Raw genomic sequence first — 144,179 nt, forward strand, 5'->3', positions numbered from 1 at the left:
TTGCAAGGACTCTAGAAGCGATTCAGAGGAGACAGGATGAGCAAAGTTCACTCAATGAGAAGTATGATGCTTTCATTGAGAGGCAAGAAGAACACAACAATGATGTCAAACAGATGCTGGCCAAGATCTTGTCAAGACTAGGGCCATCTTAGATTGAGTCTATGTTGTTTCTTTCTTTTCTTTGCATCTGTTTTGTTTCTGTGCATCTGATTTTTTCATCTTGTACTTCTGTACCCATTGGTTGAACCTTAATGAAATCATTTTCTTCCTCCATGTGTTCTGTTTTTTTTTTCATCTGAATCTTTTCTATTTTTTTTTTTTGATGATATGACAAAAAAGGGGGAGAAATACTGTGATAAATGATTTGATTAAATCTATCAGTTGCTGGGTAAAGGCTCCCACACATTCACTAACAAGAACTGCAAGTTCTATATGGTTTAAGTGTTTTGCAGGTACAAAGAAGTGAAGTGAATTTTCAAAGCAAACACTAGAAGCAAAGCCATTGAAACTGAAGCAAGCTGAGTGCTGTCAAGCTTCAGAGATCAGAAGCAAGAAAGAAGAATGAATCAGAAGCACTGATAATAGAATTTGAATATCATTGTCTATCCTGTTCTGACAAAATTCTATTTGCCCTGATACACATAATGTTATGGCTCTGATACATTATTTGCTCTGATACATGTTTTTAGCCTAAAATGCTCTGATACATTTGGCTCTGATACATATCATGTATTTGAATATACATTTTATGTTCTAACTCGTTCATGCTGACGTTTGTCGTTTAGTTTTTGTTCTGTAACATTTCAGGATGTAGAGATGCTCAAATGATGCTCTGGTACATTCAACAATGTTCTGATACAAATCTAGCATGAAGTGATGTTAGTAGACATTCAAAGTTCTGAAGCTATCCGAGGGAAGCAGAAATCAGAAGATGTGAATGTTCTAAAAGATCCAGAAATTCAAGTTCTGAAGCTGTCCTGAATGGAAGCAGAAGTCAGAAGCTGTGAATGTTCTGAAGATCAAAGAAATTCAAGTTCTGAAGCTGTCCTGAATGGAAGCAGAAGTCAGAAGCTGTGAATGTTCTGAAGATCAAAGAAATTCAAGTTCTGAAGCTGTCCAATGGAAGCAGAAGTCAGAAGCTATGGATTCTCTGAAGACAGAAGCTCATATGATCGTCTCTACCGAAATAATCAGGGAAGTCTTTTATTAAAGTTCTTCGAGTATTTATTTCAGGGGGAGATTATTTATCTCAGGGGGAGATTGTTAATCTCAGGGGGAGACATATTCATATGCTTATGCTATAGCTGTGTAATTTGTCTTTTGCCGTCTACTCTTTCTGATCGCAAATTCATATCATTTATATATGTTTTTGTCATCATCAAAAAGGGGGAGATTGTTAGAACAAGATTTGTTCTTATCAATTATCTTAGTTTTGATGATAACAATAATATGAATTTTGCTTAAGATAATATGGTACTCTAATCCAATGCAATTTCCCTTTCAGGAAATATATATAAAGAGTACGCATAATTCAGCGCTCAGAAGATGTGTCTCAAATGGTTCAGCATGCAACATCAGAACATGGTCTGGCAAGACATCAGAAGATGGTCGAAGCAGAATCAGAACATGGGTCTATGGAAGCATCAGAAGAACATGAGATCAGAAGCACTGAAGATCAGAAGATGGTATCACGCTCAGAAGCACTTCAAGGTCAGAAGATCAGAAGATGCTGTGCACCAAGCTGTTTGACTCTGATGATATTCAAACGTCGTATTCACAAACATCAGATCAGAAGGAAGTACACGTGGCAGACTACGCTGACTGACAAAAGGAACGTTAAAGCTACTAAAGGCTACGTCAGTAGACACAGCGTGAACAAGGCTCGAGGTAGTTGACAAAAGCGTATAACATTAAATGCAAAGCTGTACGGAACACGCAAAGCATTAAATGCATTCAACGGTCATCTTCTCAACGCCTATAAATATGAAGTTCTGATAAGAAGCAAGGTTAACGATTCTGCACCAAAACAACTCATATCAAACTTGCTGAAACGCTGTTCAAATCTAAACTCAGAATCTTCATCTTCATCAAAGCTCACTACATTGCTGTTGTAATATCTTAGTGAGATTAAGCTTAAATTGTAAGAGAAATATCACAGTTGTGATTATCGCTTTTTAGAAGCATTTGTAAACTCTTGAATTGATTACATTAAGTTGTAAGGAACTAGAGTGATCAGTTGATCAGTATACTCTAGGAAGTCTTGGCAGTTAGCTGAGCAGGAAGTCTTGGCAGTTGGCTGAGCAGGAAGTCTTGGCAGTTAGCTGAGCAGGAAGTCTTGGCAGTTGGCTGAGCAGGAAGTCTTGGCAGTTGGCTGAGCAGAAAGTCTTAGGAGTGAACTAAGCCTAGAGTGATCGTGTTGATCAGTAGACTCTAGAAAAGTCTTAGGAGTGAACTAAGCAGTTGTTCCTGGAGTGATCAGGTTGTGATCAGAAGACTCTGGAAGACTTAGTTGCGGCTAAGTGGAAAACCATTGTAATCCGTGCGATTAGTGGATTAAATCCTCAGTTGAGGTAAATCATCTCTGCGGGGGTGGACTGGAGTAGCTTCGTTAACAGCGAACCAGGATAAAAATAATTGTGCATTTTATTTTTATCGCTCAAGATTTTAAGTCACACTTATTCAATCCCCCCCTTTCTAAGTGTTTTTCTATCCTTCAGAAGACACTACTTTTAAGTCAACATTGTTAGGATTCCATTGAACCCAGATCCTACCATTAGGATGATAGGTTTAGTTATCAATGAAATTACTTCCCAGCTGAAGTTTATTCCTGATAGTGCCAGCTTGACCCTGCTTGACCCTAGTTTCAATCATAATATTAATATTTGCCTTAAGCTCTAGGAGACGGGAGCTTATCTCCCCGATCTTAGAAGATTTATTGAGCCCCCTTAAGTTCCAAGCAACTAACATTGACCAGAGTCTTTCACCAGTTGCAAATCATTCAAAATTTGCAAAGCATCAAACCCATTCTCACATGACAGATTATCTAAAGTTGTATCACCCATAGGTCTCTTACCTCGATCCTTGTCACTCTTATTGATTGTAGTTCAAGTCTGTTCCTCAGTAGCCTTGGTATTATCCTTTATCATAATAGGTTCAATCACAATTTTGTCTTTGTCAGTAGTCTTAGTTGTAACATCTTCAACCACTTCTATAACAGCTTTGGAGGGCTCCTCATTCTTTGCTTTTGGTTTCCATTGCTTGGTCTTGGGCTTGGGTTGATCACAATTATGGCCTAGCTTATGAAATCTATTACAGTATAGTGGTTTCCACTCATACTCAATAGGTTGCTGCATCTTGTTACCGTCTTTATCCTGTATAGTGATTTATGTAGGAAGCTCTTTAGTAATATCCATTTCCATAAGAATTCGAGCATAGGAGACACGTAGTTTGTTGGCAGTGCATTCATCAGTCACTAAAGGATTCCCCACGACACTTCCAATCTTATTCAAACTCATTTCACCTCAGAGGTATAAGGGAAGTTGTGGCAGCTTAATCCAGATGGGAAGAGTTCTCAAGAAATCATCCTTCAACTTGAACTCAGGACTCAATTCTCTAATTAGAATTGGCATATTCCTTATCGTATATGGCCCCTTCATCAAGACGTTATCTCTGTCACTGAATGATTTGAATCTGTGTATAAAATACCCCTCTTCGTTATAATACATGTCCGGCTGTTGAACAAAATTCCAAGTCTTGGTCATAAAGTTCTTTAGTGCATTCATACTTAAATCCCCACCTATGACATAAAGGATTAGGGATGAAGCCCAGAAATTGACTTCCGATACTATGTCTTCCACTGCAATCTCAACTTCAATAGCACCATTAACAATCTTGGGGGCAACAAATTTCATGGATCTACCCTTAGCAGGGTTACGGTTGTCATTTAAAACATCTACCCACAACTTTCTACCTTCGGTATTCTTTGGGATTTCCTCAGTTTTAGGGTTTGCAGAAGGAATGGGGGTTTTCTCAATCACAATTTCCACAGGGCTTGAGCTCGAGCTAGCTTGGTGCTTATCAGTGTTACTGGTAGTGTTACTGTTAGGATGCTTGCTTACAGGTGTTACCGTCAGGTCAGAATCCGGCGGCGGCGGAACCGGTTTTTTCGGCCTCCCTCGTCCCATTCTCCTTCATCCTGAAAAATTTCAATATTATTACTTTGATCAACTCATGAACAGGTATATGATCAAAACATATCTTGTTGCATGTTGTAATTGATTTTTTTTATGACATTTGAATAATATAATTTTAAAATATAATTAACTTAATATTTACCAATTTAATCTTTATTTTTTCTTAATTACATCAACTTAAAATTTAAAATAAAAATATGAAGTTACAAATTAAATAATTAAGTTATTGTGTTAACAATATTTTAAGGTCATATTATAAGAAACTAAAATTGATAGCCCAAAATTTAAATAAAAGAAAAATTGAAAGAAATTTATCAATGACTAAAATTAAAAATTAATATATTTAGAGATACCAAAATATATTTAACATTTCCTTTTATTTGTATTCGTAAAGATTATAGTAACATTTAGTTACTAATATTATATTCGCTAGATACAAATTGTTTATTAAAAAAAAAAATTACCACTGACTCGTAATAATTTAATAACAGTTACGAAATTAAAGAGTCTAACACATTTCAGAACTGTATCATAACACATTTCAGAACTGTATCACAGATGATATTATAGCAAGAATTATATATAATGTGAAATACATGCATAAATTATAAGGGTAATTTGTAATAATCATCATACATTAACAAGACTCTTGCCAAGAATTATATCATCTGTTGAAAAATCCGCCTCTTTTCGGAAAGTTCCTCTACCGAAATCGAGGTTATACGAATCTGTAAGACCTTCTACAAGCCCATATTCAGGTTCCAACCCCAGCACACTCTTTGCTTTCTCCACTGATGCAAAGAAATGCTGCACAATAAAATTTAATAAAACATATCAATGTTGTTCATCATAGTTTCATTATACCACCTATGTTTCAAATTCAATATATCATTAGGCCAAATACTGATTTTTGCCGTTGTTTTACCTGGTCGCGAAAGGGAAATGATTTCTTTTTCCCAAAATCAAAGTCTTTAGGATTGTAGTGAATGAGCTCGGGTTCAGGGAACCCACCGGCCTGAAAAATGACAAGACATTATCAAGGAAATTTCCACTATTATATGCTTGTGACCATACATGTAACATAACATGCAGTGATAATTGTTTACCTTAGCACATGCTCTTGCTAGTCCGTCAAATGTGACATATTTGTCTCCTGAGATATTGAATATCTGCTTGCTGGCTTTATCGTTTCCAAGAACCTTCAAAAAAGCTGTTGCCAAATCCTGTCACAATTGACATTATTTTAGCCAAAACAAAATCACATAAAAAGATAAACTTACATACTATCTTATTAATTTCATTTATAGTAGATCATTTGTTAAAAAGTTCCTTGTGATAAAAAGTACTGAATTTTGACCAGAGTAGTCCGGTAGCAGATGACTCGACAGAACTTATACAATGTATGGTTCACTAGCGAAATGTAATATTGAAAAGTTCATTAGTACCTTAACATGACCAAGTTGTGTTATCTGTATTCCTGAGCCAGGAATAGGAATCGGGCGTCCGGCTTTCAATCTGTGGAAGAACCACTCTTCAACAGGGTTGTAGTTCAAAGGTCCATAAATGTAAACTGGCCTTATAGATGTCCAATTAACATCCTTTGATTGCAACAAGCTCTCTGTCTCAAGCTTTCCCTTGTGCCTGCTCTTAGGGTCAACTGCATCAATCTATCGAGAACAACTACAGAGTTAATAAAAAATGAATGTAACTAACCAAAACAAAATATAATATCGAATATTACACTGACCTCGGCGTGAGGTAATAAATCAGATTTCAGGTAGACACCAGCAGAAGAGCAGTAAATGAACCTGAAATTTAAGGTATTATGATTAATACTAGTCACAAAATTTAACGATTATGATTAACTAAACAACCTGTTAACGATTATAGTTGAAATAGACTTATAGAATACAACAAAAAAACTATTGTTACAGCTTACTGTTCAAGATTAGGGAGCGCATCAAGTATTGGCTCAACTTCTTCCGCCTCTCGTCCTGAAACATACGGCGAAAAATTCATGATATGAACTTGAAGAGAGAATATATATCATGAAAAACCACAATCTAAATACCATTTATGTCATAAACAACATCAAATCCTTCTGCTGAGAGACTAGATTTTACAAAATCATAGTCCTTCCTGTCTCCTTTCAAATGCAAGATCTATGAAATCACATAACATTAATAATGAATGCTCCATGTATGAACAATGATGAAAATTTTTACCGTTACAATTAGTGTATACCTTTGAAGAAAAATCAGCAAAATCAGTGTCTGATTCACCTGGCAATTGTTGAGTGATAGGTGCCTTTCCTCTTGTAAATAAAGTTACCTACCAAATTCACAGACACCGGACATGACACATACATTATTTCAGAGGCGTCGATGCTAAGAGGTTAATGTGAAATGATGAAAAGGTTAATTAATAAATATATATACCTGGTGACCTTCTTTGACAAGTTGTCTAGACAAAAACACACCAATGAATCTAGTACCTCCCATGATGAGGATTTTCTTTGTGCTTGATGCTGAGACATAAAAAGATGCTTTTGGCTGCCGTGTTTTTCTTTTCAACTGTAAATGAAATGAATTAGCATGATGGTGAAGCAAGATATTAAATAATAGAATGTTATTGAAAAGAGTGAAGTGAAGAACCTGAATGTGAGTTTGAAGTCTTGTTCCATGGAAATCAGAAAGAGAGGAAGCTAAAGGAGGGAAAGATAGTTGATTCTGTTGGAATGCCACCAATCTAGCCATACTTGTGTTAGTGTGAAATTTGAAGTGTGTGTTTCATTTCCTCTTATTATTATGTTTTGTGATAACACAACGACTTACCTCCACCTCATTTTCTTTCAATCCACAGCCTTTCATTTCCATCCCCTTTTTAATGTACTTTTTTTTAATAATAAAATTCATTTATTTTTTACAAGATAAAGTTTTTGCATCACCCATCTAATAAATAAGTTTTTGCATCACCCATCTAATAAATAAGTTTTTGCATCACCCATCTAAAAGTCATTGTATTTAGTTTATATATATATATATATATATATATATATAGGGGTGTTTATGGGTGCAACCCACGAACCCGGTAATTCAAATCGAACTAATTTATAAATTATCCGAAAACTCATTTATTTACGGGTATACCTAACTCAACCTGCAACAACCCATATAATTTTGGTTTGGATATTGAGTTTGAATTTTGCAACTCGTTGATCCGTTGACCCAATCCAGTAATGTTCCATTAGTAATTTCTTATATTTTATTATTATTTTAAATAGAAATATAAAATTATTAGCTCAATGCTAACCATAATTTTTCCAAAAAGACTTTATTATCCACCAATAATACTACTAAATCAATGAGTTTACATAATTCTAAGACTAAATGTTGTTTCTTATTTTCTTTTGTATCATTTTGAACTTAAGTATTTTGTAACAATAACGTGTCTTGTGGAATTATATACTATTATCTAGTGTTATGTCATGTTGATGAATATTATTAGATATTATATGATGTGCTTCATCTATTTTGTATGTTAAAAATGAGTATAAATGTATTGAATTGTGTTACAATATTTTTAAATTGAAAGAAATTATTATTATTTTATTTGAAACACAACCCACAAAACCAACCCAACCCAACCCATAAATGAACGGGTCGATTGGAGTTGGTTTTGATAATGAAATTGTGGGTTGGACGGTGAATCCAACCCATTGAAGTTTGAACGGATTGGATAACTGGTTAGGCCAAATCCGGTCCAACCCAACCTGTGTGCACCCCTATATATATAGACCAATAGTTATTGAATAAATCTAAAAAGTAAAATTTTTCTTGAGTGTAACATTTATGTTTGATTTTGTAAAATTAATGGTCCACCGACAAACTGATAGATGATAGTTTATGATTGATTGTTGATGACATAAAAGATACTTAATATATTATTATTTTATATTAAAATAAATTATAGAGAGTAAAAATAAATTTTAATTAAAATAATAGAGGTAGCAAAGAAATAAAAATGGTAAACTATAAACAAAAATACTATTTAAAATAACATTAAAAAATAAATTTCAAATTACTAAAATACACTATAAACTTATAAACTAGTGATAAAAAGATAATTATCAAATAATTTTTTTATTAACATATGAACAACTTATCAATTATAAACTCTAAATTTAAAAAATTGTCATGTAGCCTAAAATTAGAAGGTTTAATATTTTAAATTAAATTAAATTCCAATAATACAAGGAGAAATGGAAGGCATTGATTTAAAATATAACCAATATTTCAATCCGCACTTTATATTCTTATAACATACAGTGAAATTTCATTTACATCTTTTTGTTTTTGGAGATACACATTAAGAAGTATTTTTTCTTTAAATTTGAAAATTTTCAGAACTACATCTACGGAAGTAATTTAAACTCGTAAACGTTAGAAAAAAGTTTAAAATAATTCAGTTAAGAGAATATTCTGTAAATACATTTATAAAATAAAGGGTTAAATACGTCTTTAGTCCTTGTAAATATGCGACCCTGCATTTTTAGTCCCTATAAAATTTTCCTTCAATGAATGATCCTTATAAAATTATTATGCACCTAGTTTCAGTCCTTAGTGTCAAACCAATGTATATTTTAGAATGATTATTTTGCAGACATGTTCATAATGTTTTAAAAAGTTCCTGAAAAAAAAGAAATTAAAAAATTTAATTTCTAAGTTGAGATTTTCATTACTTTTATTATTATTTTTTGAAATTTAAAAAATTCATATTTAATTTTCTCGTTTTAAAAAATTCTAAAACTTGATTTTTACAGTATTCTAAACATATATAAAAAAATTATTCAAAAATTTAAAAATTAAAGGATAATTAAACAGTTTTTAAAATTATAGAAAATAGCAGGGACTGAGATTGCATGCATAAAAATTTTAGAAGGACCATTTATTGAAAAAAAAATTTATACGGACTAAAAATGCAGGGTCGCATATTTATAGGGATTAAAAACGTATTTAACCCTAGAACAAATCAACATTGAGTAAATTTTTTTTTTCAAAAATACAACTCCGAAAACAGAAATATTTACATGAGGACTCATAAAGGGTGGAATAAAAGATTTTCTAAAATTAGTTGAATCTAACATGAGATCCTAATTCAGAATTATTAAATATCAAAATCACCCATCTAAAAGAACCGATTCCTTCAAAAATAGGCACCTCTCTAATCCTTATTATAAGAAAATATTATTTTTTATTTCATGGAATTAACAATCTATTTAGTTTATATATAGATCAATAGTTATTGAATAAATTTAAAAAGTAAATTTTTTTTTATAATAAAGACTAGAGAATAACATTTAGGTTTGATTTTGTAAAATGAATGGTCCAACAAACTGATAGATGATAGTTTATGATTGATGGTTGATGACATAAAAAATATTTAATATATTATTATTTTATTTTATATTAAAATAAATTATAGAGAATAACAATAAGTTTTAATTAAAATAATAGAGGTAACAAAGAAATAAAAATGGTAAACTATAAACAGAAATACTATTTAAAATAACATCTAAAAAAATAAATTTTAAATTAGTAAAATAAACTATAAACTTATAAACTCGTGATAAAAAAATAATGATCAAATAATTTTTTTATTAACATATGAACAACTTATAAATTATGAATTATAAATTATGAATTATAAATTATAAAAAATTGTCATGTAGCCTAAAATTAGAAGGTTTAATATTTTAAATTAAATTAAATTAAATTCCAATAACATAACGAGAAATGGAAGGCATTGATTTAAGAGTTTAATGGTTATGCAATGACAGTGTAAAAATGTTTTACACTGTCATCCAATTAGAATATAACGTTCTGCCATGTCATACAAGTTTTTTTAAATTTTCAGTCTGACTTGTTCTGATTCATGATCGTCATTGGTTGACAGTGTAAAACTATATAACCCTATTTTCCTTTTGATTTAAAATATAACAATATTTCAATCCGCACCTTATATTCTTGGACACCTAGTGAAATTTCATTTATGTCTCCTGCTTTTGGAGAAACACATTAAGAAGTTTCTTTTTTTCTTTAAATTTGAATTTTTCGGAACTACATCTACGGAAATAGTTTAAACTCGTAAACGTTGGAAAAAAATTTAAAATAATTCTGTTAAGAGAATACTGTAGATACATTCATAGAACAAATCAATGTTGAGTAAAAAAAATACTTTCGAAAATAGAACTCTGAAAACAAAAATCTACTATCTATCTATTACTAAGAAATTGACCAAACTGTCAAAATTACCCTTCTATCTATTACTAAGAAATTGACCAAACTGTCAAAATTACCCTTCCCACTAAAAAACATTACACTACAAATTGGACAAAATAGTAACTAACAAAATCACCCAGCCACTTTTCTATTGTCCAATGAAAATCAACTTTTTTGCCAAGTGTCAATTGCATGCTTATGATTCAACTTTTTCTCCCAAACACACATCTTCTCTCTCTTACTTAAAATTTCAAATTTCTTTTACATTTCATTTTCCCACACTTTCTTACTTTCATTTTAATTTTTCTTAATTTATTTATTATCACAAAAAATATTAATAATCTATTTTAAATTTTAATCTTACTAAAAATCTCAAATTTCTTTCACATTTTATTTTTCCATACTTTCTTACTTTCATTTTAATTTTTCTTAATTTATTTATTATCACAAAAAATATTAATAATCTATTTTTAAATTTTAATCTTACTAAAAATCTCAAATTTCTTTCACATTTTATTTTTCCATACTTTCTTACTTTCATTTTAATTTTTCTACATTTATTTATTATCACAAAAAATATTAATAATCAATCATTTAATTATTATCCCCAAAAATATTTAATTATTTCACGGGTCACAATCAACTCAATATTTAATTTTTTTAATCGATCATTACATATTTTCTCTATCTTAATTAAAATTTCAAATTTCTCTCACATTTTTTTCACACTTTCTTACTTTCATTTTAATTTTTTTCTTTATTTATTTATTATCTCACGGGTCACTATCAACATAATGTCTATTTTATTTTAATCAATCATTGTCTTTATTTGAGAGATAATATCTTTATTTTTTTTCTCCATCTCACGATTTTTTATTATTATTTAATACAATTAAATTTCCATGATTATTGTTTATTTTACATTTGTATTTAAATATATTTTATATCGTATCAAATAATTTTTTTATTTCATGGGTCATTATCAACATAGTAGCCATTTTATTTTAATCAACAATTACTATTAATTGAGAGATAATTTTTATTTTTAAATGTTAATATTTCATTTTTATTATCTCCATCTTATAGTATTTTTTTATATGATTATTTAATATAATTGAATTTATATGATCATTTTTCATTTATAATTAAACCATTCATTTTAAATTCGTATCTAATTACATTTTATACAATATCAAATAAATTTACCCGTGCGGAAGCACGGGTATCTTACTAGTATTTGTATAAAAATTCATAAGGGATAGAATAAAAAAATTTCTAAAATTAGTTGAATCTAACCTGAGATCCTAATTCAGAATTATTAAATATCAAAATCACCTATCCACACCCGAAAATATCATTCAAAATAGAAATGACATGAAAAAATAATTAAATTGACATGAAAAATAAATAAATGATAAACTTTACATTAATAAAAAATTTATAAAAAGAAGTCTTGACAATTTTATTATCTTTTTTAAGTTGTGATATTTAACGACACAATAATCCGTCGTTTTTACTTTGCGCTCTAGAAACATTATTACCTTTTACGCTCATTTTCTATCTCATCAGCAAACTACCAGCGTGAAAAAAAATAGTTTCAGTTATAGTTTTTACTCTGTGTGTTGATTGGTGTTCGAGAGAAATTGAAATGAAGTGATGGAAATTGAAATAGCTTCAATCGAATGAAAATTTAACTCCCTCAATTTTCAGAAATGTTGCAGTGCATTTTCCTTCTCTCCGATTCCGGGTAAAGTAAACCCTTCTTTTTCTCATCTTCGTTTCCGCGATTCAATTCCCAATATCTCTTTTCAATTTAATCAACGCTTCTCGATCTTGATTCTTCAGAGAGGTAATTCTCGAGAAACAACTCACCGGTCACCGCGTTGATCGCTCCATTTGTAACTGGTTCTGGGATCACGCCATTTCTCAACCCGATTCCTTCAAAGTAATAGCATTAATATCTTCAATCTTCTCTATTTTTGTTATCTTTGGTTTATCAAATAGTTTGATTGTTCTTTTATGTGTTTACAGCAACAACCTGTGGTTGCTTCTCCTACTCATTATCTTTTTCAAGTTTTTCGTGAAGGAATCACTTTTTTGGCTTGTACTCAAGTTGAAATGCCGCCTTTAATGGCTATTGAGGTGATTTCGTGTTTTATATGTGATTTGAGATTTGTAGGCAATGAATGATGTTGTGTTTTTTTTTTTTTTTAACCTTCTGATTTTTAGTTCCTTTGTAGGGTTGCTGATGTGATCAATGATTATCTTGGGGGATTGAATGAAGATTCGATTAAAGATAACTTTGTTATTGTCTATGAGGTACTACTTTCTTTTCTTTGTTATCAAAAACTTCAATGGATCATGAAATCATATGTTATTCGGTGCTATTTATTCTGATAAATCACTGAGACAAACACAAACACAAGACATGATAATGATAGTAATTTAAGAAAATAGATGTGATTGTAATATAAGACGATGTAGAAATAGAAGAGGATGTAAACTATCGAATTCAAGCTGGGTGTTTGAAATGGAGGAGGACTTTAGGGGTTTTATGTGACTCAAAGGTACCGCTAAAGTTGAAGGGAAAATTTTATCAGACAGAAATAAGACCTGCAGTGTTGTATGGAACAAAAATGTTGGACGGTTAAGAATTAAGACAAGAATAAAGTTAGTGTAGCATAGATGTGGATGTTGTGTTGGATGTGTGGTATGATTAAATAGGATAAGATTAGAAATGACAATATTAGAGAGTGTTCAGGTAGCACTTATAGTAGAAAAGACGGTGGAAAATAGACATGGGTGGTTTGGGCGTGTGGAGAGAAGACCTGTAGATTATGTGGTAAGAAAAGTAGATCAGATGGAGAGAAGTCAAACTACTAGAGGGAGGGGAAGAGTTAGAAAAACTATAAGAGAAATTATTCATATAGATCTCGAGATTAACGATTTGGGTAGTAGCATGGTTTTGGATAGAATATTATGAAGAAAGTTGATCCATGTAGTTGACCCCACTTAGTGGCATAAGACTTTGTTGTTGTTGTAGATGTGATTGTAGGTAACCACGTGTGTCGGTATTGTGACACTGATACTTATCAGACATGAAACCCACCTTCTATATGGAAATCTACGATACGTAGTTTTCTTCTACTATTGACTCTTTTCTCTTGTAATTTTGCTCTGGATATGCTGCTAGAGTGTTCTCGGGCTTTTTCTAACCCATTTGATTTTCTGTTTTGTTTAGATGTGAAAATTAATCAGTTTGTTTTTGTTATTGTAGCTGCTGGATGAAATGATAGACAATGGGTTCCCACTAACTACAGAACCTAATATCCTGCAAGAGATGATAGCTCCGCCAAATATTGTTAGCAAAGTTTTGAGTGTTGTGACTGGGAACAGCTCCAATGTGAGTGACACACTTCCTGGGAGTACAGCATCTTGTGTTCCTTGGAGAACGGCTGATCCTAAGTATGCCAATAATGAAGTTTATGTAGATCTTGTTGAACAAATGGATGCAACAATAAACAGGTTTATATTCTCAAATATGCCTTTTCTTATCTTGATATTGTGAAGGTTGAAAACTTTTTAAGTTTGACATATTATCGATAGGATGTATTATCGTGACTTGTTAAGATTGGAAACTTTTTCTCTGATAGGTTACTTTATAACCTACTGGCGTATATTCCCTTCATCCATAAACTGGGCTGGCACTAAATCTTATTTCACTGGACTGATTTTCCTTATGTCACTCATTAACTTGCAAACACATATTCCTTGAAATACGGTAGTGACTAAGTAAATACACATGTATTCCCGTGAAGTTTTTAAGTCTTATACACACTAAATTCCAGTAAAGCTTATTAGGCAAAGATGTAGCCAGATCAAGTCATTCACGGGGTACAACTAATATCGGCATTGACTTTTCTTAGTGTTTTTTAGTTAACACAACTTTATTTTTAACAAAGAAAAGAGATGAAGAAACTGTGCGATCTTATGGTTTTCTTTTCTTCTCTGTTTCCCCTCTCTCAAGCCTTTTGCTGGCAAGCTGAACAAGATTTTACTAAACTTTCAAGTTTGAATTTGTGGAATTTTATATGGATGAACTCTTATGAAGGATTGTCTTGACTCCTCCTTAGTAGTTTGTATCTTATGCACCATTTCTTTGTTATGCTCGCTAAAAAAATTGGTATATTCAGGGATGGTGTTCTGGTGAAATGTGAGATCAATGGCGAGGTTCAAGTAAACTCCCACATCACAGGTCTACCTGATTTAACTCTTTCATTTGTGAATCCTTCACTCCTTGATGATGTGAGGTTCCATCCCTGTATTAGATTTCGGCCTTGGGAATCCAATCAAATTCTTTCATTTGTGCCTCCTGATGGACAATTTAAGCTAATGAATTACAGGTACCATGTCTTGCTATATTTGGTGTCTGAATTAGAATTTAAAACCATTATTTGAGAAGTCAAATTGGAAAAACATATATTCGTGCGTTGAAAATTGAATCTGTTTCACGGTATTTCCCAAATTCAGTTTTCTTAAAATTTCGGGCATTGCACTTTTTTTTCAGAGTTAGGAAATTGAAGAGCACCCCAATATATGTAAAGCCACAGTTGACTTCAGATGGTGGGACATGTCGTCTTAGTGTAATGGTTGGCATGAGAAACGATCCTGGAAAGACAGTTGACTCTGTTAGCGTTCAGTTTCAGCTTCCTCCTTGCATCTTATCTGCCGATCTGACTTCAACTCATGGAACAGTAAACATTCTTTCTAACAAGGTACTATTAAGCAGCAATATCTCTGCATATTTTTTTTCTGTTGTTGAAACCAGTAAGTCTAAAGAGTCAGATGAAATTCTGTATTCTGTTTTCACAATGTAATTTGAAGCTTTCTTACATCTTGTTCTATCAGACATGCACTTGGTCCATTGGTCGGATCCCAAAGGATAAAGCCCCTTCAATGTCTGGAACACTAGTGCTCGAGACTGGTATGGAACGCCTTCGCGTCTTTCCTACATTTCAAGTGGATTTTAGGATTATGGGTGTTGCCCTCTCTGGTCTGCAAATAGACAAACTGGATCTGAAAACTGTACCCTACCGTTTCTACAAAGGCTTTCGAGCTCTTACCCGAGCAGGGGAATTTGAAGTCAGGTCATAGTTTTGCATGACTATTAAGTTATCTGAAAGTTGTCTTGATTCTGAACATGAAATTTGCATGTACATGGCTGGTTCAATTTGCAATGTAAGTTGATATGTTTTATTGTGGTTTCAAATTACTTTAGTAGTGATTGAGCCATGTCCCGGTTACCTGAATTATCATGGTTTCCTGAGAGCCATAATTCTTCTGTATTTTGAATTCATTGAATATTGGCATTAGTGAGAAATAGTGATTTTTAGGCTTTGATTGCAGTTAAAATTTTGACATTTAACACCATTGCCTGTGCATTGCATCTATTACTCTATGAGGATCTGCTCTAGTACCATATCTGTCCAGTTTTTCATTTCTCTTAATAGATGAATGACATGTCTCAATTTAAAATATAAACATCTAAGATTTAAAACTGAAAATAAGCATTGTTGTTTAAAATAATGAATCACATGGGTTCTCTTCTCCTGAAAGCCAATATTCACTCCCGTCCAAAACAAATCATGGTTGCCGTTCATTGGCAACCCGATGTTGGGAAAATATTTGAGAATTTCTTTTAGATTTTAAAATTGAAGATGATTTGGTTGTTGCGCGAGGTTGTTGTTTTAAAAATCGCAGAGCATTCTTTGAAACATGGGAAACTCAAAGGAAAAATGTGAAATTTCCCTAGAAAACATATTTACTTGTTTCTTAGTCATGCCTACCTGATGTGTTGACCCAATCTTTGTCGTGCTGACCCAATCTCTTCTCCATTTTTCCGATTCCTCTGTAATTAGAACAAAGATTATGTAATTTTAAGCAGTGTAATTACAAGGTTCTGTGAGTTAAGTTTCTATAATGTTTAAGAATGATCTGTTTTTGGCAGAGGTGTTTCAGTTTTGCCATTAGCTTTTGTTCTTCTTGTTACTACTGTCTTTGTTTTGTCATTAAAATCAATGCAAAAGAACCAATTCATGTATTTTTGTATTAGTAGTCTTATTGTTGTTTATGCTATGCTTTAATCACAATTAAAATAAATTTGCTATAAATTTTTTGCTATACTCACAATAACAGTTCTGTCATACATATTCTGTTATAATAACAATTGGTCTGATTTGCGTTCAAAGACTTAGCCTGATTAAAAGTTCCTATAACAAAACAGATCAATAATAAAATGAATGAATGTTTCTCATTACCACCTCAATCCACACTTTCTTCTATTTGTATAGAGTTACTCAATCTGACTTCAGTTACCAACATCATCATCAACATTAATTGAAACAACAGAAAAACAACTACCTCAATCACCTCATAAAAAACACATACAACATTTTGATTCCTCAACATCCTAGTTCTAACGAAGAATCTTATTCGCTCGAAACGACTTCATAACTCGACGAAGCTCGTTCTCTTCCTCCAAAAACACAGTTTCTGGCACCTGTAACCTCAACTCATACAGTTGATTGTTCTCAACTCCTAGAACAGATAAATACCTCCTATCCCACTCCAATCGAACCACTCTGTCTTGTGGCATAACAGCAAGCTCATTGTTACTAGCATACGACTTTATATTCGCCTACCAACACAAACAACAATTAACCAACCTCATTAATCACACACTAAACACATTCAAACATAATTATTCAAACATAATTAACCATAAACATTAACCAACCTCAACTTGATAGTACAATTTACCATCATCAGCAACTCTAGAAGAAGTGTTAAGAATACTAGACTCCCGTTTAACACCAATTCTAGTTGACATAAACTCAGTAAGATACTGACCAAGAACTTTCTTCCCAGCTTCTTCCGGTGGACCCAAGTCTTCCACAGTCTTGAATTTCGAAGACGAAGGTGAAGAAACTTCAACCGAAATATTCTCATCAAGAATATAAGGATCCCTGAAGAAAATATCAGCACCAGCCCCTCGAACTTGAATCCAATTAGATGGGTAGTTAAACGAATAGCCATCAAATGTGTCGACATATTCTCGGAACCTACGAGGTTGTTGTTGTGGCTGTTGGGCTAATGATGTACCAATGTCGGAGAGAATGTAAGTTGAGAAGATTAAGGATATTGCTTTTCTCCTCGGAACTGTAAAAGCTTTAGCCTGATTATATATTAGCATGGAGAAAAATCAGAGATATAAGAAGAGAAAAAATTGAAATTGAAGTTTACCGAATTGGGTGTGGGAATGGAACAGCGAGGGGAATGGAAGTGAAACGGTGTGAGAAAACTTGTCGTAGTGATTGTGTTGGCCATTGTGATTTGCAGAGTAAAGGCAAATGGATAGAATGGAAGGAACAAGAACAATAGGAGGAGAACCAACCGCACGCCACAGTGTGATTGATTTGTTCCATCTCAATCTATTTTTGTTTCTTTTTAATTACTTTTCTACCCCCTCTTTAATTGACTCAATTTCTCTTCTCTATTATATTAGGATTAAACAAATTTTATTTAAGAAAAAAAAAAAGAAGAAGCTTAAAAAAAAAAAAAAATTTCTTAGCGTCACCGTCAATTATATTTCTTCAATATTTAAAATTTGAGAATATTTTTATACTTATATACCATAGAGATAATTATATATCTATACATCCCACTCTTCCAATTATATTGCCAACTACCTCTTTTTTAATATATCTTTTTATTTAGATTTTCATTTTAAAGAATATTTTTTTGTTTATATTATTAAAGCTAATTACAATAATAATTAAGTGATATAGTAGTACTTCAATTTCAAACAACATTTGAGCTATTTTTATTGTTATATTCTACAGCTCAACATAATATTTTTTGGTTAATCACACTCTTAAATTCATTTGAGTGTGAATACGACTATATTTTGAACGACTTTTAAAAGTTCTCATAATTTGTGGCATACTTTATCGCCTTTATAGAAAGACCATTGATTCTTATACATATGATAAAAAGTATAGTGATTATGATTTCAATGTGAAAACAATGTTATTACATGTGAACATAGGCATTTTTAGATTATTGTAAACGAGGCATATTTGTGTAAGTATCAATTAGAAATTTCTCCTTACGCACAAACACCATCGCATCGTCTTCCATATTAAAATATTTAATTTTCTAGCGTTTATCTCGCATTGGAGGAAAATCGTTTGGTAGTTCATATGCGGTAAATTTTTTGAAATTCTTTAGGATCCCTATCACTTCTTCTGGAATTATTGTTTCCTCCTTTAAAACACCAATTAAGAGAAAAATTCAATTTCTTTAACAGTCTCATCAAGTTCCTTTTCACTTCTTATCAAAGTGCAAAATATGAGTCATATCAATTTTATGTGTTCCCCGTGTAAATATCATCACATTATCTCGTCCTTGATAAGTGATATCATTATCAAATTGTCAAGGTTTACCAAGTAAAATATGACAAACCGATATATCAAGAACATTACAAAGTACCACTTCTCTGTAATATTTTCTGATGGAGATAGAAACTCTGCAGGTTAGTGTTACCCGAACTTAGAATCCCTTACTTACCCAACCTAGGGTGTATGGCTTCTCATGGGGTTTTATGGACAACTTAAAATAATCTACCAATTTCTGTGACACCAGATTCTCCGTGTTGCCACTATCTACAATCAGATTACACACCATGTTCTTGATAAAACATTGTGTTTTAAACAAATTCTTGCGATACCCTTGATCTTTGGATGTTAGTAAAATTCTTTAAAACACAAATTTACCTTCTCATTATATTCTTCCTCTACAAACTTAACTCCTTCTTATTCAACATTCTCAACTGCATGTCTTTCTCTTCCATTTCTTTCGCAACACCAACGACTCTCGTTGTTGGACAAACATTTGATTTGTGACCTCTTCTATTACAATGATAACACGTGTCTCCGACGGGTTTAACATATAGATTATTCTTCCTCTGGATAAGTGCTTCACCTTAATGCACACCGCTAGGGCTATCAGTCCATTTATTCTCAAGGTTGTAATTTCTGGCTGTTGCACTCATTTCCTTGTCGCATGCTGATTCAAAAATATTCAAGGTGAATACCTAAAAGATGAGAAATTTAAAGGGGGTTTCTCCATTAATTATGCCTTCAAAGCTAGACTGGATGCCTCATCTATAATTCATACAGTCTGTAAACCCATTTTCTCTTACAAGGACCCCTTTAGGTCACTGATGTATCAAGACACTTTTTGTCTCTTTGATTTTCCCAATTCATTGCGCTAAGAAAAATGCAGGAACTCTACTATGTATTCAGTCACAACTTTCTTGCCCTGAACATACTTAATATACATCTTATAAAGAACTTGTTCATAGTCCTCCCGTAAAAACCACTACGATATCAATTGTTTTATTCTTCGCCAAGTTCTGATTGGCCCCTTCCTTTGCTTGTTCCTTTAAACAACAAATTTAACAAACCAGACAACAACAATACTCTTCAGCCTGATTGCCACCATCTTAACTTGCTAGTTCTCAAGAACACCCATAACATCGAAGAACCGGACGTCGTCGATCTGTCAATCCAGAAACTCCCTCAGTCCTATCGTTCCATAGAATAATGGAATATCAGTCTTCACTCGATAATCATGGTTATGTCGATTCCCATGATCAACTACCTCTTCCTCGTAGGATTCTTCTTCTTTATAACTCAAATTTTGAGCAATAACAACATGATGATTTTTCCACCCTGCGAAACCTTAACATGTTCTTCTCCCATGTCTCTTCGCTAATTCTCATTATTGTTGGCATTGTTCACTTGATTTGCTAAATTTCCCATCTATTAATTCAAATCACTTAGAGTCGTGGTAAAAGTCGCGATAACTCCCTCAAGGTTTGCTCTAGTCAATGGTTAATCTCTCATGGCTGCTCAAACTACAAAAGACAGGAGAAAACTCTACTCTAATGCCACCTGACACAGTCGGAAACATTAGGGACTAACAAGTGCTAAATCTAGCATGAGAACACAGTACTGCATGTGCAAAACCTGTCAAATAAACTCTGAAACCCACCAGATAAAAAAAATACTAAATTTTATTGTATCAAAAAATGATCTTTGACTCACATCAAAAGTGTTTAAATAAATAAGCAAAGAAACTCTTATTCACTTTTAATCCAAAACAAAAATAAAATAAAAAAAGAAAGCCTAATGTACTTTTAATCCAAAATAGAAATAAAACAAAAAATTGCAGAAAATATTATAATGCTATTTTTAGGTCGAAAACAAACTCATGACTAAAAAAGCCTTCATACATCAGTTATGGCCGACCGCAAGACCCAATAAACAAAGATCGATAATGATATATGTGGTTATCGCATAAGGGGTGTACAACCCCACTGTCCCTCTGTGTCGCATAATATTTATCCCAGAGTTACCATGCCAATCTCCCAAAATCAATTCAATAGTTGAATGCATCCCACGCACATGCAGTTATCAACTATTTTTTCTATTTAAAGAGAAATGCGTGCCACTATCCAACTATGAATCATTCTCATTCAAAATTTCATTCTTACCTATTTATTAACTTAAATGTTGAAGTGTTAATCTAATATGTCATCCCTCACTCCACCGCATTAAAAGCCTTGAACTACCTTAACTAATTGTGAATTCAATTTCTCCCATCGTTATACCATTCTAAAGCATAACAAATTATATCCAATGGTACAATTTTAGTATTACCGAGGACTTTATTGAACCCTTACTCTAGACATAGCATACATAATAAAAAAATTAAAATAAAATTTAACATAAGGGATTATGCGGTGAGAAATAGAATGTTTTCTCTTCCTATACTTATACATTGAGAAATACCCACATAGCTATTGTCCATTCTATTTTCATTCCAAAATTTGAAACACCATTTCTTCTTGAACATCGTTGGTTGATATCAACCACCACTCACTCACATTCTTTCTTGGATAATAATATTGTGATGACCGCTATCAACCTTATTTGTAACTGTACCATGAAACCTTCCTCTAGATTTCTCGTAATTGGTAGAAAGAAATCATCTTTTCTCTCAAGATGTCACCACCATTCTCTTACAATGTCTAATAAACCTCTTGTTCTCAATCTCAATCACAAAACCACGCACTACCCTTCTTGTATATTCGAATTTGGACGCCTAATGAACGGTTTCCAACAAGTTTTACGGTTACCCTCTTGGAATTTATGTCATTCAAGAACATGTATCAGAATAAGAGCAACCAAGACAGAAAGAGTTTCTTGCATTGATGGAGTGTCCTTCAAGGCACGTGAATTCTCGAACTCGGTCGAGGCCAAGGGTAAAGGAGATGAAGAAGATTTGAAGGAGAAGAAGAATTGTGATGGTTTGAAGATTTGTGATGAGGAAGAAACGGATGTGGAGAAAGAGGCATGGAAATTGTTGCAAAAAGCACTTGTTACATATTGTGATACACCTGTTGGAACCGTTGCCGCAAATAATGATGCGGATAAAGACTCACCTTTGAATTATGATCAGGTTTTTATCAGAGATTTTGTTCCTTCTGCTCTTGCTTTCTTGCTCAAAGGAGAAAAAGAGATTGTCAAGAACTTTCTCCTTCACACCTTGCAACTTCAGGTAATAATAATAACGTATATCTTTAGAATCTTCTTTGGTTAACCTCAATCTGCGACATTGTGCCTACGAGGTATTGTCCGTTTTGCGTGTGAGAACCCTCGCGGTTTTTTCCTTTAGAGAATGCGTCTCGTTGGGTTCAGGTGTATGAGTATTGTATATAAACCACCCTTAACTTCGATTCCAGAGTAATGTGACGCTAATTTGGTCAGGCCAGAAAATAATGTAACATGTCGAGAATATAACATAACATGTGTTTTTATTGATGTTGAATATTTTGCTTGAATTTTCTCCTCTATTCTAATGCAACAGAGTTGGGAGAAAACAGTGGATTGCTATAGCCCGGGACAAGGCTTGATGCCTGCAAGTTTTAAAGTCAAAACTATGGAATTCGATGACGAAAAGACAGGAGAAGTTTTAGATCCTGATTTTGGAGAATCAGCCATTGGTCGCGTTGCTCCGGTTGATTCAGGTTAGGGACAATCTTTTTGGGACAAATTTATTGTTGTAAATGCTAGAGTTATCATCTTTGTAGCACCAACATCTCTGATAAAAGGCGTGTCACGTTCTATTTATTCCATTTTTAAAATTATTACCGGTGTGACATGTTGATGTTGTGTCAGGTGTCCTTGTCTGTCTCTGTCTGTCTCTGTGCTTCGTAGGTTATATAGAATACAGGGAGTAATGTATATGTGACAAAAGGGTCATTTGAATAATATGTTGTTTCTATGTTTGATTCCTTGATAGGATTGTGGTGGATCATTCTACTTAGGGCTTATGGAAAACTCACTGGTGATTACACCTTGCAAGAAAAGTTAGAAGTTCAAACAGGCTTACAAATGATCCTCAACTTGTGTTTATCAGATGGATTTGACATGTTTCCTTCTCTGTTAGTAACTGATGGATCTTGCATGATAGATAGAAGGATGGGCATTCATGGCCACCCTCTTGAGATCCAAGCATTATTTTACTCGGCTCTTCGCTCGGCTCGCGAAATGGTTATCATAAACGATGAACATAGTAATCTGATCGGCGAAATCAACAATAGACTAAGCGCATTGTCTTTTCACATTAGAGAATATTACTGGTTGGATATGAGAAAGGTGAATGAAATATATAGGTATAAAACAGAAGAGTACTCTTTGGATGCAACTAACAAGTTCAACATTTATCCAGACCAAATTCCAATGTGGTTAATGGATTGGGTTCCTGAGGAAGGTGGTTATTTGATAGGAAATCTACAACCTGCTCACATGGATTTTAGGTTTTTCATGCTTGGAAATCTTTGGGCTATCGTTTCGTCTTTAGGTACACCAAAACAGAACAAATCTATTTTGAATCTTGTTGAATCAAAATGGGATGATCTTGTTGGTGAAATGCCTCTTAAGATATGTTATCCTGCCTTGGAACATGAAGAATGGCGCTTGATCACCGGCAGCGACCCTAAGAATACGTATGCATGAATTCTTCCTTTTGTTACTTCTGTTTTGTAACGATAAGTTAGACCAGATATAAAAATTTAACGAATATAGTTTATAACTTTTGCAGTCCTTGGTCATATCACAATGGCGGATCTTGGCCTACCCTGATGTGGCAGGTAATTGTTAATTTAATTGATATGCAATGTCAATGTAATCAATACATTATATTTTTAATGATGTGACGATTTTGATTGATTTAGTTTACGTTAGCATGCATCAAAATGGGAAGAACTGATCTAGCGGAGAAGGCGGTTGGATTGGCGGAGAAAAGGCTTCCGTTCGATTCTTGGCCAGAATACTATGACACGAAAACAGGAAGATTTATTGGAAAACAAGCTAGACTTTATCAAACATGGACATTAGCCGGGTTTCTTGCATCTAAGATGCTTTTGAAGCATCCTGAAGTAGCATCATTGTTATGTTGGGATGAAGATCTTGATATTCTTGAAACATGTGTTTGTGTACTTAATAAGAGTGGTAGGACAAAATGTTCTCGTGATGTTGCAAAGTCACACATTTTAGTGTGAGACTCTTTCTTGTACATTCTAATTAGTTTAGTGTGTGGATGTAAGTCATTGTATATATTGAGTTTGATAGGATTCATAGTGTCATTGTATATGTAAATTTACCTATAAATGTAAATACATATTGATTTTTCACATTATACAAATGTTCCTTTGGAGCATTGTTTTTGGCGATAAGTTATTTTTATGATTTTATTTTAGAGTGAAGATCCATTTTGGTCCCTCACAAATATTACATGAGTTAAATTAGTCCTTCACAAAAAAATTGACCCAACTTAATCCCTTACAAAATTTAACCGGATCATATTAGTCCTTCTGCTAATATTTTTCTCAAATTGGTTTTTTTTTCTAGTTTTAAACCGTGACTGGACTGCCACGTTGGATTTTATTTATTTTTCATTTTTTAAATACTAAATTGATTTTTATTTTTAATTTCATTTTTAAATAATTATAAATTAATAATATAAAAAAACAAAAATTGTTTCTTATAAGGAGTTGAACTCAGGCCCACGTGGTTAATCTTAAACAATTCTAAATTTAAAATAAAAATACAAAATTTGTATCAATATGGTCTCGAACCTAAGTCTCTTCAGATTAAATGACAGTCAATTTAATACAATAGAAATTGATTTGTCTATTTGTAAATGATAGTCACTTACTAACAATAGAAATTGATTTGTCTAGTTGTTATTGATAGTCACTTTACTAACCGTGGAAATTGATTTGTCTAGTTGTAAATGATAATCACTTTATTAACAATAGAAATTGATTTATCTAGTTGTAAATGATAATCACTTTACTAACAATAGAAATTGATTTGTCTTGTTGTAAATAATAGTTGTTTTACTAACAATAGAAATTGATTTTTCTAGTTGTAAATGATAGTCACTTTATTAAGTGATAGAAATTGATTTGTCTAGTTGTAAAGTGAAAATCATTTAACTTGAAGGGACTTGGATTTGAGACCTCATAGGTAAAAATTTATGTATAGAATTTGTTAATATCAGTAGAAATCATGGAAATTACTTGTTTAAAAATTACTTTATAAGAAATAATTTTGGCTCTTTTGATATTATTCATTACTAACTGTTTAAAAATGAAATTAAAAATAAAAATTAATTTAGTATTTTAAAAAAAATCTAATGTGTCCAGTCACGGTTTAGAAGTATGAAAAGAACCGGTTTAGAAGTAGAAAAAACCGATTTGAGAAAAATATTAACAAAAGGACTAATATGATCCGGTTAAATTTTGTAAGGGATTAAGTTGGGTTAATTTTTTTGTGAGGGATTAATTTGACTCGTGTAATATTTATGAGGGACCAAAATGGATCTTCACTCTTTATTTTATTTGGTTTCAGTTTTCTTTTTTATTTAGCGATGGACAGACAATAAGTGGTAGTTGGAGGTTAATCTCTAAACATAATAAGTTAAAACTTGTAAGAGGCCTACTTGATTTAAAATACCAATTAAAATATCTTTGGGAAACTTGTTAAAATTGGAAGATGGAAAAAATTTCTTTTAAATCAAAGAACATTGTTTCATCCACTAGAATCCTAGAATTTCTTCGCATTGACTTGTTTGAATTTGTTAGTACTGCATAGAATCGGTCCCGACTTTTTAGAGATATTAGACAAACAAAAAAAATGGACTCTTAACAAAAAAAAGTAATTTTTCATTCTATTCTAAAATAAAAAAAATCTTACAGACCGGATCAGAAACATGAAGTGTTTCTAACAAAAAAAAAATTCAATGCGGTTAAGTTTATTTCTATAATAAAAAAATAATAAATCAAAGAATAAATGATAATAAATTTGATTTCAACATAAAAATTTGATAATAAATGAGTTAATTGTATGATAACTTTTTAATTATTTAATTAAAATATATAAAGAGTCGTTAAAATAAATTAAAATACAATTATAAAGGTTTCAATGAGACTCCCGAAACCATAACCCAGCTGTTGGACTACACACACCAACTTGTTATCATTTCTGCTATATATTAATAATATATAGTTTATTATCTTAGGTAATAATTTTTTAACTATACCCCCAAATATGAGGCCTCCATTTTTTTTTAGACTCTGATCTATGGACCTGCATTCTCGGGTCTAGGATTGACCTGGTACTACAATAGTCATTGGTAAGAAATATAGATTAGTTATAGTAACGATTTTAGCAGAAGGATTTGGGTGAAATTCATGAGAAGTAAGGATGGGTTTGCAATCAAATTCAAAATGGAAGAGAAACAAGATTTTGAAAAATAAAAGTGATTAAGGTGGAGAGTTTGAAAATGAACCATTTGAAAAAATTTGTGAAATTAATGGTATACTCTATAATTTTTTCTGTCACATAACTCTACAACAAAATGGAAATGTAGTAAAGAAAAATATATATCTTTAAGATGTTTAACGTATTAAAGGATGAAAAATATTTTTTAGGCAGAAGTATCGAATAAAACATGTTATATTTAGAATAAGATCTATATCTTTTCTATCTTAAACAATACTTTCTATGAGTTGTTAAAAGGAAGAATGTCTAATATTGTTTATTTTCATCAGTTTATATGTACATGTCACATTCCAAACACCAGTGTTTATTTGAAGATATTCGTAACAAAACACAAAGTTGTATCCCTTTAGGATACTTTGAAATATCTAAGGCATACAAAATTTATAACTTGAAAATCTTAAGGGTTGAATAATCTAATGTAAGATCTAATCATTATTACGGAAAATCCCTTTCACAACAGTCTGAAAATGAATACCATCACGCATGACATACCGTTGTGAAGTAGCATGTGGTTGTAAGTTTGTTGTTTCAACCACGGGCGTGCGACCGTTATGATAAACTATGTAGCACACTATCTATCATGATGGTTGACGTAAATAACCGTTGTCATAAATATAGTGTCATGAGTTCGATACCCAGTTACAAACAAAATTAAAGCACATAAAAAAAATATTTTACCAGTGTTATAAGTTCCAACCGTTGTGGTATATGTAAGAGTTTATTAAAAAATATGGGATTGCTTGTTTTTCCCTGCCCCTCATTAACCATACACAACTATTCAAATAGATATTTGAGATAATAAACAATAAAGTTAAATTATTCTTGAAAAACAAATCAAACGATCCAATGTTTTTCAAATTGCATGCCTCTTGTAAATCATGATTTCCTCTTTAGCCTATAGGATTTGATTTGATTTCCTCTTCTGTTCTAGTATATTTTTCAAACATCAAGATTTGAATGAAAGACGCATACTGACATCCATTTATCAATATTGTTTTGAAGAATTTGTGGCATTGAATGAAATTCTAAACGCTAAAGGAGAAATTATGATTCATAAGATGCATGCAATTAGAAGAAATATTGGATCGTCTAAGTTGGTTTTCAAGAATAATTTAACTTTTTTAATTATTATCTTAAAAATCTATTTAAATGAGTGCAAGTTCAGTGAAGGGTTAGTGAAACAAGCAATCACATATGATATAACAAACTCACTAACAATATTTATCAACCAAAATTTCAATTAATTAACATAGATTGCGATAACTTCATAACTAATTAACCATTTCTCGAAGCTTTAAGTGGTAAGTAATGAACCATAACCACTGGCTAGTTGCACATAAAAAACCATTTATTAATAAAAAACACAAAACAACATCAACAACAACAACATAAACAACATTTATCAGTAACATACATACTTTTAATTGAAAAACTAATTGTCACATAATAAAGTTGAAGTTGATTTACTTGTGTTACTATGAAAAAAATACAAACAGGATGAATAGCTTCATCCTTGTATTTTTTTTTTCATATTGTGTGAACCGCAAACCATCATGTAAACTACAACCATACTATGTGAATTTTAATCCTACAAACACCATGAAAAAAAATCATGTTACTATAAACTAGCATGACATTGTAATCCAACAAAATTTATCAACATGTATAACAATAAGATCAACATAACAACAACATACACGAAAAAGAGAGAATATGAAAAAATATTTGTCAACAACAACCATGTTCGGTTGAAGACAAGTGCAAACTTACCTTTAGCACAGGGCCTCTTGATTTTAAGGGGCCTCATTTTTTTTTATATTGAAATACTTACTTTGCATATATTGGGATTCCTCCACTTAAGAGAGGACGTCAATCGCTAGCATTTGATAAATAAGAAAATGTACACCAATATTTATAAAATATCTCGTTCTTCCATTTCCACAAGCAAAAGATATGAAACTTCTCAATGATATGGATGCGAACCTTAAATTAAAGAGTTCTCATTATTTAAAAATGAAATTAAAGTACAGTGTCTTGATCAATGTGGGATTCCATTTTATCTATAATCTAATATTTGTGATGATTACAACATAGAATAAATATTCAATTCATTTTAACAATTCCATTATTTTGATAATGTTAACCAGCATCAATGTAGATATTAACTTATTTTAATTAGAAGGAAAATATTAAAGAACAACTATGATGAATTATAATTTAAACATATAAAATATGAAAAAAGATAGTGATAATTTTGTAAATAAATCAAACAATAGTTTTTACAATCAAAATCAAGAAAAAAATCGATGTAAAAAAGGGTGATACAATTTCTAGACATGTTTAAATTAAATTTTTACACCAGGAAGCTATTTGTTATATTATATACAATTTAAATAGAAGTTAATTTTTTTTAAAAATAATTGCATTTTTATTAGAGGCATATTTTCTATATTAGAACAGGGCCTCTAAATAATTTGAGAAACCAAAGTAATTAGGGCAATGCTAACGAGTGTCCCAGGGACACTCTGGTTAAGAGTTTAAAATTTTATATTTTGATTATTAAATACTTGTATTAAATGTAATGAAAATTAAAATAATTGACTTTTCTAAAAAATAAAAGGTATGTTTTTCTTGAAAATACTTGTATTCAATGCATTGAAAGTTTAAATTATTGATTCATTTAAAGAATACTAGTATTTTCTATATTTGAAATCCTTAACGAGTGCCCCTAGGACACTCGTTAGCATGACCCAAGTAATTAATATCAAAATCATGTCAATAGACATTTATCAACAACAACATACAACAATAAAAGAACCATAAACTATCTAATAACAAGAAAATCATATGAAAATCATGTGAAAGATAACAACAACATACACGAAAATGAGAGAATCAGGAAGAAGAATAATACCTTATGTATGAAGAACAAGATTGACGTTTCGGATTTTTTTTTAAATGTTAAAAAATAAACTAAACCAAACCAAACCAATAAAAATATCATCCATTCGGATTTTTTTTTACCAACAATCAGTCCAAACCAATGTGATTACAACTCTAGGTTTTTCCTTGTAAAATAAGACACATTTTAACGTTTAAATTAGACAATACAATTCAAATTTTATTTTGAAGTTTTAATGACTTTTAAAAAATTATTTATTTTTAATATTTAAAACATAAACTTGGATTGTCCCTAACACTAATATACCAATGAGTAAATAAAATCCTAATATTTAAAATTTTGTATTTCTATTTATTCTATATTTTAATTTAAAAAAACATAAGATAATGTATTAGGACGTTATGAATCATCAATTTCTTTTCTTCTTTTTGTTATAAATGGATCAAACACCAGTTTAAATTATGAAATTGTACACTCACTAAAACATATAAAATTGGAACTGAATTGATTTGGTTTAATTTCTTTATAAAGTCACTAATTACGTAAGTAAGTATGTATGTCTAACATATTATAATTCTAAAAAATAAGAAGTAAAATAAAAATTGTATCAAAAAACAAGTAAAATAATTGAGATAGAAACTAAGATTCTTGTATAACTTCAAAAAATATATTAACAAAAAAAATTCAATGCGAAGGAAAACAAAAGAAGGCGATTAGACCAAAACCTTTTATAAATAAACAAAACGATAATGAGAAAGCCCCAATTTATTATGAATAAATTAGGGCATCCAGAGGTTTATTCTAAGACAGTGGCGAAATATAATTGATAGGAAAAAATGCTAACAAATATGCACAATAGTTCTCTTCTTTATATATATGAGATACATAAAATCTGAAATGCTTAATTTTAGCTAAACAATTAAATCAAATGTTCCTAATAATTCAAGGGATAAACTTAGGCTCCTGGGTAGCCAAAAACACAAAAGAATAGTCTGTTTCAATTTAAAGAATATTTCATCCGAAATGACGGGAATAACTAACGACTTTAATAACCCAAAAGCACAACATGAATGGAGGAAGGACAGGCAAGCTTTAAAGCAAAATCGAAAACAAAAACACCCAAAGAGTTTCTGAACAAACCGCCACACGAAGCCATGTCAGTGGAGTAGGAGCCATCTATGTTACATTTTAACCAACCATGTGTATGGAGCTTCCAAATAACTTCAATGATTTGCAGTGCCTTGCCGAATGCAACTTGACATTGAAAGCCTTAATGATAGTGAATTCATGAATGGAGGAGCTAGGAATCGAAATATAATTGATAATGTGAACAATGGAAGCTTGAATAATGACTCTGCACTCAGGGCTCCAATTGTTGTCACAAATATCCATAGTACTTAAAATGTTAGACACTACATGAATCTTTATCATATTGAAAAGCCAATGCCAGAGATGCAAAGCAAAAGGACGGAAAAAGAAGATATGATCTAATGAATCCTGTTGATAGTTACAAAGATTGCACATCGAAGGTATGTGACAACCACGCGTCAAAAGGTTATCATCTATAGGCAATCGATTATGGAAGAGCCTCAGACAATAAACGCCGTAGAAGGGGGAATATCCGTATTCCAAATTTGATTGGACCGCATAAGAGGGGAAGTGATATCTTTCTTGAAGATATATGCATCTTTCAAAGTTAAATCACCGGAGCCATAATGAATGTAAACTCTGCTATCTATTATGCTATCCAAAGGAAGAGTAACCTGATTAGCCATCAAAAACAAATTAGGAATTAAGTTAGTTATATGAATAGGAAAATTCTAAGAACCTTTTTATAAGAAATCAGAAACCAGAGTGTTGGAATTGATAGCATAATGATCCTGAATAAGGTTCACAAGGGATGACCACACCAAGAAACGAGTCAAAATGCGGTGTTGCAACCATTTCTTAACACAATTCTTGTGTTAGAATTAACACAATCCATCTCACTAACACATGTTTCATATACTTCTTTCATCATTGTAAAACAAGATTGCTTCCCAACACTCTCACGCTTCTCCATCTGAAAGAAGTTTGGAGATTTTCCCTATTAAATTACGACTCACACTCCTGAATCTTTGAGACATGTCTTGGGGTCACCCGTGTAAGGAAGGCCCACTTCTCGCATGTGAATTAATATAATGCTATGTCTATATTTTTATTTATAGTATACTATTTAAATTGATTATATTTATTTTTATATATATAGTATTGAAAGTGTAAGGTGATATATATATATATATATATATATATATATATATATATATATATATATATATATATATATATATATATATATATATATATATATATATATATATATATATATATATATATATAATATTTTTATTAAATATTAATATTATAAAAAATATAATGCGATATATTTTTAATATAGTATTTTTAATTACAAAAATTTTAAAACTTATATTTATAATCAATTGCTTTTTTTGTCATATCCTAAATTTTACCCTCCTTTTTGGATATCGTCTAATGTTCATCCATGGCTTACATCCAATCCAATTCATAACATTTGCATCATTTTATGTAATTTCAAAATTTTTGTAATTTCAAAATTTTTGTAATTTACAATGCATCATCTCCTGAGTTAGAAGTCATTTGCAAAGATGGCTTTTTTATTCAAGTCACTGCCAAATTTCGTCTTTAAGTTTTAACTTATGGAATGAGATTTGATTCAAGTTTGAAGGAGCCCCTTAGGTTTGGTTACAAGTAAGAGGAAAGATCTTAATTTGTACAAGGTAAATTCAAGTGATATCCAAATTCCCAAGCTATACCTTCAAAATCAGTGCAAATTCTGGACTGTAATGATGAGCTTCACGTTATAGTATACAAAATTCACTAAGAAAAGAAACCTGTTTGACATGTTTGAACTTAAGTATGGCACCACGTGTTTATTCATTTGATTTGGAATTCTTGAGATCCATTTGATCTTAGTTTTCATCCAAGAAAAGGTATGAAAGAAAGTTCACGGTTTGAGTAGCAATGCTTTAATAATTGACACAAACAATAAGTCTTGCACAGTTGAATTTGCATAATACAAAAAATAAGAGAGTTACGATATTAAACCACAAAACTCAAGTTTAAATAAGAAGTGCGGAAATTACGAGCAGTTTGTATGGCAATTCGTGCAAAACCACAAGTCTTGAGGTTTAGATGAAGGACGGTTCGGACGATCACCGGTTACTACCACTTGTTCTTAAACTCCAACCATCAAAAGGTGCAAGTTCAAGCAATTCCAAATTGATTCAAAATTCCTTCTTGGCACATAAGTTTCAAATTCTGTTCCCATTCATGATCCTGCATGTTCATCCACTGTTGGAGTCACCATTTGAAGCGGTCCTGATATGCAGCTCACGAATTCAAACCTGTGAAACTAGTGGAGCCAAGCCAAGTAAAATATCCAAAAATGCCAAGTAAAGGTGTCATTTTGAAAGTTATGTCATGCACCAAGTCTGCTAAAACATAAGCATTATGGACATCCAGTTCAAATCTACAAGGCAAGTCTAAACATGGTGTTTTCATTTTGGCAATTCAAACCAGAACAGAACAATCCAACTTCAGTTCAATCAATAGATGCATGATCAAAATTAGTTTACAAGCAAGTCAGAAAGACACTTAATCCAAGGCTATGATGCGGCAATGCATTATACAAAAAATGAGGTTCAATTCAAGTATGCCATAATAACCAAAGAAATATGCTTCATTATCATATCAAAGTAACACAAATGTTGGACCCTTAATTTCAAGACAGGACATTCAAGAAGAGAGCAAGGTTACCTCATGAGGAAATTTGGGCTCAAATTGTTGCAAATGATTCGGATTCCATGACCTTGGCTTCATCTTCATTCTTTTTTCAAACCTGCATCAGATGGACAAATCATATCTATTCTGAACAGGGTGATTCAAAGTGTAAATCAATGACAGTGTAGAGCGACGAACAATTATAAAGCATTCAATGCAAATTCAGTTTATCACAAAAGCATACGAATCAAATGACATGCTGACATTTCCAAACATCAACTTCATGTAAAGAAAAATATCAATTTTGGCACACAATCAGATTCATGAGCAACCAATTTACACAACATGACCTAAAAACATGGAAGGACTCATTTGGCTAAGTTCATACTTGCAAATATAGGGACATCAAAGGGTTCAAAGTTTGTATCAAAGGAGAAGTTGCAAATAATTCCACAACCTATTTAGAACCGACTTCAATGGTCTTCCAAGCCACAAAAATCCATCCTAACCTAGAAATCTACCCGAACCAAGGCCCTATAAAAGCACCATCTCACTCTCTCAATTGGAAGAAACTTAAGCCTACAGAAACTCTGCAAAAATACCCTCAGAACCATACTTAAAGCTCTTACTTGCAAATATAGGGACATCAAAGGGTTCAAAGTTTGTATCAAAGGAGAAGTTGCAAATAATTCCACAACCTATTTAGAACCGACTTCAATGGTCTTCCAAGCCACAAAAATCCATCCTAACCTAGAAATCTACCCGAACCAAGGCCCTATAAAAGCACCATCTCACTCTCTCAATTGGAAGAAACTTAAGCCTACAGAAACTCTGCAAAAATACCCTCAGAACCATACTTAAAGCTCTTACTTGCAAATATAGGGACATCAAAGGGTTCAAAGTTTGTATCAAAGGAGAAGTTGCAAATAATTCCACAACCTATTTAGAACCGACTTCAATGGTCTTCCAAGCCACAAAAATCCATCCTAACCTAGAAATCTACCCGAACCAAGGCCCTATAAAAGCACCATCTCACTCTCTCAATTGGAAGAAACTTAAGCCTACAGAAACTCTGCAAAAATACCCTCAGAACCATACTTAAAGCTCTTACTTGCAAATATAGGGACATCAAAGGGTTCAAAGTTTGTATCAAAGGAGAAGTTGCAAATAATTCCACAACCTATTTAGAACCGACTTCAATGGTCTTCCAAGCCACAAAAATCCATCCTAACCTAGAAATCTACCCGAACCAAGGCCCTATAAAAGCACCATCTCACTCTCTCAATTGGAAGAAACTTAAGCCTACAGAAACTCTGCAAAAATACCCTCAGAACCATACTTAAAGCTCTTACTTGCAAATATAGGGACATCAAAGGGTTCAAAGTTTGTATCAAAGGAGAAGTTGCAAATAATTCCACAACCTATTTAGAACCGACTTCAATGGTCTTCCAAGCCACAAAAATCCATCCTAACCTAGAAATCTACCCGAACCAAGGCCCTATAAAAGCACCATCTCACTCTCTCAATTGGAAGAAACTTAAGCCTACAGAAACTCTGCAAAAATACCCTCAGAACCATACTTAAAGCTCTTACTTGCAAATATAGGGACATCAAAGGGTTCAAAGTTTGTATCAAAGGAGAAGTTGCAAATAATTCCACAACCTATTTAGAACCGACTTCAATGGTCTTCCAAGCCACAAAAATCCATCCTAACCTAGAAATCTACCCGAACCAAGGCCCTATAAAAGCACCATCTCACTCTCTCAATTGGAAGAAACTTAAGCCTACAGAAACTCTGCAAAAATACCCTCAGAACCATACTTAAAGCTCTTACTTGCAAATATAGGGACATCAAAGGGTTCAAAGTTTGTATCAAAGGAGAAGTTGCAAATAATTCCACAACCTATTTAGAACCGACTTCAATGGTCTTCCAAGCCACAAAAATCCATCCTAACCTAGAAATCTACCCGAACCAAGGCCCTATAAAAGCACCATCTCACTCTCTCAATTGGAAGAAACTTAAGCCTACAGAAACTCTGCAAAAATACCCTCAGAACCATACTTAAAGCTCTTACTTGCAAATATAGGGACATCAAAGGGTTCAAAGTTTGTATCAAAGGAGAAGTTGCAAATAATTCCACAACCTATTTAGAACCGACTTCAATGGTCTTCCAAGCCACAAAAATCCATCCTAACCTAGAAATCTACCCGAACCAAGGCCCTATAAAAGCACCATCTCACTCTCTCAATTGGAAGAAACTTAAGCCTACAGAAACTCTGCAAAAATACCCTCAGAACCATACTTAAAGCTCTTACTTGCAAATATAGGGACATCAAAGGGTTCAAAGTTTGTATCAAAGGAGAAGTTGCAAATAATTCCACAACCTATTTAGAACCGACTTCAATGGTCTTCCAAGCCACAAAAATCCATCCTAACCTAGAAATCTACCCGAACCAAGGCCCTATAAAAGCACCATCTCACTCTCTCAATTGGAAGAAACTTAAGCCTACAGAAACTCTGCAAAAATACCCTCAGAACCATACTTAAAGCTCTTACTTGCAAATATAGGGACATCAAAGGGTTCAAAGTTTGTATCAAAGGAGAAGTTGCAAATAATTCCACAACCTATTTAGAACCGACTTCAATGGTCTTCCAAGCCACAAAAATCCATCCTAACCTAGAAATCTACCCGAACCAAGGCCCTATAAAAGCACCATCTCACTCTCTCAATTGGAAGAAACTTAAGCCTACAGAAACTCTGCAAAAATACCCTCAGAACCATACTTAAAGCTCTTACTTGCAAATATAGGGACATCAAAGGGTTCAAAGTTTGTATCAAAGGAGAAGTTGCAAATAATTCCACAACCTATTTAGAACCGACTTCAATGGTCTTCCAAGCCACAAAAATCCATCCTAACCTAGAAATCTACCCGAACCAAGGCCCTATAAAAGCACCATCTCACTCTCTCAATTGGAAGAAACTTAAGCCTACAGAAACTCTGCAAAAATACCCTCAGAACCATACTTAAAGCTCTTACTTGCAAATATAGGGACATCAAAGGGTTCAAAGTTTGTATCAAAGGAGAAGTTGCAAATAATTCCACAACCTATTTAGAACCGACTTCAATGGTCTTCCAAGCCACAAAAATCCATCCTAACCTAGAAATCTACCCGAACCAAGGCCCTATAAAAGCACCATCTCACTCTCTCAATTGGAAGAAACTTAAGCCTACAGAAACTCTGCAAAAATACCCTCAGAACCATACTTAAAGCTCTTACTTGCAAATATAGGGACATCAAAGGGTTCAAAGTTTGTATCAAAGGAGAAGTTGCAAATAATTCCACAACCTATTTAGAACCGACTTCAATGGTCTTCCAAGCCACAAAAATCCATCCTAACCTAGAAATCTACCCGAACCAAGGCCCTATAAAAGCACCATCTCACTCTCTCAATTGGAAGAAACTTAAGCCTACAGAAACTCTGCAAAAATACCCTCAGAACCATACTTAAAGCTCTTACTTGCAAATATAGGGACATCAAAGGGTTCAAAGTTTGTATCAAAGGAGAAGTTGCAAATAATTCCACAACCTATTTAGAACCGACTTCAATGGTCTTCCAAGCCACAAAAATCCATCCTAACCTAGAAATCTACCCGAACCAAGGCCCTATAAAAGCACCATCTCACTCTCTCAATTGGAAGAAACTTAAGCCTACAGAAACTCTGCAAAAATACCCTCAGAACCATACTTAAAGCTCTTACTTGCAAATATAGGGACATCAAAGGGTTCAAAGTTTGTATCAAAGGAGAAGTTGCAAATAATTCCACAACCTATTTAGAACCGACTTCAATGGTCTTCCAAGCCACAAAAATCCATCCTAACCTAGAAATCTACCCGAACCAAGGCCCTATAAAAGCACCATCTCACTCTCTCAATTGGAAGAAACTTAAGCCTACAGAAACTCTGCAAAAATACCCTCAGAACCATACTTAAAGCTCTTTTCCAAAATCTCTTCAAAGTTTCACACTGAAACTCTGATAGAAGTGAGCTAAACCAGCTCACCGCTCTACTCAATCAGCACAACAATAATATTCCAGCAAGAAGAGGAAGGGTCGAACACATACCTGTGGAGATCTTTACCTTGGGAACATCCGACTAGGTATTTTCCTCTGACCTTTGTTGTTCATAAGTCTCATATATGTGTTGTTTTTGTTGCTTTTGAAGCGTCGGACTTCATTTTTTTGTTTGAATCTTCAAAACTTTTCATTTCAATCTTGTTTGTTTGAAGTCCGTTGTATACTTTGTCTGACAATCCACGCTTAGAGTCTTCGTGCGCTCCTTTCCATACTTGAATCGAGCGATTTGATTGGGTTTTGTATTCTAGGTTTAGGTTTGGGAACGGTTTCGATTCGGTCGATTGAGGTCAGTTTAGGGTTTCTGGATGTTAATTTTCAAAACATATTATTCTTTCGTTTTGTGAAGAGAGAGGAAAGTTTTTTTAAAAAGAAAATGACCAAGCTTTCTCTTTGCTTTCCTTTTTTAGTGAGTTTGTTGTGCTGACTAGGACAGTTGTCACCGGTCTTTATGTGTGTGAAACATTTGTGTCATGTCATCATATCCTAACAAACATACATTTTTGCTTTCAGGGATTTGTGATTACTTGAAGTTATTTGCATAGAAAGAGAAAGTAAGGATTAATTCAAATAAGAGGAAAACTTTAAAACTCAATGTTAGAAGGGATGATTTAGGAAAGAAGAATGCTAGTGCAAAATAATCCTATACTACGTGCGTTAAGGAAAGGGTGAAGATAATTAAGCTTCCTTTTCTCATTGAGGCTCTCACTCAGCCTATCACACCAGCTCTTATTCCTATATCATATGAGGAAGCTAAAGAGTTGATGGCAACGATTGCAAAATTAGCAAAAGAAAATGAAGAGTTGCAATCTAATCTCAATAAAACAGTTGGTGAAAACATGAGACTTAAGAGGAAAATCCAATAAGATGAAGAATCTTTGGAGGAAAGTAACAAAAAATAAACTTTTTGTTGTTGAAATAGACAATATAAATAATATATATTGAAGGTTGTTTTTTTTTAAAAAAATTATAGTAAAAAATTACAAATGAGTAATTGTAGTGTTCACCAAGTGTTTGTTTTAAAAACTATAACACAAAATAGTTGTTATTGAGAAATCTATCATACACAAAAATTATACACAACTCGTGCCAATACTCGCTACGTGATGGAGCAGAACCAAGCTGCAATGAAAGAGGGGATTGATTCCCTCAAAGGAAAAATGGATCAGATTTTAGAGATGATGGTAGCTCAGAGCAGAATGGAAGAAGGACGTCGTAATAGACCCGCCAGAACTCTTAGGGTTACCCTTCCACCTCCCAAATTTAGTAGTTCCTAACCCTCTAGTTTTGAGGAATCGATCCTGATTTCATTCCATGGATTGAGGGAACTCCCGGTCAATCCCAAGTGGTGCATGTCTCTGCAACCACTGATGGAAACAATGTTCATGGGAAGCATAATGCCCAAGCTAGTAACATTCCAAATCATCAGGACGATGAAGAATTACAAGATGATTATGAAGAACAATGTCACCTTGAAGCCATTCTTGTGTTTAACGATGTTGCTACTCAGGAATCTGGAGCCCTGAAAATGTGTATAGAACTACCTGAACAAAAGAAGAACATGCAACGACAGAACTCCACTAGTCTGAGTGCCCTTGAGATGTTCCTTGTACTTGATGTGGTAATTCCACCAAAGTTCAAAGTCCCTGACTTTGAGAAGTATAAGGGTTTGAGTTGTCCCAACAATCATTTTGAAGATGTTTTGTAGGAAGATGGTGGCTCAGGTACGTGATGACAAATTGATGATGCATTGTTTTCCAAGATAGCTTAGATGGGGCATCTTTGGAATGGTACATGCAACTGGAAAGAAGTCTTGTACGCTCCTGGGATGAGATGGGGCATCTTTGGAATGGTACATGTAACTGGAAAGAAGTCTTGTACGCTCCTGAGATAAGATGGGGCATCTTTGGTAGAATATTTTTATTAAATATTAATATTATAAAAAGTATAATGTGATATATTTTTAATTACAAAAATTATAAAAGATATAATGTTATATTTATATTTATATTATTTTATTATGAGGAGGGTTGTATTTACTCCCAGAGTAAGTCATTATAACTTACTCCACACCTTGACCATTAATTCTTTTCAATCTAATGATTAACAATAATAAGGAATGGTTTTCTCTCTCCACATTTAATTGCTTATTATTTTTAACCATTAGATTGAAAAGAATAAATTGTCAAGATGTGGAGTAAGTTGTATTGACTTACTCTTGGAGTAAGTATAACCCTCCTCTTTTATTTTATATATATATATATGGAGTAAGTATAACCCTCCTCTTTTATTTTATATATATATATATATATATATATATATATATATATATATATATATATATATATATATATATATATATATATATATATATATATATATATATATATATATATAAATTACACTTTTGGTCTCCCTATTATGCTCTACTCACAAAATCTCTCCCCTATTTTATTTTTAGACAATTTTGGTATAAAAAAATGCTTAGGTGTAAAAACAAAATTTATACATTGCACTTTTCGATGACATGGCATGGGATTTATTGATTTTTTATTATCCAAGTAATTTTGTAAATAAATTACTAATTAATATTTTAAAGTGATTTTTAGAAATTCATATGAAAATTGATTAATTAATAAATTTTGAAAGCAAATTAATTGCCCAACTCTCTAAGTTAGAGTTTTCTCTTCTTACTAAATTGATGGTGCCGAGGTCGGACGCCTTGTTTCTTTCTCCGCCTCATATACTTCTCCACAAATTATAGGCCTAGTTGCCTGTGGCACGAGTGTTGGCATCTCCATTTTTGTGAACAAATTCACGAACGTGTATGCTGCTACTTGTCTTCATCCTTAGGAAGTTGTTAATGCTGGATCCATCAACAATGCAAACTTTCTTGCTCTTTCTGGCATTTTCACATCACTTGAGACATGTGTTGAGATGATCCATGCATGGCTGAACACCGAGTTCAAGGCTCCTTATCTTGCTAGTGGACACAAGGCATGTCAAAAGAGTTGGAAGAGTTTCTGGATAGATCATTGATTGACATGCCAAAGATTGGAAAGGGAGGAGCTTCTTTAGCCAAAAAATTTGTTTGACTCAATATCAAAATCTATTTTCTTTCACAATAAAGTTGTACTTGTAACTGGAAAATGATAATAATACTATGAGGTTTTGTGTGTTTCATCTAGGGCTACATTTTTTAACATCCTTTTATACTCCCCCTCAATTTGGGAGATATATGATGCAGATTTCCAACTTGTCTATAAGATCATGAAAACATTCCTTTGCAAAGCTTTGGTGAGAAGATCAGAGTATGCAGAAATGTGAAGTGACAAAGGATTTGATGAGAACAATATTCCTTGACCCGATGTGTCTTTCAATACTGCAAAATATGGTTGATCCCATTCATATGTTGCTTTATAGGTTTTGATATGTAGAGCTTTAAGATGAAACTCTTGATTGATAATTGAGATGCAAATGATGTATGATCTTAGGGTCAAAAATTGGGGTATGACACCTGATTACAAGAGGAAAGGGTTATTTCATTATCTCTTTATTCTTTTGCAAACAAAACTGGTTTTAACATAACAAAGATTTTCAAAACGGATGATAATATCTTCCCCTTGCATAACCAACCCCGTATCTAGATCTCTTTTTGTGGGCTTTATCAATATTGCTTGTGTGAGTTAAGTTAATCAATAGCTTAATTTAAAATTTTCCGCCGCTACACAATGGTATGATTCGTTTTATTACATTGTGTGCACAACCTTTTTCATCTTGACTTCTATTACCATATCCACCTTTTCTACCACGACCTCTGCTGTGAAAATTTGCTCTGCCTCTTCAGATGAATTGGAATAATTACCAATAACATCGCAAGTTTTACCAAAATCAGCAGTGAGGTCTTTTATCTTAGTATCACCATGCCTCACATGTGAATACTCTTCATTAAGGTCTTTCAAAAAAACAAAGAGTATAATCTTAATTCTTAAACAATCTAATTGATTGTACCACATGAACATTGAATTAAGCACTTAAATTGTAGTAAGGGTCGAAAACTCTCTAATTCATCCCAAAGGGATTTCAATTGATTATGATTAAAATAATCGGAAACATCATGACTACCTTTAGACAACTTACAAATGTCTTCATATATATATATATATATATATATATATATATATATATATATATATATATATATATATATATATATATATATATATATATGTTATGAATAATAGTAAATAGATGTGGATGTTCATTTTCCCCAATCTTTCTATATTCCTTAACTCCTATAAATTAAGTTCCTAACTTTTGTGTATTCCTTGAGTTAATGGTTTTTATTGGTCATGTACTATAAATATGGATCATGTTGCAATGTTAAGGTAACTTGAAAGAAGATGATAATACAATATAACTTTTTCTCTCATTCATCTCTATATTGTTTTGGTTAATTTTATAACACGTTATCAGCACGAAGCTCTACCAAACTTTAAAAAAAAAATTGAAGCCCTAACTGTTAGAGGTAATATTAGTTAATTATTTTATTATTTTACTTTCTCATTATCCATGTTGAATTTTGATATTATATCTTATTAAATTATCAATAATCTCTAAAGGATTACAAAACAACGTGTTTGTTATATAGTTCCTGAAGAACTTAACAAATATCCATTAAAGATAATATTAAATTTGTTATATAGTTCTTGAAGAACATATCAAATATCCTAGAAGGATAATATTGAGTTTGATATATAATTCCTGAAGAATTATAAAAAAAAAACTGGTGATTGTGATTGAGTTCCTGAAGAACTACACCAAAAAAAAAAAACTTTTTATCACTACGAAGATCATTTGTCATATATAATTCCCGAAGAGTTAAAGTTTTAAAATAAGGATTTCTCACATCTTAAAATATTGTATCTATAATATTAGAAGAATTTCATCCTGATATTAATGAATCCCAGAAGGATTGCATCTATACTAATAACATATCCCTAAAGGATTGCACAAAGAATAATTTTTCTTGATCGTTGTTTATGGAAATAGTTAGTGATGTGATATTTGTAGAACGAAAGATTAATATTAAACTATCTCCAAATTATTGTTCAAAGATTGAGTTTAATCGATTATTGTGTTTATAGTAATTGGTGAATTCCAGAAGAATTCAACGTTCAATCACCTTTAAAAGGCCGCATCTATAATATTATTGAATCCTAGAAGGATTGTATCAATTATGTTAAAAATTAACAAAATGATTGCTTCAATAATATTATTGAATTCTAAAATGATTGAATCAATAATATTGAAGTATCCCAGAAGGATGATTTTGAGGATGATCTTCACGCATCCCAAAAATATTGCAAGAGTAATATTAAAATATCCCTGAAGGATTTCATAAATTTTTGTTGTTGTATCGATCTAAAAATTTATAATTTGTAATATGCTCATAAAAAGATTGTCATTCCAGAAGAATAACACAAATAATTTTAACGCATCCCGGCAGGATGGTTATATATTTTCGATCATTATTTATAACAAATTATTTATATAGTTACTGAAGATCGTATCAAACATCCCTGAAGGATAGTAAAACAACATAATTATATGATGATATAATTTTGATGATTTGGTTTTGTATAATTTTGATAATTATATGATAATATGTTCATGTGCGTGTGTATGATTAAAATTATTAATCATGGGATACTATCATATTGGTTTTGAATATATTGTCAATCATTACACAAATTAGATATAGTTCTTGATGCTCCAAAATTAGGATGATCGGTGTTTAATTTATGTACTCAATTGTAATATCTCATATCAAACAAAGTCTTGCTGATACAATTTCTTTATTCATATTATTTCTATATATTGATATTTTAACAGGAGAATTAAGACATTGCAATCTATTAAAGAATATATCAATAGTCTAAAGTTGCTACATATTTTAAAGTTGTTATAATAGTGTTTAGATTTCTCATATAAATCTTAATTATACTATTCTTTTCTTTTTACAAGTATAGTGCATGGATGACATTTGTTAGTCCATCTTAAAGACACACGAAAGTAATCTCATATTTTGATAGAGTCGAGATTCAAATGAACTTTAATCCTTTGTATTTTCTTTTTGTGTGTTCTCTTTATGTCTTGCCAAATATTTTCGTCATAGATAATTCACATGAATTATATTGAAGGTATCGAATATCTTTGTATTACACAAATGAATTTGGACATAAAATATATTATAGAAAAGCTATCGGTTTTTCCCTCGGGCTTTTACTACACTTATATTAGTACAATTGAAGCACATGTCATTGTAAACCAGTAGTTTACAAATTACACTTAAATGTGTCATTGGTAAAACCGGTTGGGTTATCTCGGATATAATATGATGCGAATAATTTGTATTGAAGAACCAGAAGTTTCTTCAATCCAGTCAATTTTTGTATGTTTCTAAAGGAAAATAAAAATTTGAGAAATTGCGTTTCTATGATATTAATTGTTGCATCGACTAAAATATCATGCATATGTCTCTACTCACAACCAGAAGTTTGTGAAATTATTTTCTCAACTAATTAGACTAAGATCTTGTTTTTTGGATTTTTTTTATAGAAACTCCTGTATAAGGATCACATATATTATTAAAATTGATATTGAATATCATGTAATATATGTTCATAAAAAGAAAATGGACCCGAAGATCCATTCTTTAGACATCTAAAGTTAATTATATGGTTGATACTTATGAGATCATCAATTCTAAATTATATATTTGAAACACCCAAACTATGATATTAAGATATTTATTCGCATTAAGCCAACAAGATACTATATCTTAGTCCTCCCTAATTTATTCTAATATTTCTCATTTTAGTGAACATTTGGATGTGTTGTGTATATTCCAATTGCTCCAATATAATACATTAAGATGAGTCATGAAAGAATATTGGAAAATATAATTAATATGACTCTCAATTTTAAGGATATAATTTGAGAAAATAATCAAATATTTGATTGCAGCCCAGTAGGCTGATTATCACTTGATAAATTAATTTTCCCAATATTAGGGGGAGGGAAATGAACAGCTGAAATCATGAACAAGAAGTTCAAATGAACAAGTTAAAATAAATTGTTGTCTTGATCCTCGTACAAGAGCACTTTGATCTAATTTAATTTTCAGTTCCAGAAGAACAAATCAAGTACTTGAAATATGAAATAAAGAGATATCGATAAATTATGTCATGGATGAAATGGAATGGAACCGAAATTGAGATAACTAAATAAAGTCAATATTGACAGTGTCTTTGTATACAATATACCGCTAAAAGTGATCAATGATAACGAGGATCATGAGTCAAAGTCTATTAAAGATTAGAGACTAAGTGAGAATTGGCCAAAATAAATATATTCAATTGAATAAGAATTAAACTCACTTTACAAGTGACTCACTTTTGGACCTGTAGTCCGAACACCTCATGGTGTGAAACTAATTGGATATAAATGAGTTTTTGTGAAAAATAAAAATAAAAATGATATAAAGTTTGGTTTATTGCTCAATGATTTTCACAAAGACCTAAGATTGATTTTGATAAAACATATTCATCTGTAGTGGATTCAATTGATTTTTGATAATTAATTAGTCTCGAAACACATGAAGGGCTTAATTTGAACATGATGGATGTAATGACATCTTATTTATATGGTTCACTTAATAGTGACATTTACATGAAACTTCCTGTAGGGTTCATAATACTTGAGGCATGTAATTGTGGATTTCAAGAAAACTGCTACATCAAATTGAACAAGTCTCTCTATGGGCTGAAAGAATCTTGATGCATGTGGTATAATCGCCTCAGTGAATATTTACTAAATGATGAATATACAAATAACTCAAGTTGTACTTGTATTTTCATGAAATGATATGGAAAAGTATTTGCAATAATAGTTGTCTATGTGGATGACATAAGTATTATTGGAACTCCTGAAGAGCTTCCAAAAGCTATAAACTGCTTAAATAAAAAGTTTGAGATGAAGGACCTAGAAAAGATAAAATATGTCTAGGTTTGCAAATGGAGCATGTGGACAAAAGAATATTTGTACATCAAGAAGGCTATATAGAAAAATGTTGAAATGATTCTATATGGACAAAGATCTTTAGATGAAAATGTTAGATCATTAGATATGGAGAAAGATCTTTTTAGGCCTCGAGAAAGGATGAAAATTGCTTGGTCCTGAAGTACCATATCTCAGTGCAATTGGAGTACTAATGTACCTTGCTAATTATACACGTCTCGATATATCGTTTGTGGTCAATCTATTACCAAGATACAATTATTCGCCTACATGAAGACATTTGAATTGAGTCAAACATATACTTCGTTATCTTAGAGATGTTGGTTACTTGTCAGATTCTCACAATAGTATATCAGAAACAGGTTATTTGTTTACATGTGATGGTACAACCATTTCATGGAGATCTATGAAACAACTCATGGCAACAACTTCATCAAATCCTGCATAACTATTAGCACTACATGAAGTCACTTCGAAGAAGACATTTTAAGCAACGACTACAAAAAATATCGTCACACATATAAATGTTTGCAAGAGGGGGAGAAATACATATGTTTTGCACTCTTTTTCCCTTCACCATGGTTTTGTTCCACTGGGTTTTCCTGGTAAGGTTTTTAACGAGGCAATTCACATTCAAAGGATATTGTACTCTTTTTCCTTCACTAGAATTTTTCCCACTGGGTTTTCACGAGGCATATCCTTAATGAACATCCAAGGGGGAGTGTTATGAATAATAGTAAATAGATGTGGATGGATCATGTTGCAATGTTAAGGTAACTTGGAAGAAGATGATAATACAATATTACTTTTTCTCTCATTCATCTCTCATTCATCTCTATATTGTTTTGGTTAATTTTATAACAATATATATATATATATATATAGGGGACGACTCAAGTGAGAACACTTGGTTATTATGAGAAATGAGAACAATGAATCACGACCATTAAATTTTGATTTTGTTGATTTTAATGGACTAGATTGGTTTCTCTTTCTATGATCCTTAGTATTTATTTTAAATCAACATAGAAAGATAAACCAATCCAGTCCATTAAAATCAACAAAATCAAAATTTAATGGTCGTGATTCATTGTTCTCATTTCTCATAATAACCAAGTGTTCTCACTTGAGTCGTCCCCTATATATATATATATATATATATATATATATATATATATATATATATATATATATATATATATATATATATATATATATATATATATATATATATATAACTTACTCCACATGACCATTCATTATTTTCAATCTATATAGTAAGAGCATTTTATAAATGAGGGATGAGAGGAACAAATATCTATTAATCAAGAGAGAGAAATTAATATCCACATTAATATTTTAATAAATAATTTTTTATTAATTCATTGGTAGATATTTGTTATAATCATCTCTCATTTTATAAATATGATAATATTAACAATAATTAATTTAAATAACTATGATAATTAATTTTAAAGTTAATATCTATTTTGCCCCCTATCATATAAGGGACGGATCCTAGAGAAATTTAATCATAAAATGATCGGGATTTTTCAAAAATACTAATTTTGGTTGGGGGATTTTTCAAAAATCAGTAATTTGACAAGGGCAATTACATGACATTTTAATATGATAGAGGTAAATTAAAATTATTTTTATTATAGGAAGGTTTTTTAAACCTCGTTTATATGACAAGAGACAAATAGATATTAGCCCTAAATTTTATTACATTCCATTTTTTATTGGAAGGATAACAAAAGACGATGTTTATTACTCAACTTCAACAACACTGCTACAATGCATTGCAAGTGTCCAAATTAAAAGTAACGTAACTTATTAATTGAAATTTTCTACCAATGAACCCAACCACATGAAACTAAACTACACTAAACCTCTTTGACAGTATCTTCAATTTCAAAAGCAGAAACAGGAAAACTTCTAGAAAGTCCAGAAGGCGTTTTGAAAGTGATTTTCCCAGTTGGTGGATCATCAACATAAATATCACATAGTGTAACCCAAATCATAAGCTCTTTTGTTTTCACACCAGTCAGTTTCTTAATCTTACCTTTTTCAACACAAGCAGTAACCTCAGTGGCATAAATAACAGGTTTTCCAATCTTTTCAAACTTGTGTGTTATGCTATTCTTCTGTTTCAACCAAACAAAACCTGTTTCTCTGTTGTAACCAACTTCAATGATGTCTTTCAATGGTAACAAACCATTGGGGAGACAGATTTCAGCAAGAAGCTCTTTGGATTTCACTCGCCCTAGTTCGTCTCCATGGTATACCTCTGACTTCGACTTGATTTCTTCTGTTACCAACGACATTGTTTTGTTTTCTTCTGTTGTGTGGTTTCATTAGCTTGTGTTGGGTTCTTATATAGTACTTTAAAAATGTCTTATTAAACAGACAGTATATCTAAAATATTAATGATTTATTTATTTGTAAAAATAGTATTAATGATATTTAATTTTATTTATTGAAATGTTTCTTTGTGTTTTCTGGTATTGTTGCATTTAACAAGAAAAAAAAATCTTTTTATATTAAGAAAAGTATAAAGTTTAATAAGTTCTTACATAATCCAAAGTATTTTTTTTTACTTATTTATTTTTTTTTTTATAATATGTATGTAACTTCTTTTTAGAAAATCTTACTTTTATATATTGGTAGTATAATTTTTTTTATATATTTAACTAATCAAAATTAATATATAATGTCAATTTCAATTTGATTTTAAAAATTTATTTACAAATATTTACTTAACACGATATGATTGAATATGTTAAAAAGTTTTTATTAGATGAAAATAATCTCTATTTTTTACTTGTCACTTTATAAAAAATAATAATTTTTATTTATTATTTTTTAATTTGATAAAATATTAATTGTTACTTTGTGAAATATATATTAACATGTTTATCCTAAAAGATAAATATGTGAAATTACATAATAATTAAATTGTTTAATGTATTATAGAAAAATGTCAATAATTATTTTGAACATTAAATTGTCAATATGTATTAAAGTACTCTCCCTTTAAAGTAAATTGAAGGGCATAGTTATCAAAATAATAATAATTTAAAGGCATTAAATAAATTTTCAATTTTATATGTGTATAACGGTTTTCTACTTTTACGATACACTTTTTCAAATTTCAAAAATGTATTAACTAATTGGATAATGCTAACGAGTGCCCCAATGGGACTAGTTAAGAGATTAAAAAGGTAAGTTAAATATTATTTAATAAAATAAAAAAATGTTTTTGCCCAAAATATATGTATTAAATGAATTGAAAATATAAATAATTAAATTTTTTTTAAAGAAAATTAGGTGTATTCAATGCATTGAATCTAGAATATTTTCTTAATTTGGAATGCTTAACTAGTGCCTCTAGGGCACTCGTTAGCATGACCTAACTAATTTTACACAAAAATGTCTCACTAGAATAAGAAAATTAAGCATATGTTTGGATCCACGTTTTCCATTCAATTTCGCGTCCCAAGGCAAATCTACCGTGATTTTTTAACGCTCCAAATTATAACTTTTGCTAGAATCACGTTTTTTCACTGTTCCCACCGTGGAAACAAACACACACTTTAATTTTTTTAATAATTGAAGTATAATTATAAAAGGAATATACACTATTGATAAATTAATTGTAATTTTATTTTCATAATATTGTGTTTTGACAAGAGGGTCTTGTATATAGTACAAATGAAGAAATTTTATTTATCTATATCTTTCTTTAGCTTTTATTGAGAATTTAATTTGATATTTTTTTCTTAAGGTTTTAGTTTTTTTTTCTTAATTTTTTTAGTTTTTTTCTCTTAATGTTGAACATTATATATTAATTAATCAAAAATAATATATAATGTCAATTTAGCTTATCTACATATATAAAGTTCTTATTTGTCATGTCTTTTTATTGAGAAGCTTTCTATATGATTTCATTCTTTCACAATCTTTATTTCAAACAACTGTCACTTTTATTTTGTCACTATTTTTTTATGTTTCCATGAGAATAAATAACAAAAACCATTAACACCTCTTTAAAACTCTATCTTATTGTAAAATATGTATCAAAGTTTCATTTAAAATCTATCATTTTTTAACAACTCTAACATTTTATACTTAGTATTGAATAAATGCATAATAGAGAAAGCAGTGTTTTAAAAATTGGACTAGTCATCAAATCGGTGAGGGTATTCGGTCACTGGTTCATTGATTGAACTACTAAGTCACTGGTCGAACCGCATGACTAAATTAGATTAAACTGGATAACTCGGTTGAATAAATCAATCTCTATTGCAATACTATATATTTATTAAATCGGTCAAACCGGATGACTCAGTCTCTAAAAAATATCAAAACACCAACAAAATTTTAAATTATCATAATTTCATATGTTTATTCTTTACATTCAAATTCTAAATATAATAATCACTCACAATAAAATAATACAAAAAATACATTTAAATAAATTTTAAATCAGGTATAATTGCAAACAGGGGAAAAGTTGTTCCAAATAAGGTTTGAATAAAGTCTAATTATATATTATTTTTATTTTTAATTAAAGAAATCATGAAAACGGCGTCGTTTTGTACGGAAAAAAGAGCATGCCTTTGAACTGTTGGTTTTCTAAAACCACCGGTTCATTGGTTTTTTTTCCAATTTTGTCCGGTTTTGGCCGATTCTCACCAGTTCAATAGCATATCCGGTCCAACAATCAAACTAGACCGGTGACCCCTCTGATTCCCGATTCGGTCTGATTTTTAAAACAATGAGAGATAGAGATCGAGCAAGATATTCTTTCTTTAATAATATGTGTTTATTCCATTTTAAATTGCTCAAGCTTTACATTTATACATAAAGAAAGAGATATAGAGATTGAGTAAAATATTCTTTCTCTGATAATATGTGTTCATTCCATTTTAAATGACCAAAGATTTACATTTATACATGTTGTGACCATGAAGTTAGTTATTCTCTTACTAAAAGTTAGTTAAACATTATAACTCCGCCAATGTAATGTTATAATCATAAAGGATCCGCCTAGTGCGTGGGCTTTAGACAGTCCAAAAAGAGGCAATTGTGGAATGTCTCCCTGAGCTTTCTTAATGTTTAGTCGTGAGAAACGTGGGATAAAGCATTTTTTGGGTAGAGAGAAGTCAGGGTCCTTAATTGACCTACATTTCCTTTGAAAATAAGGATTCAACGGTCCACTATTAATTGAGTCGGTGATGACCCTTTCCAAAAAACACCTAGGCCCTAGAGGTCTCTAAAAATAATCTCCCCCTTAGAGAAATATTGCATCTTAGAGAACGACAACGACAATGACAACATTATATATTTAATTATATCTCTTCTTCCTCAAGATTAACCATTTGTAGATAAATGTGCCAGTTGGACTCTTATTCATAAAATGTAAATATATTTTGAAATTCCAAAATTTTAAAGTCTATTATTATTTTGGATCCGCTTACTTGTATATATTAATTAGAGAGCCTAATAATCAGATAAGAATGATCCCTACGTGCTTTCTTATAATTATTATTTTCATTTAAATTTAAGTAATTTTTCAAAAGAGTATTAATGAATAATGTGGCTTTCTTATTTTTATATTTGAGTTATAAAATATATTCTTTTGCAATTCATCCTATATATGTATGAATAATTAATTTGTAGGAATAATATATGCATCATTGTTATCGTTGTTATTGTCGTTATTGTTGTCGTTGTCATTGTCGCTGTCATTGTCGTTGTTGTCATTGTTATTATTGTTGTTGTTGTTGTCTTTGTTGTCATTGTCATTATTGTTGTTGTTGTCGTCGTCATCGTTGTCATCGTCGTTGTCATTCTCTAAGATGCAATAGTTGAACCAACAAAAACTCTAATGTGGTGAGTAAATTATCGTATCCACGAAGATTGTGTGAACTTAGTACAAGGATAAGATGATTTTACTTTCGATTAAAATGCTAAAGTTTTAATCCTAACAAGGGGATGCACAAAGCGTTATTGATTGGATTTTGACTCATTATTAAAATAATGAGCTTGAGTAATAGTTAATGAATATGATAACAAAATTAATTAAGTTACCCATTCGTATCATCTACCATTTGTGAGAAACTCGTGACTAAATCTAAAATGAATCTATTTAAATTATGACCTTAACAAAATACTATTACCCATTGAACTGATCACAAACCCATTTTGTCTAAAGCAGCCCCCCTCCCCTTGAGATCCTAGGGGAATATAGTTACAACAAATAGGAAAAGTATTTTATAAAACATGATTACATAAAAAATTGATTGCAAAGTAACCCTCTTTGTCTAAAGCGGCCCCTTGGAGATCTAGAGGGAGTACAATTTTAATTCATGAAGGTTTTATAACACGTTAAATTAGACTAATGGCCTATATTATTTATGGATTATTCCTAGCAATAATAACACACCTACAATAATAATAATAATAATAGGATGTGCAAATCTCTGATTAGGTCTCAATTTTCATCTAAATCAATTCTCAATTCCACAGATAAGAGAAAGAGTTAAACTTAAATAATATCATATAATCTATCAAATTGAGGTTCATGACAGAGAAAATGATGAAAAAATATATTGTTTCATATTGTAAGAAAAAAAATCATCCAAGGGGAGCCTAATCTAAGAGTACTAAACACTCATCTTTAAGGAATTCATGGTCATTACAAGTAAAAAAGCAAGAATTGAAATATACAAAGACTATAGATAATTTCTTAATCGTAGTTATCATTTCTCTTGATCATGGGTATCAAATATGTTTTTTTCTCTAAATATTACAATTTAATGACTAAACACATTTTACAATTTATAGAAAAAAATTCTAAAAACATTAAATTGTGATGCGCTTAGACCGAACCACCCCACTTTTGTTTGATTGCTCAGTTTTGGAAATTTGTTTATTCTCTGGAAGAATGTTTCAATCGCATAATAGTTATTTTTAAACTGTATATTTGGCCATTTGTAGTTGAATAATGTCACTATGATGTACGGGTGCGTCGCTGTTTGTTGCTTTATGCAATTTCTCTTTGTTTTCTTTCTATTCTTCGTGTGCTAGTCCTCCCATTAATTTATCATCGTAACTTTCACAGTAAAATACCAGGAAATTTGTCTAGTTAGGATGATTTCAAGTTGTTTTGGTATTTTCTGTGGATCTATGTGCTTGTAAGTATAATGACTGCAACAATCTATTCAGCTATTTGGTTTTGATGATGACAACATTATGAGATGAAGTATTCATCTTATGTAAAAATCAAGTTGTGGTACTTGGAGATCAAGATGTCAAAGCTTATCTCTAGAAGACAACACCTAATGTCAATTGGCGTTTGATGGAATCCCTAGTGATCTCAGTCAAGCAATCTCTCTAATGATGGCATTTTCCAAGAAGCCTTATTAAGCCTCATAAGATAGAAGAAATCAAGTCTCAAATGATAAAATCTTTGGTGTATCAAGAAAGAGATCTTGGATCTTCAGAGTTATGAAAGACAAGATATGTGAAAGCTTGCCTTGTCTGTGTTGAGTGATCGATGTCTGTAGAGGTATAAGATTATCTCTTGAATTAGTTAGGAAAATCATACACACGCTTTTGAATGATCAAAAACCCTCTCTGATTCTGATGCCATTTAAAAACATTCCATATTTAAATTTCATAATCAACTATGTGGTACGCAAAATTGATTATGCGCATTAAAAATCCCATGAACTGTTTCTATTTTTGAGCCACGCTTTGCACTATAAATAAATGGCTCATTTCTCATTTCATGCAAACTAGAAAATGTATTTTGAATATTTTTTCTCATTATCATCTCTCTCTCTCTCTCTCTCTCTCTCTCTCTCTCTCTCTCTCTCTCTATATATATATATATATATATATATATATATATATATATATATATATATCTTCATTTTTGCCTTAGTGCTTTAAGAGTGAATTTTTACCGATGATGTGTCTAAGTTCTGGTGTGGTTCATTGTTGTAATATTTCTCTTGTGAGAAGGTTGTTTTTGGTTGAGCTAAACCAATTGAAAGATCTTGTTTGGTTGTTGAGGTGAACATTGTAAAACATATGTTTGGCTCCCAAGATCAACTTGTTAAAATCATGTGTTTGATTTCGTGAGCTTAACTCGATGTTAAAAGCTCTCGTTTGATTTGAGATAGTCCTGATGTTAAAATCACGTGTTTGGTTGGGAGGTATCTGTGGTTAAAACTCCTATTTAGTTTGGAGGATGGCCATTGTAAAACTCCAGTATATTTGCAAGGAGGTTTGTGTGAAAAACCTGTAAAAAGCTAACATCCTACTAAAAACTCTCAAGAATAAATTTTTGGGGAGAGAAGTGGACTAAGTGGTTAGGCCTAACCTCTATAAAATCCCTAGTGCATCTTTATCTTGCCTTATCTCTTTACATTTTAGTTATTTATTTACTTCCGCTATATTTCTTTCTTTCTACTTTGATTTTCCTTATTCTACTACTTATTCCTTGTTTGTTTTACAAATTTGATCTGAACTCTGATTTTATCAAATATTTTTTATTTGGACACTATTTTTCAAACACATACAATTCACCCCTCACACATCTTGTGTTTGAAGTCACTTGTATAATATTTTTTATAAATTTTTAGAATCTTTATTAAAACATACAAAATGAAAAGAAATGCATTAAAATTAAAAATACTTAGAAAAATAGAGAAATTAACTACTAAAAATATAATGTGACAGGATGTCATTACATCCCTTCAATAAATATGTACTTTTCTCTTTCAAGTAAGGATATTCTTCACCATTGAAAGACGGAGATTTGTTTAATGAATTATTTGAAATCATCTTGCCTACGCATCTGATACGTAATCAATTATGATATGTGCCCATATTCAATTATTCAAAAGAATTTAATGAAACATTTTCTCTGACATGCACCATAATTGATTATGCAATAGCCATAATCGATTACTCGATAAAACACATTTCATAATCGATTATGAAGTGAAAAACGATTCATAATCGGTTATCCAAGTTTAAATTAATTTTCAAGAAAAAAATTCTTAAGAGATTTTGCTAGGATCTGTCTCAATCCAAAAATCAATGAGCTATCTTTTTCAGAATTAGAGTACGTTATTATAAATAATGGAATCCCTAGTGAATTGAACCAAATTGAACCAAATGAGTTCGAACACCTATCGGGATTTCATAAAAGAAGTGTTTTTGAAACCTCTTCTCACATGTTGGACTAAATGTAACACATGGTGTCACGTCAAGGTCCTATGGTCCAGTTTCATGTGGTAACATTCCTAGATCAAGTGATGGTTACTCAAAAGGTTGTTTTTCCGAGAATTTGGTTAACAAATTTGCTTTACATGCTGAATCACTTAGAGCAATGAGAGATATTGAAATTGTCATTGAAAAAGGTTGGAGATTTTTGTGGTTAGCTTTACATGATGAATCATTTAGAGCAATGAGGGGGAATTGAAATTGTCTTTGAAAAAGGTTGGAGATTTATGTGGTTGGAAACTAACTCTAAAATAACATTTTAGAAATAGATGGCATTGTTGTAATTTATGACACGATGGATGTATTTTTTTTATTTCTCATATTTAAAAAAAGAAATTGTAGACAAAATTGACTTTATTAGGTTTAATCATCCAGCGGAATAAAGTCTTTATTATGTATGTTTGATTTAATTTTTAAAATAGTAAAAAATAATTTTTAAAATGTAGAATTGATTCTGAAATGATTCTAAGGTGTTTAAGTTATTAAAGTATAATCGATTTTGTTTCTATAATTAATTTTACTTGAAGTTGTAATTTGTAACTTTTAAATTTAAATATAATTTTTATATTAAAATTTGTTGTTCAAATCAATTTATATAAATATATTCAAATATAGATTATTTTATATCTAATTCAATTTTAATTAGATCAATTGTACAAATTTTTATAACTTAGAATCAATTCTGCTCGCCATTTTCCTTACTTCAAAACCAATTCTACACTTCGTGTCGGTTATGACTCAATAATGAACAAATTCTATTATCGGTTTTATTAGCTTTTTAGAGGGTTAAAGACTTAAAGTCCATATGCTCTCTCTCTATACTTATTTTTGCCTTAAAAAACAATGCCTTTGCATCAAAGAAATCTAAATATCTTATCACTTAAAAGGAAAGTTTTTATGGCTCATCCGTAAGAAAAATGGTTGGGATGGGGCAGACAAAAAGTAAGTTGAAACTAAATTGTAAGTAAACATCACAAGTTACAGTTAGACTCCTTAAATGTGATCTACCCACTTTTTGTGATCTTTCATTAAACCTCAGTTATCATTTATTATCATTTCAAATTACCATAGGACCCATTTAAGGACAGTTCCATTTTGAACATGAAGAAGTGAAGAAAGGAGTAGTGTGGTCGGCAATTCTTTGTGTATGGAATCTCAGAAACGAAATTTCGTTCAATGATTTGGTTTGTATAGTTTTAAATTTGATCTGGTCTATAAAATGTAAGTGTGAAGATGGTTTTTATAAGAAATACTCTTTCCGGACTCAAATATAAAAATTAAAAAAAAATCGTCTTAAAAATAAAGAGAAGTTATTTATAATTATTATATTCAATATCATTATTCTAAATATAATTATTTTTTACATTTTTTTGTTTTTAACGATTTTCAAAATAAAAAGAGTATAAGACTAATGAATTTAGACTTTTTTTTTAAAGGTGAACTTTTTTTTAAAATTGCTTATATATGAGACTTGAGAGAGTATTCTTTATTCCAACTGTAATTTTTCACAAATTTTGTATGGCTTCTCTAAGTTATAATGTTTAAGTTATTGATTGGAATTTTTTCTTATGCTGGAATTTTTCCATTTTTATAATTGGATAAGAGTGCCTCTAATATTTGAGATTTTATGTTGACATCTCTCTAACTTGACCTTACACCCACATATTTTAATAATAACAAAAATATGCTTGTTAAAATTTAACTAAAAAAGAGCGAATGAAAAATCTGATAGTATAATTGAAAATTTTGATATGAATAAAAAACTTCAATAGTGTATTTTCAAAAGTCTCGTATGTATTTTTATCGATTTTTAGAAAAATGAATTTAATATTTGATAAATAAGGGATATTTTAAAATTTTCTGATTTTGTTGAAAAATCCAGTTCATTTTTTATAGAAAAAAAAATTAAAATTAACACTACCATTTTACGAAAAATCCGATAAAATACTATTTTTTTTGAAAAATTCGATAAAATACCAAATCTTTTGAAAAATCCATAGAAATTCATAGATTTTTAAGAAATTCGATAATGTATTTGAAAAATTCAATAAAAACTTATAGATTTTTTGAAAAATCAGTTAAAAACTCGTAGTTTTTTTAAAAATCTTGTAAAAAACTCGTAGTTTTTTAAAAATCTTGTAAAAACTCATAGATTTTTGAAAATTTCGATAATAGAGTTTTGAAAAATCCGATAGTGTATCAAAAAACTTCGGTAGTTCAAATTCGAAAATATTAAAAAAATTCATTAAAAGTTAATAAAACCCCCAAAAATCCGATAAAAACTCATTAATATCTCCAAAAATCCGATAAAAACTCGTGAAATTTAAATAAAAAAAATCCAAAAATAAAACAGTATTTTAAGGCAACGAAGTCTCTCTCTGTATAAGGGGTGTTCGTGAGCCGGCTTGATTCGATTTTGAGAGAATTCAATATCCAAACCGATTAAAATTATTTGAATTGGTTTGGATTGGATATGCAATTTTTTTGGATAAAGCCCAAATCGAACCGAACCGAGAAACAACATATTGGTTTGGGTTGAATTGATCAGATAGATAAAAAATACAAATATACTTGAAAAAAATAACTTATTTATAAAAATTAATTTTTCAAATATAGTATTAATAGTGTCAATTGTAAATATTAGACTAACAATTTTTTCTTAATAGATTCAAAAATATCTAACAAGACAAATATTTAACATAATTTTTTTTGAATATACAATTAGTTACTTGAATTAGCATGATAATGATAATGAATGTGATTCATAGTTCTATTCTCAGTTACCACAATACACTAACAATTTTCAAATAATCAATTAAAATAGATAACTTGTTCACAACGACATTTTACTTTTTTCTTCTTGAAGTTGAACTTTTGATTGTAATTTTCATTGATAATTAATTATGGTTGGTTCTGATTGGGTTTGCGAGTAAAAAACTGAAAATTCGATGTCCAAACAAATTGTTATTAGATTTCATTGATTCGGTTTGGTTCCTGTCCGAGTTGAAAAAATGTCAAATCTCAAAATTATAATTTGGTTCGATTTCTGATTTGGTTCGAATTTACCCGAATCAGTTAACATCCGTACGTATACCTTAACATTTAAACTCTAAGTTAACTTGTCATAAAATTTTCATTACTCAACTAAAAAAATAGTTTGAGTTAATGAGAAGATTGTTAATTAAATAATTTTCACAACAATTCAAATATTTATTAAAACATTACAAATTAAATATAATAGTGGATAAGTTGCCAACTTAACATGCACCATCCGAACCGAACTTAAGAAGAACTAGATTCGAATTCAAATTCTCCACTATAATGTCATCTAATAACAATAGAGGATGATTAATACACCACTTTAATGGCACTACTAAGGTTTCATTGAAATTTCAACAGCAACACATTACATGAACCAATAGAGAGATCCAAAACTAAACCTCTTTAACACCACTTGGTTTCTCATCAACTTCAAAAGCAGAAACTGGGAAGGTTCGAGAAAGTCCAGCAGGAGTTTGGAAAGTGATTTTACCAGTTGGCGGATCATCAATATAAACATCACCAGTTTGGAAAGTGATTTTACTCAGTAGCATAAGATGTAACTTTCCCAATCTTTTCAAATCTGTGTGTTATGCTTTTCTTCTGTTTCACCCAAACGAAACCCGTTTCTCTGTGGCGACCAACTTCAATGATGTCTTTCAATGGTAACAGGCCATTGGGGAGAGCAAATTCTACAAGAAAGTCTTTGCATATTTGTTGACAGATTTGGTCTCCATGGAATACCTCTGATTTCGACCTGATTTCTTCGGTTACCAACGACATCGTTTTGAGTTTCTGTTTTTTTTATTTGCTTTGTTGTGGGATTTCAATATGTGGTGGTTGGGTTCTTATATAGATCTCATTTTGTGAAACTAGTCTTACATCTGCCGTTAATTTCAATAATTGACATTACCGTATACAAATGGGACGTTTAATTTCATAGTTTCGATAGTTAGTGGCTACTCTCTAAATTAAAATAAAATGTTTAATATTTTTTAGAGGTATTTAGAATCATGTGCTTGATTGCATGTGCAATTTCAGCAATAGGCATCATGAATATGAAGGTGAGTTGTTACTTTTTCTTATTGCTACCTGAAATGTGAATATGCTATACATTAGAACAAGAAAACTGTTGAATTTTGTTGGACAAGATTGCGCTCTTCTGGAAGAAGTTTATGGATGGATAAATGCAAAAGCTATGCTTCCCGTTTGATTTGTAGTGCAAGCCAAGTGTTTGTTGAAATGATTGTTAAAAATCGGACCGAATATCGAATCAGTAAAGCTTTTGGTTTAAGGTTTAATCGGTTAAACCTATAGTTGAACCGTTTACCAAATAACTTAATAATATAAAACTAATTTTGATATATATATATATATATATATATATATATATATATATATATATATATATATATATATATATATATATATTCACAACTTAATAAAATAAATATTTCAAAAATTAATTATAAATTTAATACAACAATATCGATTGTACATATAATAACCTAACATAATTGTACACTTTATTGTAAACTTCATTTAAAAATGATTTGAACAAATTACAAAATTACAATAAAATAAGTAAACTAATTCAAATCAAAAATAAATTAATAGAATATAATAATTAAAATAAAGTTTAAATATTTAATTAAGAATACCTAAATTAAAAGATAAAATACAAAACATAAACAATACAGTCCACTTAATTAAATAATAAAAAGCAAATCCGAGTAGAACTACGACAAACATATGATGGAGTGTGGTTGAAAGAAAAACTATAACGGTGTGACAAAATTTATAAATTTGTATGTTTGTGATAAAAACACAAAATTCTTTTTTGTGATTGGAGAATGTATGTTAACTTATGAAATTTACACATTAAATTTTTTCAAACAAATGATCAATTTAATGCATTTTTTTGAATCAGACTACCGATTTTGACCTTTGGACGATTCAATTCGATTTTTCTAGTTTTATTCCGATTTTGACCCACTATCGATTTTGAAAGGTTGACCCAATCGGGTTCATCTTCGGTTCACAGTCCAACTGGTTGAACCGGACCGGGAACCGGAGCGGTCATCGGTCTGGTCTGATTGCTGGACCAGGTATGCCATTGAACCGGTGAGAACTGGCCAAAACCGGTCAAAACCAGGAAAAAAACTGGTGAACTGGCGGTTTTAAAAAAACGGTGGTTCAAATGCATGTTATTTTTCGCACAAAACGACGTCGTTTTCATGATTTTTTAAAATAAAATAAAAATATAATTAGACTTTATTCCAACCTTATTTGGAACAACTTTTCCTCTGTTTGCAATTAGACCTAGTTTAAAATTTATTTACATTTATATTTTGTATTATTTTGTTGTGATTGATTATTATATTTAGAATTTAAATGTAAAGAATAAACATGTGAAATTGTGATATTTTGAAATTTTGCAGGTGTTTTGATATTTTTTAGAGACTGAGTCATCTGATTCGACCGATTTAATAAATATATAGTAGTGCAATACATACGAGTTTATTCAATTGAGTTATCTGGTTTAATCCGATTTAGTCATGTGGTTCGACCACTGACCCAGTGGTTCAACCAATGAACCAATGATCCAGTACCCTCACCGGTTTAATTACCGGTCCGGTTTTTAAAACACTGCTAATGATACCCTCCACTAGACTCATGCCAGCAGACCCCTTAAGGAATAAACCACCGGCAATGCTTACCCGCTCCATGTCAGCTATCTCACGACACTGAGGAAGAACATCGTCAGTGTTGTCCATCTGAGCCAGATGATTCTGCAAGATCTCCTCATGGACTGCTCTGGGCGGTGATCTAGTTGCGGTGGGAATCATGTATGAGTGTGACACTCTGTTAGTACCAAGTGATGTACCCGTCGACACAACTCCAATCCCTCTCTCATGTGGTCGCCTGAGCCTCAGCAGGAACCATGTGGTGCTCCCAATATGCAAAGACCGTATCTAGTTGCCGACAGATCGGAACAGAGTCAGAAGGGTGGCGATGTATCGTCTGCTGGTAGCCGAACTTCCGCATGATGCACTCCGGAAGATAACGAACAATGATGGTTGAACTAGAAGCCAACCATCTAGAATATAGCGCGGTCCCATCAAATGGAACTGTCTCATGGTGATCAACGTAAGAGTCGTATCGGACGACCTCAGCAGCCATGCGGTCAAGACAGCGCTTGTAAGAATCCGGCACATGGTTCCCTCTGAGGGGGCGAAGGCTCTGGCACGCGGTCTGGACTCAGTGTAACCCGACACCTCTCCCCAGCCAATAATGCCAGGGAAGTGTTGTAGTATCCAACCCTGAAAAAAATACGGTGATCAAACATACTATCACAAATATATAATAAACTTTGAGAAAATATAGAAGGATATAAGATTGTTACCACTAGGATGGTAGAGCTGTTAGCCACAGTCCTTGTCTTCCACAGGCATCCCTCTTCGAATCTGTGGTAGGTGTACGCCAGTGTAGTCGTTCCCCAGTTGTACTCATGGACATGTGCGATATTCGATAAGTACATCAAGTAAAAACCTCATTTTGGTGGTTTGATCGTCGGTTTTACACATCAAACACTACCTACATTGTCTCTAAACTATATTTATAAAATTACCCAATCATTTCTACATCAAAAGATCGAATTCAAACTCTATTACAAAAACTCTGAAATAACTCGAAAATTCGAATACTTACCCGATTAAATTGAGTTTGGAAGTTGTTGAAATGTGATGATAGTTGATGTTGACGTTATCGGCCGAACTCGAGAGGAAAAAAATAAGTTTTATGAAGTTTGATATTTGAGGTTTGGAGGTTTGGAGAGTTTGAGGAGTTTGTGAAAACTGAAGAATAGGGGAGAGGAATAGTTTGGCGCAAATATAACATCATATGTCTTCGTAAATGTATCTACGAAACAAAACAACATTAAATAAAAAAAGTATACTTCCAAAAATATATCTACAAAAATAAAGGATATTTTAGGCAACTCGCATAATGAGTGAAAAAACTAAGAAGTGGCTAAGATATTCTCTTTTAAAATGCATCATTGCCATCTATTTCATTGATATTTGAAATAAATCTCAAAGGGCTTGGTCCAAATAGTGTCAAGCTGTTGTACTCTGACATCTTCAACATTTTCAATACAATGGCCTTTTTTGTTATTGGTTTTTTTTATTTCTCATATTTATTAAAAAAAAAAAAAGAATCAACAAATATTGACTTCCATTTGGTTTAACCATTACGTGGAATGAAGTATTTGTATCTGCTATGAATGATTCAATAAAAACAAACTGGGTGTCTTCTATTATCCTTTTTATTAGATGGTTAAAATCCATATTGATCCTCTCTCTTTGTATTTATTTTTATCTTGAAATAACAGTGTCTTTGTGTCAAAGAAACCCAAATAACTTTAAAAGAAAGTTTTTATGGCTCATCCGTAAAAAAAATGGTTGGGATGGGACAGAGGAAAAAGTAAGTTGAAACTAAATTGTAAGTAAGCATCACAAGTTACCGTTAGACTCCTTAAATGTGATCCACCCACTTTTTGTGATACATTTCATAAAAAAATGTCTCCTTTACAATTTTTTGTTTCCTCTCAATTTATTTAATTATTCTATTAACTATAATTAATAAAAATATTCTAGTAAATCATATAAGTTTCATTATTAAAATTAACATATTTATCATTGTAGAACTGTCAATATGGGTTACCCGGCCTTAAACGGGCCGGCCCTGACGGGCCCTGGACTTTTTAGGGTTGGGCCAAAAAGGCCCTGTGTAATATGGGTTCGTGATTTACTACCCGAGCCCGGCCCTAGATGGGATTCGGGCTACCCGGCCCTAAATGGACTTTTTTATTTAAAAAAATTAAAATAAAAACTCCATAATATTTATTATAAATAAAATTAAAAATTATGTTATTTTAAACATAATACATTTTTAATTACTATATTATCTCTTATAAATATTATAATGTGTTTTTAAATACAATATATGTCTAAATTGTATAAAATAATACTTGAATATTTATTATAAGAGAAAAACTAATATAATACGATGAAAAATGTTGATTATATTAATGTATAAGATTTAAAAGAGAAAGATTGAATAAAATAGAGATAAAATTTAGTGAAGTGAGAAAAATCAATATACTATTTTGGAGTAAGATAATATAAATTTTAATATATTTTTTTTAATTTATGATTATGCGGGCCTAATGGACTACCCACGGCCCATATGGGCTAACCCTAATGGGTAGCGGGCTTTTCAGAGCCGGGCTAAAAAGGCCCTGAAAAATATGGGCTCTAATTTTGAGGCCCAAGCCCTATGATTTTTCGGGCCTGATGAGCCTGCCCATATGGGCTAACCCATTTTGGCAGCTCTAATTGCAAGTATAACCCTTTATATGAGAGGAAAGAGTATTATTTCAAATTACCATAGGACCATTTAAGGATGGTTCCACTTTATAAGCCATAAGGGAAAGAAGCTAGAACCACTTTATAAAGGAAGGAGTTTCCTTAACATTACCCTATAAGTTAACTTGTCATAAAATTTTCATTACTCTACTTAAAAAATAGTTTGAGTTAACCGAGAAGATTCATAACTAAAATAATTATTGAAAAAATTTAAATATTTATTAAAGATCCTTAATCAACATAATTTTATGCTACTTGTTTTTGACATTTTTTTATTTTCTAGTATTAGAAACAACGAATGCAAGAATATTAATGCATAACAAAAAGAAGTAGCATGGTTTGTTTTCAGAATTTTATCTTTATGAACTAGCAATTCAATAATTTTATAAAACACCACAAATTAAATATTTTAGTGGACAAGTTAACATGCATCATCCAAACCGAATCTAAGAAGAACTAGATTCGAATTCAAATTCTCCCCTATAAAGTCATCCAGTCGGTGGATATTTCAAAACAATCACATAACTTTTTTTTTTAATTAACAAAATAATAACATAACTTAGAATTAATTTCATTTTAATTTCAACTGGAAATTAACAATAGATGATGTTTAATACACCATTTAATAGCACTAATAAGCAAGCTTTGAAATTTCAACAGCAACACATCACATGCATCAATAGAGAGATCTAAAACTAAACCTCTTTAACACCACTTACTTTCTCTTCAACTTCAAAAGCAGAAACTGGGAAGGTTCTAGAAAGTCCAGCAGGAGTTTGAAAAGTGATTTTCCCAGTTGGTGGATCATCAACATAAATATCACTAAGTGAAATCCAAATGAAAAGCTCTTTGGTTTTCACACCACTCAGTTTCTTAATCTTACCTTTTTCAACATGAGCAGTAACTTCAGTAGCATAAGATGTAACTTTCCCAATCTTTTCAAACTTGTGTGTTGTGCTTTTCTTCTGTTTCAGCCAAACAAAACCTGTTTCTCTGTTGTAACCAACTTCAGTGATGTCTTTCAGTGGTAATAGACCGTTGGGGAGAGCGATTTCTTTGAGAAGCTCTTTGGATTTTTGTTGACAGATTTGGTCGCCATGGAATACCTCTGATTTCGACTTGATTTCTTCAGTTACCAACGACATCGTTTTTGAGTTGTTGTTTTTGGTTTGCTTTGATGTTGGGTTTCAATAGGTGGTGGTTGGGTTCTTATATAGATCTCAATTTTGTGAAACTAGCCTTCCATCTGCCGTTATTTTCAACCATTGCCATTACCATTTAAAATGGGACATTTAATTCCTTATTCTCCACAGCTAGTTGCCACTTGCCACCCCTTTAAAATAAAATGTTTTATTAAAACTAATATATACCCGTGCGTCCGCATGGGTAAAAATTATTTAGTATTGTAAAATTATAATGTAAATTTATAGTTATATTTACGTATGTTTAACTGCTTGAATCTATTTGGTTGTGTTCCGTGACACTTCATAAAATATTTAATTCAAATTTTCAACATTAAAGACAAATGCAAATGAGTGATAACTTAACACATACTAAATAACAAATTATGTTAAAAGTAAGAATCAATCGGTTCTTCAATAATATGAGAATGAAAAGATTAGAATACATATTATATTTAAAATATTTCATCATTAAAATGGTCAATTTATGTATATTTTTTATCTAGATCTAACTGATTGTGTCTAGTGTCACTTTATCTAGGGCAAATTAATATTTATACATGTTTTATTGCTTGAATCTAACTTATTGTGTCTCATAACATTAAAGATAAGTGCAAAGTAATAATGAATAAGTTGTAATATGATTTTGAGATACATATTGTAAAAATCATAAGGAAGCTATATATATATATTTGTTAATTAAAATAAAATAGAAATCGTGTTGATAGTGCTCTGTGATAAAATTAAAAATTTTGACATTTGAAAATAAGAATTGTGTCTCAAATAAAGGTAATGGTTAATTAAAATTAAAAAAAATATTTGGAACTCAACTTCCCTATTCGGAAAGATGATGCATGAGCATGACTAGAGTTGTTCGCGGTGCAGTTTGGCGGTTTTTATATAAAAAATTATCGGAATCGAAAGAGGAAAAAGTATGCGATTCTGTTTGGTTTAGTTGACTTTTAGAAATAAAATCGAACGAAACCAAACCAAACCAATGTGGTTTGGATTGGTTCGGTTTTTTTTTTTACAAAAATTTATTGAGTCATACATTCACGTATTGATGACAACATAACTTTGTATTTAGTCATTTATGCGTTATCAAATAACAACAAAATTCATCATATTTGAATAACAACTTTCCATTTAATATACAAAAATAATATTAGATAAAAGTGGAATAAAAAACATAGCAGTTTTGTTGAAGTTACAAGTATTTTGATACAATAAATTATCATCAACCTGAACACTATCATCTTATTCTACTCTCTTTATTTTCATATTTTCTTTTCACAAATATTGTTGAAGTTCCAAAATACCAAAAAGTCCTTATAACAGTTTTGTTGTAATCAATGTAGTGTTATGTAGTGTTTTATTTGTTATATCCGAGATTGTGATTCTCTTGTGAAATTATTTGGTAAAGGTTGCAAGTTAAACTTATATACAATTTTGGTTGTAGCCTCTGGAGCTTAACTTCTATAAAATATCTAGTAGTAAGATTTTGAGTCTGTCCTATGTCAAAGTTTTGTTTTAAAGTTCTTAAGCAAAACACGATTAGAGTTGACCTAACTCATCCTTACAAACCGGCTTGTAAGGTTAGGGGTGTCACTTTATATAAACTCTTTCGAGGCTCTGTCTCCATTTAATATGGGACTTAGAATTTTTTTCCAATACACTTCATCACGCCCAACACTCTTTTGAACTTGGTGTGTAGATTTAAACGGTGGACGATCTAAGGTCCGATTGATAGGCTCTGATACCATATTAGAGTTTGGCATAACTCATCCTTACAAAACTCATTTGTAAGGTGAGCGGTGAACTCTATATAAATTCTTTCAAGACTCTATCTCCAACCAATATGAAACTTGAGGTTTTTCCCAATAAACATGTGTAAAAGATTTGTTTGTTATTCCTGTGCTTAGATAGTGTAAAAACTCAATCTATTTGTTGTTGAAGGTTTGTAGGCAAATTCTGTAAAAAGTTCAAGTGTGCTTAGTGAAACTTTTAAGAGAATTTTTTTGTTATAAGAGTAGACCAAGTGGTTAGACCGAACCTGTACAAATCTCTGGTACACTTTTTTATCTCTTCTCTCTTTTATTTTCGACATTTATGTTATTCTGTTGTGCATCTCTCTTCATCTTCATTTTTTTTCTTTATTTTTACTGTCATATCATTGTGTGTTAATCAAAATTAAAATAATTGTTATAAATAACAAAGTTTTAATAAATTAGTTTCGATTTTTAATCAGCACAATTCACCTCTTTCTCTTGTGTTTAGAGTAACTAAGCTAACAAATTGTTTATACTATCAGATCTTAGTCAAATTAGTTTAAACATTCGATTCGGGCTTTAAAACACCGATTTAAACACACATTTTGAAAGACACACCTTGATTAGACTTAGGACATGTAGTGAATGACAAGTCATTTGTTCCTTGACAAGACTTATGACATGTGAGATATATAGTGAATGACAAGTCACTTATGAGAAAGACACGTTGTTTTGACTGTTTTAAGTCATCAATTGTAATACCCTATCAATATGCGTCTAGAATCATATTAGTAAAATATTAATAACTGATCTCGAGTACATATAAAAGTCTGAAATAATGACATAAACTGTATATATTTCAAATGTATATAATTTATGTCATTATTTCTAACTTTTGTATGTACGCAATATCAGTTATTAATATTTTACGAATATAATTTTAGACGTATATTTGTTGGGTATTACATCAATCAACTTAATTAAATATTAATTAGTTGATAAATATAAATAAAAAAATTGGATTGTTTATTATTAGCCTAGTTTTTAACTCATCTAATAAGATTTCAGGTCAATAATGACAAGAAAAGTTAAAATCAATATTTTATTTAAAAAATATATATATATAAATTGACAAAATTTGAGTCTACGAAACAAAATGAAATGGATAGAGAAATTAGAAATATCACAAGTCTGACAAAAAGATAAACTGACAAAAGTAAAGTAAGACATTTGCTAACATGTAGCACATGTTCTTCTACAAAGACGAGTAGTAGACAACGTTCTCATTTTGAAGGTGATTCATTACTACATTTTGTGATAATAAGAAGCAAAATAATATCATTTTTAAATTGTGTTTGCTAAAAATAGTTGAACAAAATAATTGTCACGATTATGGTTTGTCACTAAAATAACAATTACTTTATTCAATCCATATTTAAATAATAGCTCTCATTTGAGGACAACGTATTAGATACTCAATTTCTAAAATATACTCATAATAAAAAACAAACACTCCTTTTTCAAAATATTAAACAGTATTCAACTTATTTAAATTCCTATAGCTAATATACTTTTAACATTTGAAACAATTTGCATTTTGTCTATTTTAGATTTTAACTTTTTTTTTTAATTCCTTTAAGTTATTTCAATACTTTTACATTCAATAGTTTTTACAATTCAATATTTTTTTTTTAGAATTCTTTACATTTCAATATTTTAAATTTCACTTCACTTTGTTTTTACTAAAAGATTTATTTTTTTATAAGCAAGATTCATTACTAAACGAGTATTAGGGGTACTCGAACACGCTTACAAAAATCGAGAAAAACTCAAAAAAGGAAGATTTCCCACCAACTGAAACTTAACCAAGATTTCCCACCGGATTTTTACAAAAATCATAAAAGTTACACTTGGGTAAGGAAATATTGCCTACGCTCAACCACTTCCACAGCTTTAGTTTTATATTCCATTCTAAGTCGGAAAGAATAGGGGAAGCTCCGTTAAAAACAATGTCGTTACGGTGCCTCCAAATGCACCAAGCTATCGTTAACCATATACCACTAGCAATATTCTTGCCAATACTAAAAGATTTAATAATCATAACTTGATCTTCTTCTTACTACATTCTTCAACATATTTATGGTAATAAGCAACCAAAGGATTCACAATATGTTATGTGATACCATGAATCTGAAATGTGTGACACTCTCTTCATTTCGAAGGCGATAAGATTGTGCCTTTGAGAAGGAGGATTGAAAAATCTTGAGCTCAACGAACTTGTTGAGCTCATTTAGTCAACCATTGATTTTGACAAAACTCCAATCTCTCTTGCAATTGGTTATCATCGCCATAATTTTCTTCCTTCTATTTTGCTCTTTTCACCGCAACAAATTGTACTCGAGATAAATTATATAAAAAATGGCAAAATTTACAATAGTAGACTTGAACCCTGGATTCATTACTTGTTATGGTATGTTAGATTAATCATCACTCAACGACTACGTTTTTAGGGAATTTCTTAATGTACTTTATACGTTATTATGATACCTTGTAAAAATACTATAATGCTTCCATGTTATGAAGATACATCTCCGGACGCACTAAACGCATACAACCAAGGCTATTTTTGAGTCGGGCCTCATATTTGTGTCTTGTTTTATTCTTGAGATACATCTTCGTATAACTTATGAAGATCAATTTCTAGAGCGAATTGAAGCAGAAAACCAACAAGTTGACAAAATAGAAGCAAAAACTACCAAGTTAATAAAATGAAGGGTTAATACATATTCACCCCCCTGCCATTAGGGCGAGATTCGGTTTTCCCCCCTATTAATTTTTTTTATCTCCCCCTTATAAATCATAGATTCCATTTTCGCTACCCCCTATCCCTTGTTTGGCTGACTGGGCATATTGAATCTGGTTATGTGGCATCCACGTGGCTTTTTAAATATTTTTTAATTATTTAATTATGGTTTTAAATGCCACGTTGGCACTGTGTGTAAAAATTAAATTGCACTTTTCCAAAATTTGATAAAGATGGAAATCAAACCCATGTTTTTTAGGATGCATGAAATGGGAACTTCCACTAGGCCAACTTGTATATTATAATACTTTATGGAACTGAAACAATGTTATTAAATAGTTTATCAACGTTTTATATACATTAACAGTATAGTATATCGACGTTATATATATATATATATATATATATATATATATATATATATATATATATATATATATATATATATATATAAAATGTTATATATTAACAGTAAATCTTATATATAATAAACAATTTATAAAATAATAAACGTATATATAAAAAATAAATGTAATTTTGAACAATAATTAATATAAAATAATAAACGTATATATAAATAAATAAATGTAATTTTGAACAGTAATTAATATAAAATAATAAACGTATATATAAATAAATAAATGTAATTTTGAACAATAATTAATATAAAATAATAAACGTATATATAAAATAATAAACGTATATATAAAAAAATAAATGTAATTTTGAACGATAATTAATATAAAATAATAAACGTATATATAAAATAATAAACCTATATATAAAAAAATAAATGTAATTTTAAACAATAAATTTTAACAGTATAATATACTAACTATATATACTAACATTATATTAAAAAAATAAAATATTATATATATGTTATATATATAAAATGTTATATAGTAAAAGTAAAAAAAATAAAATGTTATATATATGTTATATATATAAAATGTTATATATTAACAGTAAAAAAAATAAAATGTTATATATGTTATATTAAGGTTTTGGCCTGTAGTATATTAAGGTTTTAGATATGTTAGTTTATAATATGTGTTAACGTTAATAATATATATGTTAAACCGTTAATAAATTAAATAGTTTTATAAGGTAAAATAATATAATAACGTTAAATTTAACTGTTAGTATACAATTGTATGTATGTATATAATATGTATAATAGTTTTATAATATATTGAGTTTGAAACAATAAAAATCAACAACACGAAATAGTTCAGTTGGTTGGAGATTTGCTTGGTAACCTATTAGTACCAGGTTAAAATCTTGGTTTTGAAAAAGATTTTATTTGGTTTTTCCTTATTAAACATAGTATACAATATCTAAGCAAGTCCAGTCAGCCAAACAAAGAAATTAAATGTCCAGTCAGCCAGATTTCTCATGCACAGTCAGCCAAACAAGAGATAGGAGGGCAAACCTGAATCTCGCCCTAATGGCAGGGGGTGAATATGTATTAACCCTAAAATGAAATTACCATTAATATCATAAAATCAACAATACATAAGGGATTTAAATATAGATCAAACATTACATTTCAATATATAGGAGGACGTTGCAACATCTTTATAATATCTTCGCCCGATCTCAAAATCATCACATCCAACTCAATTAGAATTTTTAATTCTAAACGGAAAAAGTATTTCACACAGCCCTTAAATCTGCGGTCGTCTTCAACTCAAAGTTACTGATCTCAATCTTCCATTCTTTGTCCATGGATGGCAAACGGTACTCGATCTTCATAATTTTTGGATTGTCGTCGTATGATAGGAGCTCTTGTAGTGTGTATGTCAGATCTTCAACAGGGGTGTATTCATTGATCTTAAATAAGCATGAGGCTTTCACACCGTTAAAGTAAACATTTCTGAGATGTCAAATGTTGTTCATTCTAGCATGTAATGTGTTTTGGTATTAAACAATGAGACACGTACCCCATATTGATAGTAGTGATAGGTAATTATGGACCTTAGAAATTCTATCTTTTATCAGGAAATTTTTCAGAAGTGTATATATGATACCCCCTTGTTATCGTGTTCGGGAGATGTATTTCCATAACCTGTCAGAACAAAATAAAATTTTGTTCAGGACATAAATAGAATATCTAATGAATGCAAAATATTTTCATAAACTTCAAAATGTATGTATTAGACATGATAACACATTAATACAATGTTACTTATAATAAATTGATAAATAAATACTAAAATGAACCGGAAGACTTGTCCCTAACTAAATCTATAACTATTGGTGGTACCCCTTTTATTTTTGTTTATTTGATTCTCTTTCAATTTCGCTCAATTTGATGAACTCTTGCATCCTTTCAACAAAATGGTCTGGCGTGTAAGACAAGATTGGTTCTGTATATGGCCTTAAGTTTTAATGATGACCTTACATGTTATCTTAAAGAACAATTATATATACTCACAGTTTCTTTCTAGATTGTGGCTTTTGCCTTGCAGGTTTAGACTCAGGCATGTGACATCATCAGGTTCTGGAAAAATACTAGTGTTGTGTTACAATGGAAGTCAAGATTCTAGAATGCTACTTCTGCAACGGTTCTAAGGAACATTAGTATACGAGTGTCTAATCGTGACTTTGCAAGGAAGCTTTCGAGACCTTCTAAAGCGTTACTTTTGTGTCCCATATTCTGAAGATGCTGAAGACGAGGTTCTGTTGAACTAGTTCTAAAGATCTAAATACATCTCTTCAAAATACCAAGTACTGAAGACTCTGAAGACAATGTTCTGCTGAACAGGTTTTGAAGACTCAAAGACTTAGGTTCGGAAGACTCAAGTTCTAATCATCTATAACATGCTTCAATCAACTTACAACAGAAGCCTCTGAAGACTTAGAAGATCAAGAACGACTTGCGTGTGATGGTAAGCATAAAATTGCTAACGTAAACTATGACCTCTGCTCTTACAGGGTGGCGTAAGGATAGTCCTATCTGTACTTGTTATCTACCACTTCCACCATGACCGTTAGGGACTTTACAGATGTACTTTATATTTATTATTCTATCCACCAACGGATCTATCCTTCTCTATAAAGGAAGTAATTGGAAGAATTTAAAATCAATGAATCAGTTCTACAAACTACATCAAAGCACTACACAAACTTTGTTGAGAAAGTATTTGTATAGTTTTTTATTTTAGCAAGAAACTTTTGTTCATATCTTGCTTTCAACATTTTTGTGTTGTTGTATCCTAAACATTGTGTAATCTGCTTATTAGAAGCATCTCTATACACACACTTGTAATTAACGTTGGTTGATGGATGCCTTAGGGGAGTAAGTGATAGTCAGAATTGTCATGAAGACTTTGGTTGCTGTCAAGGTGGTTTCACGATAAGGATCAACTGAACTTGTTGGAATTGTCATCAAGGTTGATCATAAGCTTATTGTGGTTGTATGTAATCGTTGGATTATAGTGGATTAAGTCCTTGTTGATAAGGCAAAATCACCTTGGTGGGTGGACTAGAGTAACTTCGTTAACAGTGAACCAGGATAAAAATAACCAAGTCATTTATTTTTATTCATTTGTTAACCTTGTGTTTTGAGTAGCGAAAAGATCATATTTGGTGCAATCCAATTCAAACCCACATTTCTTGTGTTTCTCGCACCTTCATGGCCAAGTCTCCGCTTCATTAGTTGAATGAGTTGTCCACTCCAGTGATGTAAGGGGTATAGGGCATCTTGATTTCAAATAAACTTGAGCAAAATACCGCGAGTTTGAAATTCACCTGACACACATAATACAATCATTTTGATTTTGAGGTGTTGCAATGCGTAATGGAAAAAATATTTCCTCGAAATCGTATCATGTAAGATCAATACACACTTTATCATACACACTTGCTATGAGATGACCCATTTCCGAGAAGTGCATCCATTTATCTTCCGGTGTAGGTCCACTAACGCAAGGAACAAGAGAGTGATAAATTGTTTTAAAATTTATTTTATTCCTGTATAGTCGTGTGTATGATTCTTTATTGGCCCTCAACTCTTGGATAAGTTGACGTCGAACAAGTGTGTGATATTTTTCTCCTTTACCGAGTAAAGCAGAAACTGCTCGAAATCTGCAATTACCGTCACCCTCTACATTGACAATCGTTTAATTATTTGAGCGTAAAAATCGACATTTTGTCAATGAACGAGATTTTTTATGGAGGCAGTGAATGAGGTGGTTTGCTAAAGCGAGCTCCATTGAAAACACTTTTCTGAGATTTCGGAGTCGGTGAATCTAGATAAATTTTGTCAACATGTTCAAAATGTAAATTTTTTCAACTTCAAAACATGATTACTGTGAGTAATGAGGCTTGAAATAAATGAACTTTACCTTGAATTTCAACTTCTTTTGCTCCTTTTAATTTGATGAAACACAATAACAAAGTTTTGGTGTGAAAATCTTGATTGAGAATAGAAGAGTTTTTAGGAAAGGGTATGGAAAATTTTTGGTGTGAAAATCTTGATTGAGAATAGATGAGTTTTTAGCAATTACATATTTGATTTTTCCGGAAATACATCTCCAAAATAATCTGACATACAAAGGTGACAGATAATAAAATTTTTGCTTCAAATATTATGCAACGGAGATGTATCTTCGAAATAAAATTTTATTTGTCTCCAAGGTGACGGTATCTTTGCGTGATGTTGTGTAATACAAATAGTGGATCCAGAAATATATTTTCAAAAATTGATAGACATTTTCAATTTCCCATAAATTTCTTTTCTACCTCATAAAGTGAGCTAATAAATTCTCCGTTTTTATAAATATTATTTGAAACTTATCTTTATTCATTAAAGTTGTTAAGTCTCTTTAGAAAATTTGGAGCCAAAATTAAGATTTTTTTGGTAATTGTATATTTTCATTTTATTTTTATATTATTAATCAAAATTAAGTTTCTTTTAGTAATTATATATTTTTTATTTTATTTTTATTTTTTTAGTTATTTATTAAAAATAAATTTTCTTCAACTAACTCTTAATTTTCTCATACTAACTTTTATACTATTTTAGTAATTTTTATATTCATCTTAATTTCACTTTTCTAAAACTAATTCTTATCACTAACTAAAATTATTTATTTTTAGTTATTTAGTAAATTTTCGTAGTTATTTTTATTTAAAATTTTTAATTTTTAACTTTAATTACATTATTATTAATCTACGTCCAATGTCATAATTTTTTTTAATTTTTAATAAATTTTACTCTAAAAAAATATTTAACCCACTTATAGTATTATAATCTTTATCATTTTTATTATTTAAGATATTGTTGGAACAACAACATCGGGGGAGGTGTTGTTTGCCAATTTGTGGGAGACACACCACTTCTCCACCTATAACCTTAAGGTGATAGGTGAGTGGGTTATCCCACTTATATATGCTTAAGTTACCCCATGCATATCCAATGTGGGACTATTATTCACACTCACACTTCTATTTATTCTTAACACTCTCCCGCAAGTATGAGTCCACAATGCTCACTTTCTATGTGGAAACTCCTCTTCCACACACTTGTATCTGTTGACTCTTCAACTACATGTATTCATTGATTCTCTTCAACTACATATATTTGTTGACTCTCTTCAACTACAAGTAAGTCGGTCCCTTTCTCGAAACAAAGACTCATGAAACCAAATGTTAGAACATACAAAACAATCAAGGTGTATCAATGGAGAATTTGGTTCAATTGAAGAAGATGAAGATTAAAGAAATTAAGAGAGAGAGAGAGAGAGAGAGAGAGAGAGAGAGAGAGAGAGAGAGTAATTGAGGGTGAGTGATCAAATTGGCATTAACAATAATGGGGAGTGGTGAGCTCCTTTATAGTACATAGTTACAAATGATTAGAAACTAAAACAACAGCCAAAACAGAAAAATAAAACAGCTAAGCTTCAGTGTAACTGGTTACAGCAAACAGCGTAACCGATTTCGCCACTACACAACTACTTCAGTTTCTGGTATCGGAATCGTAACCGATTGCGGTAACCGGTTACGCCAACTGAAGTGCTAACAAACAGCAGTTTCAACAACTATCTCACAATTAATTACATTGATCAAACCTCGTTCATTCACCTTTTTGTCCATTTTCTCCTTAACCACATTACCATCGTTATATTTGTCCATTTTCTCCTTAACCACATTACCACCGTTAACTAAATCTCACAACTCTATATATATAACCTCTATTCCATAAAAAATTTATGTCATATTCCATTACTATTTGGATCATACCTTTAATTTTCAGTTATGAATCAGGTTGTTTTATTTGTATGTATAGACTTTGGCATAACAAAATGCACTTCTTTTAAAAGTATTGTTGAAAACTCTAAGTGTTGAGATATTTTTCTATTATTTTTTCTCTTAAACATATCTCTATTATTCCATTAGTATCAAATTAAATATCAATTTTACACAACATTTTTATTAATAAGAGTTTTTCTATAATTTTCATTTGATTTTTTATAGATGTATTTTGAGTTCTAATGCATGCATAAAATTATATTTTTTATTTGTTTTGTCGTATTAGTTTCTGTTTCTATAAAATGAAATATCAATTTTAGAAAATAATTTGTTATATTAAAAAGGGTTAAATATTATTTTAGAAGAGTATTTCAGGCTCCTAATGAGGAGCCCTTGGTCTGTCAGGATGTAGTGGATAGAATTAGAGGGAGGGTGACTCAACATAGCAAATTTAAACTGTTTTTGGATGCCCTTAGTTAGTTCTAGATTTGTTATTATTTTGATGCTTGGATCCTCTTGGATCAGCTTTGTACCCAAACTGTTTTTTTTTGGAATATATATATATATATATATATATATATATATATATATATATATATCCTATTTGCTCCAAAAAAAAAACGTTTATAGTCCCTATAAAATTATTAAAGATTACTTTTAATCCCTATAAAAAAAAGTCGATTTTTATTCCCTATAAAATTACTTTTGCACTCACCTTTAGTCCCTCTACAGAGACTAAAAGTGAGTGTAAAAATAATTTGGGTTAATGAACTTTTTCGTCCCTTTAAATATTTCAAATTTCATTTTTAGTCCCTCCAAAATTTTCCTTCAAGAAATCGTCCCTTCAAAATTTTTCTTCCGAACTTTTGGTCCCTAACGTCAAATTTCGTAGCTAATCGGTGGCTAAAGTCGTAGCTAATCTCTAGCAAATTTGACGTTAGGACCAATAATTTAGACGAAAATTTTTGAAGGGACGATTTCTTAAAGGAAAATTTTGGAGGGACTAAAAATGAAATCTGCAATATTTATAGGGACCAAAAAGTTCATTAACCCAAATAATTTTGTAGAGACTAAAAATCAACTTTTTTTATAGGGGCTAAAAACTAAAATTGAGATATTTATAAGAACCAAAAAATTATTTAACCCTATTAAAAATATTATTAGAAAATTCTTCTATGTAATTATGCACAACTATTTTATGACATATAATTATATATTATTATTCCGTGCATCCACGGACAAACGTTTAGTATAAATTATAGGGTCATGCTCGATGCATTAATTACGCATATTTCCAAGAAAAATTTACTTTTTAAAACCTCACTCACCTACATGGGCTATTCTCCATAATAATATATTCATACCCCTAAAATGTAAACTATCATTAAAAAAATTGGCTCCAATCGAAAGATTTTGTTTATTAATTTATATTAAAATTTTAAAATTATTTTATTTTATTTTTATATAATAAAACTTCCAATATAAAATATTTATACTAAATTTCATTTGATAGAATTTATCATTTAAAAAGATTAACTTTTTTTCTTTGAATCTTTATTATAATAGAGTAGAACAAATGTGGATAAATTGAAATTTTGGTCTTATCATTAAAAAAATATATTATATAGCTCATTGGTAAGAAAAGGACGTTTGGTCCACTTTCATTGAAACAGGCATCTTGAAAAAGAAAAAAATAGTAAAGAATAGTAAGTTGAAGATACAAAAACTAGTTGAAAATAAATAGTATGTCTACAAATCATAGAGAGAGTTATTAAATTTGTTCTACCGACTTGTGATTATAAATATTTTTTATAAAAAAGTAATATGTTAAATTACAATTTTAATTATTTAATTTATTTAATTAATTAGTTTATTTAAGATTTAACCAGTTTTAATTTTTCATAAAAAATCATGATATATTCATTTTTTAATTTATAAAATCTCACGATACATTTACATATGATAATTTGTCATTATTACAAAAAAATGCCATTTAAAAAATAAAAAATATTATTAATTTTAAGAGTAAAAAAATGAGAGAGAATTAATATTATTTAAATTTAAATGAAAAATTAATTTTGTGAATCAATTAAAATAGGGAATCAAAATAATAATTAAACCAAAATAATAATGAAAACTAAATTGTAGTTTAATTTTCCAATTATATCTGATTTATTAAATTAATTATCATATTTAAAATTCATTTTTTATCCTTCTTTCACTTTTTTTTTAAAAATAAAATTAACAAAATATTTTATTTTTAATTTATATTTTATCTATAAAATTTTAAAAAAATATAATCTGTTTAAATTTAAAATAGAAGATCAGTTGCAAAATAAAATATCAAAAGTATGATTAAAAGTTATAATAATAATAATAATAATTTGTATTATTATAATTATTATTAATTTACTTAAAAAATAATTAATTTATAAATATAAACAATTTTAAAATTCACAGATTACATTCATTTACTCAATCTATAACAGATCGAGTTGGGCTAACATATAAAAAAAGGCCGAAATAATTATTTGTTTTTTTCTTAAAATTAGGATAGGGCCATTTTAGGGGAAAGTTTCTGATCTCTTGAGATAGTTATCTTTTCATTTACACGCAAAGGTTTACCAATAACATGATTTGATTTATTCTTCAAGTCGGTGAATGTTTCAAAAACAAAAATACTCAAAACTCAAAAGGAACAATAAACATATATAGAAACTAATTTCATTTCATTTTAAATAAATAAGAGTTACCTCTAGATAAAAGTAAAGTTAACTTAATACTGAAATTTCAACAACAATAACAACCAATCACATGAATCTAAAACTAGACCTCTTTAACACCACCAACAGTTCCAACACTTTCATTGACTTTCTTAATCTCTTTCACATCACTTGATTTCTCATCAACTTCAAAAGCTGAAACTGGAAAAGTCTTAAAGAGCCCAGCAGGAGTTTGGAAAGTGATTTTCCCAGTTGGTGGATCATCAACATAAATATCACTAAGTGTAATCCAAATGAAAAGCTCTTTGGTTTTCACACCACTCAGTTTCTTAATCTTACCTTTCTCAACATGAGCAGTGACTTCAGTAGCATAAGAAACAAGTTTTCCGATCTTTTCAAACTTGTGTGTTATGCTGTTCTTCTGTTTCAGCCAAACAAAACCTGTTTCTTCGTTGTAACCAACTTCTATGATGTCTTTCAATGGTAACAGACCGTTGGGGAGACCGACTTCTCTCAGAAGCTCCTTGGATTTCACCCGACAGATTTCATCTCCATGGTATACCTCAGATTTCGATTTGATTTCTTCGGTTACCAACGACATTGTTTTGGGTTACTGTTATTCGAAGGAAGGTAAATGATACTGTTTTTAAGTTGTTTTGGTGTGTGGTTTCAATTGGTTGTGGTTGGGTTCTTATATACAACTCATTTTGTGAAATTAGCCTTCTATTTTCCGTTAATTTCAACAATTGCCATTGATGTTTATTAAATGTCACATTTAATTCCTTATCTTCCATAGCCAATAGCCACCCACTAAATTAAATTGTTACAACCAAATAATTTCTATTATTTGTTACAGCAAAATAATATTTTTTTATTAAAAGACACAATATTGAAATGTGTTAGTAAATGACATAAGAGGAGGGTTAGTAAAAGATACAATATTAAAATATATTTTTAACATTCAACTGCATGCCCGATCCTTTGCAGGAGCAACAGGTACAGATCCCAAATTTTAGAGGATTTTAAATTTTTTAAAAAGTCTAATTTTTGTCATTAATATTAATAAATATATAAATTAATATAAAAAAATCAATAAATAAAAAATATTATAATAAAAATTCAATATAATCAAAAAATATAAAAATAAAACAGGGGTAAGATATTGAGAGATATTAAGATCAACCATGTGAGAATAGCATTACGGAGACTGTTATATATATAGAGAGATTTATAGTTCATTACATGTTATAGTCGATGTGAGACTTATATACAAATATACATACATATTCTATTAACAAATAAATACATATTCTATCACACTCCGCTGTCGAAGCGAGAGGTTGACAGACGCTAACAATGGTATGAAAATCATCAAAGACAACTCTAAGGAGACCTTTAGTGATCAAGATATCAACAATCTGGTGCCGAGAAGGAACATGAAGAATGCGAGGGTTTGCAAAAGTTGCAATTGAGAGATGATTTACAATTTTTCCGTTCAAAAGTTGCAATTGAGAGAAGATTTGCAATTTTTCCGTTCAAAAGTTGCAATTTAGAGAGGGTTTGCAATTTTCTCCTTAAAAATTGCAGTTTGGAGGGTTTGCAGTTTTCTCCTTAAAAATTACAATCATTTGAGAGGAAGAGTAATTTGTCATTGTAAAATTAGAAGTTAAATTATATTTTTTTAGTTTTATTGTTGAATTTCTTGCTTCTTTTCTTCTTTTATGGGTATGCTTTCGCAAGCGTAGAAATTTATTTTTTGTTATTTTCCCAACAATTACAACGGGCGTGTGACTATGGTTATAAGTTAGATATCACGTTACTTATAACTATGGGTGAAAGAAACAACCGTTGTGAAATAATTCATAAGTCTTGAATTCGAATCCTAGCAACGTCATTTTTGGGTTTTATTATTTTTGATAACGCTTTACTTATAACAATGGTTGAGCTAAAAACCGCTGTGATATTATTTGTTTTTTAATATATTTTTCTAGTCTACATAATTCCCTAATTTTTAAATCTGAATATCATACTAGAAACAGCAGTACACCCATTTGTGAATTGAAATAGACCAAAAATTGTATTATATCAATGATACAATTTCATTAGGAACCAAAAATTATATATTACATTAAAACCAAAATGGTACAAAACAACCTACAATGTACACATCATTACATCAAATAATACTATCTTGTCGTCTTGGTGTCTCGTGTCTTGGTGTCTTGACTTTAAACACCCATTATTTCAAATAATAATAGTTGTTAGAAAATAACATCATTAGCAATTATAACATACAATAAATTATGAATGAAGAATATAAAATACTTACTTGTTAATTTTCCATTTGCCTTCTTGATGATCGTTATGAATAACATGCACATCATTTCTGTCAACATAGGCATTTGTGTTGCGCAAGAATGAGTGTAAGGAATATCAAAACTTTCATCATCACAACGAAGAATGTTTTTTTTTTCCTTTTTTGAGAACAATTGACCATCTCATCGACAAGTCCGTAGGGCCTGTCACATAAAAAATTTGTTTTGCTTGAGTAGCCATGATGAATGGTTCGGTCTTACAAGTTGCCTTGCCAAGGTCAGCTTGTGTGAATCCTAAATCATCAGTTTGTACACCAATGTTATTAGGAACCCACTTGCATATAAAAAAGGCACTTTGAAAATAACATAATCAATCTAAAAAATCTCTTCAATGACACCATATAACACGGTGGATGCCAAAATAGAATTCTTATCTTTCGAACTAAAGAAATATATGGATTTGGTCTCAACCATAACTCCACTATTTTGTATTGTACTACGATCATCTATTGCTTTTGTATAAAAGGAATGATTATAAATGTCGTATGTCGTCCAAGTTATCTTAGTAATTTTTGGCATGTACGATAACCATTTGATTATCTCTAATGCACCTGCGTTTGGGTTGGGCCAACAACCTTGGGGAAATTACTGGCCCAACAACTGCATCTTGGAGTCCCGAAAGCCCTATTGGGCCCAATTGTATGGGACTCACACGGTCCAATTGACCATACATAATATCTGGATTTTTCCCTCTAGAAGTTGACTCAGTACAAAAGTAGACTTTCTTTGGTACCTAAGATCTAACTAGGGGCGGAGTAGAATTGGACTCGATGCGACGTGACTCAACACCACCAGATTTTACCACCAACTCATGAATTTTATCCAATCTAGAATTTCTTTCAACTTTCTAAAGATGTGCCACATCTTGCCTGACCACTTTAGAGCTAAGGTTTCGAACCAATAAACTGTCTGTTTCTAAGGAGCAAGTTTTTCCTTGAACATGTTCTGACCCTCCACTCGGTGGAAAACTTTACTTTGGTTCTATATTTGATGTTTCCTTTTAAAGCTAGGGACATTCACAAAAATATTTTATCTTCCAATAAAAGCTGTCCAACTTAGTTGCAAGAAGCTCTTCATCACGAACCTCAAAAAATCAGACAAAATTGTATATTCTACCTTTGATTTCCTATTTAGAGGCAATAACCACCTCATCAATATCTCCAAACCTCTAAAATTCATTGTACCTATCTTTCGCACCAAACGAGTCAAGGAAAGACGTGAAAAAGAAAGAAGAACGCCTACGAGTTGTATTCTCCTTCATAAAACCATTTGTTCCACCCTTGTTATCACAATGATTTTTAGTTGTAAAAGGACTGTTTCTGCGCTTAGAAACTCGCCTTCGACCATCGTCTACCTTAGTGCGGTCTATATTCATCATGGGATGGTGGAATAGGAGCAAAATAGTGCCAAAAAAAATAGTTAGAGAGAAGGGAGAGTTTCTCTATCTACCATTTATTTTAAACAAACATGTCTTTGGTCATACACTACTACGGAAAAGCGATACCATAACGGTTGGAGAAGTCTTGCCACAATGACTGACCAACCATTGTGAGGTAAGGTGTGATTGTATGTACGATGCTTTCCATCACGGTTGCAAGGTCGTTGTGATAAACTATGTAGCGCGTTATTTATCATAATGGTTAGCTTAAATAACCATTGTCACAAATGTAAGGTCATGGGTTTGATACCAAGCTGCAACCAAAATCTAAACGCTTTTAAATCACGACGGGTATATATCAGAACCGTTGTAATATACTCCAAAATTCGTTAAGTATATAAGAGTTTATTATAAAATATGAGATTGCTTATTTTTCCTTGCCCCTCATTAATCATATACAACAATTCAAATAGATTTTTAAGATAATATTCTGAAATATTAAATTATTCTTGAAAAACAATTTTAACGATCCAATGTTTTTCGAATTGCATGCATATTGTAATTCATGATTTCCTCGTTAATCCATAGAATTTAATTCAATCTCAAATTCTTCAAAGTAATGTTGATGAATGAATGTCTTCTGAGTCTTTCACACAAAATTTGATTTCATCCTCTTTTCTAGTTTATTTTCAAACATCAAGATTTGTGTGAAAGACTCAGACTGACATCTATTTATCAACATTGTTTTGAAGATTTTGTGGCATTGAATCAAATTCTATAGGCTAAAGAGGAAATTATGATTTATAATATGGATGCAATTCGGGGAAAAACATTGGATCGTTAAAGTTGTTTTTCAAAAATTATTTAATTTTTCTGATTAATAACTAAAAAATATATTTAAATGAATGCATGTTTAATGAGTGGTTAGTGAAACAAGAAATCACATATGATATAACAAACTCACTAACAAAAATATCAAGATATATTGGGAGAACTTGATAACTAATTGTTCGTGTAAGCTATGAAGAGTTGAAAACATGTGTTATGTATTGAAATATTATATGAAAGACTCATATAATATTTTCATAGCGAACACAAGTTCGCAACTGTCTTAGATCCATGTTCACTGATAAGTATTTACTGCTACATCATTGATAACATACAACATCATCAACATACAATAACATACAAATAAACACTTATAATTTTAAATAAAAATAGTTGTAAGTGAATAACCTTAAAAATTATAACTTACAGTTAATTATGAATGAAGAATATAAAATACTTGTTATTTTTCTCAAATTCCTTCTTGATGTTCTTCATATGAAGTAGGCACAAGAATATACACATAGAAGATAAAAAAAATAAGAAAGAAGCTAGTAAAAACATAAACAGACGTTTGCAAAAACAGAAACATAGAGAATCTAAGCATAGTCTTCAAAATAGGCAAAGTCCAAGTCAGATTCTTGATTCATAGCCTTCAAGGCATATTTCTTCTTATAAAAATAAGTAAACCTAAACATCTAGATCACATTACAGCTAAAATGGGTAACCGTAAACAATATAAGGCTGAATGGAGGGATTTTAAGAAGGATATTACCAAGCTGATGAAAAAACAAGCAAAGGAAGAGAAGCAGAAATCTGAGGAAGCTTCAAACGTTCAGAAGTTTGAAGGAGTAGGAACATCTGTTTGGGCCTCTAAAGTGGATGAAGAATAAAATTATCTAATGTAGGCACATCTGCCGAGGATCCAAGATGTAATGCCTTAATAATGAATAAAAGAATTTTCTTCTCTTAGTGTCTGTTGTCATTTACTTCCTTTAACAACACCGAAACATAAAGCTTATCAACAACCCAATAATGAGTTTGTAACTACACAAAGTTATTGTCACAAAATCTGAATAAAACATGAATAATACACATCACAATGTCATTATGTTAAAAAAGAAACCCTAGCGAAGAATATAAACTTTCTGAAAGAAGTACCATTACCTCAGCGAGAGAGAGAGAGAGAGAGAGAGAGAGAGAGAGAGAGAGAGAGAGAGAGAGAGAACAAGAAATGAACAACAAACAAGGTGAAAATTTCAGAATTTTGTTTCCAGAAAGAAATTCATTTCTAGAAATGAATGAAGATGATGAAGATTTCGCTATTGCTGCTATCTCGTTTGCGAGAGCACCCTTGTGCGTTATGAATGAAATAAATTATTTGTTATGTTTATATTAAGTGAAAAGAATTTCACAATGGTTGCAAGAGACAACCATAATGAAATTTGAAACAAATGACCACGGTTGAATGAAACAACTGTGGTTGTTATACTTTTAATTTGTAAATAACAAAAAATATTAACGGTCACACGCTAAATTTAACTTAAAAAAATAAAAAATATTGATGTTGTGATTCGAAGCTTATCACCTAACTTCCATGATCATAGTTAGATTTTAAAATTGTGATGAAATGTTTCTTCATAAAAAAAATAAAATAACAGATATAAAAGATAAAATATTACTACAATGAATAATTGACTATGATAATATATTTTTACTCTAGATATATTTTAGGGTTAAATATACAAATCCCCCCTGTAATGTTAGCGAAATTTGATTTTAGCCCCTGGTAAAGTTTTTTTTGTAAAACAAACCTCGTAATATTCAGATTCCCTCGTTATAGCCCCTGAATATACTATTTCAGCTTAGATTCCAATTTTGAGTGACTTGGCAGTCCAGCTGGATTTTTATTTTATTTTTGATTTAATTTTTAACAGCCACGTGGATTTATTTATTTTTTAAATTCTTATATTAATTTTTTTATACTTTTTTTGTATTTATTCTATTTTACGTTTTTTAAAATTATTTTTATTAATATATTTTAGGAATGATTTTTTTAATTATTAAAATATAAAGTTTTGGGACTAATCCCATTTTTGTTTTAAGTCCAGCCCACTTAGTGTTTCAATGTGTTCAATTTATTATACAAAATGGCAATTTGCTTTATAAACACTAATTGTGTGATTCTCATAAACGATGTGGGACTTCCTTCTATCCAATTTCTTCACCACCAACTCTGCTAAAATTATCAGCATGCATGCATGAATACATACTACCTGCCTTGCCTGGCTTTCAAACACCCGCTGCCATTTTGTCATTGCTTTATGTAAACATTGCATGACATAACAAGTGGAACAACCATCATGGAGCTACTACACGAGGAGTGTAAGAAGAACAATGGAAGAAGATCAAATGGAGAGAATAATGAGATTAGCTACACAAAGTGTTGTTGTGATATTCAGCATTACTAACCTTACTTTTCTGAAAAACTTATTTGACTATTCAACTAACCGCTATGCTATCATGATGATGTTGTCTTTGTGTTTTCAGGATCCAAAGAATAGATTCTTCCTATGGACCAATAAACCATCCTTGTTCTACTCTCTTTGATTTGCGCAGCTTATATCATTTTCAATTTCTAATTGCTTCCATTTACTAGACACAATGCCATCATCCTTCTGGAACTCACTCATTGTCTCAAGGAATTCTTGCTACAACATCTGACTTGGAGGATGTGCTTCAATTATAGTGGGATCTATATCAATGAAAAAAGTTGGTTTATAAAGCCCCACATCGAGCAGTCGAGTATCATCATGAAAGCTTGACATGTCTTTTGCAAGACAACATAAAACAAAACTTTTGGATATCACAAGCATTTCACACTGTCAAGAAAAAAATTATAAACAAGCATTTCATGAATACTGGTATCCCATGCAGATAATGAAATTACTCACCAATAGCATGGATTTTCTTCATTTTATTCTTTTCATTTCCATGCTATGAGGAGTGTGTTTGGGTGAACACAAGTTTTATCTTTCATGCTATGAGGAGTTTTATCTTCCATGTAATGTTATATATAGGCATATTAAGATCCAAAAGTTGGTGTACCATGCATGAGATTTGTATTTTTTTTTTTGAAACTTGTAGTTGCATATTAAGATTTGTATCAGGTCCTGTTACGATAGAATAAAGAGGGAATAGAGTAAACTTTCTCTAGAATGTCATGTTCCATTTCCCATGTATACTAATGGTGGTAATTTATGGCTACACAGTGGTTTTCAAAACACCTGGATATTTGTCCCAAACACAAGCTACACCTGGATATCACTGTTTGTCATATTTTATGGACAATGATTTTTAAAGACAGAAGCAAGTTGACGTTGTTATTTCTACACTTGGTGGAAATATATAAAGATACAAATATAATAAAAGAAGTAGGAAACATCAAGGTACAAATATATAAAACTTGGGGTGTTGCGGTTTGGTGTTTCATGTGGGTGTTCTTCTGCATGAAAGTGTTTATAGAAAGTTTAAAAGAATGGTTTTTAAACGAAGGAGTCCCACATCGAAAGTTTAAAAGAAACTAAGGGTGTGTTTGGAAGAGAGGAGAAGTTGAAAAGAGAGAAAGATGTGAGAAAGAGTGTGATAAGAGAGAAATAGATGAGAAATAGAGTAGATTTGGTGTATTGTTTGGTATAAAAGAATAAAGAGAGAAATTGAAGAGAGAGAAGTGTCTTATATTACGAAATGTCCCAAATATCCTTGGTCAAATTAATTTATTAAACATTTATTAATTTAAATATTCATATTCACTTAGGACATTGATGTCATTTTATTCCTCTTTCCACTTTCTCTTCTATTATGAGAAGATTGAAAAAATATGTGGACCCCACATATTTGTTTCTCTCTTCAACTTCTCTCTTTTAAACCAAACATGAAGAATTTAATACTTCTCCTCATCTTCTCTCGCCTCAACTTCTCTCTCTCATATTTCTTCTATACCAGACATACTCTAAAAGTGTTTATAAACTTGATTTACACATCACATATCAAATGATTAGTTGTTGGACTGCCATGTAAGATGAATTGGGCTTTAAGTTCAAATTAACATTTTAATACTTTAAAATGATAATTCATAAAAAATATTAATAAAAATTAAAATAATAGTTCAAAAAAAATATTTGCAAGAAAATATAATATGTATTTAAAAAAGTGAAAAAAAGAAATTAAAAAAAATAATAATAAAAAAATTCCAGGTGGAATTAAAAATTAATTAAAAAATAAAAAAATGTGACGTGGACTGCCACGCTTTCAAAATGGAAGAATCTTTGCTGCAATCTGGCAATTAGGGGCCTATTTGACGGAATCTGGAAATTACGAAGGGGTTTTAAAAAAAAAATTTTTACAGGGGTCTAAAGAGAATCTCGCTAATATTACAAGGGGTTTGTATATTTAACCTATATTTTATAATAGTGATAGTATGGAGTTTCTGACACACTTGTTGGCTGAGTAGGAATAGAAAATCTTATTTTTTGAGATACAAGTCACATAATTTGATTTGATACTCCAAAATTATATAATCATACACCTAACAATAGAAGGATCTTGTTAATTACTACTATAATTAAATTTTTCAAAACAATATGAGTTTTTCTAAAATAAAATTTATATTATAAATATTCATACCAAATTTTATTTTACATATAAACTTTTATTATTTAAACAAATTAACCTTTTTTCTTCAAATCTTTATTATTTATTGAGTAGAACAAATGTGGATAAAGTGAAATTTTAGTCTTATCATTAAAATAAATGATTATATAGCTCATTAGTAAGAAAAGGACGTTTGGTCCACTTTCTTTAAAAGAAGTAGAAATATTTTTTTTGAAAGAAGTATTTTAAAAAGAAAAAAAAGTCAAATAGTTGTAAGAATAGTTTTGTAATCTTAAATATTAAGTAAGTTGAATGTACAAAATTATAGTTGAAATTTAATTGCATGTCTACCAATCATAGTTTTATTTTTTTTTTTACAAGAACTACCAATCATAGTTAGAGAGTCTTAAATTTGAACTACCGACTTATGAATTGAATTTATTTCTTATAAAGATATTGTTATTATTATTATTATTATTATTATTATTATTATTATTATTATTATTATTATTATTATTATTTAAAAAATTATTAATTTATAAATATTGGAAGGAAGAACTCTGAATCAACATACTACACCCATTAAATTCAACTACTACACCACACCCATTAAATTCAACTATACTACACCTATTAAATTCAAATATAATACATATTAGTTTACCAATGCGTAGGGGTGTTCGCAGTTCGGTTTGGATCGGTTTTATGGCAAAAACCTATCCGATCCAAAAATAAATTTGTTTGCGGTTTAGTTCGGTTTTAAATCGGTTTTATGGCAAAAATCTATCCGATCCAAAAATAAATTTGTTTGCGATTTAGTTCGATTTTGGATGATATGTCAAAAAAATTTAATGCGATTCGATTCAATTTAATGCGGTTTAATTTGAATCGGTTTTTGAATATCCAAATTACAAATTATATTTTTATTAATATTATAAAAATACTAATAAATTATAGATTTGCTGTAATATATATCATATAGTATATTAAAAGTTAATATTATAAAATGAAAATGATCGATTATAGTTGAAATAAATGAAATAATAAAAATAAATAAATTAAACTAAACTAATAGATAAGATAAAAAACTTAATTATCATATAATAATAAATTTATGTAACATATCATACTAATGAAAAATAAATAAGTACAAAATATATATACATGCAGTTCGGTTTGGTTTGGATCGATTTTGAAAAATCAATTCGAAATCCGATCCGAACTGTGCGGTTCTCACAAAATAACATCCAAACACATTCAATAAACTTTGTTTTCGGTTTTATTAAATCGATTTGGAGTTTTTTTATTTGGAATGATTTGCATTTGATATGACATTCAAAAGAAATAGTGAAGTTATTATAGGACCATTTTAGGAGAAAGTGTCTCTCTTGGGATAGCTATCTTTTCATTTACGTACGCAAAGGTCTACTAATAACATGATCTGATATACTTTAAGTCGGTGAATATTGTTTCAAAAACAAAAATATTTAAAAGGAACAATAAAAATATATAGGAATAAATTTCATTTCATTTTAAATATATGGGAGTAACACCTACATGATGAGTAAACTTAATAATTGAAATTTCAACTGACACCACCAATCACATGAACCAATAGAGAGATCCAAAACTAGACCTCTTTAACACCACCAACAGTTCCAACAGTTTCATTGACTTTCTTAATCTCTTTCACACCACTTGATTTCTCATCAACTTCAAAAGCTGAAACTGGAAAAGTCCTAGAAAGTCCAGCAGGAGTTTGAAAAGTGATTTTCCCAGTAGGTGGATCATCAACATAAATATCACTAAGCGTAATCCAAATGAAAAGCTCTTTGGTTTTCACACCACTCAGTTTCTTAATCTTACCTTTCTCAACATGAGCTGTAACCTCAGTAGCATAAGAAACAAGTTTTCCAATCTTTTCAAACTTGTGTGTTATGCTTTTCTTCTGTTTCAACCAAACAAAACCTGTTTCTCTGTTGTAACCAACTTCGATGATGTCTTTCAATGGTAACAAACCGTTGGGGAGACTTATTTCAGCAAGAAGCTCTTTGGATTTTAGTTGACACATTTCATCTCCATGATATACCTCTGATTTCGATTTGATTTCTTCGGTTACCAACGACATCGTTTTGAGTTGTTAATGAAACAATGGTTACGACTGTTTGTTTTGTTGTGCGGTTTCAATAGGTTGTCGTTGGTTCTTATATACATCTCATTTTGTGAAATTAACCTTTTATCTTCCATTAATTTCAACAAATGCCATTGCCTTTAATTAATGCGACATTTAATTCCTTATCTTCCAGTAGCCACCCTCTAACTTCAAAAAAGTTGAACATTTGGATGCCTTTAATTGGGTAAGCATTTAATATTCAATCATGCTACATTATTTATTTTTTATTTTAAACTAAATTAAATTTTAAATCAATTTTCACTATAAAATAGGTATTCAATCAAAATTCACTGGTAAAAAAATTTAACTTGAAAAATTATCCTTTTAAAACAAATAAAATATTAATATTTTTTTAAAAGGCAAAGCATCTAAATCATTAAAGATTTATTTTATGTTTTTGTATGTATTTGTCGGTTTTCTAATTTTTTATTTTATTATTTTTTGTGTATAGTAAATATTTTATAATTTTTTATTTTTTGGTTGTTTTCTATTGCTATGCTTGAGAGGAAATAGAGTGTCCATTAAGATATCTTTTAAAGAGAGCTATAAACTATTTTAATTCATGAATATTAATTAGAAAGGTTGGTAAAACGAGTCAGGTTTGTTGGGTCGGTCCGTTTGACCCGCTATTTTAGATGGATTGAGTTGGAGTTTTCGGTTCGGTATTTTAAATAGGTCTGCTCCGTTTGACCCGCTTTAAGAGTCTATATGATGTAAACAGTGAAAAAGTTAGGCGTTGATATTTTATGCACTACTATTTTATGCATTGTGATGTATTATTCAATGTAATTTTTATCATTGTTTGTCTTGTATAAATTCTTAATTGGATTCTTTTAGTAGTTAGTAGGGCTGAACATCGGTTCGGGCCGGTTCGGGTTTGGGCCCAAACTCCCAATCCGAGCTACCCGTCGGATGTACACTATAGATCCAATTCCCGACCGATTCCAACTTCAGTTAACTCGGGTTCGGTTTGAAACGGATCGGTTAACAGTATCAGATTTTTTCGGTTATGGAAAATCCTTTTGTTCCAATACTCCCTATAACCATCCACACTAATTTTTCTTCAGTTTTCACTCTTCCATTGAACCACAGATCTTTCACACATCTTTGTCTGCAAAATCAAAACAAGGGCCATACAATATTTAATTTCAAACTTATTTCACGACTTGATTTCATAAATAAATGTCAAAAACTTAAACAAGAGAAATTATAAGTAGAAAAATATAGTAGCATATTAAAAAACATAGATATTCTATGCCCTAGAGAAGAAAGAAAAGAGATGTAGATGGAAGGAGACACTCTTAGAAGGAAGAAGAAGATGCAGTTAAGAAGCTAGAGGAAGAAGAACGTGGCGGCAGGTTTTAGGGTTTCTGCTATAACATTCAATTGAGATGGACTGGGTAGGGAAAATGATATGGACCTGTTGTTAGGATTAAGAAAGCCCATAATAAATATTGATGATTCGGTCGGTTTCGGATACTGACGGACCCAAATCTTTAAACCGAACCGGATGAAACCGTCCAGACCCTTTTTTACAACCCGTCCACCCGCCAAACCGAACCGATCCGATCCATTACCTTAAAAAACCACCGGGTTCGGTCGGTATTGGTCGGATGAACCTTTCTTGTCCAGCCCTAGTAGTTAGTTTTCAAATAGGATTAGGATGATATGTATTGTTTATTTATTCAGAGCTTTGCTCTGATTTTAAACATGGCCCTCGCTAGTGGAAGGTGGGATTGATAATCTTGGATTAGTCAGTCGCAAGATCGGGTACCAAGATTTTAAAAAAAAGCTTAATTGCAACTTTAGTCCCCCTATTTTGTCTTTTTCTTAATTTTGACCCTTATATTTTAAAAACCACTATTTTAGTCCCCTTTTTAAGTTTTATATGCAATTTTCATCTCCGTATTTTACTTTTTTCTACAAAATTAGTTCATATTTTTGTCTCCTTTTCAACAGGAAATTCAAAAGAAGGACCAAAACCGTGATTTTAAAAATAGAAGGAACAAAAATAAAATAAAATAAACAAAATAGGAGACAAAAGTTGTAATTAAGAAAAAAAATAAATAAGGTTTTATAAAAATTTTAGATGAATGATTGTTCAACAACTATTCATGGAGAAGTACTAAAAGATTGGTCTCTACAAGACAAATTTGCCTCATGTTTAGGCTACTTCTCACCGTGTACGGAGAGTTTTATTTATTGGCTTTATTATAAATTTTATTTTCAAATCTATGAATATGTTCTATGATAATCAGACTACTTTATGATTTAGAACAATAAAAGTGGATTTTTTAGGAGAATTTTTCATTGCATTCATAAAAAATACCTCTGAAAACTCCAAAGTGTGGTTCAGATATGTATATTTGAACGCATTATTTTCACATTTTAAAGATGTTTCAGATATGCATATCCGAAAACACATTCTTCAAACGCTTTTTCATTTAAACGTTGAAAAATGTAGGATAGGCATATTTGAAAAAAATTCAAAAAAATTGAAAAATTTAGAATATGGATTAATTCGGATATGCATCTCTGAATTAATTAGTATCTCAATTTTTTTTATTTTATTTTAAGAAAATATTTATTAATAATATAATTAAAGTGATTAAATAAAATTTTAATTTTGTAAATAATTTATTTGTCATAATTTTTTTAAATTATAAAAACAATTATTTTTTAAATGACTACACCATTATGTATTATAATTAATATAATTATCCTGTTAAAAATATTCTCTATTAATATTATAATTTTTAATTTATATTATTTTTTTTCTTTATTTAATTTTATATAAAAATAGTATGTTGATTTAAATATTTAATAGGTTGATATCATTATTATATCTTGATTATAATGATATATATTTAATTATATATTTTAATTATAGATTTGGTGCGTTCGGAAATGCATGTATATGGATCTATCAAGAAATTCACTTTTTTTTTATCTAATGGGCCAACAAGCACTACTCAAAATGAATTGGAAGAAAATAAAGATCTATACAAAAGGGAGGGGGTAAAACCAAACCCTCTAATAAAATTTGGAGAAATCGATGCGAGACATCAAATACAAAAACGTGAGTAAAAAAAATTATAATTATATATCACCTTAAAAAAAATTAATTTTTGTCACTTGACCAAAAATAAACACGTAGTAATAATGAATAATAATTATATAATTAATCAAACATTAAATTTTTACTTTTAAGAAAGTTATTTGATTACTCATTTAATGGTATAATGATTTTAATTACTATTCAATGTCAACTGATCCATAGGTTTTGAATACGGCCATTGTTTGGAGGCAATGGGTTGTTGATGCCTTGATGGTAGGTATAATCAATTCTAAAAAACAATTATAATAATTTTTTTTGACAACCAAAAACTTAATTCATATCATTATGAGTAATATAAAGAGGAATCGTGTATAACAAACTACGCCTAGTCCAAGAATCGGCCGCTTTTGTTAATGAATGAGCAACCGAATTCGCTTGGCGTTTTACAAACTTTACCTCAAAGTTAAAAAAAGTGGACAACAATTATAATAATTTTAGTCTTCAAGCAAAAGGAAAACAAAATACAAGACAAAAAAGCATACAAGCAAAAAATCAATTTAACTTGAAAAATAATCATACGTTTAGAAACTGAATTTATTCACTTTCATTTTTACTTGAACAATAAACAACAACAAAAAATGTTTAATACACCACTTCAACAGCATTTCTAACCATCGAAACTGTCCTAAATTTCAAGATAAATTAAAGTAGCATAAACTTATTAATTAAAATACCAACACCAACCAATCACATAAAAATCTCAAACTAAACCTCTTTCACACCACTTGACTTCTCTTCAACTTCAAAAGCAGAAACAGGAAAAGTTCTAGAAAGTCCAGCATGAGTTTGAAAAGTGATTTTCCCAGTAGGTGGATCATCAACATAAATATCACTAAGTGTCACCCAAATGAAAAGCTCTTTGCTTTTAACACCATTCAGTTTCTTAATCTTACCTTTTTCAACATAAGAAGTGACTTCAGTAGCATAAGAAGTAAGTTTCCCAATCTTTTCAAATTTGTGTGTTATGCTGTTCTTCTGTTTCAGCCAAACGAAACCTGTTTCTCTGTGGTGACCAACTTCTATGATGTCTTTCAATGGTAACAGACCTTTGGGGAGACACATTTCTTCCAGAAGGGCTTTGGATTTCACTTGACAGATTTCGTCTCCATAGTATACCTCTGATTCCGATTTGATTTCATCTGTTACCAACGACATTGTTTTGTTTTTGTTTTTATTTGTTTTTGTTGTGTTGTTACTGTAGCTTGTGATTGGGGTGTTATATACTTTCACAATTTATGCAACATTTAATTTTTTTTTTATCTTTCTTATCCAAATCCTTAAATAAATAAAAAAACATGTTTTATTTTTTGTTAATGATAATATCAAAACGTTTTTTTGGTGTAAATACAAAACTGTGTTATGAAAGGAAAGATATCAAAACATTAATGGTTTTTATTTGTAAAATAAATAATTAATGTGATGATGCTATTATTATTTTTATATAGTATCCGTTACACGAGAAATTTTATAGACTTCTAAAAAAGTTATACAATTTATTATATATAAAATTTTTATAGTATTCGTTACAAGAGGATTTTGATAGAATTGTAATAAGTAACAGAGTTTATTATATATGAGTTGTCTAAAAAGTTAAGATTATTATCTCAAAACCCAAGCGATTCACCGCTAGACCACACACGCGCACAAATAAAAAGTAATATAATATTGGTCATTTGTTAGTTGTCACGAGTAAGTGAGATTTGACGTATATAATCAAATGTCTTTGCATTACTAACTGATTTAATGGAATTATATATATATACATTTTTATGCAAATTTGTTTATACATCTTTTGAAATCAAAATTTCATTTTGAGAAAAGAAAAAAGGTTTAAAAAGGTCATGAGAAAAATTAAAATAAAAGTAAATTTGAATTGAAAACTAAAACAAAATTCTTTTATCGTAAGTTATTTTTTAGAAATTATTTTGTATGTATGGACATTATATTTTTACACGTGCAATTAATTTAATCACTATACAATTCTACTTTTCATTTCAATTTTTAATTTTTTAAAGAAAATTTATTTAATATAATTTGAATGAATGCATGTGTAAAATATTTACACAGTTAATATATATTCCCTCGGTCCCAAATTAAATACCGTATTTGAACATTTTAGACAAATTAAAAAAATTTGAGAGTGATATATGTAGGATTAGTTGAAGGGTAATATTGAAAGAATAAAATAAAAGTTGTATTGAAAATCAAAAGCTAACACTTATTTTTGGATAAATAATTTGTTAAAATGCGACATTTATTTTGGGAGAGATGAGTATAAATTAATTTCTATTTTTTTATTTGTTACTTTTATAAAAAAATTATGTTTATTTTTCCTTTTTTATAAACTATAAAAAAATCAAATATTAATTTATTAATATTATTTTAAAATATTTATTGTGAAGAGTTAAATAAGTGAAATTATATAATAATTAAATTGTTAGTATATTATGCAAGGGGGTTAATTTCTGCTTAACTAAAAGTTATGGATTTGAATTCACTCTTAACTTAAACATGCAGTAGTGTGTTAAATATTTTTAGGAAAAATTTGCCACATATCTGTTTGGTAAAAATAGCGGTTGACTGATAAGCTAGCTGATAGCTTATAGCTTATGACTGATGGCTGATGACTTTTAGCTTATAGCGGATGGTTGAGACTGATAGCTTATAAGCTAATTGAAGTGTTTGGTAAAATTAGCGGTTCAATTAACTTATAAATGTAAAATGACATAAAAGATATTTAATATATATTTATTTTATTTTAAATTAAAATAAATCATAAGGGTTAAAAATGGATTTTAATTAAAATAATAAGGATAAAAAATGAAGAAAAAACAAAAAGCTATAAGACATAAGCTAAAATGTTATTTGAAATAGCGTCTGGAAAATAAGCTATAAGCTAGTAAAATAAGCTATAAGCTCGTGATGAAAATACCGTTATCAAACGGGTCTAAATTATCATATGAGCTTATAAGACATAAGGCATAAGCTATAAGCTCGAAAACATGGCTTATCAAATATGCATAGAGGATGTATTGTTTTATTATAGTCATATTATATTTAAACAATTAGTCTTTAGTCTTTACAAATATGCATAGAGGATATATTGTTTTTTAAAATAATTATTACTTGTATATTATATAAAAGTATCAATAATTACTTTCATCATTAAAATATGCATTAAAGTTGTCCCTTTTAAATAAATTAAAAGATACTCCCTTCTTCCGTTTCTTTTTAAGTGTCATGTTAACAAAAAGTTTTCTAAATAGTGGATTGTTAGAATTACTTTTCCTTTCATACTCTTATTTATTTTTCTTTTTTCAAATAAATTCATTTATATATCCTCTTTTTTCAATAACTAATAGAAAAATGTAAGATGGAGTTATTGAAAAAATGATGGTATAATTGACAAATTATAACATTAAATTATAAAACGATACTTAAATAGGAACAAAAAAATTCTTCTAAAACAACACTTAAAAAAGAACGGGGGAAGTATTATTCAATAGATTGTACATTTTTTTTTGGTTTATCACCACCAGTTTAGTCCGGTTCGAGGTCAGTTCTGGCATAAATTTTACATTTTTTAAGCATATAATTTGTGTCCATTTTTGCAAAATTCGTTTAATTTTTTTAAATGCATTTATTAATCTTTAACAAAAATATTTCCAATTAAAAATTGAGAATTAAAAGAATAACTACTTGCCGCTTTTAATAAATGCATAGTAATTTTATAAAATATCCACATTATTAATATTGAAAACAAATATTTTTTATTATTTTCTGTTGACCAAAAGGTTATTTCAATTACATATAGTAAAAATAATGTTGTTCCTTATGCCTAATAATTGTTAGATATTTAGTTAAAAAAAATTCTTGTGATTGTCTCTAAGTCATTTGATTAGTTTGTTATTAGATTAAGGAGAAAGATTTCATTCTCTCAAATTGTTGATCATGTTTTGTTTTTTTTTTTTGGCAGAATTGTTGATCATGTTAAAATCTGCATTTGATAATGGATTAAGACCAATTATATTTATTCTCCTATGATCTTCAATTATTAATCCTTTTACTTGCTTTGGCTTTTGAATTCTTTATAACATTATGATTTATTTGTACATAAATTCTTTATAACATTACGATTTATTTATTCATTTTATCAAGAAAAAGAAAATTTGTGTTTTTTTAATAAAAAAATCAATTATATTGAAAAACTCAATAAATAAATAAAAGAGAAATTACAACATAAATTAGATAAATACGTGCACGAACACAAACATAACAAGTGACTTTATAGATAACCAATCACAAATTTTTATTAATTAAAAAATAAAAAATATTTTTTTCTCTCTCCTATTTAATCACAATCACCCCATAAATCTAATTAAAAAAATTTAAATTTTAAATAAATTTAAAAATATCTCTTTTCTTATTGATTGTTCGTGACACTAATAATTTATGTTCGTATTTATATAATTTTTTTTCATAAACTAGTCCACTCCGACCCGAAGCAAACAGTGAAGGATACATCTTCCAATTTTCTCACGAAATCTCTATCCTACAAGAGAGACTTAATCGAAAATATCAGCAAAGAAATATGCAAAATATCAGCAAAGAAATATGCAAAATATCACCTTTAAAAATAATTGCATTCTTAGTCCGCTAAATATTCCAAATTACTAGAAACCATAAGATTTGTGTTCATCTTCAAGATTTGTGTTCATCTTGAAGAAAAAAGAACAATAGAAAAAGTAATTATTCAAAGCAATGTGCACCGCTTATTCTTCTTTATTTAAGTATCACGTGTTATAACAAGTGGTTACAAAGATATGCTCAAGGGCTATACATACATGAAACATTTAGTAACTACATAACAAAGTAACATTAACCACCTAACTAACTAGTAGGGACCACAGCCACTTATATAACATTATAAATTCCTAAATGTGATACTCTCTCTTGAGTGGAAAAAAAAGTATGCATCCATCGTACTCAATTGGATGATAAAGAATCAAACAGCAAGTGCAAAGTTTTTGTAAGAGGATCAACAAGTTGAAGAGGGGTCTTAACATGAATTAATTCAAGAACATGGGCTGCACATGTTGCCATATGAAATGCCAATTAATGTTTATATGTTTGTATCCGTGACGTATAGGATTCAGGGCGGCCCAATCAACGCAGAGGCCCCGATCTAATTTTTAAAATGGATCCAAATTTAAAATATAAATACAATTATAATAATTTAAAAAGACACATAAAAATTATATTTATGTATTAATCAATAATATATTTAATTAAAATTATTTTAAATTTTGATCTATCTCAATTTTTGTATGTATTGAGTTTTTATTATATCATTTTTTGATTTATTGAATTTTTATCATAACATTTTATTTATTTCAATTAATATTTATGGAAAAAAATTAGACCTTTTAAAATTTTGGGGCCCCTAAAATCTGAGGCCCTGTGCTGTAGCACTTCCTGCACATGCACAGGACCGGCCCTGATAGGATTTGAAGACAATTATGTGGAAGATATGTTATCACAAAAATGGTTCTCTATTATTTTTCTCTTTATTTTTTTTATTAATATAATTTTGTGTTTAAAAAATACGCATATATAAAATATGTAATATATAATTAATACACATAAAACTATAAAATTATAGTAATGGAGTTTTTAAGTTATTTTAATTAAGAAATAGAGAGGATTCTTATCCTCACGAAACACTATAACCGAATGTAATTCAACTTTAAATGATTTTAGTATTGACCAAATGACTCCAAACATAGAAAATAAATTATTATATTTCAAATTTTCAAAAACATTTATTTATAAAAATCCTTTAGTTTAAAAACATTTATATTATAATCGATGAATAGAAAATGATTAAGCAGCGGAATAAGATAAATAACAAAAATAAAAGATATAGCTGATATAAAAATTATACCAAAAGTTTATCCTAGTTCGGCTTAAATCATTTGGCTTAATCCAATTTAGGTTTGGCAAACGGGCATGCCCACTTCACAAAAGTGATAGTGTCAAGCCACAAGTGTACGACAATATCAAGTAATATAATAAGATCAAATTCACAGGGAGATGTAGATGAGTACTGGATTTTATCCTAACGATGTTTAGCTAAAGTGATCACAATGTTGGTTGTTTAGTGCAAATCAAAATAAATTGATAGATGATAAAAATAGGACACCGGGTTGTGATCATCTATCTAAACCAGGGGCGGTTCTAGAGCCCAGCTAGTCCGGACACGCGCCCGGGCTCAATCCCGGGCTCAACCCCTATTTTCTTTATACTCCTCTAACTTAATAGTCGATTTTTAGACAAAATTATGGGCAAAATTAATAAAAAATAGGGTGTAAAAATTAAAACAGATGAATAATTAGTGGGGTAAATCTTTTTCCCAGGCTATCTAAAATTCCTAGCTCCGCCACTGATCTAAACTCACCCTATTAATTATCGGTATTTGAACACGACAATGTCTAAGTAGTTTATAGAAAAGTAGATAAATATGTGTGACACCCACTTTCATGGCGTGCACATGTAGACGTGTTTCTAGCACGGCTAAGCGACTTTCTCAATCGAGAGCGAGTCACCTTGTCATGACTGGTGCCTTGCTACTCTATTGTATACTAATCTACAGTCCGATTTCGATTCATATCCTTTTGGACTATGATCATATATGGGTTGCCTTTGCTTTCACAACTGACACAAATATATTTGAGAGTTTGAATTCTAAAATAAAAATGGCTATAATTCTCGTAGTTGATATTCGAATAAATCAATTAGGGATCGTCATGAGGTAGACTCTCACGATCCCTTGTCCTTATAAGACTACTCATTCATGGTGAGGTAAACAACAATCAAGTAAATGAAAGACATGCATGCAAGTAGATAAAGTAAAGCAATATAAATAACCTAAATTTAAGCAAACTTGACTAAATAAAAGAAAACAAGAGAATTATAATAGAGGAATACAAATGAGAGCAAAGAACTAAAGTTGGAAATTGCAATGTTTATAGTAGTAACAGGTGATACAAATATCAAGCTCAAGAGCACTATTTATAAAAAAACTAGCCATCAATCACTCATAAAAATCAATGATTTCATGCTCAATCATTAAAACCCATTAACATCAAGTCTTGGGAGGTTTAAGGTGTCTAAAAGTCACAAAAACGCCTCAAAACAATGAAATTTGTAATTGTCACTGGGTGCAATACGAGTGTGTCACCTGGTTGCATCACGAAACACCTCCCGTGTCAGAGGACACGACTATCCCTCGATTGTCTTGTATGGGAAGCTTGCGCCAACACTGCCTGTGTCCGCTGACACATACTCGTGTTGCTCACAAGTATTTTGTATGGTGAGGGTTCCTTTATGCGCGATCTTTGCTTTTTCACTCCAGTTAGGTCCATTACTCTCTTATTTCTTGAAAAAAATCAAAAGAACATAAAGCGCATAAAATCGAACTAAAGCAATTAAAACACATAAGAAAACAAAAGCAAAATAAGCTAAAACTCTGATGCAATAATCACTTATCAAACACCCCTAAACTTAAACAGTTGCTTGTCCTCAAACAACAAGCTTTCTTAAAAAAATTCAAATCAAGCAGTTCAGTTCTTCAAAAGCTTAAAAGAATGAAATCACGAATACTTATACATGGTTCATTTTTTCGATCAGCTAAGATCTAGGTTCCCCAGTACTTATCAACACCAAAACCATTACAAGAACATAAGACTGTAAAAAAGATACAAACAAAAGTTTCCTATTTCGGCTACCTCTCTAGCCATGCTTTTGACTTAAGTCTCTTTTTTTTCAATTTTCCTTACCTTTGGTTTGGACAATGAAATTAAGATATTTGGAATTATTATAATCATCACACGCACAATGTTACAATTAAAGTTAAAGTAGGGAAATACCCCCAACTTAAACCAGATATTGACCTCAATGTTATGATTAAAGTAGATGGAGGTAAAGAGAAACTCGCATAATACCTCACTGAGGATGTGGGAACCGCAACATAAGGTCGTGCAATGACCTCTGAATGCCAAGTGCATGCTGGCGTTTAGCATGTACCAGCAAGTGAATTGCATGCAATCGTAAAACCTTGGCCATTTAGAGACTGGGTGTTGGATTTGATTGGTGAGATTCGACCAGCATCGTCCAAAAGCAAAAAATACATCCTAGTTGACATAGATTATTGTACTAAATGGATAGAGGCAATACCCCAAGTCAATGTATACCAGGAGGTGGTAATAGACTTTATCGAAAAATAGACTATTTTTAGGTTCGGGATCCCTAAGACTATTACGACTGACCATGGATCAATATTTACTGGTCGAAAGGTGCAAGAGTTTGCTTCTACGGTGGGGACTAAATTGCTAACATCCACACCATATTATGCCCAAGAAAATGGTCAGTTTGAAGCGGCCAATAAAATCATTATTTTCCTAATCAAGAAGCATGTGGGGAAGAAACCTAGAAATTGGCATAAGACATTTGACCAAGTTTTATGGGCATATCGAACATCCCCCACGAAGGCAACGGATTCCCCTTTTTTCGACTAACCTATGGATACGATGATGTTCTACCAGTCAAAATATATTTGCGATCGACTAGGATTCAGAGGCAAGATGAAATACCATAAGAACATTATTGGAATATGATGCTAGATGAACTAGTAGATTTTCATGAGGAAAGGCTATCAACACTAGATGTTTTGATGAGGCAAAAAGAGCGAATAGCCAAATTCTATGATAAGTAAATGGAAAGTATTTGAAAAGATACAAACCTATACTACAGGAAATTCAAAATTTAATTGAATAATATTAAAAGTACGTAATGTCAAAATTGTGTTCAAAAGGGTGCCAAAATGGCAATCATTACAAAGCAGTTACAACAAAAAGTTCAAATTCGAATATACCTAAGCAGGAAACCTAGACTTTAAATCTTCAAGACGTTCCTTAGAGAACGTGAGTCTGGTAATCAAATTCATAATGGCTTCTTCCAACTCATCCACTTCATCCTTTAGTCGAAGAGCAATCACATTATGTTGGACCCTTTTATTAGCTTCTTGATTGATTGTTTCCCTAGAGGGAAGTGTTTTAAATTTGCTGAATTCGGATTTCTGCTTCTCCAGATTTGCAATTTTCTTTCCCTATTCAGCAACTTGAGCATGGTAGTTGTTGATTTGGCTATTAAAAGAGGCCATTTTATCCTTATTTTCTTGAAGCTGAGTTGTAAGCTCATCGACTCGTGTCTCGAACACCTCACTCAAATCCCATTCTCCATCCATTTCTCCCTTTTTTCTATTGAATCTGGGCATGATAAGCGTTCTTCAGATGAATGTCCTATAAAATATGGTCGAAGAGGGCTTCGAATTCGAACAAAACTAGAAAAGGGAATTCAAAATCCTTTGTTTGTTGATTTCCTTTAGAAATTTCTGAATATTAATTCCGAATTTAGCATCCTCTTCGATAGCCTTGTAGAGGTCAAGGTCAAAGACATTTACTTTAAGTTTTTGTATCATGAGGTTTATAGAGCCTTCAGACACATTGGCCATTGAGGCATTTGAGGAATTCGTAGAGGTAGCCCCAGTCAACAACCTGCGAGTTTCTAAAGTCACCCCAAAGCTTCTGTCAGGTTCTTCTCTTTGATAACCATAATCTCCTCTTTACTAAGAGAAGTGTTGGGGGAATAATCTTGGATTATCGGATCATGTTTCCTCTTGTTCCCTCATGGTGGCTTCGATTTAGCCCTGGTGGAATAATCTCGACAAGAGATTTCAATTTTTCTTCCTCCACTTTTGATTTGTCTTTCTCTATCTTGTGGGGACTTAGTTCAGCTTTTGGATCATCTTGATCTATATTATCATGAACAAAAGCGAGGGTGTCATGGAAGTCATCGTCCTTTTGAGGAGACAATTCGTTGGTCTCATTATGTGGTTCCGGGTCTTGCTCTTTGAGAGTATCTGCACCATCGCCAGTTTGTTTCGATTCTGAATAAACATAAGCAAGACTCGAATTAGGAGGAGTCAAACAATCGATAAGAGAGTGAGTTTTGATAGAAGCTGAAGCTTTTGTATGTGTTTTTTTGCCCTGTAAGTCTTCATTCGACTTTTGTTGTGCCTAAAGAAAAAGAGAGCAATTAGATACACCAGTAAAAAGTTTACAACAAAGAAAGAGGTTACTAATACCTCAGGCTCTTTTTCAGCTTGATTTTGATTTTAGGGTTAGCTGGTTGGCTGCTTGATTTGGATTTGTTAGAGTCGAAAGGTTGAACTTTGCCTTCTTAGTTTGTCGGCCTAGTAGTTAAAGGCTGAGTTTTCTTTGAAAGATTATTCTTTCGAGTCAAACCTTTATTAGGTTTATGTAATACGGCGAACTGACTTTTTATTTTTAAGCAAACAATGTTGCGGTGAGCAAGAGTCGCCACCGACTTTTATTTTATCCAATTCTTAGGAAAAGCTAAAAGAATAGAAAAAGACCTTTTAAAAAAAGATTTTGAGTTCGGGGGGTAATTTATACAAAGGGAAGGTTTAAGGCACCCTTTGCATCCATGGTTGTCCATGGGCTCTTAATTGCTTAGCTTAATTTGTTTCAAAAATGTTTGCAGTAAGTAGAAAAAGAATTTGAAGAAGGACTTTAGCTTGTAAATAAGCGTAGCCTTTTTGAAGGTTTTTTGAAAAAAAGGGTAAAATTGTATTTAAACCAGAGCAAGCAATTAGAAGCAATTACCCTAAATTTATAAAAAGTTCTTTTAGCCTTTCAGGGCTATCCATACCATAGGAGGGTAGGAAGTCCTTGTATTGGATGTTGAAGGGTCATCGGAATAATCTTTCGCCATAAGACTGTCCCTGCCATAAAGAGGGCAGGTAGTTTAAGGGAAAGATATAATAGTCATTATTTAGGCAACAAGCGGGGATACCTTAGCAATGGGACAAATCATCATTTACCGAGGCAACTTCGAGGGACAAATTTGATGATGAATGAACTGAGGGCAACATTTGCTTTAGGTATCCTTGGAATCGAGGGACTTGACTATTCTGTAATAAATAACAAGATAAGGCAACAAGGTAGCAAATTATAAGGCAACAGGCAACAAGAGGGGTTACCATTAAAGGTGTGTGTGTGCCACAATCAGGTGATTAAGTTCGGATATATTATCTTATAAAGTTTAGTGATTCTAAGTTCAATTCAAGGCTTACACTCCCTAAGATTACTAACCACACAGTTAATATTAAGGCAAACAAATAAAAGGGCAGAATTTAAAATCCTACGCTATTACAATAAACACCTGCGGGGAAGGGGAAATAAAAAAGAATAGAGGCAAGAAAAATACGAGGCAAAGAATGCCAATGCCTCGAGCCTTGTCAAATTCCTAATTAACCCTGAAAAAAATCAAGAATGAAGAAGAGAAATGGTTAGTGCATTAAAGATCGACAACCCTGATTAATCGGAATAAATTAGGGTTAGAAGCCATAAGATTAAATGATTCAAAAATTAATAATAATACCAAAGGTTAAAGAAAAAGTCGAGAGTTCGAATTAATATATCAATTAAATAATTATTGGATTAAATCCTAATTATTTAATTGGTAAAAAAAAATTATTTGAAAATAAAATTGAATTTTAAATGAAATAAACAATTATTAATAGAATTGTAAAAAATCGAACTTTCGGTAAAAAAATAAACAATTATAAAAAACTAATTTATTGAATAAATAAAAATAAATAAATAATTATAATAGTAAAAAAAGTAAAAAAGAAAATAGATAAAAAACATTTATGTAATTAAAATAAAAAAAATTAGGAAAAAAACTTAGCTTGATCCTGTGTGGCGTGCTGGGAAGGTCCTTGGTACACCTGCGCTTCAGGACTTATTGGATTGGAGGAGATGATGATCAGACGGTTGGATTGATGAGGGCGCATAGTAAATACGTACGTCTTGACGCATGGAACCCTTGGATTTTGAAACAAATCCGTGCGTGCAATCTGGCCAATAAGAGGGTGACACCTCTTCGTCTTCAACCCCTGGCCGTCGTCTTAAGTCCTGCAACGACCTATAGCGACAGACGCTTCCATGGCTAAAACCCTGCACTTGCGAATACATGCAAACAACAACGAAATTTTTTCGCGAGGCCACCATTGAATTTGTCTAGGCCTCGTGAATTCAATTACGGCCTTAATTTGGCCTAAAAGTACCTGAAACAAGAATCCCTAATGGAAACCCTAACAATTCATTTATGGTGGATCATAGCTAACATGCCCAGAAATCAAATTAAATCTCCAGAAACAAGCAACACATCATAACATACGTATATACACATTTAAAATATGCTTATATGCCATGAATCAAAGCAATCGAGTTTGAGATTTTCATGACCTACCTCGGCTTATAGGAGAAAGTTCTGGGAGTGCTGATGTCGTGCAGTGATCCCAACAGGTTCAGAATGCTTCAGTGAATCTTCTTGGGCACTTTGAATGGCTTGAATCACACTCTAGCTCCAAATTCGATCTTGACTTGTTCTTGAATTTTAAGAACAAAACTAGGGCTCTTGGAGGCAGAATTTCGTGACCTTGGCAATTGATGATGTTATGTTTATATAATGGAAGGGTTTAGGTCAACAAATTTAGAGGAAATCTCATTGAATCTTTGATTGGAGTTTTTGGAAAATTTGATTTGTAAAAACTTCTAAAATAGGCCAATTTCAATCCAATCCTTTTCCAATCTTCTTTCCACGAAATTGAATCAAATATATTGTCTAATTGATGATTGAATATGATTGGGATGCTTTCTCTAATCAAATCTTTATTAATTATCTTATTTATTTGAATTATATCACTTTTAAATGAATAAAATTCAATATAAAATCAAATAATCAACAAAAATTCGTGGCCTTGGGATTGAATCTCTTTGATGACTTGGGGAACAAGATTGGACCATAAAATATTGGACCTCTTTGCAAAGAAATCCATTTTGAAGCCTTTTTGTTTCACATTTTTCTCTAAAGATTGTCCAACTTTAACAAGGCATATCTCTCTCAATTTTTAAGATATGGAAGAGTTCTATAACTTTTTGGAAAGCCTAAGATGTCCTCTACATGACACTTTGGAAGCTTTTTTCCATTTGAGGATTTTATCTTGATGATATGGGCTTTGAAAAAAAAACTGCTTTTGGTTGACTTTCAAAAAGGACCTATAATCTTTTGATCCATATCTCTCAATTGAAGCATTTTTAGACTTGGCTTGTGAGAGAAAAAGTTGTAGGGAATTCAATTTCCTTCATAATGAGATTTGGATGGGAAATTTCTGATGTTCCATGTGAGAGTTATTGCTGGTCAAAGTTCAGTTGACTTTCTCCTAGAAAACCCTAATTTAGAAACTATAGGTTTTGTTGATTTCTGAGCTTCCCTTGATGAATCATGATCAAACCTTGATCAAATGATGAATGATACTTCAAAATAAGGATGTTGACAAAAAATCAGGAATTTTGACTGTACTTTGACCATAGTTGACTTTTAGGTCAAACTAGTCGATTGTTGACTTTTTGAGCAATTGGCTGGGCAATCCTTGGAATTGAAGCTTGTACTTTGCCATAGAGATAGTTTGAAACATCATAATCCATATGAAATCCATTGGAGACTTTGATTCATTGATTTTCGTAAGAGAATTCAAAACCCTAGTTCATTGAGCCATTGTTTAGGAGAGTGTGTCTTTGAGCCTTGAACTTTGGTATGAGCTTGAAAGGTGAAATGAGATGGGAAAATTTTGGGGTATGTGATAACGCGAAAATGTATCACATATTTGGCTTGATTTACATAAATTATTTCCCTATTTTATTTTAATTATGTTGTTTTATGTTGGTATTATGCTGGTATTTTCATTGTTTTAGGTTTTATGTTCGTTTTGAGGACTATTTGTGAAAAGGAGAAGAAATGGAGCTAAATCCACTACTATTTATGCTTAAAAGATGAAAAAGGGGTGCTGAAGTAAGAAAGGGGTGCAAAGAAGACCCAATTGTGCAAAGATGCAAGCCCAATCCACGAAGATAGAGGGAGATGCCCATCTCCAAATGGAGACCCCCGTCTCCAAATGGAGACCCCCGTCTCCAAACTGAGACCCCCGTCTCCAAAGTTGAGATGCCCATCTCCAAAGTTGGAGACCCCCGTCTCCAAAGGCCCAAAGCCCACAAATGACCACGTCACAAATGGAGACGCCCGTCTCCACCTCTCCACTATTTTCTCCACTTCTTTCTCACACAAGGCGCACGTCTCCAACTCTTTCCAAGTCAAAACCGTTCCTAAATTCTCGGGGAAGAAAGAGGAACACTTGAAGAAGCAGTTACCACATTTCTCATTATAAATAGAGGCTTCTACGAAGTGAAAAAGGGGTTGGACCATGCTTAGTCCCAGCCACCATTTTTAGTTCAGTATTATTTCCCTTTCATTCCAGCATTTTTAATTCCAGCTTTTATTTCTACTTTCTTTCATATTTTCTCACAACAATTTCTACACCAGAAATTGTTGTGAATCTTTAACGGATCTAACCTTACGTTAGATTTGGTTTTTAATTTCCTTGTTTAATTTACACCAAATAATTTCTGAAGAACAATCCAACCAACCTGTGGTGGAAGTTCAAGTACTCCAAGATTCAAGTTTTATTTCAGATTTATATAATTCAGGTTTATTATTTACCGCCTTTATTTATTTATATTTATTGCATGATATATTATATGCCAATTAATATGCCTAATATTATGAACCGAATTTATTTATGCATGTTTAACCATATTAATATGTCTGGCTAATTTATTTAGATGTCGGTATGTAAAGTAATTTAACCGTAGGGATCCAAATTAAATTGGCTTAATTATGTTTTATTAAATATCACTTGTTTTTGGTTTGTATGTCTAATTTAATTAGTAAGTCTTAAAACCAATAGAGCGAAAGTTTGAGGGGTTAAGACGGTCAAAGGTTAAAATCAATAGAGCGAAAGTTTGAGATCTTTAACTGGATAGTAGACATAGGACATTGGTTTTAAGGATGGCGAAAGCGTATTAGAACTAATTAGAACTTATTTATTTTCAAAAAGTGTTTTTATACCCGCGCGGGATGGCGAAAGCGTACGTTAGGGATATTAGCATGTTCCGAGTCAACAGAGCGAGAGTTTGAGATTAGGAGATTTAAGTAGATAACGACTTCATAAAACAAGCATTTTATTAACTATGTTGTTTTCAAAAAGCGTTTCTAAATCTGGTGGGATGGCGAAAGCGTACATTAAGAGTTAGGATCGTAGTCTGAATCAATAGAGCGAGAGTTTGAGAGGAGGACTTTTTAAATAACATAGTTAGTAAAGATCTTTGATTTAATTAGAATCTGGCCAATGGAACTTCGGATCACCTAAGTTAGATGAATTACATACTGATATCCATTTGTTATTATATTTTACCTAGATTTAAGATTTTAGTTTCCCCATTTATAATAAAACCCAAATATCATTAGCCTTAGCTTTACATAGTAACTTTAGATAACGGTAGGTCGATTTATAGTCCCTGTGGATTCGATATCTTTTAAAACTACACGACACGACTGTGCACTTGCAGTTATCCCGACTAATAGACACGCAAAGTCGCGATCAAGTTTTTGGCGCCGTTGCCGGGGACTATTCAAGTCGATATCGTAACTCGCTGTTACACCGTAGAGACTAAGGCATTTTTTTTCTTTCTTTTCATTTACTACTATGTATCACCCAAACTTTTTCTATAACCCCCACTCCCAGTATTTCGAGGAATCACCTGGATCCTATAAATCCGATCTCGAAATACTATTGGAGAATTTCAATGATGCGCCACCAATTCATTCTCACCCAAATTACCTCTGCAACTCCCAATCTCAACATTTCGAGGAACCACAAGAAACCTACAATCCAAACCTCGAAACATTAATTGGGGATTACAATTCGACACTATCTTATCCTCAACCAAATTCCCTCTACAATCACCAATCCCAACATTTTGAGGAACCACAAGAATTTTATAATTCCAACCAAACTTATCCTCAACCGAATTTCCTCTACGATCACCACGCCCAATATTTCGAGGAACCACAAGAATCCTATAATTCTAACCCCGAAGCATTAATAGAGGATTTCAATGCAACGCGAACTTATCATCAACCGAATTTCCTCTATGATCACCACACCCAACATTTCGAGGAGTCGCAAGATTATCATAAATCCAACCTTGAAATCTTAATGGAGGAATTTATTGAAGCACAAACTCTCTCTAGGCAAGAATCTATGATGACGAAGCACCTTGAGGAAACGCAGAATGCAACGCTAGATCCCTTTGAAGAACCTCAAGAATCCCATAATTTTAACTTCGAAACATCAATGGAGGATTCCAACGAGACGCTAACTCACTCTAGATTAGAAGCCATGATGGAGCACTTTGTAGAGACACAAACCATCCAAAACCAAGAGTTTATCAAACAAAGTCTTCAGAACAATGAAACCCTTAGGCAACTGACCACTATGGTTGAGTCCCTCGCGACTCACAACATGGCATTAGAAATTCAAATCTCCCAACTTGAACAAAAGTCGCTAGGACACTTACTTGAGGAGTATATGGAAACAACCATTAGTGAAGAACAAATTGAAATTCCTGAGGAGAGTGATAATGAGATTGAGGAGAGTTATTATGAGATTGAGGAGAGTGATGATGTGGTTGAGAAGATTTCTTGTGAGAAAAGAGTGGAGATTGAGAAAAATCCACCAACACCATCTGAAAGGGAGGTTGTAGAAGAGGTAGAGAGGGAAACACCTATTGTTATTCCTCTTCCCTATACCCCACCGATTTCTTTCCCGCAAAGTTTTGTGGAAGCTAAGGTAGACTCCAAATCCATAATGTATGTGAAGATATTGGAAAATATCCACACTAATGCACCCTTATTTGAAGTCTTGCATAAAAAGAGAAATTTAGACGACCATGAAACTAAGGATATCATTAGTGATAAGAGGGTATGGTTAACCTTTGAGGTGGTGGATAATATCACTAAACCCGAACTTGAAAAGTTGATACTTAGGATCGATCCAGAACCGCCACCACGATTTCAAATGAATGAACCACCCCACAGAAGAAAGAAAAGAAAAGGTGAGGGATATGTGAGATGGCTTGATAAGTGGCCATGGAAAACGAGGTTTTCTAAAAGTTCAATCGAGGAGTCATTCTCGAGAGAAGCACCTTGAGTGCTTGCACTCTTAAGCCGTCGAGCTATCGACGTTAAACAAAGCGCTGCGTGGGAGGCAACCCACGAGCTTTCTATTTAATTTTTTATCGTTTGAACTTGCAGATAATAAAGATATGGATCGCTTGTCACGTCTAGGCCATATCTAGGCGAAGAATCTATAGACGATCATCTCAAAGATTAATGGGTCTCCACGCACATTCCTACGAGTGTTGCTGCTGGTGGTGACACCGTTGATGAGCATGATAAGAGAAGATATTTCCTCCGGACGCGGAGCAGATTTGGTTGTGATAGCCCGCCGGTAGCATCCATATAGGTTCTGTCTTTTCTTCTCCACCTTGGATCGAAACATTGAGGACAATGTTTGGTTTAAGTGTGGGGGAGAAGCTTTACCGCTTTCATTTATTGCTTTATTTATTATCTTCTAGTTGTGTTATCGAGTCTTTATACGTGATTTTTAGTTGCTATTGAATTTCTTCCCCGAAATTTGAAAATTTTTAACCACCAACAATTTATTTTCTTTTTGATGCGTGGCACGCACACTCTAAAAGTATTTAGGTCGTCACACTTTAGGCTTTGTTAGAAAAACTTGGGAATGTTTCAATAACATCGATACCGTCCTGACACCCTAAACCCCCTCATTATGTGATATCAATTTGGATGCCCATTATGTCGAGACCTTAGGATAAAGTTTTCAAAGTAGCTCTTAAGTAGTTTATATTAGCAGTCGGCACCATCTTAAGCACAAACTACGTAGGGAGTCGATGAATATAAGTGAATGATCCTGTTTTTAAATGATTTAATTGAAGAATAACCTTCTAAGTTAGGTGACCCTCACCCGGTCATTTAGCCCAACGGTTGTTAAGCCAATAAGGATTTAATAATTAGCACCCACTGTTGGTTGGCCTAGAGGTCACTGGTACTGGGCTTGGTAGGGTGGATTACGGTCCGATCCCCCACAACCGCAGTTGGGAAAGATGGGGCTTCACCATTTAAAAAACCAGAACCCCGTGCTAAAGAAAAGAAAAGGATCATAGTCGCTAACCGATTTCCCTACTATGTGCGTGTACGGATAACGGGCTTAATGTGATTGCGCTTGAATGAAAAGAGTGAAAGGAAAAACGAGAGATATAGGTTGAGTTATAATGGCATAATTCGAATTGGTTTGTATAAGGAGGGAGTTTTTGAACATTGTGTCGTTACGGTATCCTTGGTGTTGATATCTATTACCTATCGATGTAACATTTGCCTAACACAAATATGATTAGGTGTCGTGTCATGCCCTTGTTTCGAATCGAGCTTAACTATTTCTTTTTACCGTGTGGTTGATTGCTTGAGGACAAGCAATGGTTTAAGTGTGGGGGTATTTGATAACGCGAAAATGTATCACATATTTGGCTTGATTTACATAAATTATTTCCCTATTTTATTTTAATTATGTTGTTTTATGTTGGTATTATGCTGGTATTTTCATTGTTTTAGGTTTTATGTTCGTTTTGAGGACTATTTGTGAAAAGGAGAAGAAATGGAGCTAAATCCACTACTATTTATGCTTAAAAGATGAAAAAGGGGTGCTGAAGTAAGAAAGGGGTGCAAAGAAGACCCAATTGTGCAAAGATGCAAGCCCAATCCACGAAGATAGAGGGAGATGCCCATCTCCAAATGGAGACCCCCGTCTCCAAATGGAGACCCCCGTCTCCAAACTGAGACCCCCGTCTCCAAAGTTGAGATGCCCATCTCCAAAGTTGGAGACCCCCGTCTCCAAAGGCCCAAAGCCCACAAATGACCACGTCACAAATGGAGACGCCCGTCTCCACCTCTCCACTATTTTCTCCACTTCTTTCTCACACAAGGCGCACGTCTCCAACTCTTTCCAAGTCAAAACCGTTCCTAAATTCTCGGGGAAGAAAGAGGAACACGTGAAGAAGCAGTTACCACATTTCTCATTATAAATAGAGGCTTCTACGAAGTGAAAAAGGGGTTGGACCATGCTTAGTCCCAGCCACCATTTTTAGTTCAGTATTATTTCCCTTTCATTCCAGCATTTTTAATTCCAGCTTTTATTTCTACTTTCTTTCATATTTTCTCACAACAATTTCTACACCAGAAATTGTTGTGAATCTTTAACGGATCTAACCTTACGTTAGATTTGGTTTTTAATTTCCTTGTTTAATTTACACCAAATAATTTCTGAAGAACAATCCAACCAACCTGTGGTGGAAGTTCAAGTACTCCAAGATTCAAGTTTTATTTCAGATTTATATAATTCAGGTTTATTATTTACCGCCTTTATTTATTTATATTTATTGCATGATATATTATATGCCAATTAATATGCCTAATATTATGAACCGAATTTATTTATGCATGTTTAACCATATTAATATGTCTGGCTAATTTATTTAGATGTCGGTATGTAAAGTAATTTAACCGTAGGGATCCAAATTAAATTGGCTTAATTATGTTTTATTAAATATCACTTGTTTTTGGTTTGTATGTCTAATTTAATTAGTAAGTCTTAAAACCAATAGAGCGAAAGTTTGAGGGGTTAAGACGGTCAAAGGTTAAAATCAATAGAGCGAAAGTTTGAGATCTTTAACTGGATAGTAGACATAGGACATTGGTTTTAAGGATGGCGAAAGCGTATTAGAACTAATTAGAACTTATTTATTTTCAAAAAGTGTTTTTATACCCGCGCGGGATGGCGAAAGCGTACGTTAGGGATATTAGCATGTTCCGAGTCAACAGAGCGAGAGTTTGAGATTAGGAGATTTAAGTAGATAACGACTTCATAAAACAAGCATTTTATTAACTATGTTGTTTTCAAAAAGCGTTTCTAAATCTGGTGGGATGGCGAAAGCGTACATTAAGAGTTAGGATCGTAGTCTGAATCAATAGAGCGAGAGTTTGAGAGGAGGACTTTTTAAATAACATAGTTAGTAAAGATCTTTGATTTAATTAGAATCTGGCCAATGGAACTTCGGATCACCTAAGTTAGATGAATTACATACTGATATCCATTTGTTATTATATTTTACCTAGATTTAAGATTTTAGTTTCCCCATTTATAAAAAAACCCAAATATCATTAGCCTTAGCTTTACATAGTAACTTTAGATAACGGTAGGTCGATTTATAGTCCCTGTGGATTCGATATCTTTTAAAACTACACGACACGACTGTGCACTTGCAGTTATCCCGACTAATAGACACGCAAAGTCGCGATCAGTATGACAGTTTACTTGTCCCTTATTTTGAGAGAAGTTGGGGTCTAGGATTAAAAAAGATCTGAGTTTTTTTGCTTTAGCCCAAACTTTCAACCTCAGTTTGATCTTCAATGGTTTGTGGTGTAACTTGAAAATGAAAATGATCAATACTTTCAAGCGTCGAGGAACCTCAAAATAAATAATCAGGGGCCTACTCGTGTTTCCAAGGAAGAGGCGTCCTTTGTTGATTTCTTCTTTTTATTTGGTTAAGCAGAAGTGGCAAGAGGACTTTGGCCATGTTTTTGAAATCTGAAAGGAAAAAAAGTAAAAATCGAATACTGATTTGATATGACAAGTAAGAATTTGAAGAAAAAACTTTCTTTTTGTTCTTTTGTTCTTTACCAGCGGTAGATGCTTCTATAGCTTTTTTTTGGTGTGGGCATTAGCTTCGACTACAAGAAGAGTCGATATATATATATATATATAAGAAAGTCGAAGAAAAATCAAAGTTTAAAATTTTTTAGAAGCATACGCACCTTCATTTTCTCCAAGAGTTTTTGCAATTTAGAAAAAGCAGTTGTTAACCTTTGGTATAAAGTTTGTTTGACAAATACGCTACGTAAATATTGCAACCACCAGTCTTCGAATTTTTTGTAGAATGAAAGGAATGTTGAAATCAGAATGTGGGTAGTTATAGCATTTGCTGGCGTATAAATTTCACACAATCTTTGTAGTCTTGCACGGTAAAACGACGTTTTGACCAACAAATATCATTCTCCCGTGTATAAAAAGAACAGGGCAACAATGGGCTAAATCTAAGTTGTCGGGCCACTAAATTTGGTTGGTAGCTAGTAAAGCCTAAACCAGATGCCCCAACCTCTATTCGAGTTGACAGAAGTGCAGGGGTTAAAAATGCTGCCCAAATGGCATTGCCTTCGGCAGTAGTAGCATGAGTAACTTCGGGAAATCTATTTCGGAACCAACTGGGTCCAACACATTGATCCACAAAAGGTGCCATAGTTGTAATAGAAAATTTGGTGTCAAGATACATGGAAATGTTTCTCATAAAAGTTTTTTCTATGGGGGGATCATTAGGAGTAGTTAAGGCAAGCCTAGTGCCTTCGATACACCTAGCATTGTTTTCTACCATCAAATCCTTGGAGATGGTGATCCTTAATTGTGGCTCAAAAGTGACATTTAACCAAAGTTGTAGAAGCCACATGGGTTTAACGATGAGATATTTGTATTTGCCGGTTTCAGGAAGGTGTTTCAATTTATATGAAATACCTAAAGTTTTGTACAGATTTGCTAAGAGCAATTTTCCTAAACCTACGTTTTGACCTTCATGAAGTTGGGTCGCTAACGGAATATACTGTTTAGCTATTTGTAAAGAGCTCGAGCAAAAAAGGTACTAAGAAAACCATAGAGTCAGAAAAGAAATATGTTCCATGTCAGAAACCTCTTCATTACTCTTAAAATGGTGATCAACAATATAGTTTTTGAAGCCAGCACGATCGAATCGAAAATCGACACCAGTTGTGGGTTCTAATGTGGGATCAAATGTATCCCTCATAGGTCGAAGGCCAGTTATGGACACTACATCGAATAAAGTCGGCGTAATCATTCCATAGGGGAGTTGGAAAGTAATTTTTTATGCTTCTCAGAAAAAATTCGAGGCAAATAGCATACCAGGGTAGTATCTAAATCTAGTTCTAGAATTTTGGATAAGGTCGAAGATACCTAGGTTTTCCCATTGTGTTTTTATTTTACTTTGCACTTTGTTTAGCCAAGCCAGGTAGTCCTTGTTTTGAGGAGAAGCTGATTGAAAGATGTGTGCAGGGTAAATCCATAAACCTAAAGTCTAAGGCACATTGTTCAAACGCACAAGGTGTAGCAGTAAAAAACAAGGAAAACAAGTTTTCATTTTATCAGGACGAGAATTTGGAGTTGGAAAAGGACCTAAAAATGTTAAGGTTTTATCAACAAGATAAAATGGGATAAGTAATTGTGAACTCCAAATGACATTCTTCTCCTTTTCCAATGGTGGTTCAGGAACATAATCCCTCTCCAAATCTTTCTCCGACGCCGGAATAGTGAACGCCAAAAGGGTGTCGCATGCAACATTTAAAGTAGTGGCCATAGTTTTTTTGAAGAACAAGAGAAATAAGTTCCTTTTTATTTAGAGTGAAGAAATGGAAACTCAGATTGTGAAGAGAAGGAAATGAGAAGAGAAAGTGGAAGCAAATATTTATAAGGTTTCGGTGACTTGATGGATGTGTGACAAGTGGCGAAGCAGTTGGAATTTGAAAGACATTTTGCTTTCTTAAGAAGTGGAAACGATAATGGCAGTTAGTAGGGAGTTATGACCCACAATCTCCTAGGAACTAGGAGTAATGATGAATAGCTGCAAAATATATCGGAAATGATGTTTTTATAGAAAGGAGAAATGATGACAATGACGTCATCATAGTGACTTGAACAGTGTCGAAAAATCAATAAAAAATTGCCACCTTTCTCCCTTTCGACATATGGATGGTCGAAAAATGAAATTTTGGGGCAATTTGTTACCTCATATTTTCCGACACAACCTAAATAAGAGGTTTAAAGGACGAATCCCAAATGGTGATAAAATAACTTGAGTTACACTCTAGTCAAAATTGGTCATGGGTGACTAAAAAGACTTGTCTTCCTAGGTACATCTGATCGAGACATGCATTAGAATGGAAGTCGAAGTATGGGTTTCATCGCTAGGTCAATATGAGATGACAATGTGCTCGAATTAGGGGACTTAGGGAAATTTAGAGACTTTCAGTATAATGTCCGGTGCATATGTCAACATTGTCGAAGAAGTGGAAATGTATAAGATCAAACAATTACTAGAGACACATGGTTTTTTATGAGAACGAATGACACATGGGAATGAAAACGTGTCAGATGGTGTTTAGTCGATCGTTGGTGACGCTTACGTTAGAACTAGTATATATGTGGTTCATGTTCGTATGATTGGAGGTCTGCAATTTTACACAAATTCTATACCCTCCAAGTATCCAAGTGTTAGTGAGAAACAAGTTGATTTGAATCAATGTATGTATTTGCGTTCCATTTATATTCAGTTTGTTTCATTTAGTACATTCAATTTTTTCTCTTACATCTCGACATTCATTGTCAAACATATTTCAAACTTATGATTTTTGAACAATTTATCCTGGAATTTTTTTGAGTTTAATCTCTTAAGTGAAATCACATTTGTCTTTGTTTACCAAATTTTCCAGTAAACAATCGGTCTCAAAGCTTTCACATAAACAATCCTTGTTTAATAGTCAATAGTAATAAATTTGGAAGAACTGTTCTAGACTTGCCAAGAGTACCAATAAGATAGGTTCAATCATAGGCCAATCAAACCATTAGCACCCATTCAATTAGTGAATAAATATATGCTCACCTCGAAACACCACACTAAAACAAGACACCAATTTCATCTTGAATGTTGATATTTATCGAAAGGTAATAATTTAAACCATCAATCATATATAAGTGTGACTCTAAGTCACATGTATTCATTCACTTTACACACTTACAAGTTTCATGTCTCTCATTTACTAACTGTTGAGAAAATAACAACAACAAAAAATTTATACGCTTGCAAAAGCATACCCATAAAAAAAAGAAAAGGTAAAAAATTCAAAACTAAAATTCAAAATTATAATTCAACTTCTAATTTTACAATGATAAAATTACTAATTCTCGCATATATCTGCAATTTTTAAGGAGAAAATTGCAAATCCTCCGAATTGCAATTTTTAAGGAGAAAATTACAAACCGGTTTCAATTGCAACTTTTTAACGGAAAAATTGCAAATCCTCCTCAACTGCAATTTTTAGACGAAAAAATTGTAAATTCTCTCTCAACAAACTATTTAACTATTTTTGAATCGAAAAATAGAAAACTTTTCTCAACAAACTATTTCACCCTCTTCTCTAGAAACAACATAACTACCCAAATTCCCAATACATCCAAAAGACAATATTTTATTGTTGTGTGTAAAACTCAAACTAATTATCTCTATTCATATTATTACTCAAATTATATTTTCATTCTACTACCTGACGTGAGATTTGAATGAATAAACTATTTAACTCAACACTAACTTAAACATTTGAGCGCCAACTTTATAAATATCATTATCTCTAATAATCAAAAATATTTACCACTATATCATAAACTTTTCTCCAATGATCATCATCAATCAACTATTTATCTTCTATTTCACCACGAATAAGAAGGAAGCACACAAACATTTTGAATATTTAGCATTCTCCTCCTGGACATTGCGATATTTTCCGGAAAGAGACTGACAGTCTTATTTTCCTTGCATTTTACTCCCTCTGTCTCATAATAAGTGTCTCATTTGCACTTTTTTCATGTCTTAAAATAAATGTCTCTTTAGAAAACCAATACAACATTTATTAATTTTTTCTACTACAATACCCCTATTTATTAACTTTCACGTTTTTCAACTACTCTACTACCTATAAGAAATAAGGGTACTTTAGTAAATGATATTAACTTTATTCATTAAAACCAATACATCCAATCATTTTCTTAAGAACCGCGCAAAATTCAAATAGGACACTTATTATGAGACGAAGGGAGTAATTTTTTCCCTTAGTTTGCAATAAATATAGATAGATATGTGGAAAAACATTTGTCCGAGTGAAAAATAAAACTTTTAAGTAAATCTAAATATAGATATGGATAGAAATTCACGTCACTATAAATTATACGTAACATTTAGTCATGAACTGTTTTTGTTTGTTCTCATTGAATAATTAGTTGAGTATAGTTGAAGTTAGTTGAAATTGTCATCCTTCACATTTCCTTTATCACACTCAAACGGTTGAAAATTTATGACATAGTTGAAGGAAGGAGCGTTGAGTTAGAGACACATATCAATGTGAACAAAAACAGTGAATGTGGTCAATACTAGCTTGTCTAAATTCATAAACTACTAGTAAGACTATTTTTTAAATTATTTTTGATGAAAAATAAAGATCGAGAAAATATGAAACGTGATGAATGCACTATATTAAATACTTTGTTGTTGGTGGGTTACGTCAACCCAGCATTTATATGATCTTGTTAGATGATAGATTGAATTTATTGATGACCTACACAATCAAAAACTAATTTGTCCTTTTGTAAACTATTAACCAACCAATATATTATTTTGTACTAAATAATAAAATAAAATCAATCAATATATTTTGGAGAACAAGAGAGAGATTATGGTACCCATCATCACCCATGGACTACCTCTATTGGCGACCACTCCACCGACCCCCCCACACCTACACCAACATTTACTTATTTTAATTTTTCCTTCATCTATTAAAATTAAAATGATAATTCTCAAAGGAAAAGGATGTTTAAACTAACAAATAGGAGTGTTTAAGGCTATAATTTAATCCGAACAACCTCATTAACCAACTCAACCCAAAATGCTTGGTTCAATTTTCTTCTTTATATTTTGAATTGATAACAAGGGTTTTAAGTATAAATTGATGTCTTTCACCCACCTAAGAGTTCCTATCTATAAAGGTAAATTTAAAGCCTCTCATTTTAGTTTATCATATAGATTGAAAGTCAAGTGTATGGGAGAAAAGCCTTTTTTTTCTTTTACCTATTGGAAGAGTACAAACTCATAAAGAGCATACTTCATGAAGTTTTAATGAATAATGATAAAAGTAGTAATTCATTCTTTTGTGAAAAAAATAGTATTTGATAGGGGTGTTCAAAACCAATCCGGTCCAATAAAAAATCGTAAAATCAAATCAAATCGAAATTGCATTTGATTCGGATGTGTTTGACTTTGTATAAGATTTTTGTCTTCTCCTAACAACTTTTGCAAGATATACTCCTGTCTAAAATTAACTTGTTTAAAAGAAGAGTGATTTCAAATCCTAGTAGGATTTCTTTTTCCTTGAGTAGGTTTTTGGTTAAGATGGTCTCTCAGTTTTTTCTAACCTGTAAGATAATCTTGTCAGTGTGGTATAGAGTTTTTAAGTAGTTGAGGTAGCAGATAGTTATTCTTCATGACCCTATGGTCCTTTTTTAGTTTTTTCTTTATTTAGGGGGTGCCGCTAAGTATATATGGGTGACTCTATCTTATGGTTTGGCACGTTGTAGTATGGTTCATTTGAAAAACCTCAAATATATCATCTTTAAGGGAATCACAATTTTAATGAAAGAGGTGGAGAAAAATAGTTTTTTTTGGCTTGTAAATGGTTTTAACGTAGATCTGGGTGAACTCTTGCTTCTTCATGAATTGCCTTCAGAACTCTATCATCTACTTGCACCTATACCGGATCGAGTATTTGCCTTGATTCAGAAAATGGTGGTTTTTTATTCTATTTTGATTGGATATAATTTGTTGATAATGTATAGGTGGATTTTTAGTAGTTGCGGTCAGTTTTGAGTTGTCACTGTCAGAGTAGTGTTGTTTGCGTAGTGTTGTTTGGCTGTTTGTTTTTTGTTTGATGAATATTTCTCCTATACTTAAAGATTTTTTTTCTCTTATTAGTATATTCTATTTGTGATTAATTTTTTTTCTTCTAAATATCCTTTTTATTCTCACATTCTTCATGTCAATTACAAACAGTAAGGTTTTGTACGGGTGTATGAGTGAAAGTCATTTGTATAGTCTTAAAATGAAATAAGTGCATAGTGTTAGATTAATTAGTTTAATTGATCTAATAGTTTATTGTTATTAAGTAGATTACCAATTAATTGATTAACATGTGTTTTATTTAATTTTTTAAATGGATCTGATTGAATTGGAGAATTTTGTTATACCAAATGAGATGTTTGATCTCAAACATTAATCTATGTAGTCGTTATCTGATGATAAATAATGAGAATTTCTTTGGCCACCTGCCAACCTTCTAGCTCACCTCTGGTGAAAAACCCAGAGTACCCCTGACTTCGGAAATGAACTTCCGAAATACAAGAAAAAGGTGTTTTCGGAGATGCATCTCCGAAAGCGCCTTTTTTTTAAAAAAAAATTTGACTTATTTCGGAAATGCACTTCCGAAAACACCATTTCGGAAGTTCATTTCCGAAATACTGCGCGTTTTGCAGATTAAGCAAAACAACCCCCTCCCCCTAATCATTTACCCTAATCTTCTTCCAAACTCACACCCCAAGAGATTTTTGTGCAAACCAGTTCCAAGCTACCTCAAAGGCTCCAACTACTTGCTCTATTACATTCAAAAGTCCTCAAATCCATTCAATCGGTAAGCATTTTGATTTTAAGATCTATGATTAAAATGTATATTAGGGTGTTTACAAATAGCAACAAATGTATTAGGTTAGGTTTATACTGATATTTAGGATGTTTAGAATGTGTAGACATAGGTTTGATGTTTGGTTTTGGGGTCTGCCATGGGAGTTGCAGAAAACTCCATCGCAGGGGTGTTTCGGAAGTTCATTTCCGAAAACACCTCCATCCCAGTTTTCGGAAATGAACTTCCGAACTGTATCAGAATTTCAATTATTTTTGTTTCTTCTTTTGTCTCGCATATTAATCGATTTCAATTGTTTACAGGAACATGTCAGGCAACCAACCAGCACGCATCAGACATGGGAGAGAGTCTCAGACTGCGTCGGCTAGACGCGAGCGGGCGGCGGCGCAACTGGCGTCGACCCAGGGACGGGGGCAGGGCCGGGGACGCCGTGTGCGAGTTCCCGTGGACGTGGGAGAGGGTACATCTGCTTCAGGATCTAGGAGTCGGCTGGCTCGGGTATCTTCTTCCCGCCAGCGAGAGGAGGAGGAGGAGGAGGTGTCAGTGCCATACCACGAGCCGGAGGGGTGTACCGGATGTTGACCCTCCAGCCGGGGAGGAGGATGAGCAGGAGGATGGCTATCCGGGAGGGCCCTTTGACACTTCCGTGCTGATTCACTACCACGATCACGTCGCTCGGCGGATCTGGGAGGGAGAAGTATTTTTTTAATTTAACTGTTTATTCGTCACCATTTTTTATAATCTAACCATTTATTTGTCGCTTATTTAATATATGTCCGCTTATTTAATATATGTCGCTTATTTGTTTTTTTTTGTAACAGGAGAGAGAGCCGTTGAAAATGGTCAACCACGCCCGCAAGATTTTCGGTCTGTTTAAACCAGCAGCTGAGTGGTTTAACGACCATGTGCGAGGTTCAGGGCTCAGCGGGCTCTGCATGACGGGGTACACCACCATCAGCACCGGCATGCAGGGGGCATTTGTGGAGCGCTGGCACAAGGAGACGTCCTCTTTCCACTTGCCGGTTGGGGAGATGACGATCACTTTGCACGACGTGCAGTGTCTTGTCCACCTGCCGATTATGGGGCCGCTGTTGACCCACTCCAAGATCCAGAGGGTGGAGGCCATTGAGTGGATGATGCTCTACTTGGGCATGGAGCACGAGGTTGCTCACTATGAGTGCGCCACAACTTCTGGGCCTCATGTCCGGTTCACCACACTGAGCACTTATTTTGACCACCATCTGGACGCGGCTGCCGATGCTGAGGGTGAGGGTAACCAGCTGTTCACAGAGTATCACCGCGGCTGCGCTCTCCGGTGCTGGTACATGCATGTGGTAGGCGCTGCATGCTTTGTGGACAAGAGTGTCAGGTACGTCGACGTGACCTACCTCCGCTACTTCATGGACCTGGATACCGTTCACCAGTGGAACTGGGGGGCAGGTACTCTGGCATACCTCTACCAGAAGCTGAATGAGGCCTCCAACTGGAGGACGAGGCAGTTGGTCGGATCCTGCACACTGCTTACGGTACGTTTTATTTTAACACATTATCGTATTTATTTATTTATTTATGTTTCGTATTTATTTTTAATACATTATCGTGTTTCTGTTTCAGAGCTGGATCATCTCCTACTTCTCCCGCATCCACGACTTTCACATCGATCCTGCGTACGTGGACGGCATGCCCAGGGCCGCCAGATACGCTCTCCAGAGGGGGAACGATGCGGTGGGACCATACCGTCTGTACTTGGACCGCACGATGCACGACGACGTCACCTGGAGGCCGTTCGTCGACTACGCTCAGATTGTCCCCTTTGACGGCATTGCTCTATATTCAGGCTGGTTGGCATGCGGGACCGGCATCATGGTCCGGTATCTCCCTGAGCGGTGCATGCGTCAGTTCGGATTCGTGCAGCGGATACCCAAGTCACCCTTTGAGGCAGCTCCCGACACAGTGACCCGAGTGCAGCTCACTGCCATATGGGAGGACTGGCAGCATCATGTGGTACCGCAGGAGTACCGTCTCACTCGGGTCACACAGGACTGACACAGTGAGGAGGGGTACGTCACATGGTTCTACCGGGTGTCCCATCCTCTACTGAGACCCGACGTTCTCGGCGCTCCTAGGCCAGCACATGAGGAGATCCTGGAGAACCAGCAGGCCGAGGATGACCACGCCATTGATCTCCTGCCGATCTGCCAGCGGATAGAGATGCTTGGGCGGGACGCCTTGGATCGGGGTGTCGTTCTTCAGGGCGGTCCAGATGCAGTCGCCGTGATGGAGGCGATCGTCACTGATGCGGGCCGTGCGGCGGGGTACAGGCGGCAGAGGAGGGCTCAGGGTGAGAGGGTTAGGCACACCTAGTAGTGGTCGGGTTTATTTATTTTTTGTTTTCGGATTGTATATTGCGCACACTATTACTATTTGGTTCGGCTTGTATATATTATTTGGATTTTATTTATCGTATTAGTATTTTCTGTTTATCTGTTGCTTATTTTATTTGGCGTTTGCGTTTAATTAAAATGCGAGACTGTTTAAGAAATAACATAAAAAAAAACACAGTTTCTGTATAATTCGGAAATAAACTTCCGAATTCACCCATGAGGTGTTTTCGGAAGTTCATCTCCGAAGACACCCCCCATGAGGTGTTTTCGGAGATGAACTTCCGAATTATGGAATTTTTTTTAAAAAAAAAAGCGTTTCAGAAGTTCATTTCCGAAGCAGGGGTATTTTGGGATTTTCGCTGGGGGTGTACAATTATGAGATAATTCTCATAGAAGAATGAATTGAACAATTACATGTAATTTTTCTACCCACACCCTATTGTTATTGTTTTACAGATATGAGCTTGTTGAGAGGAATCTACCAAGCACCTTACAAGTTGAATTTGACACTCTAGAATATGTAGGAACTAGGAAGTGCAAATTCATAATTTTTAATTAATAATTATAGTAATATATTATTTTAAAAAATATTGAATTCATAAATTTACACATTTTTATGGTGTAAAAGTATTGAATAATCAACTCATGGTTAATTTTATCGAATACGTCTTTTAGTGTTATTTAACTTCACAGAACATCATTTGTAAAAAAAAAGAAAAAAAAACTTCACAGAACATCAAATATTAACTAATGTTAACTGAGTTTAATTCTCACAAAAAAAAAATTTAAATGATTTAAATTCATTGATATTTAGGGTCTGTTTGGTTCAAATGAGGGGGAGGGGAGGGGAGAGATTTTAATGGAGGGAAGGGAAGGGGAGGGGAGGGGAGGGATTTTTTGTAATTATATATATGTTTGGTTCAAACGAGGGGAGGGAAGGGGAGGGAAGGGATTTTGTTTTAAAATATATTTGGTTCACGAGGGGAGGGGAGGGATTTTCATAATAATTTACAATTTTATATTGTAAAAATTTCGTAAATATTTTCTTGGAAATAATATTTGTATAATTGAGTGATTAAAAAGTCATAACTTATTGCATAATATTAAAAAAAAATTGAGTACACTTAATTCGTATTATAACTCTCGACACAAAATAAACTATACGTTGATAACAACTTTTGAATATATAAAATAAATAATAATAAAAAACAAAAAATTATAGTAATAATAATTTTTATTAAATAAAAAAAATTGAAGGTGAAAAATAATTATAATAAGCAGATGGAAGTAATAGAGAAAAAATCACAAAAAGAAAAGTAGCAATATGAAAGAAAATAGTATTTTTAAAATAATAAAATAAAACTGAGGATATTTTAGTAAATATATTAATTAAATTAATATTAAAACTCAGATCCCCTCCCCTCCCCTCCGAATCCCCCCAATTCGGGGGAACGCAAAAAGTGTCATTTGGAGGGATTTTGCTCCCCTCCCCTCCCCTCCATTCCCCTCCTAAAAATTGAACCAAACACATTTTATTTTAAATATTCCCTCCCCTCCACTCCCCTCGCTCTACCTCGAACCAAACACACCCTTAAGTGACAATGTGTATTTAATTGATTTGAGTTGATAAGTAATTATTATTAATTTTCTAATTAATATTTAAGTTTATCAGTAATATAAGATACAAGTATTTTTCAACATTCAGTTGCTTCTCATTTTATAAATCGAATTCTAGAATAAAAAAAATTAAACAAAATATTTGTTTTTCATCCATATTTTCTATTATCTAGTGATAAATAAAATCTACTCTTAAATTGAGCAAATTCAAAAATTCAAAAGTTGGTGTAGATTAAAATAGAAAATTTCTTTATCCACCTCTCTATGGGGTCACCCCAGCGAAAATCCCAACTTACCCCTGTTTCGGAGATGCATCTCCGAAGTTTTTTTTTTTTAGATTTTTTCAGACTTCAGAAATGCATTTCTGAAAAAATCCCAAAAATTGAGATTTTAATTAATTCGGAGATGCATCTCCGAAAAAATAAAAAAAAAATTAAAAATTTTGAGATATTAATTAATTCACATATCATAAACTTGATATAATTTATGAGTAATGAATAATAATAATTATATATTTTGATATAATTTATGAGTTATGAATAATAATTATTATATATTTCTATTCTGATTCATATTTTAAAATTTAAAATAATTTTAATTAAAAAAATTAAAATAATTTCAATTACAAAAAATTTAAAATAATTCCAATTATTAAAATGTAGTTATGAATAATTTCAATTCATGTTTCTACTGTTGATAATATTGAAAGAGATCAAGTAAGACTAATAATAATAATAATAATAATAATAATAATAATAATAATAATAATAATAATGATAAAAAAAGTTACTTTTCATAATGAATTATAATATAAAAAATTATTTTTCATAATTAAAAATAAATTATAATTTTTCATTTAGTTTAAAAAAATTTAAAAAAGATTTTGTCTTAATTCTATTTAATGAATAAATTTTATATTTAATTCTATATAATTCAAATTTTACTTATGAAATTAAAATGTTTTTAAATAAGTTAGTAAAATAATTTTTAACTTTAAAATTGTTTAGGAAATTTTGATTCACCTTGATTTTATTGATTCACCTTCATTTTATTGATTCACCTTGATTTTATACCTATTAATTGTATTGATTCACCTTGATTTTAATTTTTTAATAATTATTAAATTTGTATATCCGAAACATTCCAAGACCAATTTGGTCTTGGAATATTTCGGATATGCATCTCCGAAAACACCCCTCTCCCAAAAAAGGTGTTTTCGGAAATGCATCTCCGAAAACACTTTTTTTTCGTTTTTTCGGAAGTGCATTTTCGAAATAAGATAAACTTTGAAAAAAAAACGTTTCAAAAATGCATTTCCGAAGTTAGGGGTATTTTAGGTTTTTCGCCAGAGGTGACCGAAGACATGGAGGTGGATAAAGAAATTTCATTAAAATATAAAACAAATTCTAGAACAATTAATTCTGTTTATCGAATTAAATAATCATGAATAATATAATAATAATTTTTTTATAGAATAAATAAAAATACAAACATTTTGAAAGAGTATAAAACAAAATAAAATATGGAATCTAATAATAAATGCAACATAGTTTATTTAAATTTTAAGTTAATGGTGCAAAATTGTTTTTTAGTGGGTTCAAATCAAAAAGCAAATTATATTGAAATTTGGGCTGATTTTTAAAAATCAGGGGTTCAATTGACCCCCCTCAATCTACTATCCCTCCGTCACTTTTCCATAAGTTTGGAAATTTGACCCAAAAACCTTTACAATTATAAAATTTAGTTTTTCAAAAACAAAACTCTTTTTTGAGTTTTTTTTCTTCTAAAAACATTGTATTGCCTCATATATTTGCCGAATTTTTTAAATATTTACAAGTAAATTTTTTGTTCAACTTTTGAATTTTTATCAATTTTTTTATCTTAATAAGAAATATTCAATAAAAAAATTATATATTTGATGCATTTTTACCCTTTTTATTAGTAATATCCGATATATAAGTAAATTTTAAATGTATTCTTACCGCAATTTTTATACATATTGGTATCTAACATGAGTTTTTACTGGATTTTTAAAAATGTCCAATAAAAAAGCATAGTGAATATTGGATTTTTCCAAATTATCCATGGACGATGAATTGTTGTTATCGAATATTTTTAAAAATGGTATGTTATAGTGGTGTGGCCGGATATTTTAAAGTCCACTGAGTCAATTTTGTTTTTTATTTTTGTTTTGTTTTTTGTGCTTAGTGAGGAGAAGAGGAAGGGATGATAAGTTCATACCTAGATTGAGCAACAAACATGTTAAAGAGAGCTCTGGTGAAAACAGTTAAGATGATTGAGGCATTTGCACACTAGGGCGTGTACTATGGTTTTCACTAACTCTCACCGTAGGGGGACTGAGCAGTTTCGTGGACCATTTGCTCTCCGACGTAGAAGAGGTAGTGCATGATGGTCGAAATATCATGATGATGAAGTAGATGTTGTCGAGATTTATTATGTTGAGCCAAAGGCCCATTAGGAGGTGCATGATCAAGTTGATTTAGAGGTGCCTTATTAGGTTGATATATGTGACGATAATGATGTTCTTGCAGAAAGGGTTCCCTCAAAGGCTCTTTGACCTTACCTTGCTGACAGGGTATAAATATGGCAGGGAATTTCCTCGAGTGCCCTCGAGGTACCCTCACACTGCCTTTAGATTATGGAAGAGAGCGATATAAATATTTTAACTTAAGTTATTTTATTTATTAGTATTTAATTGAAAGTAATTGATGATTTATGCTTTATTTGTTAAAGGGCCGCACTCTATTGAAGGTAAAGAAATTCTCATGGTTCAAAGCTAAAGAAATTATCTGTAGTGCATATATCACTACGCCAAAATTGGCTTTTAACAGCACACCTACGACAGCGCTTATGCCCAAAAGCGCTTTGGTAGGTTTGTCTAAAAACAAAATAAAAAATCACGCTAGAAAAGCGCTCTTATAGGGGGGGTAATGAAAGCGCTTTTCAAAAGCGCTCTTATAGGGGGGGAATGAAAGCGCTTTTTAAAAGCGCTCTTATAGGGGGTGGGTATGAAAGCGCTTTCTAAAAGCGCTCTTATAGGGGGGTGTGACAGCGCTTCTGAAAAGCGCTCTTGTAGGGCTGGGTATGAAAGCGCTTCTGAAAAGCGCTCTTGTAGCCCTGATTAAATTTTTCATAAAACACAGACACGCTAATTTTTTCCAGAAACACGCTATTTTTTCAGAAACAGTCTTCTTCTTCCTCGCAAGTTCTCAACCACTCCTCCTCTCACTCCCTCCGCCGTTCTCAACCACTCCCCGTCCCTCCGTCTTCGTCTCACTCTCACGCCACCGCCGCCGCCGCCGCTGCCGCCGCCGTTCTGTGGGATTTTAGGGTTTTCTTGGTCAAAATCAACACTTCTGTTCAGGTAAAATCTTCCCACTATTTAGTAGAACTTGTAAACCATGTGTTTTTTTACATTAATGATAAGAATTGCAAATGAAACTTCTGGTTTGGTTATTGTTCATGTTCATTGTACAAACTTCTGGTTATTGTTAATGATAAGTTCCTATTTGAAATTAGTTGAAACTTCTGTATTTACTATGTACTGTTTGAGCTTGAAGTGTTTTTTCTTGCATTGTTCATGTTCAGCTACGACTTGGAGTTCACTGTTGCACACAATCTTGTAGCTGTCAGTACTGGAAGCTTGTTATACCAGGTAGAAATGAATGACATCAAATGTCCTGAAATTTGAATCTGAAAACATGCGAGTTATTGTTTTTAATAAAATGACAATGTTTGCTTCCTATGGTGATTAATGATCACTTTCTTTTCCCATCTATTAATGAAGCTTGAGATGTCTAGTAGCAGAACAAATGCGATGCTTTGACTCTGTTTTGTATAGTGAATACTGGATACTGAATATTATAGTTTTCCAACCTATTTATTTATAATTCATGTACAAGACCAGAAGGAGGAATGTCATACGATTTGGAATGCCATTTCCTTTTCATTTATATGATGTTACTAGATGTTGTGGATTACCCTGTAAAATATTTTGTAATATATCACATTATAAGTACAAATTAAATTGTCAGGTTGTTCTTACTTATATTGGCTAATAAACCAAACATGAAACTAGATTTTGTGCAACTTATTTTCCATTGCAAGTATTATTGTGGTTCCGTTGCAAGTATTATATGTCGGGTTTGAGTATAACTATTGGTGGTTCTTTTTGGTGTAGTGGCTTCCCGGTTTCTAAGTTAATTGATTCAAAGGTGGTTGGAATTAATCTCATGTTTTGAAGTGGAATTAAGTCATATTTTGTATTGATGTTATTTGATTTTGAATGCATTTGACATAATGATACAATGCTGATTTTTTTAAGCTATGGATTATGACCTCATTTTTATACTCTTCAATTAAGTTTTTTATTTTATATTTTTTAGGAATATCTTTGCTAGATAGGGGTTACTTGTGAAGAGTGAAAGTTTGATCTCATACAAGAATCTTACATTGTGTGGGTCTACAAGTTGCTTACTACTATACAGGTAATATATTGTTCTCTCTCGCCAAAGTAATATGTTGCGTTTTATTGCTTCTGATTCATTCCGTAATATGTTGCGTTTTATTGCTTCTGATTCATTGCGTTTTATTGACAGAAACGCATTATACCGTTCTGTTCCTTAATAATTAGTTTTTTTTGTTTAGCTTAATTAATTAAGACATGAGTGTAATACTCATTATTCCGACATGTGGAATATTCTCTGATTTTGAAGTGATGAACTTACTAACTTTGTAACTTTTAGATTATATTAAGTAATACTCATTATTCCGACATGATGTCAATTTCGTTAATCGTTAAGTGATGTACTTACTAACTTTGTGAATTGAATTCGCCATAGGGGTTACTTGTGAAGAGTGAAAGTTTGACCGCTTTTGTTTAGCTTAATTAAGACATGGATAAGACATGGATGAATTCAAACCGATTGTCGAAACAGTACGAGAAAGGGGTATGGGAATTCGTTGAGTTTGCGGTTAAGCACTCCGAAGACCCGCTTCGAATGCCGTGTCCTTGCTTGGGTTGCTGTTATGGGGGTAAGGTTGACGGGGAACAGTTGGGATCCCATTTACTACGGTTTGGAATTGATAGAAGTTATACATGTTGGACAATGCACGGTGAGAAAAGTAACGGGAATGCTGAGTCGAGGTGTAATAGGAAGTATGCTTCAAACGACGATTGCACAGACACATACGATTGCGATCGAGTCGAAGAGATTGCAGAAGCGCTTGAAGAAGATCTTGCGGATTGTCCCAAAATGTTTGAGAGGTTGGTAAGCGATGCAGAGAAACCGTTGTATGATGGTTGTTCAAAATTCACAAGATTGTCTGTGGTGTTAAAGTTGTACAACTTAAAGGCGGACAATGGATGGTCGGATAAAAGTTTCACAGAGTTATTAGCCCTTATGAAAGATATGCTACCAGAGGATAATGTTCTTCCCAATCGAACGTATGAAGCCAAAAAGATGTTGTCCTCTATTGGCATGAGCTATGATAAGATACATGCATGTCCAAACGATTGCGTTTTGTTTCGAAACGAGTATACAGCGTTGAATGAGTGTCCTAAATGTGGTGCCCCTCGATATAAGAAAAAGTTGTCTCCTGCTAAAGTCTTATGGTATTTTCCTATAATTCCGAGATTTAGACGCATGTATCGTAGTGAGACCGATTCAAGACACTTGACTTGGCATGCAGATGAAAGAATTATTGATGGAAAGTTGCGACATCCGGCAGACTCACCACAATGGATGAAAGTTGATACTGATTATCTTGAATTTGGAAAAGAAGCAAGAAACCTTCGGTTGTCATTGTCTACTGATGGAATGAACCCGCATGGTATTCAAAGTATCTCGCATAGCACATGGCCTGTGATTCTTATGATCTATAACCTACCTCCGTGGCTATGTATGAAGCGTAAGTACATGATGTTATCTATGCTAATTTCTGGGCCTTAACAACCAGGGAATGACATAGACGTATACTTGGCACCGTTAATCGAAGATTTAAAGTTTTTGTGGGACAACGGTGTGGAGGTTTACGATGGGTATAGGAAGGAAATTTTCAACTTGAGGGCGATGTTGTTTGGAACAATTAATGATTTTCCAGCATACGGAAATCTATCCGGGTACAGCAATAAAGGTCAAAAGGCGTGTCCCGTTTGTGAAGATGAAACCGATACGACACGATTAGAGCTTTGTCAGAAGAATGTCTTTCTCGGCCATCGTAGATTCTTAAATTCTAATCATCACTACCGTGGGTGGAGAAAAGCATTCAACGGAAAGGCCGAACATGGTACAGCCCCGCCTTTTTTGTCAGGTGATCAAATTTTTGAAAAGGTGAAAGATGTGAGCACTCAGTTTGGCAAGCCTTTTGCACATTCACTTGTCAAGGGTGGGTGGAAGAAGAAGTCCATTTTTTTTGAACTTCCATATTGGAAGTCGTTGTAAGTAAGACATTTCCTGGATGTTATGCATATTGAAAAAAATGTATTTGACAGCGTCATAGGTACGTTACTCAATATACAAGGAAAGTCTAAGGATGGCCTTAACATAAGGAAGGACATGGTAAACATGGGGATGAGAACTGAATTGGGACCCGTGACGAAAGGAAGACGAACATATCTGCCACCTGCTGTTTACACTCTATCTAGAAAGGAGAAGAAAACATTGTGTAAGTTCCTCAGTGAAGTTAAAGTTCCAGAAGGCTACTCTTCAGATATTAGAAGACTTGTGTCCATGAAAGACCTCAAGTTAAAGAGTTTGAAGACGCATGATTGTCATGTTATAATGGAACATTTTTTACCAATAGGTATACGTTCTATTCTGCCAGAAAAAGTAAGAAGCGCAATAACTAAGCTGTGTTTCTTCTTCAGGTCAATTTGCAGTAAGGTGGTCGATCCCGCGATCTTACCAACATTGCAAAAAGAGATAGTTGTTACTTTATGTGATCTTGAAATGTATTTTCCTCCCTCGTTTTTTGACATAATGGTTCATCTAGTCGTTCATCTTGTGAAAGAGACACAATTGTGCGGACCAGCTTATATGAGATGGATGTACCCTGCTGAACGTTATATGAAAATATTAAAAGGGTACGTGAAAAAAAGAAGTCGACCGGAGGGTTGTATTGCCGAACGATACGTTGTTGAAGAAGCGGTTGAGTTTTGTACTGAATATCTGTCAAATGTTCAATCAATTGGACTCCCCAAATCTCATATTGTCGAAAAAAAAGAAGGAAAGAGGCTAATTGGAAATAAAGTTGTGACAGTATCAATGGTCGAACGGGATCAAGCGCACTTGTATGTTCTGCACAATGAGATTGAGGTTGAGCCGTATGTTGAAATGCACAAGGTTGTTCTCCGAGATTTAAATCCAAATAGAAATGAGAACTGGATAGTACGAGAGCACAATCGAAGTTTCATACCGTGGTTTAGGGATCATATTTATTCAAAGTATCGTTCAGATCCTGCTTCAGTAACAGAAAGGTTGAGATGTTTAGCCTATGGTCCAACTGTAATTGTGCTTTCTTATAGCGCATACGCTATTAATGGATACACATTTTATACCAAAGAACAGGATGATAAAAGTACTATGCAAAATAATGGTGTTACCTTGGTAGCTGAAGCAATGCACATATCAAGTGCGAATGACTTAAATCCGAAATTTGCAAATTTGTCATATTTTGGGGTTATCGAGCGCATTTTGGTGTTTGATTACGCGAAGTTTCAGATTCCTGTATTTGGTTGCAAGTGGGTTGAAAATAATAGTGGCATACGAATGGATAAGTCAGGATTTTTGCAAGTGGATCTCAATAGGGTAGGGTACAAAGATGAGCCTTTCATTCTAGCCTCTCAAGCTAAACAAGTGTTCTATGTCAATGATCCGACAAGTACGAAATGGTCTATAGTGCTTTTATCTAACAAAATAGTTGATGAAAACATTGAAGATCAAGGTGATATTGGTGTTGGCATTGAATCTTGTACAAGAAACGATCAAAATGAGAATGAATCTTGTACTAGAAATGATCATAATGAGGGTATTTGGATCAATCCAACCGTCCGCGTTGTTAAGAGACGCGTAGAACACAATCCTACCAAGAAAAGAAAGAGACGTTAGTGATAAAGGTAATAGTATACATATTCCGACTAATTTGTTTTATTCAATTTGTACCGATTGTTTTAATCAATAGTATAGTACTTATTCAATTTTGGTGCATATTCTCGTTTTGTACATAACTTTTGAACCATGTATCCGTTTGTCGACTTCTTTACATGTAACTATACTATTTTGACGATTCCGGAGCTGCTCATGCACTTATCTTTACATTTCGGGACTGTTTTTATATCGGTTTTGCTTCTGCCCGTAATCAAAAGTCGGGCTTAGGGTCTGAATTTCGGAAAACCGACTTTATTTTTGAGTCTGTGGGGACGTTTTACCATAGCCATGTAAATTTCGTTCAATTCCGACAACTTTCTTTTTTGACGCTTATTTTGATTTGTACCGATTTCGTTTCCGATACACTTGTACATGCATGGTTTGACTTCCATTTTACTTGTATAGATTGTTAGCTTATTAATAGTGTACTAATGTGCTTTAGTTTGTTTGATACAGGTTAAATGGCTCCGGATAGAGATGCTCCACCTGAAAACTCACAAGAAAACTCACAAGAAAGAGATGCTCAAGAAAGAGATGCCACGGATACAAATGCTCCACCTGATACTGAAGCAAAAGAAGTTGCACGAGGCATCACTATTATGAAGGGAATCGTTCGACATAGAGACCAAGGATTAGTATACCGTTTGGATTGGAATTCTGATAAACAAGCAATTGGTCCTAATTCTGCAAAGTTGACCAGCTATATTGGTACACTTGTTCGTATGCATATTCCGGTCTCCACAGCTAAATGGAATCTGAAAAGCGAAGAGTTGGATGCGAAAAAAAAAAGCGATTTGGGACGAGCTTCAGGTATATATCATATATGGTTAATTGTTGTTATTATCTTGACGATAAATTGTTTAAATTACTTATACTAACACACTATGCGTATGTTTTTTTGCAGAGGACTTTTGAGATACCAGATGATCGTAAACGCTACATACTTAGTTTGGCCGGCAAAAGATATAGAGGGTGGAAAGCCTTTTTGACAAACACCTATCTTAAGGATAAAGATGGAAACTTTCTTGAAGAGGCACCGGGACGGCCAAAAAAGTATGAGATCTTCATTGGTGAAAAAGATTGGGCTGAGTTTGTAAATCAAAGAGATGAAGATTTTCGGAAAAGGAGTGCCACGAATAGTGCGAGAGCATCCAAACCCGCGTATCCATACAAAAAAGGGCGTATGGGATATGCACGCTTAGAGGATAAACTTGTAAGTAAATAGAAATGCATTTTAATTAATTGTCTAAATGTGTTTTATTTGACGATTTTATCATTTGTGTCAATGCATAGTTAGAGGAGTCTAAAAGTGAGGAAACCTCACTTCCTGTACATGTGTTATGGAGGGAAGCTCGTGTGGGCAAGAGTCAAGCTGTCGATCCCGAAGTTCAGAGAGTTTTTACTGAATGTGTAAGTATAATACTGTGTCTTTAATTAAATCAAATGTTTTTTAATATATAAATGATTTTTTAATGTAAATGAATTACAGGAGACCTTGTCGCAATCGGCATCCACCGGTGAGGGGAGCGTACTTAGTAGAGCACTAGATGCTCCTGAGTATCCCGGTCGGGTGAGGGGTAAGGGTCATGGTGTGACTCCAACCTCTTTTTACAAGAGTCCTAGGAGAAGAAATCCTTCAAATGAAGAAGTGTTGCAAAAGTTGGCGGAATTGCAAGCACAAGTCTCTGAATTGCAAAGAGATAAAGAAGCGTATATGAGAGAAAAGTGCAACACTTCATCGGTGAAAGAAACTAGTGATAAGGCTAGTATCAACTATCAAAGGAAATTTCCCGAGGTAATTATAATTTTTTTTCCTTTTAAATTGTTCTATTTTATTAATGATAATGACTTTATATTTACTATTGGTTTAGGGCATTTCATCTTGCCAACTATACTTATCGGAACCGAATTATTGACTAGTTGGCAAGGGAAAAGTGCACAACACTTTGGGAGATTTACTTCACCATAGACCGCTCCCGGATGGACACCTGAAAGTATCGGTGGATGTTGTAGTAGATCATGATGCGATGCTACCGGTACCTGACATGGTCTCAGAGACGACATTGCTGCGAGATGCAATAGGATCATTTGTTGCATGGCCCTCGGAGCTCATTACCATTAGTGATGAGGTATATTGAAAACGATTATGAATCATTTAGTTTTCGAATGTCAATTCTAAACCGTTTATTAATTATTTTTTACATTTTAATTTTAGACTGCTCCTATAAAACCCACAGTTAAGGGTAAAGGGATTTTACAGGAGGAGGAGTCCGTTGCATCATTAAAAGAGGTACATTTAAAGTGTTAATAATTAATCTGAATCTAAATCTGCATGATTTTATATTTTACCTAACTTATATGATTTTTAGGCATCCGCTCGGGAGTCACAACAAGTGACGCAGCAAGTTTGTACCGTACCACCCACTGGTCCTTCGAAGCCAGCGGGAAAAAAAGGCGGTGCTTTTGTGCCTCGGTACCGGGCGACGCTCGCAACAATGGTTGATATGTCCGATTTGAAGGATGGTGCTTTACGTGAAATCGTTATGGATGAAAGTGTCTTCGGTATTGAATTCAAGTCACTTATTACAATTGATGACTTGGAGGAGATTTTTAAGCATGATCAACTAGGCGTCACTAACATGCACTCATACATCCGGTAATATTCACTCATCCGATATATTATTTAATTAGTCCCACAATATAATTTATTTACACATTTCAATGAAAATAATCTAATGTTTATTATGTTTTTATTTAAGGTTGTTGTATGACAGAGTGTTGCGCGGGACTCCGTTGTCTAACAGATTCCGTTTCGTGTCTTCCGCCCACTGCAGCGGAATGGCAATTGCTTCGGAACCGGAATCAGTTAGACAGCGCTTAGTAGATAGATTCATGTCCACCGGCAATACAGAAAGTCTGCATCTTTGGGCGTATAATACCCGACCAGTAGGGTTAGTTTCTCATTCTTTGTTCATCTAATCTCTGTTTCTTTTGTGTATAGCAAAATTTTCATATAACCTATTGTTTTAATTTATAGAGCACACTGGTTGCTGCTTGTTATCAACCCTATAAGGGAAGTCGTGTATTATCTGAATTCGGTAAATGGTGAATGGACCAATTATCAGGCCATGAAGGACATCGTTGATTTGTAAGTGGGATCGTTCTAAATATATATTCGTGTATATTTATATATTTACTTATTTGTGGGATTGATCTAAACATATGCTTTTATATATTTGTTAATTAGATCAATACAAGTGTTCCGAAGTCAACGGGACGCACAGGTATCCCGAACTAAATCTAACAACATTACTTGGATCCAAGTGCAGGTACATTATTTTTCACAATGTTGCTTATAATATATTTATGCTACTTGATAAAACAAGACAACTATAGAATCTTATTTGTTTTTCTATGTAGTGTCCGCAACAGCGAAACAGTTACGATTGCGGATACTTTGTTTTGAGGTATATGAAAGAAATCCTTCAGGCGAATCAATTAGAGATTCCGCTCACGGTATGAATTTATAACTTAAGATAATTTCATATAATTTATTACATTTAACTAAATATATCATTCATATTATGTTTTTGTTTTGTAGTACCTTGACGAATTCCGTACTACTGCGTACCCGAAGCTTAAGTTGGAAGAAATCAAAGAAGATTTGTGTCAATTTTATATTAAGCGCTTTTTCATGTAGGATTTGTGTCGATTTGAACTATAATATTATTGATGTTGTAATGATGTATATATATAATTTTGGATATTATAATGGTATTATATTAGTATATATATATTGTCTTACTGATGGCTGAAATAATATCGTCGAAAATAAATTACAGGTCGAAAATATTACAGGTTGAAAACATATTACAGGTCGAAAATATTACAGGGTCGACTGGGAGGATTAAATTACAGGCTGCACATTAAAATACCTCATTTAGCAACGAAAGCGCTTTTGAAAAGCGCTCTTAAAGGCCCACCTACTAAAGCGCTTCATTGTAAAAGCGCTGCCAAAGATTAATAAAAAAGCAAAAAAAAAAAAAAAAAAAAAAAGCAACATACTAAAGCGCTTTTGGAAAAGCGCTCTTATAGGGGGGGCTATCAGAGCGCTTTTTCCAGAAAAAGCGCTCTTAAAGCCCACCCTATAAGAGCGCTTTTACAAAAGCGCTTTAGTATGTTGCGTTTTTTTTTTATTTTTTACTCTCACAAGGGGGCCTATCACAACGCTTTTCTGGAAAAAGCGCACTTAAAGGGGGGCCTACCAGAGCGCTTTTTCCAGAAAAGCGCTCTTAAAGGGGGGCCTACAAGAGCGCTTTTTCCAGAAAAGCGCTCTTATATGGGGGGGCCTACCAGAGCGCTTTCAGAAGCGCTTTTGTTAGCTACGCCAGCGCCACCTTTCACAGCGCTTTTAAGCGCTTTTAAAGGCTATAAAAAGCGCTTTTAAAGCCCTTCCTCGTTGTAGTGTATATTGTAGCAACCCGCTTAAAATTGAGAGTGAGTCACCACCACTAATTTTTATTCTAAGGGAAGGGAATATAATGGGTAATCCTAAATTTAGAGATTCTAAATTCGTAAATCGATTAGATGGAGGGAAGGTGTTAGGCACCCTTCATCTTCCTTGTATTCAAGGGGACCCCTTTAGGTGTAGGGTTTAATGAATTTTAATTCAAATAACTAAACGATAGACGTCAAATCGATCGATCAATTATTTGAAGATACGGTAAATGTAAATTCACCTATATCTTAATATTTGCATGATAGTATTGGATTATTGATATTTTAACTGTCCGGACTAGCCTTGGTTTTTAAGCCGTGAGCCTACGTATTTTCTGATGAAGAATCAGAGTCCAATCGTAGTTCGTAATTTGTTTAGTTAGTTTTTTTATGCATTGTGTAAATACTTTAGAAATCTCCTTTGAATTTGTCTGAATTTAAAATAGTGTAGTCGTAGACGCAATTTATAGTTAACCTAGAAAATAAATCTATAATCCCTTTTGAAATAAAATTTGAGTTAGTAATTAGGTTAGTATAAAAAGAAGACTTAAATTGATTAGTTATTTTTAATACATAATATAATTATATAAAAACTTGAATAATGTTAGTAAATACTTTTAAAATAAGATTAGAAATTTAGAAAAAAAGTTTAACAATTATAATAAAACATATCATGTTTTCATTATTACAAAATATGTTATTCATTAATTATTATAAATACTATTTTATTTAATAAAATAGCTTTCATGCAAATAAAAAAAAGAATGAGAGAAACATATATTGCTTGTGGTGGAACATATATTGTTTTTGTTCATTTACATTGACTTATGTTTTGTGTTTTGTGTGAAATTTAGTTTAAGTATCTCGTTTTTTTTTATTGTGGTGTAGTTTGCACTTTATGCTTATGTTTTTCTAGAATAAGTCATATGAATGATATATTTTATTTGATGCATTTATTCAAATCTGTCTCGGTTTTTTAAAAACTAGTATGTTGATCCGTGCTGGTAACTAAAAATAGCTTAGAAAATTTGTCGAAGTTCAAAGAGCTGATGATGAAGAAATTTGAAACGTCGGATCTAGAAAAATTGTCTTATTTCCTAGGCATAGAATTTCAAATTCCTTCATCATGAGTTCTTTGAACTTCAACAAGTTCTCCAAACTATTTCTAGTTACCAACAAGTCATCAATATATAAGCAGATGATTGTTATGTCTTGTGCTACAACCTGAACATAGACACCATACTCAAATTTGTATTTTACAAATCCCAATTCGACTAAGTATGATTCGATCTTCTTGTTCTATGCCTTAGGTGTCTGCTTGAGGTCATAGAGTACTTTGTGCAACTTATATACTTTGTTCAACTTTAATTAACATGATTGTAAATGGATTTTCTAAATGCACTATTTTAAGGTTAATGTCATGCTTACCAATCGTTAGTTAATCCAGTGGTGATTGCCGCTGGACTGCCAGAACTCGCCCCCGAACCGGACTAAACCGGTGGTATAAAGCCAAAAAAAAAGTTTAATGTCATGCTTCTCCTTAAATAAGAGCATGTTTATGAGCTAATTGTTTTTAGTCAAAGTGTGATTCCACGCAACTTCATGAAATTGTTAATTAGCCTAAAATCATTTTAGACTAGTTGATGAGTTGTTGCACTTTCATTATTTACATATATCTTGACATAAAATAACTATGTATAACTTTTAATATTAACTCATAGATTTTATATGGTATAACCACGTGGAAATAACAAATTCATGTCTAATGTCAAAGTGTGATTTCACGCAACTTCATGAAATTGTTAATTAGCCCAAAATCATTTTAGACTAGTTGATGAGTCGTTGCACTCTCATTATTTACATATATCTTGACATAAAATAACTATGTATAACTTTTAATATTAACTCATAGATTTTATATGGTATAACCACATGGAAATAACAAATTCATGTCTAACATAAATATCATATAAGCTATTCTTGTTTTATTTTATTTTTGTAACTATCACTCTAAATGAATCACATGTACTTGTTATGAGGTTATGTTAAAATGTGCAAATTATAAGATACTTCATATCGGTCAAAAAATTATGTGCAATTTTTAGGATGTAAATATTTTCTCATATTTAGCACTTTACATTGCATTTCTTTATTAACACTTCTTTTACCAAAAAAATCTACAACAATCTTATTTTGTATCAAATACTTTTTTTTCTTCTTTTATTTTGGCTATTGACCAAGTGGCCAACACTACTATTTCATTACATATGTAGAAAGGGGAGTGTTGCAATAGGGTTGGAACCCTCTCCACTATATAAATTGTCCTAACAACTAGGCCACTAGGTTGTAATATTGAGTACTTTTTTTAATTTCTTATTTATTATATTTGTTATGCTAAGACATAAAAATGTAGCTTAGAAATATGAAAAAAAAATTACTTTATTTTTTTCTAGTTTTTTAAATTTGAAACTTAGTATTTAATATTTTAAGTTAAAATTATTATTTTTTTAAATAAGATCATTTGCCAAAAATAACTTGTAATGCAAAAAATTTCTCTACCTCAATTTTATAGTTTCACACAAAAACATAGTTTGATAACAGTTTCACACAAAAACATAATTTGACAGCTCTACCAATAATGTCGGATAATAATTGCATAGTTATTTTAATTGAAAAAGTATGAAATGTGTAGGTTTGTTTTTAGCACGAAGTTGAGATCATCAGCTAATGGTTCATTCTAATTTAAGATCGATTACACTATTTTAAATAATTATATTATGATTCTGATATTATTTTATATTATATTTTTATGATAGTAATTAACAACTAATTGCTAATAAATACAATTTTACAAAATTGCAACATTCTTTAAATAGTAGTTAATTATTATTTTTATTTGACACTAATTAATTATATTAGAACAAATAAAATTTGTGTGTATTTTAAATAAATAAGAAAATAAGAAGATAAAGCTTAAAATCTGGAATAATTTTTATTTATATATTAAATTATAGTTATTAGTTATCTCGTTTCATAAGCAGTAAATATGCAGTAATTACAAAAGGAAATGACATATATCATACATGCCCAAATTGAACTTAACCTAAAATTACAATTTATGAAACCCCACCTTCACAAAACAAATTTTACTAGTCAAAAAGTAAACAACAGCAAACACATGCATAATCAATTTCCAAAATTTAAACACAGAACAATAAAAAAAAACATAAGGAATCAATGAATTGCATTTATTGGGTAAACCTTTTTATATTTTTTTGTTATGGAATGAAAGAAATTCTATATATCAATATAGTGCCTTATCATAAGCATGGATAAAGCCCATTCTCCAAGATACAGTAGCGCATACAGTATGAGCCAATAGAAAACCAGTTGCCCTCCCAGAACCGCAACTGCAGTAGTTAAATTGTAGCATTTGTCATATCCAAAATTTGTCTTCCAGATTTCACTTTTGTAATTTTATTTATTTATTTATTTATTTATTTTTGTTATTACTATATGTTTTTTGTCTTAGTCCTATTATTATTAGTTTTTTTTAGATTTTAGATTTATAATTTAATTTTAATCATTTTTTAGCTTTGAATTTTGTATCTTAGTATTTAGTTTTAATTAGTTTTTCTAGAAGTTTAAAAATAAAATAATAAAAATAACATTTAAAACTTCTGTTAGATGTCACGTTTTTAGAATTTTGGGTCATTTATTATTATTATTATTATTATTATTATTATTATTATTATTAATGTTTGTTACTATTAAAAAAAACTGCAACAAGAGATTTTGAGCAAAAACGAAAACGGGATATCCAAGATGCATATCGAGAAATCAAGTTCCCAAAACTGCAAGAAAAATATTCAATTACACATCAAATCTTCTCATTCCAAACTTTCAGATACATTATGAATCAAGGATTATGCTGCAAAAACGTCCAAATACAAAGCAGTTACAATTCCCATTCCAACCTAATGAAATCATTCCAAAAGTAAAGATTTTCAATCAATCCTCAGATCATTCAACTTTAAAATCTTCAAGACCTAGAATGGGATTATAAAACAGAGGAAGTTCACAGAAAAAGGGGAGAGCAGCAGAAGAACCAAAGAGAAATCTCAAAAAAAAAATAGTGAACTAGAGTGGAAGTGTAGACCAAGTTTTGATCGGATTCAAGCTGTTACAAGCATAAAAAACTATTGCCCGGTGTCCTCTGAAGCGTTCTAAACCATCTCTATCATTCAAAACATCCCGAAACACCACTACCAACTCACGGTTTGGACTTCTAATTTTGAAATCGATTTCATTCGTTTATGCATTATAAATAAGGTTTGAATACATATTCATGTCCGTGATGATGTTTAAAAGGAGTCTGGACAATTTAATTTGATTTTAGCCGCAGGTACAATGATCCACCATCGCTAGGTTTCCAAGCTTTCTGAAATAGACAAAATTGGACCAAACTAACGGCACCAGAACTCGATTTCTAATTGAATCATATGATTATTTGACATTTATTTGTTGTGTTTTATGAGTGTGAAATATGCATGATTGGAGAATCCACGAGGAAGAAGAAGAAGTTCGTGCAATGTTTTTTTTTTTGAAAATTGATTTTTCCAGTTTGTTATTATATTGAGTTGGGTCAATTGCATAAGCAGCGAAACTACAACTGGCCTGGTGGAAGAGAAGCGTGCGTTAAAACTTCAACCTGCAAGGGTGGCCTGGTGGAAGAGAAGCGTGCGTTAAAACTTCAACCTGCAAGGGCAGGGCAAGAGGCTCCCACCCTGGATTCCAGCGCCCCATTTACTCTTTCTTTGTTTTTTTAGTTTAGTTTATTTATTTTATTAACCACTAACTAACCAAAAAAAAACAATTAGCCTTTAGTTTAGTGAATTTAGTAATTTAGTTTTTATTAACTTTAGTTTTAATTAATTTCAATATTAATTTAATTTAGGATTTAATTTAATTTAGTCATTAATTAATTTAATTTAGGATTTAATTTAATTTAGTCATTAATTAATTTAATATAATTAGGGTATAATGAATTTAGTAAATAACTTAATATTTATTTTAGGATTTAATTAAATAGACTTTGTATATAACTAATTTAGGGTAATTTAGAAGTAACTTTAATTAAAATTAATCTTTCACTAAACGAATAATCAAACCCAAATTTTCCGCGCTTCTCTTCTCATCTCAAACTCCAATGAATGTCGCATGTTTGTGTTTTCTTTTAGTTTAGTTATTTATTTAAATTGTTAATTTAAATATTAGCAATCGATGTATAGGACGCATCGTTTTTTTTGTAATAGCGTAGGATTTAATTTCCTCCTTTACTTTCCGCACACTATAAACTGCTGATAACTGCTTAGATGCATGGTTAATAGGATTGTATGGAAAGACTTAAAATCAACGGTTAGCTCACTAATTCCAAGAATAAATAACTGAATACAACACACATGTACGCACTCACCTCTAGGGTTTCCCCTCTTATGTTGCCTTTCGTTCAAAATAGTCAAGTCCCTTCGAGCGTAGGGATGCCTTAGCCTATGCTGCCTTCGATCCAAAAATCACCATGTCCCTCCGATTTAAAGATCATAGTCCCTTCGATGTCGCCTTTCGGTATAAATGATCTTGTCCCTCGATCAAATGGTGATTGTCCCTTCGGAACGCTAAGGTATCCCTACATGTTGCCTTTATGACTATTCACATCGCATGGGACTTCCTACCCTCTTTATGGTATGGATAGTCCTTATGACGATTCGATGACCCTTCGATGACCCGCACATCCAATGTATAGGACTACCTACCCTTATATTGTATGGATAGTACTATCGCTCAAGGAAAGTCTTTAGAATAGGAAAGACCTTACGAACTAGGGTAGGAACTCTTAAGTGCTTGCTCACAACAAAAAATTCAAATGCTTTTCACACCCCGTTTTCTAACATTGTCTTTTTAGACATTTTCAAAACAAAAGTGTTTTCCTAAACACACACTACTCTTTCAAACAAATCAAACATTTCAAACAAAGTGAACTAAGAAATTAAGAGCCCGTAGATAACTACGGATGAAAAGGGTGCTAACACCTTCCCTTTTCATAACCTACCCCCCGAACTCAATCTCTTTTCAAAGAAGGTCTTTCCTGTTCTTTTATACCTTTCCTAATTGGATAAAATAAAAGTCGGTGGCGACTCTTGCTCTCACCGCAACATTGTTGCTTACAAAAATAAAGTCAGTTCACCGTGTTACAGAACTGACGACTCTGCTGGGGATTAATAAAAAGAGGGGTTACCTTAGAGCTTAGATCATATAATATGCTTGTTTTGTTTGCTTTACCTTTTAAGGTTGCTTGGGAATTAAATGAAGGACGAATCCTATACCCGAATTCAAGTACACTTAAGATAGGAGTGGCATAGTCATGGCGACCTCTTTCACATATGTGGGAGATGAGTCAATATGAAGTTCACGCTTGAGTTAGGACTCCATAGATATATGCACACCTTTCTCAAATGAGGGAGGTCTATGTATGTAACTTTGGGTGCGCCGGAGCTCAAGGACCTTTAGTTACCCTTTAACCCATCCTGGCCTTTAGGAACGTAGTGGGGGGACTACTCTTGACAAATGTTGAGAACTAGTCGCTACCCGATGCTACAATTCAGATAGGTTCTCTCTCAAAGTATCATTGCATGGTGCAAATGCATCATGTTCGAGGGTGCTTTAGAAGGGCTGACAATTCTGAATAACCTGGTAGAACCTGTTGCTGATTTCATCTCATCCTTAGAAGTACCTATTGGGGAAGGGTAGTTACCTGGTTAGACTCCATGCAAGCCTTTTAACCCAAGGACTCTTGTGTGACTTGTTTGTTATCTGACCACATGATTTCCTTGCAGGATTTGATTGTTGGACATACTTGTCCTTATTATCTTATGCATGGCCTAATACATCGCATTCGCATGACATCATGACATCATAACATCATAACATCACATGATTAACTAACCCTTTCAAGGATCTTAAGAATTTAGGACGTACAATCAAGGACATAATTCCTATCAAGGGGCAAGGGGATTTATTTTCCTCCGGCCATATATCTTACAATTCAAAGACACAATACCTATCAAGGGGCGAGAGGATTTATTTTCCTCTAGCCATACGCCTTCAAATTCAGAGGTATCCCGAATTAGAGGCTATGACCCACTGGATATGGTGAGCTTGATTCTCATAGAAGGACGTCCAAAAAATGAAAATTCTTCAGACAAAGATGCTACAAATACATTTCAATGTTGCAAACTAAATTTCCTATATATCCTTGAAAGCATTGCATGTGCATTTCATAACATCACATAACAGGTTT

General features: G+C 31.9%; 11 protein-coding genes, 2 long non-coding RNA genes and 1 pseudogene across 14 annotated transcripts; 5 read left to right on the forward strand and 9 right to left on the reverse strand.

Moving 5' to 3' along the window:
* Window positions 1–4,732: 4,732 nt before the first annotated feature.
* On the reverse strand, window positions 4,733–7,023 carry LOC131612777 (chloroplast stem-loop binding protein of 41 kDa b, chloroplastic-like). Its single transcript, XM_058884524.1, has 10 exons — window positions 6,848–7,023; window positions 6,632–6,766; window positions 6,438–6,524; window positions 6,265–6,355; window positions 6,133–6,187; window positions 5,941–6,001; window positions 5,639–5,860; window positions 5,300–5,416; window positions 5,119–5,208; window positions 4,733–5,000 (listed from the first exon to the last, which is right to left on the reverse strand). Exons 1-10 carry the CDS (start codon window positions 6,947–6,949, stop codon window positions 4,824–4,826), a joined length of 1,137 nt encoding a protein of 378 aa, XP_058740507.1. The 5' UTR covers window positions 6,950–7,023; the 3' UTR covers window positions 4,733–4,823.
* A 5,006-nt stretch (window positions 7,024–12,029) lies between these two features.
* Window positions 12,030–15,904, forward strand: LOC131610517 (AP-3 complex subunit mu-like). Its single transcript, XM_058882483.1, has 8 exons — window positions 12,030–12,221; window positions 12,320–12,419; window positions 12,506–12,616; window positions 12,704–12,793; window positions 13,752–13,999; window positions 14,668–14,877; window positions 15,042–15,249; window positions 15,383–15,904. Exons 1-8 carry the CDS (start codon window positions 12,187–12,189, stop codon window positions 15,626–15,628), a joined length of 1,248 nt encoding a protein of 415 aa, XP_058738466.1. The 5' UTR covers window positions 12,030–12,186; the 3' UTR covers window positions 15,629–15,904.
* An 861-nt stretch (window positions 15,905–16,765) lies between these two features.
* On the reverse strand, window positions 16,766–17,957 carry LOC131610518 (psbP domain-containing protein 1, chloroplastic-like). Its single transcript, XM_058882484.1, has 3 exons — window positions 17,777–17,957; window positions 17,271–17,708; window positions 16,766–17,171 (listed from the first exon to the last, which is right to left on the reverse strand). The coding sequence occupies exons 1-3, from the start codon at window positions 17,858–17,860 to the stop codon at window positions 16,950–16,952; spliced, it is 744 nt and encodes a 247-aa protein (XP_058738467.1). The 5' UTR covers window positions 17,861–17,957; the 3' UTR covers window positions 16,766–16,949.
* Window positions 17,958–21,443: 3,486 nt separating this feature from the next.
* On the forward strand, window positions 21,444–24,236 carry LOC131610516 (alkaline/neutral invertase A, mitochondrial-like). The gene is made up of 5 exons (XM_058882482.1): window positions 21,444–22,159; window positions 22,469–22,628; window positions 22,904–23,609; window positions 23,705–23,753; window positions 23,838–24,236. The coding sequence occupies exons 1-5, from the start codon at window positions 21,512–21,514 to the stop codon at window positions 24,162–24,164; spliced, it is 1,890 nt and encodes a 629-aa protein (XP_058738465.1). The 5' UTR covers window positions 21,444–21,511; the 3' UTR covers window positions 24,165–24,236.
* An 8,148-nt stretch (window positions 24,237–32,384) lies between these two features.
* LOC131610520 (uncharacterized) lies at window positions 32,385–37,902 on the reverse strand. 2 transcript variants are annotated; one of them, XR_009286521.1, is made up of 3 exons: window positions 37,280–37,881; window positions 33,191–33,272; window positions 32,385–32,786 (listed from the first exon to the last, which is right to left on the reverse strand). It is a non-coding gene; the product is annotated as an uncharacterized LOC131610520 (long non-coding RNA). The 2 variants fall into 2 exon arrangements; XR_009286520.1 differs by having other exon boundaries at window positions 32,385–33,272; window positions 37,280–37,902.
* Window positions 37,903–47,055: 9,153 nt separating this feature from the next.
* LOC131612778 (uncharacterized) lies at window positions 47,056–47,704 on the reverse strand. The gene has a single exon (XM_058884525.1). The coding sequence runs from the start codon at window positions 47,695–47,697 to the stop codon at window positions 47,257–47,259; it is 441 nt and encodes a 146-aa protein (XP_058740508.1). The 5' UTR covers window positions 47,698–47,704; the 3' UTR covers window positions 47,056–47,256.
* Window positions 47,705–57,862: 10,158 nt separating this feature from the next.
* On the reverse strand, window positions 57,863–58,576 carry LOC131612779 (uncharacterized; annotated as a pseudogene).
* Window positions 58,577–63,691: 5,115 nt separating this feature from the next.
* LOC131612780 (uncharacterized) lies at window positions 63,692–64,337 on the reverse strand. The gene has a single exon (XM_058884526.1). The coding sequence runs from the start codon at window positions 64,284–64,286 to the stop codon at window positions 63,837–63,839; it is 450 nt and encodes a 149-aa protein (XP_058740509.1). The 5' UTR covers window positions 64,287–64,337; the 3' UTR covers window positions 63,692–63,836.
* Window positions 64,338–77,862: 13,525 nt separating this feature from the next.
* Window positions 77,863–78,555, reverse strand: LOC131612781 (uncharacterized). The gene has a single exon (XM_058884527.1). It carries the CDS (start codon window positions 78,474–78,476, stop codon window positions 77,979–77,981), a length of 498 nt encoding a protein of 165 aa, XP_058740510.1. The 5' UTR covers window positions 78,477–78,555; the 3' UTR covers window positions 77,863–77,978.
* A 10,059-nt stretch (window positions 78,556–88,614) lies between these two features.
* LOC131612782 (uncharacterized) lies at window positions 88,615–89,296 on the reverse strand. Its single transcript, XM_058884528.1, has one exon. The coding sequence runs from the start codon at window positions 89,232–89,234 to the stop codon at window positions 88,737–88,739; it is 498 nt and encodes a 165-aa protein (XP_058740511.1). The 5' UTR covers window positions 89,235–89,296; the 3' UTR covers window positions 88,615–88,736.
* Window positions 89,297–92,983: 3,687 nt separating this feature from the next.
* LOC131612783 (uncharacterized) lies at window positions 92,984–93,597 on the reverse strand. Its single transcript, XM_058884529.1, has one exon. It carries the CDS (start codon window positions 93,550–93,552, stop codon window positions 93,103–93,105), a length of 450 nt encoding a protein of 149 aa, XP_058740512.1. The 5' UTR covers window positions 93,553–93,597; the 3' UTR covers window positions 92,984–93,102.
* Window positions 93,598–132,614: 39,017 nt separating this feature from the next.
* LOC131612784 (uncharacterized) lies at window positions 132,615–133,586 on the forward strand. The gene is made up of 2 exons (XM_058884530.1): window positions 132,615–133,135; window positions 133,230–133,586. Exons 1-2 carry the CDS (start codon window positions 132,787–132,789, stop codon window positions 133,238–133,240), a joined length of 360 nt encoding a protein of 119 aa, XP_058740513.1. The 5' UTR covers window positions 132,615–132,786; the 3' UTR covers window positions 133,241–133,586.
* A 1,228-nt stretch (window positions 133,587–134,814) lies between these two features.
* On the forward strand, window positions 134,815–135,356 carry LOC131612785 (uncharacterized). Its single transcript, XM_058884531.1, has 2 exons — window positions 134,815–134,981; window positions 135,085–135,356. Exons 1-2 carry the CDS (start codon window positions 134,821–134,823, stop codon window positions 135,302–135,304), a joined length of 381 nt encoding a protein of 126 aa, XP_058740514.1. The 5' UTR covers window positions 134,815–134,820; the 3' UTR covers window positions 135,305–135,356.
* Window positions 135,357–135,361: 5 nt separating this feature from the next.
* On the forward strand, window positions 135,362–135,841 carry LOC131612787 (uncharacterized). Its single transcript, XR_009287480.1, has 3 exons — window positions 135,362–135,473; window positions 135,573–135,654; window positions 135,746–135,841. It is a non-coding gene; the product is annotated as an uncharacterized LOC131612787 (long non-coding RNA).
* The last annotated feature ends 8,338 nt before the right edge of the window (window positions 135,842–144,179 follow it).

Source organism: Vicia villosa, linkage group LG6, assembly GCF_029867415.1.
Source record: "Vicia villosa cultivar HV-30 ecotype Madison, WI linkage group LG6, Vvil1.0, whole genome shotgun sequence".
Classification (NCBI taxonomy): domain Eukaryota; kingdom Viridiplantae; phylum Streptophyta; class Magnoliopsida; order Fabales; family Fabaceae; genus Vicia; species Vicia villosa.

Coding starts and splice junctions, on each gene's coding strand:
- LOC131612778 (XM_058884525.1), bottom strand. CDS start 47,697: ATGTCGTTGGTAACAGAAGAAATCAAGTCGAAGTCAGAGGTATACCAT.
- LOC131612784 (XM_058884530.1), top strand. CDS start 132,787: ATGGCTCCGGATAGAGATGCTCCACCTGAAAACTCACAAGAAAACTCA.
- LOC131612781 (XM_058884527.1), bottom strand. CDS start 78,476: ATGTCGTTGGTAACCGAAGAAATCAAATCGAAATCTGAGGTATACCAT.
- LOC131610517 (XM_058882483.1), top strand. CDS start 12,187: ATGTTGCAGTGCATTTTCCTTCTCTCCGATTCCGG. Junction 12,222..12,319: donor TTCCTTCTCTCCGATTCCGG/GTAAAGTAAACC, acceptor TTGATTCTTCAG/AGAGGTAATTCTCGAGAAAC. Junction 12,794..13,751: donor ACTTTGTTATTGTCTATGAG/GTACTACTTTCT, acceptor TTGTTATTGTAG/CTGCTGGATGAAATGATAGA.
- LOC131612782 (XM_058884528.1), bottom strand. CDS start 89,234: ATGTCGTTGGTAACCGAAGAAATCAAATCGAAATCAGAGGTATATCAT.
- LOC131610516 (XM_058882482.1), top strand. CDS start 21,512: ATGACCGCTATCAACCTTATTTGTAACTGTACCATGAAACCTTCCTCT. Junction 22,160..22,468: donor TTCACACCTTGCAACTTCAG/GTAATAATAATA, acceptor CTAATGCAACAG/AGTTGGGAGAAAACAGTGGA. Junction 23,754..23,837: donor GGCCTACCCTGATGTGGCAG/GTAATTGTTAAT, acceptor TGATTGATTTAG/TTTACGTTAGCATGCATCAA.
- LOC131612780 (XM_058884526.1), bottom strand. CDS start 64,286: ATGTCGTTGGTAACTGAAGAAATCAAGTCGAAATCAGAGGTATTCCAT.
- LOC131612783 (XM_058884529.1), bottom strand. CDS start 93,552: ATGTCGTTGGTAACAGATGAAATCAAATCGGAATCAGAGGTATACTAT.
- LOC131612777 (XM_058884524.1), bottom strand. CDS start 6,949: ATGGCTAGATTGGTGGCATTCCAACAGAATCAACTATCTTTCCCTCCT. Junction 6,767..6,847: donor GACTTCAAACTCACATTCAG/GTTCTTCACTTC, acceptor TTTCATTTACAG/TTGAAAAGAAAAACACGGCA. Junction 5,417..5,638: donor CACAACTTGGTCATGTTAAG/GTACTAATGAAC, acceptor CAATTGTGACAG/GATTTGGCAACAGCTTTTTT.
- LOC131610518 (XM_058882484.1), bottom strand. CDS start 17,860: ATGGCCAACACAATCACTACGACAAGTTTTCTCACACCGTTTCACTTC. Junction 17,709..17,776: donor CCATTCCCACACCCAATTCG/GTAAACTTCAAT, acceptor ATATATAATCAG/GCTAAAGCTTTTACAGTTCC. Junction 17,172..17,270: donor AATTGTACTATCAAGTTGAG/GTTGGTTAATGT, acceptor TTGTGTTGGTAG/GCGAATATAAAGTCGTATGC.
- LOC131612785 (XM_058884531.1), top strand. CDS start 134,821: ATGGTTGATATGTCCGATTTGAAGGATGGTGCTTTACGTGAAATCGTT. Junction 134,982..135,084: donor AACATGCACTCATACATCCG/GTAATATTCACT, acceptor TTTTTATTTAAG/GTTGTTGTATGACAGAGTGT.